Below are 144179 nucleotides of genomic sequence, written 5' to 3'. Positions count from 1 at the left end.
TGCCCCCTAAAGACTGTGGCCAGATTCGTGTGTCTCCCCGCCCCCCGGTGGTGAACTGTGATCGATTTATCGAGTCGCGAGGCGAGAGCAAGTTCGCCACGACCGCGATCGTCAGCTGTGCCCCCTTCGCGACAGGTGCCTCTAGAAGGGAGCTCGGACGTCTCCGAGCCCCACCAGCGTAGAGCGCTTCCTGCGCAGATTGAAGGTGAGGTGGTGCGCCGGGCGGGGAAAGGCCGGCCTTCGTTGGGCGGGACTAGCGTCTCTGCCACTCCCCAGTGACCCGGGAGCTGTAGCTGTGGGCGGGAACCACCCTGTATGCGGCAGTCGGAGGGAGGTCCGTGGAGCCCCGTCGCTAACGAGAGAAGTGCTGTGCCCAACTGAATCGTATTTTGATTGCAGCCGATGTGAGGTGGGCTCGTTTCTTCATAGTGAATGCAGCGTTGTGAAGGAACTGTGAACCAGCATTCATTTGACTGTGCGCGAAGGTTGTGTGACCTCTCCGGCAGCCCGTTCGTCAGTCTAAAGACTTTGAACTGGTGCCGCCTGTGCTCAAGTGGTGCTAAAGCCCGTAGGCGCGGATAGACTTCACCGGCAAAGCAGAGATCCTATCCCGGTGACCGCCGAGTGCAAATGATGTATTTACTGTGTTTCCTTGCCTTCTAGATATACGCGCATACGCCTTGAGTGATTATTAAAGAGTCCCAAACCTTATTTTGTGCTCAGAGAAGCCGTATACCCGGTCATTGAAAACAGCATAAACTGTAAGAGTTATCTTTCCCATTTGAAGCGTATTGCACATGTAATGATTCTAAAGTATTTAATTGGTGGCAGCGATACCAGAAGAAACATGTGGTTGTTTATTTAAATGAACCAATATTTTTTCTGATATTTTTTCTGATATTTATTCTGATATTTATTGTGATACTCATCCCTGAAGTTATTCTATTTATTAATACTATTTATTACCAGAACTGTATGACCAAAAGAAATGTATATGTGCTTTCCCAGTCAACCCTATTTACAACAAAGAACTTTTATATAAAGGAATCGTATTTTTCTACAGCAGTGGTGTGGTGTCCTTCTTTTTGGTATGGATGTACAAGGAGTTATTATTGGGTCAGAGCCGGCTTAACACTACAGCCTTCACTTGCCTTCTCACTTGAGCCAAGCTACCCCCTTTGTTCTGGGCTTGCCCATCGCAGGTCCAACAAACAGTATAACATGAAATGAGTGGGTGGGACTCCTCCAGAAGCAGAGTACAAAACCTGCAAGACAAAAAAGAAACATAAGTATGTGTGCCATGTCCAAGAGAAAAAGAAAGGTAGTAGGAATGAAAGGAAGAAAGTGAGAATGTACAAAGAGCAAGTGGGTGGAAGGGAGAAGGAGAGGGAGAGTCAAAAGAACAAAGGGAGGAGGAGACAGATCGTCAGCCTACTGCACCCAGCACTCACTGTTCACCTCCCGTGACCCGTGTGTCTGGGACGCTGGGGTCCACGAGAAAGAATGCGGACCAGCAAGTCCTTAAAATGAAACAGATATATGAATGAGGCCAGAGATTACATTATTATCTATGGCAACATTGCTTGGCTGCACCTGTGCACCCAGGCTGCTGCACCCCAGCCCCTTCCCCCATACTGTGCTCAATTGCAGCTCTTGCGCACTGACGCTTCGCTGCTCACCTGCCACCACCGGTGTGTCCAAAGATGTGCTGGTGCGAGCTCCGACTCCGGGGTGCCTCTCTCAGGGTGGCACAGCAGGTTTCCCGTTGGGGACGGTGTCTTGACACCACAATGGAAGGCGTCAGAATGCCCAGGGCATGATCATGGGATGAGCACCCACTCCGCCCATTTTGGCGCAACCAACTCAGTGTCTGAAAAGGGAGAAATAATATAATGCTGGAAACGTCTTGTGGTAAATGAAGGTTTATTTCAAGCTTAATAGAGAACACCATTTGAGTGCATCCTTCCTTCTTGAAGTACGATCTACCAACTGTTAGTGGTAATCGTGGTTCAAAGAGGAGTTGGAGTGTACGAGACTACACAAGGTTAAATAATATTGTATGCCAACATTCACATACAAAGGAATGGAGCGCATGCTCGAAGCATAATGTGCACTTGTAATGCAGTGGCACAATCCTGTGTGCATGTACACTTAGTAATCAAGCAAAAAAAAACTTAGTAATCAACTCACTACAGTGCCCCAAAAGCCATCACCACGTGTCTGTATGGCAGCGCTGCCCCTTGCTCAGGCCTACAGTATGGTCCAGCAGGACCTTAAAATGAGATAGAGATTTGACTAAGTATGGGCGAATTTTGCGGATCTGCCGTCTGCAATATTCACGCGAAATCGCAAAAAAATCTACAAATTGGCGGATTTTCCCGCGAACTCGCGATTTGAACTCTACTCAAGTCAAGTCAGGTCAAAAGATCTTTATTCGGAATAAAAACATCCATAAAAGTACAGACAAAATACAATAGAAAACTTACAGTAGAATAATGACGTCTGGAAGACAAGTTTAAGAGCAATCAGACATAATCAAGTTTCAATTTCATATCTACACGCAAATTGTCCCTTATTTATAAAAACATCTATATACACAATTTAAAAATACACAGTTAAAAGGATACATTCTAATCAACATAGTTTTAAGAATGGATGGGTAATTGCAGCATTGTAGATGTGTCCACATAGAAGAATCTTTATAAAGAGATATGCAGCCTGAGAATTTTTTGAGGTGCATGAGAAAAAGTGCTGTGTGCGATTATTATACCTCAGTATATAAAGTGGCTCGTGATCTAACGGCGGCTTTAAGGAAGCAGCTCACCCTGAATATAACTTCATCCGATCCCAGTAGTAGAAACAACCTAAATGCTAATTTAAAATTAGTCAGTTAATGTTTTCTACAATAAGGCATTAAGTAATGAGCGGAAAACTTTTTATAGAAACCACAAAAGAACAGGAAATGCATAAGGCTCTGTTTCATGTTAGGGTTACATGGGCAATTTAAACTTTCTAGGTGTTTATTGTAACCCAAAGGGAAGTTTAGTAAATTTACTATACTTCCATCTCGGAAGCGAAACAGTAAGCCCCTGTTCCACCTACTAAGTTGCAAACGTAAATACCTGTATGGTGGGCCAGGATGTTTGATGTGGGGTTCAGAATAGCCCATATATTTGATAACAGTGCATTTAATCGAGTTCTTCCTTTCCCGTTCTACTCTATACAAATCATATAATGCCCTAAGAATAATAGTCTTATGGGAACGGTTTATTAAACTTGGTGTAGAAAACAGAGAACCCTGCCCTACACTTTCAAGGCAGTCTTTTACCGCTTTTAACCATGGTATGCAGTATGCCCTATCACATTTTAAACAATCTAAAATTATTTCACGGGTCAAAATGGCAGCCGGGTTATTCCATAGCTTTAGCCAGAAAAGTGCTGGTCTCGATCTTACAAAGTCTTCTATGTATGAGATATTTAGCTCGTTATGGCATACATAGTTGGGGGAGCAAATAACCCCGCCAAGCACCTTCCGGCAAAACCTGTTTTCTTCCATTTGAATGTGGGAGCAGTTTGTATAGCCCCAAACCTCGGCGCCATAAGTGCCAGTTGGCATACATTGAGTTTGATAGATCTTAACAAGTGGTGTGATTACGTCAGAATAGTTGGGTTGTCTCAAAGAAGTGACACAGTTTATAGATTTACCCAACTTGTTCCTTGCATAAGATACATGTGCATGCCACGTGCCAGTGTTTGAAAACAGCAGCCCCAGATATGGAAAGGTACTGGTGCTTTTCAAAACATTTGACCCTTATTTGATCTCGGCAATTTTATAATTTTTAGGACCGCAGCTCATGATTAATGATTTTTTAAAATTGGTTATCAAGCCTAAATCGGCCATAAAAAGAACAAATCCTGAAATTAAAATGCGGAGTGCCTTTGGAGTGCGGCCCATCAGGACCGCATCATCAGCGTAAAGAAGGGTAGGTATAGGGACTCCATTTACATGGGGTATATCTTTTGTTAAAATACTCAGGGAGCCGCTTAAGTTATTAATATACAAGATAAACAGGAGGGGGGCCAACACACACCCTTGTCTAACCCCCCTACCGATACTGATGTCATCAGAAACTTCTCCAGATTGATTTATACGCACTCGTGCTTTTAAGTCACGATGTAAGAAGGCTAAAAAGTGGACCAAATAATCATCTAAACCATACTCAAGAAGGGTGGACCAAAGGCGGGAACGGTTAACAAAATCAAAAGCGGAACTCAAATCCATAAAACCAAAATACAGAGGGGATTTCTTAGCAATATTATATTTTGCCATAATCAGGTTCAGGTTTAAGCATTGTTCCACCGTTCCAACGCTACTACGGAAACCAAGCTGGCTGGGATGTAGGATCTTACTCTCGTCAGCCCAAGTTCTAATCCTTTTAAATATAATCCGCCCCAAAACTTTCAAAGTGTTGTCAATTAATTAAATGGGGCGGTAACACCCCGGGTCCAGCCTATCACCCTTTTTAAAAATGGGAACGATTGTGCTACAGGACCATGTTTCCGGAATTTGCCCATTTGTTAGATTATTAAAAACATTACATACCAGTGGAGCCCAAAAATCGGGCTCACACTTCAACTGGTCAATTGAGAGCCCGTCTGGGCCGGGCGCTTTATTTCCAGCGCTTTCTAATATTGCATCCTCAACCTCAGATACAGAGATATTAAGTGGGTTTAGGGGTAATAGAGTTAATGGAGGAGTATCTGGTGTTGCATAGATTTTTGCAAAATGTTCAATCCAGATAGGGCCAGTGATGTTACAATTAATTTCCGTTAAATTAGAGCCTATAGATCTTATCTCTTTTACCTCCTTCCAAAACCCTGTAGTATCTTTCAATTCGGCTGAGCGAGCCAGGGAGCCCCAGTGAGTTTTAAGCAGTTCATTTGATCTAGTGCGTAGGGTACGTTTGTACTCTATTCTGAGCAATCTTATTTGTGGTAGGTCCCTTGGTTCAGCTTTTAGGGCAGCTCTCAAATTCCTGTTTGCTTTTGAACAGAGGGCATCGAACCATCTAGGTGTTTCCACAGCTTTACTAGAGGCTGGTCTGGAGATCTCACCTTTTATTACAGAACAGAGTTCAGAGAATGACGTGATTATGTTGACCCCATAGTCATCAATAGTGAGACAATTTTCGATCAAGACTGGATATTTTTTAATAATTTCAGCTAGGATTCCCCTATTGTCCGCACCTTTCCAAATTACCCTCAATTTGTCAGTTGAAACCTTCAAGTTTTTAGCACCTATTTAATTCCGTATACACTTACCCCTCAAAAGTGATAGGTGAATGACAATTGGGTAATGGTCGCTATAAATTTTACATACAACTTCAGCCCTTATTAGAGCATTAGCGACAGGAGATGAAACTAAAACATAATCAATTGTAGTCCCACCCCCGTGACCAATAAAAGTAGAAAATGGGGCGGTGCTATCCTCCATACCTACATAATCCATGCAATTTACAAGGTCTCTAGTTGTGAGAAAATTTGACAGTTCTGTACCTCTTTTACATGGGGGGTTTCTCGGGTGTATATGAGCGTTAAAGTCCCCTCCTAAACAGATACCATCAAATTTCCCAAATTTCTGTCCATCCATAATTTCATCAATAAAATCAAATAAAAGAATAAAATTAGGGTTAGGTTGGGACAAAAAGTCATTGTTATAGAAATTGATTAAGCATAGTCTTGTCCTCTGGATATACGATAATGCCATGAAGCTAGGACAATTAGTTAGTAGGGTCTCAACTTTGACTTCCGCAGTAATCTTTATCCAGATTGATAATCCACCGCTTGGACGGCCAAACGGGGGAGCTGGAACAATCCTATTATGGCAGCTGTACCCCTCAAATAACAAATCGTCTGTACACCAGGTTTCTTGGAACATTAATATATCATGACAGTTGACCCAATCTTTCCAGGAAGTAATTTCCATCTTTGCCTTCAGACCGGCAATGTTCCAACTAAGGATGATTAGGTTATTATCTTGCCTTAAACAAGGACCCTGGTCAGATCCTGGGACGGATTTTAATGTGGTAAGCCCTTGTTGTTCACGTGGTGTACCAAATAGAAAGGTCTTAGGTGTCAACAAAGGCGCTTCAGGGAGTATTTCCACTGACCGATCGATAGCAGAACACACAGAAGTCGGTTCAGTGGGAGTGGAAGGCAGTCAATCCAATGATTCCAAATCATGAAATATTGCAAACCTATTGTGTAAAGGGAAAACCGGTGGGGGCTGCATCATTTTATGTGGGGGACGGTAAAAATAATTTAGCGGTAAGGGGGTCACCACAGTAGATGGGCCATGTCGCACAGAGGTTTTGTTCAGCAAGAATTTTGCAGTGCCCGGGTTTCTAAAGTTAATTACTATACAGTCCCCATTAATATTTTTAAAGAGAGGACCAACCCAGGTTACTCGCCTTGTGGATAAGATCTCTTTAGAAATGTCATAGCCCACCCCCTTATGCTTTGTTAACCAGTCTATACACTTGTTATGCAGTTGAAACCACGATTCTCCTTGACCTTCCCTGAGAGATGGAATACCAGCCAGAACTAAGACATAAGGGCAAGCCTCAGGTGGAAGATGTAAGGCAGGGCCTTGGTGTTTAACAGGCCTAATGTCATCATGTGTGATCTTATTATAGCGCTGGCTGGGGTTCGAAGCGGCCTTCTGCACTGTAATAGTGCGTGCCGCAGGGTTACTCTTGTTAATTATCTTGGGTGGTCCGGGTACAGCAATAGGAAGAGCGGAAGATTTAGTCAAAGGATCTGAGGCGCTAGCAACAATACTTAGGGGCAAAGGGGATTTAGTTAAGGGAACAGACGGGTTGCTACCTCTTGTGCTGGTGCTTTTAGCAACCTCAGATGCAGTAGTTGGTAGATTGGTAGCAGCATGTAGTTCCTTAGCCCTGTTAATGTCTTGATCCCCACCAGTAAGAACACGAGTGGTGGATTCCAGGTCCTTTAGCAGACGTTCTACTCTTATTTTGTCCAAGCTCGCTGTGACTTTTCTCTTGGCATCATCATTTTTAATTAGGTTTTCCAGTCTGTCAAGTCTTTTAAAAATATTATTAAATTGTTTGTTCAATTGACTTTCAAACTGTTTAAAAATAGTGTCTGCGATGGTCTCAATGAGATTCCCCTCTGATCTGGAGTGATGACTATTTATATTATTTACATTGGGGAACTCAGTCTGGGTGGAAATTGACATGGAATTTGAGTCTTCATTATTTATGACTACGACATCACCCGGATGAGGTTGTTCCTGCACAGATACTATGTGTTGGTTCGGTTTCTGTTTCTTCCCCCTGTTCCACATGCTTTGTGGTGTTGGTTGATTTACACTCCTTAGTGACTGCTTCCTTTTATTATGTGTTAATTTTACAGGGCCCCTCTTTCTCTTAGCTGCAGCGTTCTCAAATGCCTTACTAGTAGCCTCTATAGATGTTGATACTGAGGTAGGATCGGGAGCTACTTCTGGGGCTACATATGTGACAGTATTTTCATCATCCAGGACAATGGGTACAGTACCAACAGGATGTGATGGTTTGACCACGATAACTTCTGGGTTTATATGGGTGTTGGCTTTTAAGCAGGTCGTGGCGCTTAGTTGATTAATATTCATAGGGCCCATAGAAAACCTTCTTTCCGTTTCAACGATCTCGTTAAACGCGGTGTCTATTAATGTCTCAAAGGATGTTAATAATACTATTGAAGTATCTATATCCTGAATGGGAACATCAGCAGTAGTACTTATAACAGTGCAATCGCCCATTCTATTAACCAAAAAGGTAGCTGACCTTACGGGGGAAATGTTAGTGGGATGGCCCGCCCGACCACTGATGTCCTCTGAGGGCCTCAGAGGGCCCGCCCTTTTCCCGGGCTTCTCCCGCGCGCTCGACTCGCGTGTGCGAGGGGCGTTCCGTTCTTTATTGCGCCTCCGGGCGCTCGTGTTGCGTCACTCCCCGCGCCTGCGCCTGCTCCTGCCGGGGCACCTGGGATATGGAGTCCCAGCCCTCACGGCGTCCTCGCTGTGGCGGTGTCAGCCGTTTCCCTCACGGCGTTCAGGCAATGCTGCGGATGGTGGCGCTAGTCAGGCGTTTCTATCTGCCCAGGTGTCGCTGGCCGTTCACCTCACGGCGTCTGGTAAGTTCCCCAGGGAGCTCAGGGCGCTCCGTTCTTTATTGCGCCTCCGGGCGCTCGTGTTGCGTCACTCCCCGCGCCTGCGCCTGCTTCCGCCGGGGCACCTGGGATATGGAGTCCTCGCTGTGGCGGTGTCAGCCGTTTCCCTCACGGCGTTCAGGCAATGCTGCGGATGGTGGCGCTAGTCAGGCGTTTCTATCTGCCCAGGTGTCGCTGGCCGTTCACCTCACGGCGTCTGGTAAGTTCCCCAGGGAGCTCAGGGCGCTCCGTTCTTTATTGCGCCTCCGGGCGCTCGTGTTGCGTCACTCCCCGCGCCTGCGCCTGCTTCCGCCGGGGCACCTGGGATATGGAGTCCCAGCCCTCACGGCGTCCTCGCTGTGGCGGTGTCAGCCGTTTCCCTCACGGCGTTCAGGCAATGCTGCGGATGGTGGCGCTAGTCAGGCGTTTTTATCTGCCCAGGTGTCGCTGGCCGTTCACCTCACGGCGTATGTTAAGTTCCCCACGGAGCTCAGGGCGCTCCGTTCTTTATTGCGCCTCCGGGCGCTCGTGTTGCGTCACTCCCCGCGCCTGCGCCTGCTTCCGCCGGGGCACCTGGGATATGGAGTCCTCGCTGTGGCGGTGTCAGCCGTTTCCCTCACGGCGTTCAGGCAATGCTGCGGATGGTGGCGCTAGTCAGGCGTTTCTATCTGCCCAGGTGTCGCTGGCCGTTCACCTCACGGCGTCTGGTAAGTTCCCCAGGGAGCTCAGGGCGCTCCGTTCTTTATTGCGCCTCCGGGCGCTCGTGTTGCGTCACTCCCCGCGCCTGCGCCTGCTTCCGCCGGGGCACCTGGGATATGGAGTCCCAGCCCTCACGGCGTCCTCGCTGTGGCGGTGTCAGCCGTTTCCCTCACGGCGTTCAGGCAATGCTGCGGATGGTGGCGCTAGTCAGGCGTTTCTATCTGCCCAGGTGTCGCTGGCCGTTCACCTCACGGCGTCTGTTAAGTTCCCCACGGAGCTCAGGGCGCTCCGTTCTTTATTGCGCCTCCGGGCGCTCGTGTTGCGTCACTCCCCGCGCCTGCGCCTGCTTCCGCCGGGGCACCTGGGATATGGAGTCCCAGCCCTCACGGCGTCCTCGCTGTGGCGGTGTCAGCCGTTTCCCTCACGGCGTTCAGGCAATGCTGCGGATGGTGGCGCTAGTCAGGCGTTTCTATCTGCCCAGGTGTCGCTGGCCGTTCACCTCACGGCGTCTGGTAAGTTCCCCCAACTCTACTCAACTGGAGTACTCTACTGGCTAATCAGTAAGTGCTACCTCGTTGGGTAAATGTATAGTGCTTTTCCTACACTGCAGCTGCGTAAAGGGCCAGAAGATTTGTCTCCACTCACCATGTGTGCCTGTAACATTGCCACCGCGTCAAAAGGCGCCGAGGTCCCTTGAGTGAGCTGTCCATCATAGTTGGGAAAGGGCGGGAAGACGTTTGATACTGCTAGTGTGTGGTGCGTGTCTATGCGTGTCAAAATGCCTATTGTGTATAAGGGTCAGAGAGCGAGCAGGGCAGCAGGTGAGGAGAAAGCAGTCTCCTGGTCACAGGAACTACATGGGGATTGCGCTCGGGAAACTCATGGATGCAAAGACCTCCCTAGAGTATTACAGCTAATTTTCGACGGCAGATATGGGGTTAAAGCACACTTGCCCAGCCTCGACCGTGCTCACTAATGTTTTGGGCTCATTAAAACGTTACTGAATTTGAGCTTCAACTCGGGCACCTGCTTTATATCTGTAAGTGCTTCCTGTTGAGGTTTAATTTTTGTGACAGGAGCCTTGTGCCAGAATGAACCCTGCCCGGGATAGTTATCCACGAAGATGCCACCATTTTGTGCAATACCTCTAATCAACTGGAGTACTTTTTACTGGCTAATCAGTAAGTGCTACCTCGTTGGGTAAATGTGTAGTGCTTTTCCTACACTGCAGCTGCGTAAAGGGCCAGAAGATTTGCGTCCAGTGACCCTGTAACTTTATCACCATGCCAAAAGGCGCTGAGGTCCCTTGAGTGAGCTGTCCATCATAGTTGGGAAAGGGTGGGAAGACATTTGTTACCGCTAGTGTGTGGTGCGGGGCTTCTATGCATGTCAACATGCCTCTTGTGTATAAAGGGTCAGAGAGCGAGCAGGGCAGCAGATGAGGAGAAAGCAGCCTCCTGGTCACAGGAACTACACGGGGGTTGAGCTTGAGAAACTCATGGATGCAAAGCCCTCCCTCAAGTATTTCAGCTAATTTTCGACGGCAGATATGGAGTTGAAGCACACTTCCCAGTCTCAACCGTGCTCACTAATGTTTTGGGCTGATTAAAACGTTACTGAATTTGAGCTTCAACTCAGGCACCTGCTTTATTTATATCTGTAAGTACTTCCTGTTGATGGTTTAATTTTTGGCTCACAGGAAGCACTTACAGAGTTAAGGCAGGTGCCCAAGTTGAAGCTAACTTTGTAACCATTTTAGAATGGCGCCGGCAAGCTGCCAGAGTTGAAGTTGCAACTTCAACTCTGGCAGATTGCCGGCGCCATTCTAAAATGGTTACAAAGTTAGCTTCAACTCGAGCACCTGCCTTAACTGTAAGTGCTTCCTGTGGGCCCCAAAAAAATCCGCCCGCAAGTGGATTTGCGGAATTTTGGGCAATTTCGCGAGACTCAGGAATCGCGAAATGGCCAAAAATTGACTGAATGAGGTCAGAGATCACATCATTAAGCATGGCAACATTGCTTGTTCGCACCTGCGCACCCAGGCTGATGCACCCCACCCCTCCCACAGCACCGCGTTCAATTGCAGCTCCTGTGCACCCAGGCCCCACTGCTCACCTGCTGTCATTGTTGTGTGTCCAAACACGACAGCCAGCAGGGTTCACAATTCACATCGAGTTTTGATTGCCATAATGGGATACACCTCAAGGATCCCTTTTATTGCGCATTGTTATGTGTGAGGTGGATGCAGCCATATCACCTAGGCAGTGTGGAAGAACTGGGATATCATTATTGTTGTTATTTATACGTACGCAAAGTGGGCTGGGCTTGCGTACGCCAGGCCAGCGCTGGGGTGTGAATAATTTTTCCGGGGAACTGGGCGTTGTTCAGTTCCTGCCTGGCCAGGAAGTGTACTTATGTGTGTGTCCCTGTTGCAATTTTGAGGTCGAATAATCCACAATTTACTTTAATGTAGCATGTACCGGGAGGGTGGCAACTATCGCTAATGAGATGCTGTCCGAAAACATTAAATGGCCAACATCACAAGTCGTTGTCAAGCTAGTGGATATGCGCAGACACGCATGTCAATGGTGTGCGGTATTATTGAAAGTGTTGCTATCGCGAAGCGCACACATGTGAATGTGCTCGGCTGGAGGGAGGATCAGCAGTGAGGCTATGTCATACACAGTGATAACGCTCCTTACAGTCAAGCAATGCATGTCAAACATGAATCTGAAAGTCTCACATATGACACACTACTATACTGGTAAAGCCTGGCAACAGAGCATACTGCAACACAAATCTACTCATTATTCTTTACTGGTTGTCACATGTGACTAGGATGTGCACTCTGCCCGTGGCTGATGATACCTCTTTGAGCCACCATTACCCAGGCCAAAAGGCAGCACAATAATGCGCACACACACACACACACCAGGGGTATCATGTAACACACATTTGTTTTTTGATGTAATGTTTCAGATGCATGGCCATCACACGTGGAAGGCTACTGTACAGACCATGAATGTTGATTAAGATGATCGTTGCATGTTGTGTGTAGTATAAGATATGTGTACACAGCAAAAAAAAGCTGTAGAGAATGACTAAAATGGGTGGAGTCCTCCAACTATTACAATGGGAAACGTTATGAACAAATCAAATGCTTTTTTTTAAGGTCACATGGCAATCGTTCACCGAGCGCGCAAGGAGGCCGCACCCGACGTGATTTTGAGAAAATATATTTACCATAATATACTTTTATTGCAGTTAGAAATATATAAATGTTTAAAATATTTTAGATTATCGCTTGCTCTCATATACACTTTAAACTTATTTAGATATAGTTTTGAGGTATAAAAAAAAAATGAGGGAATGGCATACCCAGTGCGACACAATACGTCCATGACGTAACACTGGGCCTGGCAGCGTGCACTCATCGCATACGCAACGTGCAGCGAGTGCTCCTCATACGTATATGACGTAACACGCGGCTTGGTACTGCGTACCCATCGCATACCAAAGTAGCAGTTGGCGCGACATCATATGTATATGATGTTACGCGGGACGCTGTGCCACAAACCCGTCGGATACGAAATGCACATCATTTACGAGTTTAGCAATATGGCAGATTGGATTGGCCTACTGATGGAGCTTGGTACACTACCGGTATAGAACTCCAGTTTTGTCCCCCCCAAAACAATATACATACTTTTTTTTAAGATATAAATCATTACATAATTTTTAAAGTTTAAAAAAAGGATAATAGAGTTCCAAACTATTACAAAAAATAGAAAAAATATAGGTTTTTATAAATATTAAAATATGAAATTAACATTTAAAAACCTTCGAAATTCACTGATCAAAGCATAGTTTTACAGACGTTATAGTTAGGAATTAGCATTTGAAAAACCTTTGAAATTCACTAAAAACCATAGGTTTCAGGGACGTTATAGTTCGGAATTCGCCCGTTATATTTAGTTGAGCTATTTATAACTCGCGCGCCCGCAATGCACTACTGATGGCATCACATATTACATCACTCATGACATGGTCAGTTACATCACTGATTACATCACTGATAACATCATCCACGTGAAAATCTGATGCACATACTGATGCCCTAATATAAACTTTGATACACCCACTCTAAAATACAGACTACTATTTTTGAAACCATACACACAACAATGCCAGATACTACAAGCCACCCACTATTTCCTAAGTCTACACAGACATCCAGTAACTTATACATGCAGTTACTCATCAATACAGTACTATAATATGCACTCATATACCTATACATACAGTCACACTCCGCCACTCATCCATAGAGTTACTCACACACCTAGTCAGTCATGCATAGACTCAATCACATACCCATTTACTCATCTATACAGTTATACACACCAACTCCGTTGTTTATACACACACCACATCACTTATGTATGCAGATACTTACACACACTTACTGTCTTATACAATCACTGATACAAGCAGACATTCATTTATACACCCACTCTTCAAATAACTGCCTCCCACGTATAGTCATGTATATACTCCAACACTCACATATACTGCCTTAAAACATATGTAGTTAGTCACACATATACCACTGAGACATTCATTCACACACCAACACACCCATACACACACTAACTCACCCATACAGCCCTTCCAGATGCAATTTTGAATCCATACAACCAGTAAATCACCCACTAAGACATCTATGCACAGAGTCACGCACACCCCCACCCACCCACACAGACACTCAGGCACCCATACAATATCAATAACCCATATAGACACCCATGTAGCTATTCACTAACCCATGCAGTTGCTTGCACACCAACTGAGAGACTAATACAGACTTTCACACAGTTTAGTCACTAACCCATGCATTTAGTAAGATACGTTCAATCACTCACTTGTACAGATCGTCACGCACCTACTAAATAATCCCTTCAGGCACTTGTAAATCCTCTCATTCTTCAATACACCTTGGCATAGATATATATGAAAAATATTTAAATTTTACAGAAACACACATTCACTGGATGATGTCATCAGTGATGGATGTCATTTGAGATGTTATCAGTGATATCATCAGTGATGTCACTGACAATGTCATGAGTAATGTAATATGTGACGTCATCAGCAGGGCATTGTGGGCGCGTGAGTTATAGTTAGCTCAACTAACTGTAACGGACAAATTTCTCTGGTTTGATGTGAGTCAAATGTCTAACTAACTATAAAGTCCCTAAAACCTATGGTTTTTTAGTGAATTTCTAAGGTTTTTTAAATGCTAATTACTAACTATAACATCTGTAAAACCTATGTTTTTTTCAGTGAATATATATATATATATGTAGGGCTTACTATATATATATGTATGTATATCGCTCTAGACACCCATTTTTAATAATTACAGGTCCCGACACACTCGCGTTTCGAGCTCCCTTGAGCTCTTGATCACTGGCGGCATGAAGCGGGAAAACAGGTGAGTAAGAACAAATGTTTTTTTATTTCAAATATGAAGTCCCGCCCATGTGGGCGCAGCAAGGCATGCTGGTCAATGTAGTTCCAAATACAGCCTGATTGACTTCCACGTTCTTTAACCAAGTGGATCCTGTTCCCACTTCAATTCAATATCACTCCTGTGAGGTAGGAGCACTCTGCCAGTCTTTCTAGAGCGCTACTGTATCTCCAAGCGGGTGAGGCCCCTGTGTCCTACACGCACTCGTGTTTGCGAGTACAAAAGGGTCCACAGTTCAGCGTCGAGGCTCTCACGCGGCCGGGCTAGCCGCATAAACAAAAAAACGCCAAGGTTGCCCCTGAGAGAAAGCCACACACACAGGGTTACAGCACACCACCTCACAAGCAGCAGCGTTCAGTCAGGCTGCGTGCACTCCATCTGGCCATACGCGTTTCGAGCTCCCTTGAGCTCTTGATCACTGGCGGCATGAAGCGGGAAAACAGGTGAGTAAGAACAAATGTTTTTTTATTTCAAATATGAAGTCCCGCCCATGTGGGCGCAGCAAGGCATGCTGGTCAATGTAGTTCCAAATACAGCCTGATTGACTTCCACGTTCTTTAACCAAGTGGATCCTGTTCCCACTTCAATTCAATATCACTCCTGCGAGGTAGGAGCGCTCTGCCAGTCTTCCTAGAGCGCTACTGTATCTCCAAGCGGGTGAGGCCCCTGTGTCCTACACGCACTCGTGTTTGCGAGTACAAAATGGTCCGCAGTTCAGCGTCGAGGCTCTCTCGCGGCCGGGCTAGCCGCATAAACACAAAACGCCAGGGTTGCCCCTGAGAGAAAGCCACACACACAGGGTTACAGCACACCACCTCGCAAGCAGCAGCGTTCAGTCAGGCTGCGTGCACTCCATCTGGCCATACGCGTTTCGAGCTCCGTTGAGCTCTTGATCACTGGCGGCATGAAGCGGGAAAACAGGTGAGTAAGAACAAATGTTTTTTTATTTCAAATATGAAGTCCCGCCCATGTGGGCGCAGGAAGGCATGCTGGTCAATGTAGTTCCAAATACAGCCTGATTGACTTCCACGTTCTTTAACCAAGTGGATCCTGTTCCCACTTTTGTACTCGCAAACACGAGTGCGTGTAGGACACAGGGGCCTCACCCGCTTGGAGACACAGTAGCGCTCTAGGAAGACTGGCAGAGCACTCCTACCTCACAGGAGTGATATTGAATTGAAGTGGGAACAGGATCCACTTGGTTAAAGAACGTGGAAGTCAATCAGGCTGTATTTGGAACTACATTGACAAGCATGCCTTGCTGCGCCCACATGGGCGGGACTTCATATTTGAAATTAAAAAACATTTGTTCTTACTCACCTGTTTTCCCGCTTCATGGCGCCAGTGATCAAGAGCTCAAGGGAGCTCAAAACGCATATGGCCAGATGGAGTGCACGCAGCCTGACTGAACGCTGCTGCTTGCGAGGTGCTGTGCTGTAACCCCGTGTGTGTGGCTTTCTCTCAGGGGCAACCTTGGCGTTTTGTGTTTATGCGGCTAGCCCGGCCGCGAGAGAGCCTCGACGCTGAACTGCGGACCCTTTTGTACTCGCAAACACGAGTGCGTGTAGGACACAGGGGCCTCACCCGCTTGGAGACACAGTAGCGCTCTAGGAAGACTGGCAGAGCGCTCCTACCTCACAGGAGTGATATTGAATTGAAGTGGGAACAGGATCCACTTGGTTAAAGAACGTGGAAGTCAATCAGGCTGTATTTGGAACTACATTGACCAGCATGCCTTGCTGCGCCCACATGGGCGGGACTTCATATTTGAAATAAAAAAACATTTGTTCTTACTCACCTGTTTTCCCGCTTCATGGCGCCAGTGATCAAGAGCTCAAGGGAGCTCGAAACGCATATGGCCAGATGGAGTGCACGCAGCCTGACTGAACGCTGCTGCTTGCGAGGTGCTGTGCTGTAACCCCGTGTGTGTGGCTTTCTCTCAGGGGCAACCTTGGCGTTTTGTGTTTATGCGGCTAGCCCGGCCGCGAGAGAGCCTCGACGCTGAACTGCGGACCCTTTTGTACTCGCAAACACGAGTGCGTGTAGGACACAGGGGCCTCACCCGCTTGGAGACACAGTAGCGCTCTAGGAAGACTGGCAGAGCGCTCCTACCTCACAGGAGTGATATTGAATTGAAGTGGGAACAGGATCCACTTGGTTAAAGAACGTGGAAGTCAATCAGGCTGTATTTGGAACTACATTGACCAGCATGCCTTGCTGCGCCCACATGGGCGGAACTTCATATTTGAAATAAAAAAACATTTGTTCTTACTCACCTGTTTTCCCGCTTCATGCCGCCAGTGATCAAGAGCTCAAGGGAGCTCGAAACGCGTATGGCCAGATGGAGTGCACGCAGCCTGACTGAACGCTGCTGCTTGCGAGGTGGTGTGCTGTAACCCTGTGTGTGTGGCTTTCTCTCAGGGGCAACCTTGGCGTTTTGTGTTTATGCGGCTAGCCCGGCCACGAGAGAGCCTCGACGCTGAACTGCGGACCCTTTTGTACTCGCAAACACGAGTGCGTGTAGGACACAGGGGCCTCACCCGCTTGGAGACACAGTAGCGCTTTAGGAAGACTGGCAGAGCGCTACTACCTCACAGGAGTGATATTGAATTGAAGTGGGAACAGGATCCACTTGGTTAAAGAACGTGGAAGTCAATCAGGCTGTATTTGGAACTACATTGACCAGCATGCCTTGCTGCGCCCACATGGGCGGGACTTCATATTTGAAATAAAAAAACATTTGTTCTTACTCACCTGTTTTCCCGCTTCATGCCGCCAGTGATCAAGAGCTCAAGGGAGCTCGAAACGCGTATGGCCAGATGGAGTGCACACAGCCTGACTGAACGCTGCTGCTTGCGAGGTGCTGTGCTGTAACCCCGTGTGTGTGGCTTTCTCTCAGGGGCAACCTTGGCGTTTTGTGTTTATGCGGCTAGCCCGGCCGCGAGAGAGCCTCGACGCTGAACTGCGGACCCTTTTGTACTCGCAAACACGAGTGCGTGTAGGACACAGGTGCCTCACCCGCTTGGAGACACAGTAGCGCTCTAGGAAGACTGGCAGAGCGCTCCTACCTCACAGGAGTGATATTGAATTGAAGTGGGAACAGGATCCACTTGGTTAAAGAACGTGGAAGTCAATCAGGCTGTATTTGGAACTACATTGACCAGCATGCCTTGCTGCGCCCACATGGGCGGAACTTCATATTTGAAATAAAAAAACATTTGTTCTTACTCACCTGTTTTCCCGCTTCATGCCGCCAGTGATCAAGAGCTCAAGGGAGCTCGAAACGCGTATGGCCAGATGGAGTGCACGCAGCCTGACTGAACACTGCTGCTTGCGAGGTGGTGTGCTGTAACCCTGTGTGTGTGGCTTTCTCTCAGGGGCAACCTTGGAGTTTTGTGTTTATGCGGCTAGGCCGGCCGCGAGAGAGCCTCGACGCTGAACTGCGGACCCTTTTGTACTCGCAAACACGAGTGCGTGTAGGACACAGGGGCCTCACCCGCTTGGAGACACAGTAGCGCTCTAGGAAGACTGGCAGAGCGCTCCTACCTCACAGGAGTGATATTGAATTGAAGTGGGAACAGGATCCACTTGGTTAAAGAACGTGGTAGTCAATCAGGCTGTATTTGGAACTACATTGACCAACATGCCTTGCTGCGCCCACATGGGCGGGACTTCATATTTGAAATAAAAAAACATTTGTTCTTACTCACCTGTTTTCCCGCTTCATGCCGCCAGTGATCAAGAGCTCAAGGGAGCTCGAAACGCGTATGGCCAGATGGAGTGCACGCAGCCTGACTGAACGCTGCTGCTTGCGAGGTGCTGTGCTATAACCCCGTGTGTGTGGCTTTCTCTCAGGGGCAACCTTGGCGTTTTGTGTTTATGCGGCTAGCCCGGCCGCGAGAGAGCCTCGTCGCTGAACTGTGGACCCTTTTGTACTCGCAAACACGAGTGCGTGTAGGACACAGGGGCCTCACCCGCTTGGAGACACAGTAGCGCTCTAGGAAGACTGGCAGAGCGCTCCTACCTCACAGGAGTGATATTGAATTGAAGTGGGAACAGGATCCACTTGGTTAAAGAACGTGGAAGTCAATCAGGCTGTATTTGGAACTACATTGACCAGCATGCCTTGCTGCGCCCACATGGGCGGAACTTCATATTTGAAATAAAAAAACATTTGTTCTTACTCACCTGTTTTCCCGCTTCATGCCGCCAGTGATCAAGAGCTCAAGGGAGCTCGAAACGCGTATGGCCAGATGGAGTGCACGCAGCCTGACTGAACACTGCTGCTTGCGAGGTGGTGTGCTGTAACCCTGTGTGTGTGGCTTTCTCTCAGGGGCAACCTTGGCGTTTTGTGTTTATGCGGCTAGCCCGGCCGCGAGAGAGCCTCGACGCTGAACTGCGGACCCTTTTGTACTCGCAAACACGAGTGCGTGTAGGACACAGGGGCCTCACCCGCTTGGAGACACAGTAGCGCTCTAGGAAGACTGGCAGAGCGCTCCTACCTCACAGGAGTGATATTGAATTGAAGTGGGAACAGGATCCACTTGGTTAAAGAACGTGGAAGTCAATCAGGCTGTATTTGGAACTACATTGACCAGCATGCCTTGCTGCGCCCACATGGGCGGAACTTCATATTTGAAATAAAAAAACATTTGTTCTTACTCACCTGTTTTCCCGCTTCATGCCGCCAGTGATCAAGAGCTCAAGGGAGCTCGAAACGCGTATGGCCAGATGGAGTGCACGCAGCCTGACTGAACACTGCTGCTTGCGAGGTGGTGTGCTGTAACCCTGTGTGTGTGGCTTTCTCTCAGGGGCAACCTTGGCGTTTTGTGTTTATGCGGCTAGCCCGGCCGCGAGAGAGCCTCGACGCTGAACTGCGGACCCTTTTGTACTCGCAAACACGAGTGCGTGTAGGACACAGGGGCCTCACCCGCTTGGAGACACAGTAGCACTCTAGGAAGACTGGCAGAGCGCTCCTACCTCACAGGAGTGATATTGAATTGAAGTGGGAACAGGATCCACTTGGTTAAAGAACGTGGTAGTCAATCAGGCTATATTTGGAACTACATTGACCAACATGCCTTGCTGCGCCCACATGGGCGGGACTTCATATTTGAAATAAAAAAACATTTGTTCTTACTCACCTGTTTTCCCGCTTCATGCCGCCAGTGATCAAGAGCTCAAGGGAGCTCGAAACGCGTATGGCCAGATGGAGTGCACGCAGCCTGACTGAACGCTGCTGCTTGCGAGGTGCTGTGCTATAACCCCGTGTGTGTGGCTTTCTCTCAGGGGCAACCTTGGCGTTTTGTGTTTATGCGGCTAGCCCGGCCGCGAGAGAGCCTCGACGCTGAACTGTGGACCCTTTTGTACTCGCAAACACGAGTGCGTGTAGGACACAGGGGCCTCACCCGCTTGGAGACACAGTAGCGCTCTAGGAAGACTGGCAGAGCGCTCCTACCTCACAGGAGTGATATTGAATTGAAGTGGGAACAGGATCCACTTGGTTAAAGAATGTGGAAGTCAATCAGGCTGTATTTGGAACTACATTGACCAGCATGCCTTGCTGCGCCCACATGGGCGGAACTTCATATTTGAAATAAAAAAACATTTGTTCTTACTCACCTGTTTTCCCGCTTCATGCCGCCAGTGATCAAGAGCTCAAGGGAGCTCGAAACGCGTATGGCCAGATGGAGTGCACGCAGCCTGACTGAACACTGCTGCTTGCGAGGTGGTGTGCTGTAACCCTGTGTGTGTGGCTTTCTCTCAGGGGCAACCTTGGCGTTTTGTGTTTATGCGGCTAGCCCGGCCGCGAGAGAGCCTCGATGCTGAACTGCGGACCCTTTTGTACTCGCAAACACGAGTGCGTGTAGGACACAGGGGCCTCACCCGCTTGGAGACACAGTAGCGCTCTAGGAAGACTGGCAGAGCGCTACTACCTCACAGGAGTGATATTGAATTGAAGTGGGAACAGGATCCACTTGGTTAAAGAACGTGGAAGTCAATCAGGCTGTATTTGGAACTACATTGACCAGCATGCCTTGCTGCGCCCACATGGGCGGAACTTCATATTTGAAATAAAAAAACATTTGTTCCTACTCACCTGTTTTCCCGCTTCATGCCGCCAGTGATCAAGAGCTCAAGGGAGCTCGAAACGCGTATGGCCAGATGGAGTGCACGCAGCCTGACTGAACGCTGCTGCTTGCGAGGTGGTGTGCTGTAACCCTGTGTGTGTGGCTTTCTCTCAGGGGCAACCTTGGCATTTTGTGTTTATGCGGCTAGCCCGGCCACGAGAGAGCCTCGACGCTGAACTGCGGACCCTTTTGTACTCGCAAACACGAGTGCGTGTAGGACACAGGGGCCTCACCCGCTTGGAGACACAGTAGCGCTCTAGGAAGACTGGCAGAGCGCTCCTACCTCACAGGAGTGATATTGAATTGAAGTGGGAACAGGATCCACTTGGTTAAAGAACGTGGAAGTCAATCAGGCTGTATTTGGAACTACATTGACCAGCATGCCTTGCTGTGCCCACATGGGCGGGACTTCATATTTGAAATTTAAAAAAATTGTTCTTACTCACCTGTTTTCCCGCTTCATGCCGCCAGTGATCAAGAGCTCAAGGGAGCTCGAAACGCGTATGGCCAGATGGAGTGCACGCAGCCTGACTGAACGCTGCTGCTTGCGAGGTGGTGTGCTGTAACCCTGTCTGTGTGGCTTTCTCTCAGGGGCAACCTTGGCGTTATATATATATATATATATATATATATATATATATATATATATATATATAATATATATATGTATATATTCATTACCTACTGGCAGTCGCCAGTAGGTAGTTCTATTTAGGACCTAGATTCCATAGGAATAGCATTTTTGACTTTCCCAATAACTTTGACGCCGGTTGATAAATCTTCGCGGAATTTTCAAAAAAGTGGCCAGCTCTGGTCAGCTTCTGTCTTCAAAGTTTCGGGGTGATTCGTCAAGTGGGGGCTGAGAAAAAAGGGGGGTCCGAAATGAGTTTTCCCCATATTCATTTCCATAGGAAACTTTAGACAAAGCTACTGCCCGAACTGCTCAACGGAATTACACAAAATTTGGCAAAAATGTTGCCCTTAGTTCAGAAAGAGCCCTTTTTGTTGAATATGTAAATCTGAGAATTCAGAAAAAATAAAGTTTTGATATCTGAACACCGAGGAGGGTTAGCACACCCTCCAGGGCACGAGCTACACTCTGATTGGCTGCCAACTGTCCAAACCAGGAAGTGTTGGCAGCCATCTTGTGACTCGGTAGAACCAAGTCACAAGATAAAGGGGAGATAAAAGGTTAAAAAACAAGAAAAGGGGGCAGGGTAGAAACACCCGGACCACCTAGGCCTGCTCAGGAACCCCCAGGGCCAAAACAAGCATTTTTATTTTTTAATTCAGCAGAATCTGCACTGGGTGTGCGAGTCCTGCCAAAAATTTAAAAAAACAAGCACGGCTTCATTGTATTTAAAGCAAAACCAAAGGGGATGATGGACGGAGTGTTAAACATTGCAATCACTCACCCCCAGTCAACTGATCTGGGTTTAATCCATCATCATTCTTTAGCTCACTCTGCCACTCCAGTTCAGACCTGCTCATAGGCAAATCAGTCTGACCCTGTGCCTCATAGGAACAGTCCAACCTGAACTGCCAAGCCATGTCTTCCCTGGATCGGAAACAAGCATCCTGGGACCCGTATCTGGCTAATCAGCCGTCATCAGCCAGGCTAGCTGGAATCCAGTGGCAAAGTGAGCAAGGGACCCACGTCTTGGCATATCCTGCCTACTTAGGGCGAACAAAGCAAAACCAAAGGGGATGATGGACGGAGTGTTAAACATTGCAAGCACTCACCCCCGGTCAACTGATCTGGGTTTAATCATCATCATTCTTTAGCTCACTGTGCCACCCAGTTCAGACATGGCCATATGCAAATCAGTCTGACCCTGTGCCTCATGGGAACAGTCCAGCCCGAACTGCCAAGCCATGTCTTCCTTGGACCTTGGACCAGAAACAAACATCCTGGGACCGGTTTCTGGCTAATCAGCCGTCATCAGCCAGGCTAGCTTAAAAATCCAGTGGCAAAGTGAGCAAGGGACCCAGGTCTGGTCATACTCTGCCAATTTAGGGCCAACAAAGCAAAACCAAAGGGGATGATGGACGGAGTGTTAAACATTGCAAGCACTCACCCCAGTCGACTGATCTGGGTTTAATCCTTCATCATTCTTTAGCTCACTCCGCCACCCCAGTTCAGACATGGCCAAATGCAAATCAGTCTGACCCTGTGCCTCATGGGAACAGTCCAGCCCAAACTGCAAAACCATGTCTTCCCTGGACTGGAAACAAGCATCCTGGTGCCGGTTTCTGGCTAATGAACTATCATCAGCCAGGCTAGCTTGAATCCAGTTGCAAAGTGACCAGAAGCCACATTTGCAGCGTGCTGTAAAAAGAGAGCGTGCCTCGGACCACCTCTCTGCATTTCAGCTGTGTGGTGCTTACTTGAGGTACCTGGTGGGCAAGTTGGTCCCCAGGGACCCTCAGTATTCTTTTTTTGTTTATATATTTTTTTTATCCATGTCACAAATACATATCATATCAATTATGGTCAATACTAACAGAAATTAGGGCAATACCATTACAAATTGAGGAATAAATCAACAAAAGCAGCACAAGCAAGACAAATTTCAAACATAATATCATTATACAACCAGCATCAGCAAATGTTTTCATATATTGTATCATAGATTCCCATATCTGCATTCCAGGTTATTGCCGTTTAACTGATTCAAGGAATTTAAACTATATTCCATATTAAAGACGCTATAAAATTTTGCCCTCCACATCTCAAATGTGGGAGCCTCACTTTGAAGCCAACAAGGCTATACATGAGCGCCACAGCTGTGGCAATAAATTATATATATCTAAACTTGTATTCTGGTTGCTCGCTTGAGATATTTGTCTAAATCCCTAATAACATCATTTCCTTTGTTATTGATATAGAGGTACCTGTAACTTCTTGCAAAAACAACTCTATTTGTTGCTTAGATTGTGACAGTACCATACAGTCAAAGAAAACATGCACAATATCGGCTCTATAGATACGGCAACTGAAACATTTTCCATCGTTATAACCACCACACTTCATCATACGCTCGGGTGTATGATATAAATCAAAGATGGTCTTAAAGTGTTGTGTTTGCAAATTCAATGATAGCAATATTTTCCCTGCAGTCTCAATAGAGATCTGCTTCACCTCTCCATCAACCCCTAGACATGTGGCCCATTTAAAATCATGAGCAGTCAAATCATCCTTTTGAAGCTCAATTAACATAGAATATAGTACCCGAATCTTAACTCTCTTCCTAATTGCCTCTACGGTTGGTAATACCCTAATACCCTCATTTAAGTGATGTCTAACAAGATAATCACGTATTTGCAAATATTTGAAAAATTCATGGGGTTGAAGTCTGTAATTTTCAGCTAATTCTGCAAATTAACATAGCATCCCCTCCTTCAATAAATCTCCCAAGTATCTAATCCCCTTCATCTTCCAACAAAGCATGTTGTAATCCCAAAATATTTCTGTGATCCTGACAGCTGAATTGAGAGGAGTATAATAATTCAAGTGTGGAATGGTGGGACCCTCAGTATTCAAGGGGACTTAATCCCCCAACTTAGAACACGCCAGGGGGCACATTTGCAGAGTGGTGGAGAAAGTGGGCGTGGCCTCAACAATCCCAGGGTGTGGGGCTTACTGGAGGTAAGAGGTAGGCTAGTTGGCCTCTAAAGGACCCCCAGCAGTGAAGGGGACTTCAATCCCCATCCAAGAGCACACAAGGGAGCGCGTTTGTAGAGTGATGGGAAGAGGGGACATGGCCTGCTCTTCGGAATTAGCAATGCTGCTGTGTGGGATTTACTGGAGGTAATAGGAGGGGTAGTTGGCCCCCAAGGATGTCCTTGGGGGCAAACTACCCCTCTTGTTACCTCCAGTAAGTCCTGCACAGTGGGATTGCTAAAACGTCTTCTGAGGTCATGCCCCCCTTTCTCCACCATTCTGCAAACGCGCCTCCTGGCTGACTATGAGATGGGGGATGAAGTCCAATTTACCCCTGAGGGACTTTGGGGACCAAGAAGCCCTACTGGTACCTTCTGTAAGCCCTACGCACCGGAATTCCTGAGCGCTGGTGGAGGCCAAGCACCCTTTCTCCACCACTCTGCAAAAGCGTCTACTAGTTAAAAAAGTGTTTGCAATGTAATTGGTTTCGCATTTGTGAGAATTAGAGCTATTAGCGTTGTAAATGCAAACGTTTTTTACTAATAGTTTTTGGGGTGGAGGGGGTGTACATTGTGTGTAGTGGAATTATGTGATAGGTTGTGCAGTGGAATTATGTGGATAGAAAGTATTTAATGTATAGGAATTATGTAGAGTGGGATTATGTGTTTTGGAGAGTAATTATATGGTATAGTAGTCTGTGTTGTGGAGTGGTAACCTCAGATTTAGTCTTCCTCGTTTCCATAGAAGCTCAACTATGAACTTAGTGAGACAAAAAAAAAAAGAATCACTGAGTAGCACTTGTGGACCTAGAGGTATGAGCAGGGCCACTAGAATTATGTGACTGTTTGGTTGCACTCCCTTTTGCACAATTATACATTTTCTGTATTAGCCACATAATTCATCATCTGCACCCTAATCTGCAGATTTGAAAAAAAAGCCTTGTTTCTAGCCGAAACGGGTCAAACATTACCAAAAATGCAGCGACAAGTGTTACAGCGTGGTGGGAGGCCCTTTGCAAACCTAGAAGGGTCACCTGTTACTTACTGCTAAATGTGGGTGTTAAATTGGTACTAATGGTGTGTAATCCACTCTTTCTTTCCTCTGCGCCTCTTTTGCCTCTTTCTGCATTTCTGTTGCTTTTTTATGCATGTTTCTTTCTTTTTCTGCACTTCTCTTGACCTCATTCTGGAAAACTCATGTACTTTCTGCACCCCTCTGCCCTCTTTCTGCACGTCTGTTGGTTCTTTTTGCACCTCATTTGCTTCTTTCTGTAACTCTGCTGTCTCTTTCTGCACTCATCTTCCCTCTTTCTGTACCTTTCCTGTCTGTTTTTGCATCTCATTTGCTTCTTTCTGCACTTTTCTTGTTTCTTTCTGCACCTCTGTTGCTTCTTTCAGCAATTCTCTTGCCTCTTTGTATACTTCTCTTACCTGTTTCTGCACCTCTCTTGCCCCTTTTTGCACCCCTGCTGATTCTGTCTGCATTTCTCTTGCCCCTTTGTGCACCCCTGTTGCTTCATTCTGCACTTTCCCTGCTACATTCTGCACCTGCCTTGCTTCTTTGGGAAACCCTGTTGTCTCGTTGTGTACCTCTTTTGTCTCTTTGTGCACTTTTCTTGCCTTTTTCTGTACCTCTCGTTCCTCTTACTGGACTTCTGCTGCCTCTTCCTGCACCTCATTTGCTTCTTTCTGCACCCCTGTTGTCCCTTTCTGCACTCTTCTTCCCTCGTTCTGTACCTTTGCTGCCTGTTTTTGCATCTCACTTGCCTCTTTCTGTACCTTTCTTGCGTCTTTCTCAATCTCTGTTGCTTCTTTCAGCAATTCTCTTGCCTCTTTGTGCACTTCGCTTGCCTGTTTCTGCACCTCTCTTGCTTCTTTTTGCAGCTCTGTTGGCTCTTTCTGCACCTCACCTGCTCCTTTCTATACTTCTCTTGCCTCTTTCTGCACCCATGTTGCTTCATTCAGCACTTTCCACGCTTCTTTCTGCACCAGTCTTGCTTCTTTCTGCCCCCCAGTTGTCTCTTTATGTACCTCTTTTGCCTTTTTCTGCAATTTTGTTGCCTTTTTTTGCACTTCTCTTGCCTTTTTCTACACTTCTCTTGGCTCTTTCTGCAACCTTGTTGCTTCGTTCTGCACTTTCCATGGTTTTTTTGCACTTCTCTTGCTTCTTTCTGTACCCCTTGTGCCTCTTTCTGTACCTCAATTGCCTCTTTGTGCACCCATCCAACCCTTTTCTGAACCCCTTTTGCCTCTCTCTCCACCCCCTTCCCTCTTTCAGTACCTCTGTTGGTTCTTTCTGCGCTGCTCCTGCTTCTATCTGCACCTTACTTGCCTGTTTCAGCACTTCTCTTGCTTCTTTCTACACCTCTATTGCTTCTTGGAGTAATTCTCCTGCCTCTTTCTGCACTTCTCGTCTTCTTTATGCACCCTGCTGCTTTTTTCTGTAGCTCTCTTGCCTCTTTGTGCACCTCTCCTACCCCTTTCTGCAACCCTTTTGCCTCTTTCAGCAGCTGTGTTACTTCTTTCTGCACTTTTCTTGCCTCCTTCTGCACCTCTTAGTTAGAGGTAGTTTTAATCCCCCTGTCCTATTATGTACTAAGGCCATGCAGGGGAGGTCATGCCAGTCACAGAGGTACCCTAGTGTATGTAGGTGTTTTCACTATATTCTAAGTGTCTTTCAGCATAGCACTGGCTCCAGGCCTGGTTAGTCAGAGTCAGTTACCACCAGTACCCGTCAGCAAAAAGCTTGGCGCACAGGATGACTTTGTAACAAGGCCTCTTTCTGCTCCTCTGTTAGTTCTTTGTGCACATCTCCTGCTTCTTTCTGTACCTTTCTTTGTCTTTCTGGACTTCTGTTGCCTCTTTCTGCATTTCTCTTGCTTCTTTCTGTGCCTTTCTTCCTCTTTCTGCACATGTCCTACCTTTGTATGCATAGTTTGAAATTAGCATTTTAAAAACCTTTGAAATTCACTGAAAGCACCATAGGTTTCAGGGACGCTATAGTTAGAAATTAGCATTTAAAAAAACCTTTGAAATTCACTGGAAAAAAACATAGGTTTCAGGGACGTTATAGTAAAAAATTAACATTTAAAAAACCATTGATAATTCGCTGAAAAAATCACAGGTTTCAGGGATGTTATAGTTAGTTGAACATTTCACTCGCACAAAACCAGAGAAATTCGGGCGTGATAGTTAGTTCAGCTAAATATAACTTGCGTCCCCACAATGCATTGCTGATGACGTCACATATGACATCATTCATGATGTGGTCAGTGACATCACTGATTACATAACTGATGATGTCACTGATGACATCATCCACAGGATAATCTGATGCACCTCCTCATACCCTAATATAACCTTTGATACACCCACTCTAAAATACAGACTACCATTCAATTTTCAAAACCATAGACACACCAATACTAGTTAGTACAAACCCACTCACTAATATCAAGGTCTACACACATCGACTCATTCACCCATGCAGTCACTCATACATGCAGTCAACCATCAACACTGCACTATCATATGCACTCACATATCTATACAGACACTCACACACCACCACTCATCCATAGAGTTACTCACACACCTAGTCAGTCATGCAAATAATCAATCACACTCCCATTTACTCACCTGTACAGTTATACACACACCACCTCACTTATTCAAACACATACTAACACATACTTACACTCTTATACAATAGCTAATACAATCACACACTCATCCATACAGCCACTCTCACAATCACTCACTCTCACATATAGTAATTTATATACTCCAACACTCACATATACCGCCTTTCAGATATGTAGTTACTCACACATGTACCACTGAGGCATCCATTCACTCACCAACACACCCATACATATTCTCACCCACTCATACAGCCCTTCACAGAGGCTCTCTTGAACCAATACACCCAGTGAATCACCCACTCACATACCTATGGACAGAGTCAACCCCCCCACCCCCCACAGAGACACCCAGGCACCCATACAGATACTTAGACAACCAATCAATAACCCATATAGACCCTCATTTATCTACTCACCAACCCATGCAACCGCTTACACACCAACTGACAAAATAAACTGTGTGAATGTCTGTATCAGTCAGTAACGCATGCATTCAGTAAGACCCATTTCATCATTCACTTATACAGTCAGTCACGCACCTACTTAGTCATCCATTCATACACTTATACACCCACTCATTCTTCAATACACCTTGGCCTAAATATATATAAAACATATTTAAACTTTACAGAAGCACACAGTCACTGAATGATGTCATTTGAGAGGTCATCAGTGATGTCATCAGTGATGTCACTGACCATGTCATGAATGAAGTAATATGTGACATCATCAGCAGGGCATTGCAGGGCCGCGAGTTATAGTTAGCTGAACTAACTATAACGGCCAAATTTCTCTGGTTCTACGAGTGAAATGTCCAACTAACTATAACGTCCTTGAAACCTGTGGTTTTTCAGTATATATATATATATGACCGTCTCTCACATCTGTGGCTGGCATTACGAGGACCAGGAAACCAACATTTAGTCCCTACCTCTCTCCTTTTTCTATCCTCGGCTGACACACGCTTACGAGGAGGAAGGATGGGGGAGTGCCCCTGAGGCAGGTGGGAGAGGAGACTTCTACTATCCAAGTCGCCACCAACCAGTGTATCATCCTCCAAACACCGAAGAAGAGGGATGGGAAATCTGTCACAGAGGGGGAGGTGGTTGGAGGAGAAGAGAAAGAGTTGATTATCACCACCCCAGATTCCAACACCATACATACTTCCCCCTGTCTAATAGGTACAGTCACTTGGACATGGTAGATTGACAGTCCAGGCAGAATGTCACCGGGGATAACCTGTACCTCAGGGAGGGTGTGGAGGCAGATTCCATTCCCCCAGGACATACATCAGACCCAATGCTAGATTTGGATCAGTCTGTTGAGAAAAATCAAATTAATGTAGACACCCCCCCTACAAACTCGGAGACAAGGGAACCTAGGGGTGCTCGGTCCCCTAGCAGTGATCGGACTCCGGTGGTAACATCCGTGGTCAATTTAAGTAACAATGTCATGTCCCCAAAACTGGTTCCGACTTCAAAACCACCATCCTTGAAGCTAATTTCGTGGAATGTGGCTGGCTTAGGTAATAAGCTAGACCTACAGGAATGGACCGCTTTTGTGGACACCGGGATGTATGTATGTTCCAGGAGACCGGGGCGAGGGAAGAATATTCCCCACGGGGTTACCTGGCATTCTCCATTCCCGCTAAGTGGGCGGGAAGGGGCCATCCCTCTGGCGGTCTCATAACGTGGGTGACGACCCATTTAGGCTGCCAGGCAGCACGTCTTCCCCTGGCATCTGAGGACATATTAGTGGTTTTGTTAGAATGGCCTAACTCAGCCAGACTTGCCGTGATAAATGTTTATTCAAGGCCGGTCAACATAACATGTGAATCGCCCACCATTGAGGAACTATCAGCTTACCTCAGTGAAATTCCTAGGGGCACCCCATTTTTGGTCAGTGGGGACCTGAATTCACATTTTGAGCCCCTAGCAGGCCTCTTGGATGGTTTTTCCATGGAAGAGGATCTAAGGTGGGCGGTTCCCTCCGCAGTGGCACCCCCTTTCAGAGCTTGGACACCTCTAGCCTTACAGATTACTGCCCTGACTCTTAAGCACGGAGTTAGAGCCTGTAATGGGCGTATCAAATCTGATATACCGAGCAGACACACTTGCAACAGAGTGGGAAGGGAGTCGCGCTTGGACTACGTCCTTGTACAACTTTCTGCATGGTCACATATCATTGACTTTAGGGTAGCAGAAAGAGCTGACAGTGACCACAATGCTCTAGAACTAGATTTTGCCCACCCTGGCATGGAGGTCAGCGATCATAGCACGGCGGTGACCAAACCAGAACTCCTCCTTGAAAACAACAGAAGGAGAATTAGGTGGGAAAAACTAGCTGCTAGCCGAGAGAAGCTTCCAAAGCTTTATGCTGGAATAATTCCGACCTTGGAAAAAGTGGGTAATTTAACTGATGAAATCCGAAATGAGGATACCCACAAACTAATATATCTGGCTCACGAGGATCTTATTAGGACCATGGCGGATGATCTCTTTACCGAAGCCCAATCCAAAAGGGGGGGACCACAAAGCAAGTCCTCTTGGTATAATGCCGCATGCCGTAAGGCAAAGGGAGAACTCCTCTCATGTATTAAGGAGGGCAAAGGCAGAGGGGAGATACAGGCCAGTAGACGGGCATACAAGAAACTGGTCGCCCAGGCGAAGATTGAATGGGAGGAGGGCCAGTGGGAGGAACTCTCTAGTTCCTTAGCTGCCAGGGACTATCGCAAGTTTTGGCGAATTGTGAATGCGGGCTCTGGGCACTTACTTTCAGCAATTGAACCAAATATTGCTGCCGGGGCGGGGCAGGCGCACTTCCAGTCGCTCTATACCTCGGATGCTGGGGACATTTGCAATCCACTCCCAAGTACGCCCATCCACTGCAAGGGCGACCTGTTCACACTAAAGGAGGTGCGAGCCGCTATCGCGGGACTGGCATCTGGTAAGGCCCCCGGATTGGATGGCCTCCCAGGTGACCTGTTCAAACAAGAGCCTGACGTATGGGCCCCCTATCTCGTGACAATATTTAATGCTGTCCTGTTGGGCATGGAGATTCCTAGCACTTGGCTGGGGGCAGAGGTGATTCCTATATTCAAGAAGGGCTCACCTCTGCTCCCAGCCAACTATAGGCCCATCAGCTTAATAGATGTGTCCCAGAAGCTTTTTGGCAGGCTTGTATTAGACCGCCTTCAGGCTTGGTTAGAAGAAACTGACACTCTTAGTCCTTACCAGGCAGGATTCAGAAAGGGGGTGTCCACAATAGACCAGATTTTCCGCCTGAACCTCATCTATTGGAGGACGGCACTATTTGAAGGGGGCAGCTTGTACACGGTTTTCGTGGACTTGCGAGCCGCCTTGGACTTGGTGCCCCGAACGAGATTGTGAAGTGTGCTCGCTGAGATGGGGGTTCCACCTGATATCCTTGAAATTCTACAGAGATTGCATCGGAACAACTTTGAACATGTCAGGTGTGGAAGAAATGGCAAATTAACAGATAGATTCCCCGTTGACAGAGAGGTGAGACAGGGCTGTTTGCTCGCACCGACCCTGTTCTGCCTCTTTGTCAACGGGGTAATCGCCCACCTGAACGGGACCGAACACACCGATGCCCCCAAATTGAATGGCAGCAGGGTGCCCGCAATCATGTTTGCGGACGACACCCTGCTGCTGTCCAAAACCCCAATGGGGATCCAGCGAATTCTTGACTCTTTCTTGGTATTCTGTACGGAGAGGGGTTTAGAGATCAACGTTCTAAAAACAAAATATATGATCCTAAATCCCACTCCGAAGACACGTCCTAATCCACTGCTTGGTCTATCACATTTAGAGAGGGTTTCCACATTTGAATATCTAGGTGTAACCTTAAATGAGAACATGACATGGGGGACACACCAGACCAAGGCAAACTTGAAATTGGTGCAGATCGCAGGAGGTATCACAAGGATGATGACCAAATCAACATATCGCCCACTGGGCCCAGTCATCCAGATCTATAAAGCCCAGGCCCGGGAAGCTGTCACCTACGGGGCTGAAATATGGGGTCACACTTCAGCCCAAAATTTGATGACAACTGAAAAAAAATTCATCAGACAATTGGTTGCACTTCCATCAAGGACGCCGCTACTCCCCTTAAGACTAGACCTGGGACTTAGACCAATTATAGAGGAACTGGGTCTTAAACCTTAAACATTTTGGAGAAAGCTATGGAGCAGCGAGGATCTTACCAACTACAGGTCTGAGCTTAAGGAGCTTTTAATCCAACCAAAAGCCATCCAGATTCCTTGGCTAAAATACATAAAAACATCATGTGAGAGTCTAGGGTTCTCAGAATTATGGACTGACCAAGCAAATGCATCTGCCAGGTCTGCAAAGTTCTGTCAAAGGCTTATTATGATCTAAAACTAACTATTGCTCTAGACAGCAAGCGTGAGGGTTCACTGACGACTCTATTTATTCAAACTAAAGACTACTACTGCCGGGAAAGTGTACTGGATGGGATGACCCCTGTGTTAACCAGAAAGTTATTTCTCCAGTGGAGATATGGCACACTGCCCCTTAGGTCTTTCACCAGTTCCTGGACATCGCCACCAACTACCAAGCAATGCCCGGCATGTGCTATCGCTGATGAAAGTGACCTACATGTGGTTCTATTTTGCAAGGCCTACAAAGACATCAGAAAACACTGGCTGGTCCCCCTTATCAAAAACTTTGGTTGCAGACAGTTCTCTCCCATGTACAGAATTTAAAAAACTGATGTTTCACCCCCAACTGTGTTCGCACTGGCGAAATACCTCACAGCCATGTGGTTTATCCGTACCCGCATCTTGAAAGCGGAGCCGGGCCCATAACAATCTCATTTTATTTTATTTTCACTTCATTCATGTTTCCCAGCCTTTCGCGGACGGACTGCTTTTATTTTGCCAGCCCTATTTTTAACTAATGTTTTAAAATGATTGTGATTATTTGTAAATCTTTGATGGTCCAATCGATCGAAATAAAGATTGAAACTTGATATATATATATATTCACTGAAAAAACCATAGGTTATAGACCATATATAGTTAGGAATTAGCATTTACAAAACCTTGAAAATTCACTGAAAAAACCATAGGTTATAGACCATATATAGTTAGGAATTAGCATTTACAAAACCTTATTTTACTCACACAAAACCATTGAAATTCCATATATAGTTAGTTGCACTAACTATATATCGCGCACCCGCATTTCACTGCTGATGATGTCACATATTACATCATTCATGACATGGTCAGTGACATCACTGATGACATCTCAAATGACATCACTGATGACATCACTGATGACATCACTGATGACAACATACAGTGACTGTATGTTTCTGTAAAGTTAAAATGTGTCTTACATATTGAAGAATGAGTGGAAGTATAAGTGTTTGGACAAAGGATTTAGTAGGTGCATGACTGAATGTATGAGTGAGTGATTAAATGTGTCTCACTGAGTGCATGGGTTAGTGACTAAACTGTCTTAATTTGTGCATCATTATATCTGTTGCTCTGTAAACTGCTGCATGTGTTGATCAGTAGCTATATGATTAACTATATGGGTTACTGATTGATTGTCCAAGTATTTGTATGGGAGACTGAGTGTGTGTGTGGCTGGCTGGGAGGTGTGTGACTCTGTGCAGATCAATGTGTACTTGTATCAATGATTGTATAAGAAGGTAAGTATGTGTTAGTATATGTTTGAAAATGTAAGGTGCTCTATGTTTAACTGTATAGACAAGCAAATGGAAGTGTCATTGATTCTTTACAGGACTGACTAGGTGTGTGAGTAACTCCATGGATGAGTGGCAGACTGTGAGTGTCTGTATAGGTGTATGAGTGCATATGATAGTGTTGTAAAGATGAGTGATTGTATGTATGAATGATTGTATGAGTGAATGAGTGAATGTGTGTGTAGACATAGGAATCAGTGAGTGCGTATGTAGTAACTAGTATTGGTGTGTCAATGGTTTCAAAAATTATACTCTGTATTTAACACTGGGTGAAACAGAGGTTATATTAAAATGTGAGGAGATGCATTGTATTGTCACATGAATGATATCATCAGTGATGTGGTCATTGATGTCAAATGAGATGTCATCAGTGATGTCATTTGAGATGTCATCAGTGATGTCATCAGTGATGTCACTGACCATGTCATGAATGATGTAATATGTGACATCATCAGCAGTGGATTGCGGGTGCGCGATATATAGTTAGTGCAACTAACTATATATGGAATTTCAATGGTTTTGTGTGAGTAAAATAAGGTTTTGTAAATGCTAATTCCTAACTATATATGGTCTATAACCTATGGTTTTTTCAGTGAATTTTCAAGGTTTTGTAAATGCTAATTCCTAACTATATATGGTCTATAACCTATGGTTTTTTCAGTGAATTTCATTGGTTTTTTAACAGCTAATATCTGTAGCTGTAAAACGTATTCTTCTTTAAATCCAAAAATATATTTTATATGTTTATGAATATTTTTTTTTTTAAATATTTTTTTTTCTTCGTTCCCGCTTCGCGAATCGGGAAGCTTCCCGTTAGCTGACCTTGATGCCGCGAAATAGACCGCGAGCCGGTAAACGTTTCTTTACCGCAACTGCCGCGTTAGAAAACAACATCGTGACGCCTCCCGTCCGCATGACGTTTCACGTTGTCGCGTGATACGTCATATGACGTGCTACGTTAGCGAACTGGTACGCGAAGCGAGTCGCAAAGCGCAGGTTTCTGGAAGCAAACCGGGAGGCCCTGCAAAGCGCTTAACGTAAACACAGCAGGTCATGTGACTTGGTAATAACACTTTTCATTGGTTCATTTCACTTTTGGTTTCCTAATGATGTAAGACTAGGTCATATAATATAAAATGAACACTTTTCATTGGTTGAGAACTCTTGTTTTTCCCAAATGATGAAAATCCCTCCTTCTTTCCTCACTCTGACTTTCATCTTTGTGAGAGAAAGACCCTTTGTTACCAGTGAGCAATGGCTTCTTTAGTAGCTTCAGCTGGTGCTTCCCCACCACCTCCACCACATCCAAGGAAGAGTGGACCACCTGCTCAAGTTATAATTCAACAAGAAGAGGAAGAAGAGGAACAGGACGACGAGCACGAAGAGAGGCAGTTTTTGCCTGAGGAGCCCAGGACGTCTCACCGGAAAGAAAACTTCATTTGGCAATTTTTTAAAATTCCCAAAGGTCAGAAAAAAGTAAATGCAAGATACGTAACTTGCCTTATATGTCAAGATAGACTGTCCAGAGGGACCGAGAAAAAATACAGTTTCGGAAACTACACAATGCATCGCCATATGACTAGGTGGCATCCTAACAACTACAGTGCTGCACAGTTTCGGAACGACCTAGATAATCTCCCTATTATGGCCAGAAGATCTGTTGTACCGGAAGTAACGGGACCAGAGGGCAGGGAGATAGTGCCAAATATACAAATGAGATTTGGTGAAGTAAAACACGTCTGCGTACATTGCGATGGATTCATTTGCTACGGAGAAAGAAGCATCACTCGGATCAACAGAGCTATTGACTATCATATGCAAGTTTGTACGAAACGCCCAAAATAATAAATACTTTTTTTTTGTTTTGTTGCTCCTGTTGAGCCCTTTACAATGAATCGTTTTCATTGCCCCCTCCAAGAAAAACCCAAAAAAATATAAAACTGTTCAGAAAAATTCAAAAAAAGTAAAAAAATGTTCAGAAAAATAATAAAAAAAATATAAAACAACAAAAACAATAAAAAAAAAGTTCTTTTCAGAACTACCTCCCCGTTATTAAAAAATTGGTACAATATTTGGAACTGTGCCAACCTCTATTTCTCGTAGTTCGCTTCCCAGTTCGCTCGCCGGTACGCGAACCGGAAGTGAACCAAAATTTTTTTTTTTAAAAAAGAACAGTAAGTATAAGGGAAGGAAACAGACACTTATGTTAAAAGAAAGACAGCTATAAGGGAGTAAACTAGAGATACTATTACCCGTAATCCACTGCTGATGATGTCACATATTACATCATTCATGACATGCTCAGTGACATCATCAGCAGAGGATTGTGGGTTTTTTGGCAACGTGCCTTATCCACGGTTTAATAACGCTGCCTTTTGCTTTATATAAGTTTTCAAATTGTATGAAATATATACCAATAGGTCGTTATGAACCTTTAGGTAGTGCTTTTCTTCATGAGGTCTGGTCGCTTCCATACACATACAGATGTTTCAAAGATGATCAAGAAGTTTATCTGAATGGAGAGGAATGCACTGAGACGCCACATCATTCACTAATGTGTAGGCACATACAGTTACACAGTTCATGCAACAAACACCGACCAAATATGGCTTGCGTGTTGCAAGGCACGCCAGTTCCTGCTATCATCCCCACGTTCAAGTTGTTGGAAAATGGTAGTTATTTGATGCTCAATAATGAAGATTGTTCTGGGTTAATTAAAAGTATTCCTTTTATCGTAACAGTAAGTGAACGGGTTATTTGCTGCAGAAATGTTCTATTTCCTCCCACACATGAACATAGGGAGTTTTCAATCTCGCCACAAATACCAACCTTGGGAGCAGATTTCAACGGCATGGCAAGAATAAGAGCTCTTTTGTCTCAGAGAGAGGTGGCCTTGAGTTCGGCCCGTGAAACTTTCGTGCTTCACATAGCGAACACCCGTACAGAGGTGCAGACCCTTTTCAATACAGATTTGCCTTTCCATTTCAGCAAGATGGTTCGGACTATCTTTAACGCGTCCTCCACAAAGGCCCTGGCGTACTTTTTTAAAGTTGTTACCAGTGGTCTCGTGACTTCATTTGAGAAAATCTTTGGAGTCATCACTGCTTTCTTTCATTCTATTTTTTCCACTCTGCTTCGTGGATTCCCATTTTTACTTGCATTACCAGCGGACGCTCTTGTGCTTTTTTACATTTTTAAATATGGATGTCCCTCCTGTGCAAGCTCCCGCCCTGCAGCTGCTGACACTGTTCCGCAATCGCATGCTAGAATATTATGGCACAATGCCGTTGGCGATATTAAGCACGGCATATGGATTATCTTTTCGATTCTCCTACTTCACCTGTGTCCAGCCTGTATTTCACTGCCTGACCTGTGATTTCGATTGGGCCATTGATTTGTGTCTCTGCGGACCGGTTTCTCCTGACGTCGACTTTAATCAGCTGATGACTCCTATCATTACTCACGAGTTGGTTTGTCCTGGCGAAAGGATTATGGCTGTGGCATTGATGCATGGACTAATTGGTCCCTGGAATTTACTGGCGGCAACACAGTCTTTCTTGGAACAGAGCTTTCTTGAAAACCCACCGAGCTGTCCTCTGATGGTGATAGAGGATCCGGTGCTGGGAGAGCACGTATGTTCTTTTCCGCTTTTAAATTGGATGGCTGAACTCTTTTCGGATGAAGACGGTGACTTCCTATTGGAGGCTGTTGCAGCTTATTTTGCATACACAGTTATGTCATAGACCTTTTTCATGTTTGATATGCTGAGTACTAGCATTTCATTGACAATTCATTGACTTATTTGTCAAGTTTTTATTATTTAGCTTGCCTATTGGCTTAAGACTCGATAAAGTACTTGGCTGTTTTATTTTTCTTTAGCATTAAATTTTCCTAGTTTTTAATGCTTTACCTTGCGGACCGTCCACATATAAACTTGCAATCTGCTCTCATGAGATGGCACTTCTATTATCTTATTCAGTTCGTTTCCGGATCATGGGGAGGTGTCATCTAGGTCCTGGATATCTTTACACCGTGTTAAGTTAGCATGGGCTCATTACCGGTTTAAACGCCATTTTTCCTTTTTTGCAACTTCTGCACACGACACTTAGTTGTTGCTTTAGCTTTCAACCTAGTAGTTCATCGTGGTTTACATGAGAATAATATGTTCTTGCTCTACTATCTGCTTTGCTTGTTAAACTATATCTGTACAGCGAGTGCTGAAGTTTCAAGAACAACACGATACAGAATTGTTATGAGGTCTGATCTCCACGACTTCATACTCATAACATAAGTGCAACTTCTGCCAATTCTGGGCATGAGGCGGGTTTTATATTGCTTTGCCGAACACACATACACAACAGTTGATGCGGTTCACATGAAGAGAGAGCTGGTGTATGCTGATGTGATTCCTTCAAATCTAAGACACTAAAGTATGGGCACGCCCTAAACCAACACAAAGAGACCTTCTTAGCAAATAATATAATATGTGTATTAGGGAGGGTGAGATATAAGCAGCCGCGGGCCGTGGAGGGAGTTACGGTGGGGCAGGGAGGCGGGGAGGGGGAGGGGCAGGGTGGAGCCCTCTCCACCCTGCCCCTCCCCCTCCCCGCCTCCCTGCCCCACCGTAACTCCCTCCACGGCCCGCGGCTGCTTATAAGTGTTGCTAACTCTTATTCATTTACAGCATGTTAACATACTGTCACCATTCGCTTTTTATGTACTAGTAACTATGCTGGTAATTTTGCTACTGATAATATGTGTACTTGTATTATCTAACATACTACGCCTGAGAAGACGGCATTAGTAAATAAACATTTCAAATACACATGTGTTCTTCTTAACTCCATGTTCTGGTTTCTAAGAAATATATAACGACCGACTGTTCATGAGTTCCACGTATCCTGAGGTACTATAAGTTCATATTCTGGATTGTCTAAACATTGAGAGTTTGTTATATCCAATGTGACACTGTACCTAGCTTGCTAAGGGGTTTTGATTACTAAGGTGAGTTCTGGGACACTTTAATTCGCCGAGGTTCCAATCCTCTGTCCACAGTTCTGTGTGAGAACAGAAACCCTGCGACAGGGGCACCCCTGAGCCTTGCTGGAGCTTCATCACACTTGCGATACAACTCCAGCAATGCGCCACCTTTACGGCACAGATACGTCACGCATCTGTGCTGTTTTTGCCCCATGATGCGCCGCATTGTAAATGCAGCACACCATAGGTGACGGAACAGCGGCACAGAATGACTAACACATCCCTGGTGATGCGCCAGTCATCATAAATCTATCCCTATGCTTCTTATCTTGTTAGAGATGAACCGCCAAATGTATCATCAAAGTTTTTTGCATTTCCTAAATAGCGAACTTTAAGGAATAAATAGCGATTCTTTACCATTCCTAGTTTGCGATGACCTATTTGCTAATTACAAATTACCCATTCATTTCCATGCAGCAGGAGGCCCATAGGAATGAAGGTGCAATTTGCGATTAGCAATTACCTCATCGCAAATTACGAATTTTTCCGAGGGTGCAGGGGTGTCTCAAGAACACCCTGCTGCACCCCCGAAAAAGAAATTTGGGGGCATATGGTGCACATAAATTTTGAAAACATTCCTTTACCTCAAAAACGATTTTCTTTTTTTTTATATATTCATACTTTGAGTTTCAAAACAGTCTCAGAAACACACCAATTTGTCTTCAGCAGAGCAAAAGGTATGCACTCCAGAGTCTGCAGCTATCAAAAGCACAGAAATGCTGTAATTCCTCACACATATCTCTCATGTCACACCACTCAAAACTCTTCCCTCACTTTTTTTCAAAGCAAAACCCTGCCCCCTCTCTGCTTTTTCTGCATAGCAACCACCTCTTGCAAAACCTCTGGTGTTTCCAAGTTCACACAACAATGTTGCAATTGAACTCTGAACTCTCAGTGCACCTGCATATCCAGAGCATTCTTTCATTTAATGATTTTTTCTTCGCCACTCAAAATACATCTTTCAACAAACTCATCCATGCACACTAACTTTCTGTTTTCAGCAATCAAAATCCACCAATCACTCTTACTGCTTCATTAACACAGAAACTCCTCAGTTTTTTTCATTTTACACTCTCATTTTTTCAACTGCCATTTCATTGCCACACTTCATCTGACTGCAGCAGAACCTTCTCTCGCCATGTTTTCTGTCTGGATTGTTGGACATAGTTATATCTATTGGGCTCAAAGGTACGCTGAAAACAGGAATTTACCTAACCTCAATTTACAAGATGTGGAAATTAAGTGGTTTGGCCACAGAGGATTAAAATGTCACCAATTGATACCATTGGTGAAAACCTTTATGCATTTGCCAAAACCTGACCTGTTAATGGTGCACTGTGGAGGTAATGATTTGGGCACTTTGACTGGGGTAGGTCTGGAAATGCTTTTAAAGGACACCTTTGAGCAATTGATGGCACTTTTTCCTCAGACTGCCTTGGTATATTCAAATATATGCCAAAGACAAAAATGGAGGTGGTCGAACCAATTTTGTCCACAAATTGAGAAATCGAGGAAGCATGTAAACAAATGTGTTTCAGCTTACATGAGAGACCATGGAATGGGCTCCCTGTACAACAATAACTTGCGTTACTACATGCAAGATATCTACAGAGGAGATGGAGTTCACTTCTCAGATGAGGGCAACAGAATTTTCACTCTGAATTTAAGACTGTGCATTGGTACCTACTTATAAGTACCTAAATGTACCATAAACCCAAAAGCTCTTCTCAGAGCTACCCTACATCTGATCACTCACAATTATTATTTTACTCTAACTTTTTTCACTAATTTTCAAGAAAGTACGCTCCCCAGAACGCTTCCCGGTTCGCGAACCGGGCGCACTGCACGCAAAAAAACTAAAAAAACGGTATTTTTTTTTTGCCCTGCGAGACCCTTTCAAAGCCTCCACATCAAACCTAGGGGGTCAGGGACGATCTACTATGCCCCCTTATGGTCATTTGCCCCTTCGCTTTGGCCTCCTCTTGTCTCTCGATCCTACCGAGAGACAAGATGGCGGCCGCTACGGACTGTTTGGAATGTTTACAGACGCCGAAGAACCAATCAGCTTCGCAAACCTCCGTAACGCGAAAAGTACACGAAGCGGAGCGCTATTACAGATATATATCTTTTTTTGAACGTTAATTTCTCAAAATCCACTGGAGCACATATATTGAGACCTAGCAAAGGCACATCGGGCTACCAGTCCCTAATATTTTACCATGTTTCGTGCAAATCCATTCAGCCGTTCGATTATTATTATTATTTATTTTTTTTGCCCCGCGGGGCCCTTTTAAAACCTCCACATCAAACCTAGGGGGTCAGCGAGGATCTACTATGCCCCCTTATGGTCATTTGCCCCTTCGCTTTGGCCTCCTCTTCTCTCTCGATCCTACCGAGAGACAAGATGGCGGCCGCTACGGACTGTTTGGAATGTTTACAGACGCCGGAGAACCAATCAGCTTCGCTTCACAAAGCTCCGTTGCGCGAAAAGTACGCGTCCTGGAGCGCTGCCCGGTCCGCTGTTAGAGATATATATCTTTTTTTAAACGTTAATTTCTCAAAATCCACTGTAGCACATATATTGAGACCTACAAAAGGCACATTGGGCTACCAGTCCCTACAATTTTGCCAAGTTTCGTGCAAATCCATTCAGCCGTTCGGGCTAAAAGTGAGGCCAACCGCCCTATGGAAAACTCAATGTTAAAAACACGTTTTGGGACCCCCCTTTTTTCTCGGCCCCCCCTTGACGAACCCCCCCCAAATTTTCAAGGGCTGCTCAGAAACAAAATGTGCCATTTTCCTGAAAATTTCAGCCAATTCCGTCCACAAACGCCAAAGTCATTAGACATAGAATTTTCAAAAATCCCATAGAGAAAAAATCCTAACTATATATACCTACTGGCGACCGCCAGTAGGTAATATATATATGTATATGTATATGTATATGTATATATATATATATGCTTCAAGAGCACTTGTTCACGGGCCTTCGCTGGTGTTTAAGTACGCTAGCACTTTGGGTTTGCTCACTAACTCTGGCCCGTGAACAAGTGCTCTTGAAGCACGAAACGCGTCGGGCGTTTCATTTTGGGAGACATAGTACGGGCTGACAGGCTGCTGCTTTCACGTCCAATAAATTGCTGAAACCTAATCTGTGGCCGTGCAGCTTCATTCTCATGGACAAACTTTGTGTGGATATATATATATATATTCACTGAAAAAACCATAGGTTATAGACCATATATAGTTAGGAATTAGCATTTACAAAACCTTGAAAATTCACTGAAAAAACCATAGGTTATACACCATATATAGTTAGGAATTAGCATTTAAAAAACCTTATTTTACTCACACAAAACCAATGAAATTCCATATATAGTTAGTTGTACTAACTATATATCACGCACCCGCAATCCACTGCTGATGATGTCACATATTACATCATTCATGACATGGTCAGTGACATCACTGATGACATCACTGATGACATCTCAAATGACATCACTGATGACATCACTGATGACATCTCAAATGACATCACTGATGACATCACTGATGACAACATCCAGTGACTGTATTTTTCTGTAAAGTTAAAATATGTCTGACATATTTAAGAATGAGTGGATGTATAAGTGTCTGGATGAAGGATTTAGTAGGTGCATGACTGACTGTATGAGTGAGTGGTTAAATGTGTCTCACTGAGTGCATGGGTTAGTGACTAAACTGTCTTAATTTGTGCATCATTATGTCTGTTGTTCTGTAAACTGCTGCATGTGTTGATCAGTAGCTATATGAGTAACTATATGGGTTATTGATTGGTTGCCCAAGCATTTGTATGGGAGACTGAGTGTGTGTGTGGGTGGCTGGGAGGTGTATGACTCTGTGCATAGATGTATGGGTTCAAAAGTGCATGTGGAAACAGCTGTATGGGCGGTTGACTGTGTGCATGTTTGTATTGGTGAGTGAATAGATATCTCAGTGCTACATGTCAAAGTAAGTACATATGTAAAATACAGTACATGTGAGAGTTGACATATATAAATAACTGTGCATAAGAGCCAGTGAATGTGTGAGTGGCTGTATGGATCATTGTGCTCTTGTATCCAGGATTGTATAAGTGAGTAAATATGTTTTAGTATATGTTTGAATAAGTAAGGTGTGTATAACTGTATAGTTGTGAAAATGGAGCTGTGATTGATTCTTTGCATGACTGACTAGGTGTGTAAGTAACTCCATGGATGAGTGACAGTCTGTGAGTGTCTGTTTACACTGAGTGTATCTAAGGTTATATTAGAGTCTGAAGATGTTCATCGTATTATCACATGAATGATGTCATCAGTGATGTGATCAGTAATGTCAAATGAGATTTTATCAGTGATGTCATCAGTGATGTCATTTGAGATGTCATCAGTGATGTCATCAGTGATGTCATTTGAGATGTCATCAGTGATGTCATCAGTGATGTCACTGACCATGTCATGAATGATGTAATATGTGACATCATCAGCAGTGGATTGCGGGTGCGTGATATATAGTTAGTACAACTAACTATATATGGAATTTCATTGGTTTTGTGTGAGTAAAATAAGGTTTTTTAAATGCTAATTCCTAACTATATATGGTGTATAACCTATGGTTTTTTCAGTGAATTTTCAAGGTTTTGTAAATGCTAATTCCTAACTATATATGGTCTATAACCTATGGTTTTTTCAGTGAATTTCATTGGTTTTTTAACAGCTAATATCAAAACCTTTACAATGTATTCTTCTTTAAATAGAAAAATATTTTTTACATGTTTTTAATACAATTTTTTTTTTATTATTTTTTTTGTTTCGCTCCCGGTACGCGAACCGGTTAGCTTCCCGTTAGCTCAATCCGGAGGCGCGACCCGGTCCGCGAACCGGTAAACGTTCCGTTTGCGCACCTCTCGCGTTAGAAAACAACATCGTGACGCGTCGCGTCAGCATGACGTTTCGCGTTCTCGCGTAATACGTCATATTACGTGCTACGTTAGCGTACCCGGAAGCGCAGCGGTACGCGAACCGGAAGCGATCCGCGGCGCGGCGCCGACCGCGTAACGTAAACACAGCAGGTCATGTGACTCGGTAATAACACTTTTCATTGGTTCATTTCACTTTTTGTTTCCTAATGATGTAATACTAGGTCATGTGATCTAAAATGAACACTTTTCATTGGTTTACAACTTTTGCTTTTCCCAAATGATGAAAACCCCTCCTTCTTTCCTCACTCTGACTTTCATCTTGGTGAGAGAAAGACCCTTTATTTACACTTTGACATGGCTTCAGTAGTAGCTTCAGCTGGTTCTAACCCACCACCTCCACCAAATCCAAGAAAGAGAGGACCACCTGCTGAAGTAATTTTGCAAGAAGAGGAAGAACAGGAAGAGGAGGAAGAGGAGGAAGAGCCAAGGTTTTTGCCAGAGGAGCCCAGGAGGTACAATCGAAAGGAGAATTACATTTGGCAATTCTATAGAATTCCTGAGGGGCAAAAAAAAGTGAATGCACGCTACGTGTTTTGCCGTATATGCGGTGATAGATTGTCAAGGGGAACTGAAAAAAAATACAGTTACGGCAATCACACTATGCATCGGCATATGAGTAGGTGGCACCCAAATAATTATAGTGCTGCCCAGCTACGTGATGAGCAACAAAATCCCCTCCCAATGGCAAGAAGATCGGTTGTTCCAGAGGTGTCGGGACCAGAGGCGAGGGAGATGATCCCAAACATCCAAATGTTGTTTGGGCACGTGAAGCAAGTGTGCGTGCACTGTGGCGATTTCATCTGCTACAGGGAAAGTAGCATCATTTTGATTATGAGAGCTATTCAAAATCATGTTAATGTTTGTCCGAGACGCCCCAAAGAATAAATTCTTTTTTTTTTGTTGCTCCTGTTGAGCCCTTTACAATGGATCGTTTTTGTTTCCCCCCCCCCAAAAAAAACCAAAAAAAATTTAAAAACGTTCAGAAAATACAAAAAAAGTTAAAAAATGTTCAAAAAATACAAAAAAAAATATAAAACAACAAAAACATAAAAAAAAAAGTTCTTTTCAGAACTACCTCCCCATTATAAAAAAATTGGTAGAATATTTGGAACTCTGCCAACCTCTATTTCTCTTAGTTCGCTCCCCGGAGCGCTACCCGGTACGCGTACCGGAAGCTAACCAAAAAAAATATTTTTTAAAAAAAAGAACAGTAAGTATAAGGTAAGCAAACAGACAGTTATGTGAAAAGAAAGACAGCTCTAGGGAGTAAACAAGAGATACTGTTACCTACAATCCACTGCTGATGATGTCACATATTACATCATTCATGACATGGTCAGTAACATCAACAGCAGTGGATTGCGGGTAACAGTATCCTTAGTTTACTCCCTATAGCTGTCTTTCTTTTAACATAACTGTCTGTTTCCTTCCCTTATAGTTACTGTTCTTTTTTTTAAAAAAATTTTTTGATCAGTCATAAACAGTGACATTAATAGAAACAGAGAGAGTGAACAAGAGTGAAGAACTATGGTCCTCCTCAGCCACCCTCAGAAAACCAAGGGGGTCAAGATACATCTACTGTGCCCCCTTCTACCCATTCTGAACATTATTTGCCCTCCATCTTGTATCTTGATTCGACCGAAACACAAAATGGTGGACTCCCGTAACGCTGCTGGTTTGCGAACCGGGCCACTTCCCGGGAAGCGGTCCAAAAAAAAAGGTGGGAAAGTAATTCACAGACACTAAGAGTAATAGAGACGGAGTGAGTGAACAAGACTGAGGAACTATGAGAACAGAGGGACTGAGAAAAAGAGTGGAAGGAGTTGAGTAAGTAGGTAATAGAGAAAGGAATGAGGAAAGTAGCAAAGGCAGGAAACTGAGGGTTAAAGAAGTGAAGCAGTGGATCTAATAGTAGGTGAATGTGATAGAAATGTAACGAAAAGAGTACAACTATTTACCTTATAATTGCCGTTAAATTAATCACTTTTTATTTTTATACTTTCAATCTGTGAAAGAGAGAACCAACATTTGAAAAATATTAAAACATGTATTTAAAAATTACAAAAGACAAGGGAAAAGATTGAAGGACAAATAGTTTTTCAACAACTTTGACACTGACAGAAGCTTCTGCTTCTCCAGGTCCCCTACACAGTCCTAAAGATATACATTTTAAACTAACAGTATCTTGATGCAGATGAAGTGAGGCCTATCTTAAAACATGGTGCATCTTTTGCATTGCTCTTGTTTCAGAAAAGTGTCGCTTCAGGATGCCAATAACATGTCTCCTATCCAGAGATTTGTTTGAGGTGAGGCCTACTCAGAGTTCAAGATGAGATTTACACTTGTTGAAGTGTACAGAGGAGATAATATCTGTGAAAGTCTACCAATGAAGTGAGTCATGTCCACTGCACTCTTCAACAAAGTAGAAACCTCCTATGTTTCCCTGGACAGACCTAAACTTGATCTGCACAATGTGATTCATAATGATAGGAAACACAGGTGATGTAATTGAAATATGTGCAATTTATTTTGCTCATTTCACAATCACATCACTTGTGTTTCCTTTGCTTAGGTATCTCATTGTGCAGATGTAGTCCAGCATATGAAAGAATACGTAGAAGTGCAGCACTGCATGCAACAACTTTGACACTTACAGAAGCCTCACCTTCTCCATGCCTCCTACACAGTTCTACATATACATCATAAATGCAAACAGTACAGAATTAATTATACATGTTAAATGGTTTATTTTTGCTGTTCTCAGAATGTATCAAAATTCACTAAAAACAGTGACTTGAAGGTATTCATCATGTAACAGCGGGGAAAAAAAAACACAATCAAAATGATTGTGTTTAAAAAACCCATACAACATCAGAAATCAAAATTCAGAACTCCTTAAAGTTAACTTACTTTCCATGACGTCCAAGGATGTCCTATGAACAGCTTACACTCTTTTGTGCTGTTATTACTTTCAGCCCGCCACTTTCTGAAAGAAAACCTCCATCGTTTTTAAAAACACGTTACATGCAATAAATGACTTCTTGCTCTCTACCACTATTTTCCACGAGGCCAAATCTAGTCAGAGCCATTTATAACTCTTGGATTTCTTGTAAGCCAATCCCATCATTTGGCATTTCCGCAACTTTCAGAATTAAAATGTTGAAGATCATTTTCACAATCCTGGAATAGTAATATCTTCCCCTTCTTGCTCAGTCATGTTCTACATTTCCTATGACACTGATACTGCTTAATATGAAGCAGACTTACACTACCTCTATGACTACTACAATTATTTAATTCTCTACATCACTTTTAATCACAAAGCAATGTAAAACAGTAGACAGCATTGCAGACTTACATTCCCTCTACTCCATGTTTTGATTGGCTGCTTCAATTAGCTTATAAAAAGAAACAGTTTTTCTGAACTCATTCAAAGTGCACATATATCTCCATGATGTCCAGTCCTATGATTAGAAGTTATGTCTCTGAACTACACTTATCCTCAAGGCCAAATTGTGTAGGAGCCATTAGAACTTCTTGAAATTCCACAGAGCACATCCCGAGATTATTTCCCTAAAATTTTGGTTTTAAAAACACCAGGTAAGAGTTTTTAAGGTCATACGGCAATTTTTTTTTGAAAATTAAAACAGAATCATTGCAGAATGACCAGCCATTTCTAGACTTTAAATAAGCTGTGTAATGTCCTGATGATATTGAAGGGCCGTCATGATATATAATTGCTGTAGTTACAAAAGTCCTTCCTGATATTGACAACTGCGAAGCTACAAAATTTTTTATTAAAGTTGTCAATTTTGTTCCATCAGGCCTACATCGTTGGAACATTAAAATGACGTACTGGCCATATGTTCGTATAAATAATGTGGACATCATTTCAGATTTACATTGGCTACACTCCATGTTGTGATTAGCAGCTTTTACTAGCTTATTAAAGGAGACTGATTTACTGTCTGGCAAAGTTAAATATATAAATCTTTCTGAGTCTACACTAGTAGTACTTGATACCATACAGTTCTCGCAGTCATGCTGCCATTGATAAGAAAGCCCAAACAGCTGATCTACATCTACACCTTCAGCATGTAATACATCAAGCATATACATTAAAAACTCCTGACAATCTTGCTGAATATTTTGAGAGAATTGTGTTTGGCCTGAACATCTGTCTAACAGATTTCGAATTTCAGACACACTTTCTATGTTTCTTCTATCAGTGGTACATTTCTCTAACACAGAATTTAACAAACTGCAAAATCTTTGATCAGAATTGACCACAATCTCTTCTTTTACATTTTTTAGAGAAAACAAAACATTAATTACTACATTAGCATAGCACTTGACACCAGAACTGTTTTCAAACTGAAAACCAACAACATCTTCAACAGAATCCTTTTTGTTTCTGCTTGTAATTTTAGGTTCATTCACTTTTTGTCTTTTTGCTATAACCTCCCCAGTATTGTTCTCATTTCTTCGTTTCCGGCCTACCAGACGTTTCTCAAACAAAGGAAACTGAGGCAAATGTGGCGCATACTCTCTTCTTAACCTATTGTATTCCTTAACACAATCTAGATCTGCACAAATGTTTGTGACATCACACTCAATCAAGTACAATCCCGATAAAGTTCTAACTCGTGACAATGCCACATATGCCATACCCTCCTTGAACACAGAACTGCCAATATTCACCAATGCACTGTCTACACTTAAACCTTGCGATTTATGGATTGTCACCGCATATGCCAAGCAAACAGGAAACTGCTTACGGCGAACATATAAGTCTTTTACAAGCAAAAATCTAGCAGAACAACGAGCAATTAGCTGTACTTCCTCAATGCCATCAAATTTAATTTTTAAAAATTCAATTCCATCTCTATTTCTGTATTTCACAAAATCAACAACATTACCCATTGATCCATTTACCAGACCTCTTTCAACATGTAAATTCCTTCTTAAAATTATACGGCAGTTCAAGCACACATTCAGAGTCTTTTCAAAACCTGCAGTTTTAGATATACTCTTCTCTAATGAATCCAATTTTGTTTTCAGATTCTCAGACAAAATAATTGTTGATCCCATATGCTCTACTCTATCAATAGCTTCCAGTTTCACAACCTCTTGCTTTTCTAAATGCAACATTTTGTTGTTAAATTTGGCACATTCTGCAAGAGTTGGCATCAAACATATTCCAGATTTCTTTTCAGTAATTTTCTGAAAAATATTCTCAGGCACAACATCTTGTTCTGGATATAAATTTGACAGTAATCGTGCATGTAAAACTTCTTTCCCATGCTCAGTCACTTTTCCAATTCTAACATCTTGTAGAATAGTCTTGTAAACTTCATTCTTCGCCTGACGCATATTTTCATGCAGTTCAGCATAATTGAAGTTTAACCATATATTGACGTTGCCAATGCTGCCTAGGCACTTCCTGGTATCTTCATGCGTGAGCATTTTGAACACAGGTTGCCCTTTCACTGGTGTCAGCTGCAGAAGATCTCCGAAAACAATGATGTGTTTGCCACCAAATAACACATCATACTCTGTTTTGAGAACTTCTTGCATCCTCAAATGCACAAAGGCAAGCATGACATTGGAAACCATGCTTACTTCGTCAATGATAAGAAGTTTCATTTTCCTCAAGATTCTTGAAACTTCAAAACAAGCATCTCCAGATAGCTTGTGATATTCTAATTTGTTGTCATGCTCCACTGGCAGCATCAGTAAACGATGTAAAGTAATCCCTTTAATATTATGTGCTGCCAGTCCAGTTGGAGCAGTGACAACACAAGACAGCGATGACTCTGTCCTTTCCTGCAAATAGCATGAAATTGCTTTAATGAGGAAACTTTTTCCAGTTCCCGCTTCTCCACTCACGTACAGTCGGACAGGCTTCAACGACATACATGAGCACTCTTTCTTATCATGACTTAATCCATGATCAATTTGCATGGTAACTTCGTCATATATTTTCCTCTGCTCAACATTGAGTTGCCTTTCCAACTCTTCTAAGTTAACCGCATCCTCTTGAGCATGTGCCATGGCTCTTTCCACTTCATTCATAGCAGTGGCAGCTTCATTTTCGATAAGAGGTCCTCCTAGTGGATCCTGACTCAATGAAGCAGAACTCTGACTGTCCTGAGAACTGTCTCTGGCAATCTCGGCTGCAATCGTTGCTTCCTGCTCAATTTCCGCATTCAACATTTCTACATATTTGGGAAAAGCAGGACATTCTATGGTCTCCTTGGCGGCATTGAAAGAGTCTTCGTAACAGAGAAAATCTCCAAGCAGTTCCTCTTCTGCACGCCAAGGCTTGAAAAGTTGCAAAAGTGCTAAATAGAAAACTCCTTTTTTTCAGGAGATTCGCCACTCAATTTTCGATGGTTTACCAAGTGGCATTTTCTTTGCTTGACCAGACATCCCTCACTTCCTATTACAGCATACACTCCTTTCTCAGTATCTTCTTTGATGTTCCTCTTGAATATGTAATTTTGCAGAACCTCATACAGACAAACATTCTCGAGGTGACTGCTTCGATTTGGATAATATGTATCCAACATGTTTGTCTTCAAAATGTCGTTACTGTTTGGCTCCTTTTCCGCCAAATACTCAATTTCCCGCACAGGTTTGAGAACTCGATTACGCGTTGCAGCAAGACCAAGACTCGCCCAAACGATACTCCTGGACTTGGCATAGAGACTTGCTGAAGACAACCGGTCAGAACATTCGTACGCTCCGATTTCTCGATGCGACAACATCTTCAGACTGAAACTGTACAACTTCTTGCTGAGGCTCTTTTCATGGGAAATGTCCTCCCACATATCCTTCAATTCTGTCTTCTCTTTTTTGGTGATGTAAGACGTCACATACCGAGCCACAGCCATACAGTTATCAGCCACAAACTGTATATCCATGTTAGCATTCCACATCGACAAAATCACCGGGTTGTAGTCGTTGATGTACTTGGACTCTTCGTTCCTCTTCAAATTGTAAGTGTTTTTAGGTGATTTCTTCATGACATTGTGTCGCAACGAAGACATCAAACTGTTTACTCTTCCTTTAGAAATCACCGGTCGTGGAAAGCCGAAACGACATTTAGTGTAGAACTTGTCTTTGTTTCGGAATTTACGACGGCAGTACTTTCCACATCGATGGCTTTGGAAACGCAGAACTTTTTCTCTTAGGCTTTTCTTCTCCTTTGCGTTTGGAACAGCACACGTAGAATACTGTTGGATGAAACTCATCACTGAGTCTTCTGGATCCGTTCCAAATTTAGGTGCATCCTTGATCCACAGCAACATATGTATATGAGGAGCACCTCTTGCTTGGTACTCCTTTCTCCAGAAGAAATCCAACACCTCTCCAAGAGGTGGATTCTTCTTATTCATGATGAAAGACATCATAGCTTCAAATCTATGATTGAAGTACCTACATACATTGACTGGATCCAAAGAGCACAGTTCTCCAGGTGTCTTGAATTCGATGTTATCTACGTTAGCATTTGCCTCTCGTAGAAATTCAAGTAAGTCTTCCCAGCCATACTCGGCACAGCTCAGAGTGAGGAACCATGTGGGAGTACCTAAGTTCCTCAGCATACATTTTAAATCACCATGACGACGGTACCAGTACTCATTAGTACCACGCTGACACGCCATGAGATTAATCAGGTGAGAATCCAAAATACTATCTTGGACATTGACTTTATTCATAAAATCACTTGCCGAGATGTTTTGCATGTGTATACCACTTTTCAAGATGTGGTTCACTGCATATGACAGTCCAGACAGATCGCTTTCAAACAGGAGATGAAACAAATAAGGAATGCATTGTCGAAACCTAGCATCTCCTGCATACAATCGCAAAGTCCGGTATTCAGAAGCAGGAATTTGATGAGGTCGCTCATCATATCTTCCTCCCTGACCTGTTGGAAAAAGCTGTGGGAAACACCGAGCTTCCAAACTTTCCTCCCAAACACTAATGGGACTCCCTTTGGCTTGTTTCATTTGATACAACTCAATAGCATTCCCCATGACTTCCTTGGAATGCAAAGGATGAACACTATAATGTTCATATATTTCTTCACTAGTAGAGGGTTCTACTTTCTCAATTTGACCAGCACACAAATCGCTATCCTCTTCCTCACTTACTTCCTCTTCTGCAACATATACATTCTTATAGTATTTATTATTTTTTTTCAAATACAATGTTGCCTTTTTAACTTTCCTAACATCTACTAAATCTTGCCATATTTTCTTATTCTTTGTCGGAACCCCATTAACTAAGATAACCAGAGGTTCCTCTTCCACTTTTTCTACTCCAATTGTGTTAATGTTTTTCTTGAAATCTAGAGGCAAATAAACAACTCTTCCCTTTAATCCTCTCTGTAAATCTGATGGAGGCAATTTCCCTGTCTTTGGCTCCATTCTTACAATAGCCTGAAAGGGATGGATACTTTGAATCAAAATAGATTCATAAGTATTTAAGTCCTTCAATTCAGAAGGAATCTCAACCAATTCCAGATTATTATGAACTGCTCTAGCAGGCATCTGGTTTTGTTTTAATTTGTTACAACAATAAGTACACACACGTTGATCCAATCCCAAATCAAAACAATTTTCTACCATCAAGTATGTTGCAAAATCCTTCCATTCACTATTATTTTCCCTTTCACTTTTTGCATATAAATCCACTAACTTAGTCTGATTCTTATAATAAGTGCGTCGACAACACACACAAGTGAAATTAGGCCTCTCACTTGATTTCACGTCAAACGTCGCAATTTCCCTCTGGAAATTATCTGTACTGGAAATCTGTACACTATTTTCCACATGACCCTCTACTTCTTGCTCAATTTCAACATTCTCCTCTTTACTTCCAAAGTAACAAAACTCAATTTCTTCACATATATTCTTCACATCTATTTCAGAACCATGCAAAAGAGCAGCGCATAATTGTTTCAGCATAATTGCTGGACTCTTAGCATAATACAACATTCTAACTAATTTCCTCACTTTGTTATGATGCACTGCTAGCATCCTGAAATGATGAAAAACACTCTGGCATACTCTCCTGGAAAGACAAGCCAGTGAATGACCATGCAAACCTGTCACTTCTCTTACTCTGCAAGGATCTAATTCTTGCAACAACATCATTTTCTGCTTCAAACTTTTTTTGTTAAATGACCGTACAAAATCACAAAGCAAATTGATGGAATCCTGTCGCACACTGCAAATACTACTACACTTCCAGGTGTACACAGGACCCTTAGCACGTCTTCCTAAAACCTCATTACCTAACACCTCTTCTGCCTCTGTTGTCACAAGTTTTTCTTTTTCAACTGGACAACCATCTTTCACTTCATAAGCACGACCACTGGTGTCAACTGCATGCACCAAATCATTATCCTGGAAATAACCCTCCTCATTAAAAAATGCCTCACAGCTTGAACTATGCATCCATTCTCCAGAAAAAACTTCACAAAAATTACTACGATGAACTATTCTCTTCCATCTACTATTTCTTTTGAAATCAAAAATTGCCTTGTTTAGCTTCCTAATTCTATTGATTATCAAAATAAATAACTTACGTTTAATTTCAAATGCCTGATCAATAACTTTCTCAACTTTTTTTTTTCTCTTATAAAAAACTAGTTTCTGTTGACCTTTCTTAATATTTTTTAACAAATTGCCAATTATCCTGTTGCGGAACATTCGTTTACGAATCTCCCTAAACTGTTGTTTCCTTCTACTATCATGCACAGATTTATCTCTTGCTCTAGCAGTAACATTTTTCATTGTCCTTTTCTTTCCATTTGATTTCCTTCTCGTTTTATGGACTGAAACATTTTCTGTAGTAATATTTTTTTTAATACAAATATTTCTTATGAAATATTTAGAGCTCTTACCCGGTGCTTTCTTCGTGGCTTGAGAAATCTTTTTGTTAGAGGACTGCTGCGTTTTTTTTTTCACCTGCTGTCTTTGACGTTTTGCAGCCTTTATCTGTCTTTGTATTGTAGGCATGGTGAAATCTTGAAATGATCTGCAGTTGAATCTGTGGAAAAATATAATAAAACATGTTATTAAACATTATTACCAAACAGTAAATCAGTAACAGTGATCAAAAACTTAACACACTACTTGACATTTTAATTTGAAGATTTTTTAGTCATTGGCAATTTTACAATACAGAAATACCAGAAAAGAAATTACATTTATATTTATGTTACCTATGCTATTTTATATGTGAATCTGATCTAATTTTATGAGCATATTTTAATATTTTATTGAAGACACTACACATAACCTGTTTTTGAAGGTGTCTTTATTTTTAAATTAAACGGTTTACCTTTTTACTTTTTATTGATTATAAATTTTAAAAATAAATGTTTATATTTCCAAAGGCTCAAGCAGGTCAGCTTCCCATCCTATGTCATATAATTCCGACAAATCTGCATCCTCATCACGCTCTTCTTCATCCTCAGGATTTAAATCATCCAAAGGATCAACATCCACTGATGTTTCAATTACAAGTTCAATGATGAGGTCAAAATCAACTGATTGCAGATTGTCGCTCATGTTGAGGTTGTCTTTATCTTTAAAGAAAGATAACAACAATGAGATGTTGCAGAGTAAGAAACAAATCTCAGAGATTATAATAGTAAAATTGTTTAACAAGATTAACATTTTGCAGCTATTATTTAGCCATGTCCAGCAATGCTGAGCAGGTGAAGCCTATGTCTAATTTTTCACTGAACAGGACTCATCTCTTCTTAACCTTGGATAAGCCTCACCGACTCTGTGTCCCCTGCACATACTTAAATGTTAAAGGGCAGATTTATATTAAATGGCACATCCCCAGGCATGCACCAGTTAACGTGCACCACTGCTCTACCACCCATGGTGTGCCGCATTTACAATCAGATAGGAGAAAGCTGCGTCAAAACCCTGCGCCTGCTTGAAGCTGGCATAGGTCTTGACGCAGCATTGTGGAGATGGGGCACCCCTGAGCCTTGCTGGAGCTGCATCGCACTTGCGATACAACTCCAGCAATGCGCCACCTTTACGGCACAGATGCGTCACGCATCTGTGCCGTTTTTGCCCCATGCTGCGCCGCATTGTAAATGCAGCACACCATGGGTGGCGGAACAGCGGCGCAGGATGACTGTCACATCCCTGGTGATGCGCCAGTCATCATAAATCTATCCCTAAGCTTCTTATCTTGTTACAGATGAACTGCCATATGTATCATCAAAATATTTTACATTTTCTAAATAGCGAATTTTAAGGAATAAATAGCGATTCTTTACCATTCCTAATTTGCGATGAGCAAATTGCTAATTGCAAGTTACCCATTCATTTCCATGGGCTAGGAGGCTCATATGAATGAAGGTTTAATTTGCGATTAGCAATTTTCTCATCGCAAATTAGGAATTTTTCCAAGGGTGCAGGGGTGTCTCAAGAACACCCTGCTGCACCCCTGAAAAACAAATTTGGGGGCATATGGCACACATACATGCCCTAAGGGCATGTGTTGGCGTCATATGGCACCTTTTGTTTTTTTGAAAAAAAGCTTTTTGAAAAGAATTCACAAATTACCACCAATTTACCACAATAGTTTCCAAATCCTTAATGTCATTTTTTACATAGTTTTTGTTTGATACATTGCATTTAAGTAGTCACAAAATTTGCAAATCCTTCAGTGCAATTGCAAAATAAGGAATAGCAAATTTTGCTACTCCTTATTTTGCATCAAACTTGTTTGATACATACCATTTGTCTAATTAACATTCGCAAAGGCCGAAATTCGTAGAATTTTGATCTTTGCAAATGCTAATTAGCTTGATACATATGGCCCCAAGTGAGGCCTGTCTTGCGACATGGTGCATCTTTTGCATCACTGCTGCTTGGGTTTTATGTGGTACGTTTTTTTTACACCATGACATATCTGCCTAAATGCATCAATTTGTAATGTTGTCGCCTCATAGCAAATCTTTTGCACCACCGCTGCATCATCAAAGTGACGCACAGTGGCACAAAAGAGGCATACACCTATCATAAATCTGTCCCTAGCATTTTAAATGATTAATCCAGGATGACAATAAAGTGTGTCCTATCCAGAGGTTTGTTTAAGGTGAGGCCTACTCAGGATTGCAGATTAAAGTTACGCTTGATGAAGAATACAGAGGAGATAATACATATAAAGGCCTACCAATGAAGTAAGTAATGTGCACTTTATTGCGCCAGTCATCATAAATGTATCCCTAAGCTTCTTGTTACAGATGAACCACCATATGTACCATCAAACTATTTTGCATTTCCTAAATAGCAAATTTTAAGGAATAAATAGCAATTCTTTACTATTCCTAATTTGCAATGAGCAAATTCCTAATTGCAAATTACCCATTCATTTCCATGGGCTAGGAGGCTCATAGGAATGAACGTTGCAATTTGTGATTAGCAATTAGCTCATCACAAAATAGGATTTTTTTCAAGCGTGCAGGGGTATCTCAAGAACACCCTGCTGCACCCCTGAAAAAGAAATTTGGGAGCATATGGCACACCTACATGCCCTAAGGGCATGTATGGGCGTCATATGGGACCTTTTATTTTTTGAAAAAAATGCTTTTTGAAAAGAATTCGCAAATTACCACAAACTAGAAGTTGGTGGTAGTTTCCAAATCCTTAATATCATTTTTTACATATTTTTTGTTTGATACATTGCATTTAAGGAATCGCAAATTTTGAATTATTGACATTTTAAGTCATTTCCACATGTGCAGTGTTTTCAAAATATGATTTGAAAATCGTTTTTGGGGAAAAGTAATGGTTTGCAAATTTATGACAAGGACATAATGGTGTATGCTTCTCTATAAGGCATTTCAGTGTCTCTGATGTCATTTTTCCCATATTACATTATAAGACCTTTCCTCATGGAGCACATTCCTTGTAAATATGCTCCCACCTGTGCATTGCGAATTTAGATTTTGACTGTTTCAGTCACATAGCCATGTTAAAAGTGACCCAAAAAAATTGCAAACGTTTTAAAATAACACATTCATGTGTCTTAAGGACATTTTAAGTCATTTCCCCATGGACAATGTTTTCTAAGTGGCGCAAAAGAGGCATACACCTATCATAAATCTGTCCCTAGCATTTTAAATGATTAATACAGGATAACAATAAGATGTAGCCTATCCAGAGGTTTGTTTAAAATGAGGCCTACTCAGGATTGCAGATTAAAGTTACGCTTGATGAAGAATACAGAGGAGATAATACATGTAAAGCTCTACCAATGAAGTAAGTGATGTCTACTTCATTGCGCCAGTCACCATAAATGAATCCATAAGCTTCTTATCTTGTTAGACATCAACCGCCATATGTATCATATAACTATTTTGCATTTCCAAAAAAGCGAATTTTAAGGAATAATTAGCGATTCTTTACCATTCCTAATTTGCGATGAGAAAATTGCTAATTGCTATTTTACCCATTCATTTCCATGGGCTAGGAGGCTCATATAAATGAAGGTGCAATTTGCGATTAACAATTTGCTCATCACAAATTAGGAATTTATTCCAAAGGTGCAGGGGTGTCTCAAGAACACCCTGCTGCACCCCTAAAAAAGAAATTTGGGGGCATATGGCGCACATAAATTTTAACAACATTCCTTTACCTCAACAACGATTTTCAAATCATAACTTCAAAACACTACACATGGGAAAATTACTTAAATTGTCCTTAAGACACATAAAAGCGTTTTTTGATTGGCTTTCCTGCATGGTAGGGTCACTTTTAACATGGCTATGTAACACAAACATTCAAAATCTAAATTTTCCATGCACATGTGGGAGCATATTTACAAGCAATTTGCGCCACAGAGAAATGTCTTACACTAAAATGAGAAAAATAACATCAGGGACAGTCAATTGCCTTATAAAGAACCATACACCATTATGTCCTTGTCATGAATTTAAAAACAATTCCTTTTCCCCAAAAACGATTTTCAAATCATAATTTCAAAACACTGCACATGAGAAAATGACTTAAAATGTCATTAAAACACATGAAAGCGTTTTTTGATTGCCTTTCGAGCATGGTTGGGTCACTTTTAACATGGCTATGTAACACAAACATTCAAAATCAAAATTTTCCAAGCACATGTGGAAGCATATTTACAAGCAATTTGCGCCACAGAGAAAGGTCTTACACTAAAATGAGAAAAATAACATCAGGGACAGTCAATTGCCTTATAAAGAAGCATACACCATTATGTCCTTGTCATGAATTTAAAAATAATTCCTTTTCCCCAAAAACGATTTTCAAATCATAACTTCTAAACACTGCACATGGGAAAATGACTTAAAATGTCATTAAAACACATGAAAGCATTTTTTGATTGCCTTTCCAGTATGGTTGGGTCACTTTTAACATGGCTATGTAACACAAACATTCAAAATCAAAATTTTCCATACACATGTGAGAGCATATTTACAAGCAATTTGCACCACATAAATCATAATTTTCTCCTTAAAGCACACTATTCTCTATCTAAATTAAAGTAATATTTTCTCACCTTAGCAAATACTTTGAATTTGAAAACAGTCTCAGAAACACACCAATTTGTCTTCAGCAGAGCAAAAGGTATGCACTCCAGAGTCTGCAGCTATCAAAAGCACAGAAATGCTGTAATTCTTCACACATATTTCTCATGTCACCCAATCAAAACTCTTCCCTCACTTTTTTTCAAATGAAAACCCTTCCCCCTCTGCCCTTTCTGCCTATTTTCCATAGCAACCACCTCTTGGAAGAACTCTGGTGTTTGCAAGTTCACACAACAATGTTGCAATTGAACTCTGAACTCTCAGTGCACCTGCATATCCAGTGCATTCTTTCATTTAATGATTTTTTATTGACCACTCAAAATACATCTTTCAAAGAACACATCTGTGCACCCTAACTTTCTGTTTTCATCAATCAAAATCCACCAATCACTGTTACTGCTTCATGAACACAGAAACTCCACAGTTTTTTTTTCATTTTACACTCTCATTTTTTCAACTGCCATTTCATTGCCACACTTCATCTGACTGCAGGAGAACCTTCTCTCACCATGTTTTCTGTCTGGATTGTTGGTCATAGTTATATTCACTGGGCTCAAAGGTACGTTGAAAGCAGGAATTTACCTAACCTCAATTTACAAGATGTGGAAATTAAGTGGTTTGGCCACAGAGGATTAAAATGTCACCAATTGATACCATTGGTGAAAACCTTTATGCATTTGCCAAAACCTGACCTGTTAATTGTGCACTGTGGAGGTAATGACTTGGGCACTTTGACTGGTGTAGGTCTGGAAATGCTTTTAAAGGACACCTTTGAGCAATTAATGGCACTTTTTCCTCAGACTGCCTTGGTATATTCAAATATATGCCAAAGACAGAAATGGAGGTGGTCAAACCAATTTTGTCCACAAATTGAGAAGTCGAGGAAGCATGTAAACAAATCTGTTTCAGCTTACATGAGAGACCATGGAATGGGCTCCCTGTACAACAATAACTTGCGTTACTACATGCAAGATATCTACAGAGGAGATGGAGTTCACTTCTCAGATGAGGGCAACAGAATTTTCACTCTGAATTTAAAAATGTGCATTGGTACCTACTTATAAGTACCTAAATGTACCATAAACCCAAAAGCTCTTCTCAGAGCTACCCTACATCTAATCACTCACAATTATTATTTTACTCTAACTTTTTTCACTAATTTTCAACAAAGTACGCTCCCTGGGGCGCTACCCGGTACGCCTACCGGGAGCTAACCTCGCGAAATTTTTTAAAAAAAATGGTTTTTTTTCGCACATATAAACCTCCTCAGCCACCCTCAGAAAACCTAGGGGGTCAAGATAACTCTACCGTGCCCCCTTCTACCCATTCCGAACATTATTTGCCCTCCATCTTGTATCTTAATTCGACCGAAACACAAAATGGTGGACTCCCGGAACGCTTAAGGTCCGCGAACCGAGGCGCTCAACGGTTCGCGTACCGGGTCGCTCCCTGGGAAGATAAAGGAAATAAAAAATAATCAACAAATCCAACAATCAATTAACATATAGCATTTGAAAAGACTATCATTCATTTTTCATTGTAGTACGCTCCCCAGAACGCTTCCCGGTTCGCGGACCGGGCGCTAACCACGAAAAAAAACAAAAAAAAAATTTATTTTTTTTTGCCCCGCGGGGCCCTTTTAAAACCTCCACATTAAACCTAGGGGGTCAGCGAGGATCTACTATGCCCCCTTATGGTTATTTCCCCCTTTGTTTTGGCCTCCTCTTGTCTCTCGATCCTACCGAGAGACAAGATGGCGGCCGCTCCGGACTGTTTAGAATGTTGACAGACACCGGAGAGCCAATCAGCTTCGCTACGCGAAGTTCCGATACGCGTAAGGTCCGCGAACCGGGGCGTTGCCTGGTCCGCGCTTACAGATATATATCTTTTTTTGAACGTTAATTTCTCAAAATCCACTGCAGCACATATATTGAGACCTACAAAAGGCACATCGGGCTACCAGTCCCTACAATTTTGCCAAGTTTCGTGCAAATCCATTCAGCCGTTCGGGCTAAAAGTGAGGCTAACCGCCCTATGGAAAACTCAATGTTAAAAACACGTTTTGGGACCCCCCTTTTTTCTCGGCCCCCCCTGGACGAACCCCCCCCAAATTCCCAGGGGCTGCTCAGAAACAAAATGTTCCATTTTCCTGAAAATTTCAGCCAATTCCGTCCACAAACGCCAAAGTTATTAGACATAGAATTTTCAAAAATCCCATAGGGAAAAAATCCTAACTATATATACCTACTGGCGACCGCCAGTAGGTAATATATATAAATATATATATATATATATATATGCGCTTAACGCTCCCCAGATGCACCATGCGAACAGCACTCCCAGGAAGAGAAACGGACACCAATCCGGTAAATTATGCAGCAAAGTTTCTTTTTATTTTTGAATTATTGCAGTGTCAAAGGTGCCGCGATCCGACGCGTTTCGGCGATCCTGTCGCCTTGCTCACCAGATAAAAAGCGTTTCTTAGTGCATGTAATTTAAATAAACCAATACCAATCACCACACTTTTCGTAATAGGTCACATGGTCATCTTGCATAGCAATGGATATATATATATATATATATATATATATATATATATATATATATATATATATATATATATCCGGTAAACATCCCTTCAAAAAGAAAAGATCAGAGGCCACCAGGGGGAAACAGTGCAGGAACCCTTTATTTCAGACCTCTCAGCAGCGGCAGATGCATTTCGGCACACTCGCCTTCTTCAGTGCCCTGTGCTGTAAGGATTACAACCCCATAGTGCTCATCCCGTGTAAAGTACTCGCTGGTCACTGTGTCCCCTCCCCCTAATGACCTCATCACACCAATAGGAGCTCAAGCCTAGTCCAATGAACTCCAAGTCCCAGCAGGCACTGTCCCGGCGCTGCAAGGCAGGTGGCGTGGGGGAGTGGGGATAACTGTAGGTTAGGGCCAGCTCCAGGTGAGTCGGGTTGTTCGTAGATTACTGAAACAGCGGGAGCCTCCCTGAGTCCCCCATGACCGCAGCAGCCCGTCCCTTCAGGAGAGATCGTGTGTGGGGGCAGTCAAATGCGAGACTGCATGCCCCCTCGAGATAAAATACCTATATGTATATGTATATATATATATATATATGCTTCAAGAGCACTTGTTCACGGGCCTTCGCTGGTGTTTAAGTACGCTAGCACTTTGGGTTTGCTCACTAACTCTGGCCCGTGAACAAGTGCTCTTGAAGCACAAAACGCGTCGGGCGTTTCATTATGGGAGACATAGTCCGGGCTGACAGGCTGCTGCTTTCACGTCCAATAAATTGCTGAAACCTAATCTGTGGCCGTGCGGCTTCATTCTCATGGACAAACTTTGTGTGGATATATATATATATATATATATATATATATATATATATATATATATATATATATATAGTTTCTGTAGTGCAAACCTAGCCAAAGGGCAGCGGAGAACTGTGCATGGTCAAAGGCAAGCTTAAAGTTGGAAAGAAATGGGTGAGGAAGCTGAGTTATGAACAGTTAATGCATTGTGATGTAGTATTCTTTAAAGAGATGAGTTTTTAACTCTTTCCTAAAGTGGAGGACTGTTAAAATGAACTGATGGATATGGGGATGTTGTTCAAGATTTCCAGTTCCTGGATGCATTGATGTAAAAGGCCAGGATGAAAAATAAAAAGTTGGGAAATGAAGGGTTGCTCATGCAAAGAGAACCATCCCCTCGTCCACTCTAAGGGGTCTGCATTAAAATATATATTTTGGAAGGGCGTGGCCTGACCACAGACTAAGATGGTCACAGTGTAGCAGAGCTCCGGTCCAAGCTTAAATATCCAAATTTTCCGCACCTCTAAACAACACATTTTCCGCAGAGACTCGCAGCAGGCAACAGAGCACCCACCCAAGATCGGTGATCCATTTGCCTCCTCAAAATCAGGAAATCGCCACAGGCAGGCGTGCGAACAGACGTGGAGTTGGCTGCCGGAGCGTCCCCTGGGGGCCAGGCGAGCAGCGAGCTGCACGTTTATTCCCGGCGTGAACTGGCACCGCAGTGAGGCGGTGGCCGGGATGGGGAGCTGTGGTGCAGTGCAGAGCCGTGGCCCCAAAGGAGGGGCTCAGTGGAGACAGTTGAAGCTGAGCTCTGGAACAAAAGAGCTATTGGGGATCTCCGAGGCCTCTCGGGGACAGCCGATACGCTGGCTCCTGGTCTGTGATCCCTCTTCCCTACGGCATGGGAGAGTGGCTTATCCCAGGGCACAGAACGAGGCGGGCCGCACCCATGTTTGCCTTTCAGTGAAGATCCAGGCCTGGAGCTGGGCCTCAGCCCCTTGTATCAGAGGCCCGCAGCAGTGGAAGAGAGCAAACTGAACAATAGGAGTGGAGACCCCACGATGGATAAGATGAAGAATCAGTGAGGTGAGGTGCCTGATGTGAGGAGCCATGGGGGACCAACAAGAGACGCTGATCCTGGCAAAGGTGAGGGGTGGAGATGTCAGAGGCCTATGGGGATGTCTGCCACTACTACATGTGAGGTGAGAGGGAACCACCTAAGAATTGGAGTGGCCCTCAGGCAGATGGTGAGATGGTTCCAATGCTGGGAATTACTATCAGGTCCTCTGTCCTTCGAAATAATGGGGAGTGGCCCAAGTGGGACTTTAATGTAATTACCACTAATACACCTGAGAAAAGCAAGAGGACCTCTCTTGGGTACCAGGACCCCTTAAAAACTGCTGCCAATTCGTAGAGTCAAAAGAGCATTTATGTGCCAGCACAAGTGATCTGGGCCTAGGTGCGGATCTACAGTGGGTCTGAAGAGGCACAGGATGGGCCCTTTAGGAACTCGATCCAGGAGTGAATAGGTGACGTGGCCCCCTTTAAATAAAGACCTCAGAGAGGGGGGAAGCAGTGAACGCCCGCCGGCTAAACACTGGCAATTGCCACAGGAAAGATGGGGAAACCCAGGGGCGCGGGCCCAGTGCAAACCAACAAGAAGGATAACTATGCTGTCACAAGATCCGTAATGAACATGGATGAGGAAGGCAGGGCAGAGGAGCCTTCACTGACTGCGATAATGGCGGCAAATCAGGACGTGAAGGGAGCCCTAGAACCAAAAATATACTCAGTGTCCACAGAGGTCGCCCTGATCAGGGCAGACCTATCCAAACGAACTGAAAAGGTATCCAGGGCTGAAACAAATATTGCCTAGCTTCAGTCGAAGACAAAACGCCTTGAGGAGAAGGTGCACACCCTAAGACAACAGAAAGCACATATGGCAGCACTACGGGAGGACCAAGCGGAGAGAGCGCGGAGAAACAACATATGGGTTGTTGGGGTGCCCGAGGGCATGGAAAGGCCAAGCATTGACCTGTTCATGGAGGATCTCATCATCAACAATTTGCAACCCCCACGCCTGTTGAAGTTCTTCTCCATTGAGAGAATGTATAGGGCTCCGATGCCTCTTCCTAGCCTAGGAGCCCAGTCTCAAACAATTATTGCCAGAATGTTCAACCATCGTGACAGGGACACAATATTGCAGGCAGCCAGAGTGAAAGTGGACTTACCATATGAAAACACTGTGATTAGGTTCTTTCCCAACTTTAAGCTTCGAGTACAGCGATAGAGAAGAAGTTTTGAGCCTGTCAAAAAGAAGATGCGATCCAGAAACCTTGAATAAACAATGCTGTTCCCGGCTCGGCTGCGGGTGATAGCAGAGGGGAAAATTTGGCACTACACAATTCCAGAGGAAGCCCAGGAATGGCTGGAGGGAGGGCACACAGTAGGCAGGGGACAAGGCAAAGATCTGAGCCAAAGGAGCGGAGCCCATAAGGAAGGCGTCGAAACAGGGGTAGGGCCGGATCAGCAGGCTCTTTCCTCGGGGTCCGCTAGCCCTACTGTTTCCGAAGCAGAAAAAGAATAACGAGTGTTGAGAATGGTCCTGAGGTTAGACTGAAACAATTTGTTCCTGCTCCTGACTGAAGGCCTGTGTGGCACATGGATGTAGCAAGACATTGAGACTGCACCGACCGGAAAATCCAGCAGAGGCTACTCCACTGAAAGTTATAGAGGCTATCAGTTTGGGAATGGGCTTGGACAGGAGGGGATAAAGCAGCGTTCATCAAATGTAGGCCCGGTCGGATCGGGCATCCCCCAATCTATTTGTACAAACTTGTATGCAATTTAAAGGGCGAAAGGTGCTTTGCGGGTTGGAGAGTTGTGGTTTCCATAACCTTAGAAGCAGGGTAGCAGGATAGGGGGAGGGAGTTGGGGGAGTGAATTTGTTATTAGGTATGACATCACAGAGCTACGTAAAGGGAGTAAATGTAAGCTTACAATCAAAAAGAGGACCATTCTGAAGAAGGGAGTACAAACAGAAATGATGTACACAGATGGCGGCCCATAAACAGACCCAATCTTCGGTGAAAATGTTGTCCTGGAATGTGAATGGCCTCAATGGCAAACTAAAGAGGTCAACATTGCTGCATTTCATTAAACGCCATGCACCAGATGTAGTCCTATTACAGGAAACACACCTTAAAGCTGACTACTGTAAAGCACTAGATAGATATGGGTATTCTCTGATAGCACATGCAGGCTACACCTCAGGCTCCAGGGAAGTGGGGATCCTAACTAGACGTACGCTTTCCTTCATCTAAAGTAATGTATGGACAGATGCTTTGATGAGGTTTGCCATTGTAAGCGGGATTTTGGAAGGGAGAAGAATTAACTTTTGTTTTGCACAATCCCCCCCAGGTCTCCAGGTGGCCATTTTGGAAGCAATGGACCCCCTGTTACTACAGCTCTCTGAGGGTAGGTTGGTCTTGGAAGGTGATATGAACGACATTGGATCTACAGAACCTAATGTGGCCAGTGGGGGTCCCATGGGGACGGGCACCATGAGAAAGGGAGGTCAACTGAAGGGATTCCTTGAGGCAATGGGTCTGGGCGACATTTGGAGGTACCAACACCCAACCATGAAGCAATACACTCACTTAACGGCGGCGCCTGAAGCCTCTCTAGGATTGATTACATTATCCCACAGGGTCATGGACTGAGGGAGTTTAGGGATGCCGTGCATATGGCACGAGGGATATCCGACCATTCCCCAGTGGAAACAAAGTTAGCAGGCCCGGTAAGAGACCACACACTCCCACAGAGAATAGGTCCATGGTTCTTTCAGGACGAAGACTTCAGAGAGGACATATGTGAAGGGGCAGAGCAGTTCTTTGGGGCTAATGTGGGAACAGTTGATTCCACCATGACCCACTGTGAAGCTTTTAAACTGATCCTCAGAGGTCGTGAACAGGCAAAAATAGGTGCCATTAAGAAAAATACCTCTAAAGCCTTACCCTTCAAAAAAGACATATTAAGTCTGGAGGCCCGAGCATTAGAAACTGATTCCCAAGCAATTAGAGACAGACAGCACTTAAGAGTACAGCAAAAAGAGCTGAGGGATTTAGCGGAAGACAGCACCAGAGTGCAAGCACTGGCCACACAGCACAGAATTTATGATGTGGGTGACAAAGCCAACAAACTGCTGGCCTGGTTGGACAAAAGACAGTCGAAAGGAAGCTGGGTATCAGGACTGCAAGATGAGATGGGGGCAGGTATGAAACAGGCACAGAAATAGCCGATTTGACAAATATTAAGAGGGGATCTATGCTTCCTGCTCGCAGCACACAGAGGAGGACTTTAGAGACTTTCTATGCGACATTTCCCTGACGCGACACTTAGATGAGGATAGGGAGCGATTAGAGGGAGACCTGACGGCTGATGAAATCAGATCAGCAACTCGAGACATCCATTCCAGGAAAGCAGCAGGGCCGAATGGCCTACCAGTAGAGATGTACAAGGCCATGTTAGATGTAGCCGTGGAACACCAGCTAAATATGTTCAAACAGGTGAGGCTTAAGGGTATATTACCGCCCGCCCAAAGGATGGTGGTGATAACGACAATCCCAAAACCTGGTAAGCACCCATGGTGTGTGAGTCATATCTACCAATTTCCTTACTCAACTAAAAGGTGAAAGTGCTCGCCAAGCTCCTAGCCACACGCTTGGCTGGGGAAATTACCATCTTTATCCATCCGGACCAATTGGGATTTATGCCCCACAGAAGCACCAGATTAAATCTCCGAAGGCTGTTTAGTACACTACACACAACAGAGAAATGCCCGATGGAACAATCAGCTCTGCTATCCTTCGATGCTAGAATGGCATTCGACAGTGTGGAGTGGAATTACCTTTTCGCGGTCTTAGAACAATTCGGTATGGGTTTCAAATTTATCAGTTGGATCAGACTCCTATATGAACAGCCTCTAGCTAGGGTGTGGGTCTACGCCATGATATTGCGGGTGTTTACCCTACAGAGAGGCACTAGACAGGGATGCCCGCAATCTCCAACTTTGTTTGCATTGGCTGTGGAACCCCTCGCGGCATGGGTAAGACAGGGCACTTTGATCTGGGGTATACCGATAGGGGATGAGTGGGAGGACCGAATATCACTGTACACAGATAATATTCTGCTTTACATGAGGAAACAAGACACTCCGTAGACAGCATCCTACAGATCTTCCGCATATATCCGGATTACTCGGGTTACAAAATTAACTTGGATAAGTCACTGTTATATCCCTTGGCCAGAGAAGCTCCCACCCTGGCATCCAGCTGCGTGGTGCCAGTGCAAGGGAGTGGTTTAAGTATCCCAGGATTTATATAACACAAAATCCCCAAGAATTTCACAGACAGAACGCAGGCTTACAGCTTGATAGACTCATAACAGATGCAAAACATTGGCGCTCGCTCCCCGTGACAATGATGGGAAGGGCGGCAATGTTCGATATGATGATGCTACCACGTCTATTATATGTGTTGCAAAACACGCCATATGAGATGCCCTCCTCCTATTTCCAAAGAGTAAATGTGGAACTCTGTGTGCTACTGTGGAGCAGAACAGCCCAACGTATAGCCCTGAGTAAATTACAAAGAGGGGTATGTGACGGAGGTCTGGTGGTACCGGACGTGAATGGGTGGTTTAACGAGGACAGGAAGGACCCAGCCTATAGGGTTGATTGACTGGCAGTGGGAGCGAGAGGCCCACAGGGTGTGCTCTACACTAAGCAAGTAGGTTAGAACCTCCCACCTCATACTACAACCGTGATTAAGTCATGGAATGCAGCGACAAAGTATTTGAATGGGAGGGTAAACTCACAGGAATGACACATCTATGGGCGGGCGATCTTCTGACGGAAATTACTTAAGTTGGGGGCTTTGTTAAGTGGAAACTACTGGGGCTGGAGACCCTGGGAGACATTTGGAGGGGACGGGCATACATCACTTTTGATGATCTACAGGGGGAATATGACATGGGGAAAGGAGAGTGGCTTAGATATATTCAGTTAGGACACGCCCTGCGAAGGTATCTCAGGGAAGGAGATACCCTGGAGGCTGCATCTCTGTTAGAAGACAGGATATTGACAGAGCGACCGCAGGACAAAACTATTTCTCTGATCTACAAAACAATCATTAATAATGCCCCTGACCCCCTGGACACCCTCGGGATGTCATGGGAACTGTACAAGGGCTTGATTGAAGATGAGGAATGGGTGAAGGCGCTCCAGGGTCCGAGTGTGATATGGTCAAGGTTCCAACTTATACAGATTAAAATACTGCATAGGGTATATTATCCCAGGTCTGTGCTCCACCATATTGGACGTAGCGAAAATACATTGTGTCATAGGGGATGCGAGTTTGAGGGGTGTTTCTACCATCTACTGAGGGAATGCCCAATTCTGCAGGTGTACTGGCGGAAAATAGCCGAGGTAATGACAGAGGTGGTGGGCATGGAAGATCCACTAGAACCAAAGTGGTTTCTTCTGATAACCAAAAGAAATGATGATTGGCCAATACATGTAAAGAAATGGTTGATATTAGCTGCCATAGTGGCAAAGCGAAGCGTAGCATTGAAACGGAGGGTGTCTGCCACTCGATCTGTGGAAGAATGTGAAAATGATCTTGAATGGTGCTGGCAGGCGGAAGTAACAATATACACGAGTAGAGGGTGCCCTAAGAAAGGAGAGCCAATTTGGGGGGCATGGCAGACATGTTGAGGCTTACAGAATGGATACGGTGATGTAGCTTGTTTGTAATTAGTTAAGATTGTACCAAATCCTATACGGCATATGTCTTGGAACCAAAACAAGAAATTATGACACAATATAATTGCTCTTAGTATGTATTGACCATCGTTTACGTACAAATAAAGAGAATTATATAAAAAAAAAATATATATATATATATATATATTTTGGTACATGTGCATTAAGAAAAGCAAGGAGGCAGGTGCCAAAGCACACTCAGATGTCCACATATTAAGCTCTGCCAAACTATATGGCCAATTATGAGCAATTCAAAACATTCAATGCTGTATAGTTATTAAGAGATCTTCTCACCTTGCTTCAAAACTGCAGTGCAAACTGGAAATGTATGCCTTTGATGTTCAATTTATAGAGCAGTATGACCTTGGATTGACATAGTTATTGTTTAGGACTTGGAAAGACTAATGCAGCAGTTGGCAACGATGTTCTTTAACAAGGCGTGTTCAGGGACAACACAGGAAACGAGCTAAGAGGGAAACTTGGGAGCAAACAAACATTTTCTCCCCGCACCATAATAATAATCAATGAGTGCTGGCACATGGCTACATTGATTTATGGAGTGCCTCTATTCCCGCAGCCCTCAATGAACAAACATGGCACTTTCCAAATTGAGCAGTCCGGAAGTGACCACAGTTTCAAGGAGGCAAGATTTCACAAATTGGGACGGGAATCCTGCACAAGAATGGCTTTTTGTGGGCCATTTTCATTCCTACGTGCCACCCCAGTGTCTGCGCAAACCCTTTAGAATGTGGAATTCGCCTCTTCAGGAGGTGTGTGCCACAATGTTGGCATCTAGAAAAAAAAGACTTTGGCACATTGCCATTACGGATTGAAACTTCCGTCAGGAAAGGCACACATCCCAAAGGGAGTATGACCTATCAGACAATAGGAGTACGTCAGCAAGACAGGTCCCTAAGCTAAAACCTAAAAACTGTGAACTTGTTAGTCACATGTCTGGGAGCCTGTCCCACCTTTCAAAAGCACCTACTGATTAAGCACTCTCTTTGTTGGCCTCTGTTCCTCCACCTGCTTGCACAGCCATTCTTCTCTTTACCAGATCTGTTAGCTGAGTTACATTGAGAACTGTGCAATCTGTGTCTTGTACATGTGAGGGCATATTTATGAAATGTTTGCATCATGCTGGTGCCACACAGCGTTGTACATGCATGATACAAACCTCTAAGTCATATGTTTGAAGCCGCATTACTCGGTGCAGTGGAGGCGTTCCACAGGTGTTGCGTTGGGTGTTGCCACACAACTCACATGGTCTTTGACGCATTGCCAAATTTACCAAACCTGGTAAACCTGCAAATGCTAATTTAAAAAGGTGGGGACACTGTTCCCAGGGAGGTGTGCAGACTGTCACTCACTCCCTTAGAAAAAGAGGAGGGGAAGGAAAATAGAGAGCCCCCCACGCAGGCCGCCCCTACCTTACCTGGACTCGACCCTTGTGCTTGCCTTTCTGCAATTCGCTGTGTCCACGGCACACACCGATCAGTGTTTCTCGTGAGGTGGGATCAGAGATTGCACTCTGGCTGCTCCCGGGCATCCCACCCTGATATCGGCGGAGGAGCTTTTTTGAGCTGAAAGCAGAGTCATCGGGTTGGCTGGGCCCCAGCCAGACCGGAGCAGATGCGGCATCTGGGGTCTTTCAGTGTGCTCCCAAGGTACAGTTCCTTTTAAACGCTTGCCGGCAGTGGCCCTTTGTCAGTTCAGCAGCTGTGATCACTGCCTCACCGTGAGAGGGTGGCACTCCCCTCCATTTGTGTCCTGAATGTCCTGCATTTTGTGCACTGGTCAGGGCAATCTCCTTCTAGCGGTTTGTGGTATGTGCTTTCCATGGTGACTGTCGCCTTGCCACTGACGGACATCCCTGATCTCACTCTGGTCACTGTCTGACCTGCCTGTCAAGATGGCAGCAAATGCATGCTTCGGGGAAGCCTTCCTCCCTACAACCTCACACTGTGATCTATATAGACCAGCGTCTGATAGGTCCGGCATGTCCATTCCACAATGTCTGGACACCTCTCCTCATGAAGGCGGCAGTCGGGCCCCCGACTTCGATTTCCCCAGCCTCTACAGCAGATTGGGTCGGGTTTCTACTGCCGAACGTCTCTTGACAACCTGGGAGACGTTGGTCAAGGTGGTACCGATTTCCGGAAGCCTTCGTTCCTCTTGGTCCTGCGCCTGCCTTCCCCAACCAGTCCTGCTCCTGAAGGTTGGTTTTTGGAGCGCTAATTTTCTGGTGATCTGGGAGTCCGCCATTTGTGCTTAGGTTGTTGGTGACTGAGGCTCCGGGCACTCCACCTTGATTGCCTTGACCGGTTCCTCAATCACTACTTAGTGCCGGTCCACGCATTTGGCCGCCTGCCGGTCCATTGCCCCGGGATGGCCCCCACTTGGACGCTCTCACCACTCCAGACTTCATTGTGCACTTATGGGACTCCCTTGTCTCACCCCCTCTTTTTTTTTTTATAGTTTTTTTATTGTCAGCACAAGCAATCGTTCGTTACAGAAATAAAGCACTTTCAAGAAGATTATAGTATATACAATTCCTTAAAGACTTAATCGAATAGCAATAGGCAAAGAAATTACAATAGGTCAAAAAGAAATACATCAATTTCATTTTAAAAATCGTCAAATGAGCTCGCAGCTAGCTTTTAAACCAAAAAGTCCTTCAGCTGAATAGGGGTTCCCCAATATTAATAGCCGGGTTCATTGTTTTCCTAGCCAAGCAAAGACCTTAGTCGGCAAATATCATCCATCAAGTATACTAAGCAACATAATCAGATTAGTGCTAGACAATTAAAGTCCTCCGCGAAAAGAATGTAAGTCCAGATCCTTAAATAATAAAGTGAAAAAAATAGGAACTTTGCCCAAGTCTAATATAACAAAGAAAAATCGTTCCTTCGATAGGAGGAAACAAAATATCCCATGTTTTGTCCACCTTCTTCAGTGATCGTTTCCCACAAATTTTTGCAGAGGAAAATTCCATATCGTGTATCTCATTTTTCAAGAGCCACCATTCAGTTACCAATAGTGGTTTATCTGAGATCCAAGCCCTAGCAATTATCAATCTAGCACAGGAAATTAAAATAAACATTAAGTCTTTGTGGGTGGCGGTATTTGGTTGTATTCCCAGAAATATCATCTCGGTAGTTAGTTTAGCAAAAATCATTTTTTTCAGTTTCAGCACTTTTTCTACGTCATCCCAAAATGTTTGCAACACCGGGCATGAAAAAATTATATGTATTAAATCAGCAGCTAGTAAATCACATTTTGGGCATTTTGTGCGTTCGGTAAGTGCGTTATTCCCTGACCATTTGTAAAACTGAAGCGGCGTGTAGTATAGCTGACATATTGTTTTATAAGAATGGAGTTTTAAGCTAGAAGAGTGAGTTAAAGAGTTATTATTATGAAGAAAAGTGGAAATGTTATGCGGGGAAATAAGCATACCTAAATTGGTGGTCCATTTCTGTGCAAGTTTAATACAGTCATCAGGTTGGTGTTGACATAGGTATTTATACCCTAAGCTAATTATATCTTTATTTGTTTCCCCGTAAATGCAGGTCCATATTTCTGAGTCTAAAGTTTCCTTTAATTTCATTTTATTCACGAAGTAATCACGTATCTGTATATACTTAAATAGAGCATTTTCGGGGAGTTTGTAAAGTATTCTTAAGGTATCAAATGTTAAAAAACCTGATGAACCGTATAGGTCAGACAGTTGATTTATACCATGATTAGCCCATATTCTAACTATTGGGTCGCTAAAAATCTCAGGTAAGCCCGGGTTGTTCCACATACTAAGCTTAGGGTGAAAAAACGTATTTTTATTAATAGCCATGATGATATTCCATATATGAACCGCGTCTTTAGCGGTCTTGAACTTGACTCGTTTGAAATAATTCGGGTCGTTGCTTCTAGCTAGAAATTGTACAGAGTTTGCCCCAAGCATAAATTGGTGAAAAAAATAAGGATAGCTAGAAGAAAAAAGGCTACGTATCCGACCCAAAAAAGAAGCGTAAAAATTAAATTTAAAAATCAGGGAATTCAAGGCCACCCTTAATAGCTGCTAGTTTAAGAAGAGAAAGAGCTCTTCGGTTTTTCTTATAGCCCCAGATATAGCTGCCTAGAACACCATCCAGTTTTTTAAAGAATAAGTTGTTAATAAAAAGAGAGATAGACCTAAATAAATACAAACATTTAGGCAGGATTTTCATTTTTATAAGGTTGATTCGACCAAGCAGATTTAAAGGAACCTTATGCCATTTTTTAAGTAGCCTTGTTGTCTCTTTCAGTAAAGTATCGTAGTTTAGAGCCATAATTTCTTTTAAATTAGATGTTATTTTAATACCTAGGTAGTTCGCTGTATGACATACCCCCGAGACTGGAGCTGGCAGCTTGTAGTTAACAATGATTCGCGTTTTATTCAAATTTAATTTGTATCCCGAAATTTGTATCGTCTCACCCCCTCCTTATGGTCCCCCAACTTTGTCGAGATAACCAAACGTGGTGATTGAATTCGGCACTAGACTTAATGACTATGTAACTCCACCTGTGCTAGTGTCCCTTTCACTCCTATTGGGCTTTCATGATGTACTGTTCCTCCACTGCCTGTCTGCCAGAATTGACCTGCTTCCCAGACCCTTGTTTCAACTCCCCTCCCCCTTTCCCCCATCCTCTATTGGGATGTGTTATTCTATGCTTGACTATACTACTGTATCTAATGTAACTATGCAAAACTATTATTTTTATTTTTCCTGACCGCTGAGACCTGAGCTACATGGCTGATGCCTGGTGGAGTTGCTAGACAGTTATAGAGGAGATTGGCCTGGGCTCACCCCCTCGACCATCACCTACCCAGCCGGACATTGGGCACAGTTCTTCTTGTCTCCCTGCTGTGTCTCCTTTCCTCCTCCTCCCTCCTACGATATACCATAACATTGTCTTTTTCTTTTTTACCTGTGCTTTACTATTCTCTTGTAACAGATGTAATATGTAACTTGTGACACAATGATCCTTATATAAAGCGCCTCCGGGTCTAGCCAGCGCTATATAAAACTCAAAAAATAAATAAATTGTTTACTTTCCTGCACATAAACAATCACTAATTGTGATTTGTATCTTGTATGTGTGCTGCTTTGTGCATTACACATAGAAGCTGCAACTCGTCAGTTTTAAAATGAATGTTTATGTGCAGGAAGAGATACCTTCCTTTACATAAACAATCATGCATGGCTTTTTGATGATTTTATGTGTACTGCACAATGAAGCACACATAAAAACAGCAAAAACGAAGAGAAATAAAGCATTTCTCCTCATTGCACACTGTTAAGACCAGGTTTTCCCTGGTCTTCATTCTGGCACTGCCCCATATTTACCCCACTCTTGTAAATGTGGAGCAGCATCAAAACCAAATGGGTGTTGTGGTGGAACACCCACTGTGACACCCATTGCCCACCCCTTTCATGCTAAGTATAGCGTGAAAGGGTGCCCTATTTATAAGGCATTGTACCGCCGCCTTATGATTAAAGTGAAGCCCCTATAACAACAGGGACGCCATTAAAAGTGACGTTCCTGTGGTGATAGGGGCTTGTAAATATGACACAAAATGTCCTAAACCTAAAGCACTGGAAGAGAACTCCAGGTGCACGAAGGGCATTAGTTTCATCAAAAGATCCTTTCTTCGAAATACCATAAATGCAGGTATGTCTGCATTGCCAACATCAGATTGGCAAACCTGTCCACACTGATCTTTTTCCCACCTGAAGCATCTTGTGCCATGGATATAGATTTGCAAGGGGAAAAGATCTGTCAAGCAAGCAGATGTCTTTAAATTGGAAGTGCTGGCCATCGCCAGCACAACAAATGAATACCTTTTACTGCCAGCCGAGCGAGGTCTAGCAAACCTAAAATGAGGCACCTACTTCTCAATTTCCATTAGCAAGTAATACCTACTCATGCAAGAATGCTTTATAAATCAGGACTTATGTCTCTTTCAATGGCTGTATGTATCTCAAAGCTCCCTGTGGGATACTAGCTGTGGGATACTTTGGAGATTTGATGGTACATTAGAAATATCACTTCTTGATGTGCACTTAGAAACACACCAGATTTCCTCCTGGACACGATAAGAATAAGTGCATATCCAGAATAGGAGTAAGGTGGAACACACCTAAATTTGTAGGATTGTAGGGGAAAAAGTTAAAATTTGAAAATGAATATTTGCTTCTGCAGAATTGTCCATTTGTTACAATTTCCTATGCAAAAGCTGTTACAAACTTAATTGGTCAAGGAAATCTAAGATTGATATACTTTTCCTTGACTACATAATTTCCTTCAGAATTCAAAAAAAGCTAGACATTTCCTTCAAAACTGGTAAAAATGTATTGATTTTTGAAATTCTTTGGTGAAATGTACCTAATATTTTCTATTTTCTCCTTCAGTGCCACATTGTAATCTACATATGAATATGTTTTATGTTAATACTAATCGGCAGGGTGGTGACTCATGATGAAACAGACACAACCACATGCACACAAGCATACACACATTCACATACACTTTCTGACCCTATACTCAAGCCATTTTTAACGTTCGCTGTGTGTGATGGCTCAGCTGGCCAATCCATCTAGTCTAATAATCTCTCTTTGACTATATGATCACTGGTTAAAATCCTGTTGGGGACTCTTAGCCTTTCATTCTTTCAAAGTCAATAACATGAATGCCATTGAGTTCAGTGACACTAAACACCTGTTATTCAGTGCCAACATGCCCCCAGGGATGAATGCACACTTCACAAATACACAGGTGATGCTATTTTAAATACATATACTCACATTCTCTTATTCATTTCCTCATATATTCACCCATTTTTCCCCACTAAGCATTTGACCTTGGTCGCTTAATCTACAAAATAAGAGGTAGGACTATTCGACAATCTTGGTTTCCAGTAATATACCCTGTTATCTAATGAATTTTCAAATTGTTGTGCAGCTATAATCTGCAACTATTCTTAGCTGGTGAGAAATAATGAAAGTATCATCACAACACCTATAACTACAGTTTTTTTCATTTGTTTTCTATTATGGTGCATTAGCGAAAGGAAACTATTCATGAAGTACCTTGATTAGTTTAAAGGCCATTTCATGGTTGGCGGTGTGGTCACAAAGTGGTTTATCCTTGGAAAATTTCATGAGGAGAATGTCGCCATCCGCATAATGTATAATTCAGTAGCAAAATCAATAGTGTCTGTCAGAATTCAAGAGTTTATTTTGGAAACATGTCAAAAAGTCACATTTGAAGCATAATATTATCATTTTCTACCAGTGCCACCCTGTGAACTTTCAAGTTTTGAAAAGAAAACCAGCAACAATAGTACTCAAGAACTGTGAGCTTAGAGTGTGTCCCTTGTTCCTAGTCCCAGTGTCCTTTCACCCGTAACCTGGGGTCAACAGCCATGGCCCGTGTAGGACGTGCCACCAGGCGGTGACATGGGACGGGGGAGGGGCAGAGTGGGGGGTTGTAAAATGGGGGAAACAGACGATTTCAGGAAAGTACCGGAAAAAAAACCAACAATTTTGTTGCGCGCGCTGCATCACATTTGGGGATGCAGCATGCACAACGAAATTCGTTTTTTTTCCCTGTACTTACCTGAAATTGCCCGTTTCCCGCATTTTACAACCCCCGCCCCACGTCACCACCCAGTGGCATGCCCTACACGGGCCGTGGCTGGGGTCCATATTATACAAAGTGCCCCAGGGGGGCAACGGGCCTATGCACCCCCTATATGGTTCACCAAGGCCCATTGGTGTTATAGAAAAAACTGCAGATGCCTGTGAGGCCCCTTCTTTAATAAAAATTGAACTGGCACACATGTAGAGCCAGCTCTATCAGTCAGTCAAAAATTCTTTATTCGGCTAATAAAAGGTATAAAAGCACAAGATAAATACACCAGGAGCAATAATTAGAGCAAGACAACAGAACACCATAAATACACAACAAACACAATTTACACATATTGAGTTCCCTAAAACCATATTTAAATAAAGAATAAAATAGCAATATGGCTCAATTAAAAACAAAGACTACAAAAATTCAGCATATAAAATTAATCAGAGAACAGTTCCTGTGCATTTCATCAGGGAAGGTACAAATTCATCTAGACAAGAGGTATCTATCTCCTCATTCTTATAGCTTGCATCTCCGAAACTAATCATGGACGAGGAGAGCATCTGCAGGTATAGTAATGCTGGCCTTGTTTGGACAAATTGGCATGAGCTCAAAAGTGGAAGAATGGATTTTTACGCAGGGTAACATAAAATTCACAAAAGAGATCAAAGTGCAAAGTATCCTGATCGGAAAAATTGTCACATGGACATGGCTTTCAGTCCCCAGGCTTCAAAAAGACTTTTGGAAATAGCCAATGGATAAGATTCAGTCTGAATCTGGTTAACAGGAAACGATGATGGACATTATTGACAAGAGAAAGGTAGGGGTGCGTCCATGGGCATGGACTAAGTGTGATGTAAGTTTTCACCGTAGGCTTAGCAATTGCCACACCCTCCCTATCCTCCTGTTGCCTTGCCAGAAACTGCAATGTAATCTTCCTGATGTCAATAGGTCATAATAGTTTGGGGTATGTGTACAGATCGGGACAACCTAGACCTCTCATTTGCTCCGCTATGTACTCTAACCAAGGAATATGCAGAGCCCCCTCTAGAGCCATGCAGGCCTCTATAACAAGTTGATTTAGGGTGGGGACTCAGGAGGACTATATTCTCAGCCATTGTACTAAAGGTGAGACTGCAATATGAACAGAAATGTACCCCATGCCAAGCTCCTTGTGCAACGTGAAAGTGAGGATGCAGTGAGGGACAGCAAGGAGCATTGCAAGAATCTATTTTCCACCACCTGTAAATCTTTTACATCCTTATATCCCTACATGTCATAGCCATAGGAGGCCATTGGGATACACTTTTCCCTATACACTTTTAACAGTGCAAGGACGGGCTTTGTTTCCAACCTTTTTGCAAAGTCCATAGTAGCCCAAACCGCCCATGTCAGAACTTTCTTTTTGCGTGCTCTCTGAACAACCCATGACCCGTTATCGTCAATCAGCACACCCAAATGGGGAAGGTTAGGGCTTTAGTAAGTTCAGCCCGACTGCAGAAGAACTTACACCTCACACCCCTCTTAGAGCCAATTGACATGGTGTGTAATTTGGGGAAATTGATTGCTAAATCAAGCAAGTTCATAAAAACTATAAAACATCTAAACGTTTTTGTAGTCTTACACCTGTCCTGGAAAACAACACAGCATCATCTGCATACAGAAGTGCTGGTATAAGTTTGGTGCAAGCTCTCGGGATGTTTCTACTAGTAGCCGAGAGGATGTCCCCTAACTTGTTAATGTAGAGTGTAAACAGTAGGGGGGGCAGGATACACCCCTGCCTGACCCCTCTCTTAACAGCTCAAGCATGAACTTGACACACAACCATCCTCATTATATCTCACCACAGCCCTGATGTTATTATGGGCAGAGTGTAGAAATGCTACTAGATCCACCTCAAGACCCAGCTCCAAAAGAATTGACCACAGCTTGTATCTGTTAACACGGTCGAAAGCCGACGTTAGATCTGTGAAAGACATGTGCAAAGATCCCTTTTTTGCTATAGTATACTTGCCCACCAACAAATGTAGGTTAAGGGAAACAACATTTACAACACAACTTTTACATCGCACTACCATTACAATGCAGTCATTACATCACAACATCCTTTACATCGCATACCATTACAACGCAACCATTACATCGCATGTCACTACAACGCATACCATTACAACGCATGTCATTACAATGCAGTCATTACAACGCATAACATTACAACGCATAACATTACAACGCATAGTACCCTTAAACTAACCAACACTTACCCTACTGTTGCACCCCCTGGAGTTAGAATGGTAAATTTTACCCCTACACTATCCAACACCTACCCTACTGTTGCACCCCCTGGAATTAGAATAGTAATTTTTACCCCTATACTATCTAACACTTACCCTACTGTTGCACCTCCTGGAGTTAGAATAGTAATATTTGCCTCTATACTATCCAATACCATAAATGCAATGTAATGGTATGCGATGTAATGGAATGTGTGGTAAAGGTAGTTTCTTCAAATGTGATGCCGTGTCATGCGATGTAATGGAATGCTTTGGAAAGGATGTTTCGATGTGAAAAATGTGTTGTAAGGGTATGCGTTGTAAAAGTTTGTGTTGTAACGTCATACAACCGTAGGTTAACACACTGGTCTACCATCCCTTTCCCCTGTCTAAAGCCATACTGTAAGACTGAGACAGTGTTAAACTTGTCTAGCCAGGTGCTTATCCAATCCAGAATCACTTTCCCCATGATTTTTGCAGCTCAGTCTAAGAGAGAAATTGGTCACTCTGAGAGAGATATTGGTCGATAACATACCAGATCGTCCCTAGAGCCCTTTGTAAAGATAGTTATAATAGTGGCCTGTGACCAGGAAGAGGGAAGATCACAAGAACAGGACACATTAAACATTTTTGTCAGGATCCTGGCCCAGGTTAGAGAGTCTGCTTTATACAGATCCGCCGGTACCCCGTCCGAGCCCGGCGCTTTCCCTTAAGCTGTGGCCAGGATAGCTTTTTGTGCCTCTTCAGTATTAAAATACAATGGGCAACTATCTATGCCAAAGTCCCACTGTATAGCCGACTACCCTACCTCATCCCCACTATGCATCCTTTCAAAGTGTGAAACCCATCTTTCAGCAGCTATGGTACAGTCTGTTTTGGCATTTGCTGTATCTGAAAAGAAGGGGCTATTAACCACTTCCCAGAACTTTGTACTATCTATCAGCCCACTTGCTTCATCAAGTGCCTCCCAAGCCTGAGCCCTAATGGTGTTGTTCCTATTTTGGGTTACAGATTTATAGGCCCTCCTAGCAGATCTAACCAATGCCTTATCCCTCGGGAATTGCTTGAGGGCATGGATTAAATTCCTATGAGCCCTAGTGCAGGAACCATCAAACCACCTTAACTCCTTTGCACCTTTGGTTCTAGTTTTAATCAAAAGGCTATTAGATAAACACTTGGGTATTTTATCAGACGCAAGTAAAACCACTCTATCCTGAGATCTCATGTCCATGCAAAGCAAAATCTCATTGGCACACTCTGCATATAAGCTATCTAAGAAAGTCTCTGGAACCACCTTTTTCCATTTTAACCTGCAGGCTTGATCTTTTGTGCTAAGGTCAGAGTTTGGGATGCTCCTCTCCTCTCCTCTATGGGCTTCAATACAATAAATCAGTTCCAGCATTAGAAGGTTATGATCGCTATGAGCGATGAGGCCATCAGCTTGTGAACTGTGAGGGCTAGGGGAGCAGAGACCATTATCAATCAATCAATCAATCATAGACATTTATAGAGCGCTCTACTTACCCGGAGGGTCTCAAGGCGCTAGGGGGAGGGGGGTGCTGCTACTGCCCGAACAGCCAGGTCTTGAGCTTCTTCCTGAAGGCGAGGTGGTCTTGGGTTAGGCGCAGGTCGGTCGGGAGGGAGTTCCAGGTCTTGGCGGCCAGGTAGGAGAAGGACCTTCCTCCTGTTGTCGTTCTTCGGATGCGGGGGACGGCGGCGAGGGCGTGACTGGCTGATCGGAGGTGTCGTTTGGGATCGTAGAAGTTGATGCGGGTGTTGAGGTAGCTCGGGCCTTGATCGTGGAGGGCTTTGTGTGCGTGGGTGAGGAGACGGAAGGTGATTCTCTTGTTGACCGGGAGCCAGTGCAGGTCTCTTAGGTGTCCGGAGATGTGGCTGTGTCGTGGGACGTCGAGGATGAGTCTGGCTGAGGCGTTCTGGATCCGTTGGAGTCTCTTCTGGAGCTTGGCGGTGGTTCCGGCGTAGAGGGCGTTGCCGTAGTCCAGTCGGCTGGTGACGAGTGCCTGGGTGACAGTCTTCCTGGTCTCGGTGGGGATCCACCGGAAGATCTTCCGTAGCATGCGCAGGATGTTGAAGCATGACGAGGAGACGGCGTTGACTTGCCTGGTCATGGAGAGGGAGGAGTCCAGGATGAAGCCCAGGTTGCGTGCGTGGTCTGTCGGTTTGGGTGCGGTTCCCAGGGCGGGGGGCCACCAGGATTCGTCCCAGGCGGAGGGCGAGGATCCCAGGATGAGGACTTCCGTCTTGTCCGAGTTCAGCTTCAGGCGGCTGGTCGACATCCACTCGGCTACCTCTTTCATTCCTTCGTGAAGGTTGGCTCTGGCGGCGGCGGGGTCGTTGGTCAGGGAGAGGATCAGCTGGGTGTCGTCGGCGTAGGAGATGATGTTCAGGTTGTGTTGGCGTGCGATGGCCGCGAGGGGGCTCATGTAGATGTTGAAGAGGGTTGGGCTCAGCGAGGATCCTTGGGGTACGCTGCAGATGACTTCGGTGGCCTTTGATTTGTGCGGTGGTAGGCGGACTCTCTGGGTCCTTCCGTCGAGGAAGGAGATGATCCATTCCAGTGCCTTCTCCTGGATTCCGACGTTGTAGAGGCCCTGCACTAGGGTGCGGTGGCAGACGGTGTCGAAGGCCGCGGAGAGGTCTAGGAGGATGAGGGCCGCTGTTTCTCCGTTGTCCATCAGGGTTCGGATGTCATCGGTGGCAGCGATGAGGGCGGTCTCGGTGCTGTGATTGGCTCGGAAGCCAGACTGTGAGGGGTCGAGGGATTCGTTCGTCTCGAGGAAGGTGGCCAGTTGCTTGTTGACGGTCTTCTCGATGACTTTGGCCGGAAACGGGAGCAGCGAGATGGGGCGGTAATTCTTGAGTTCGGTGGGGTCCGCTGTTGGTTTCTTGAGTAGAGCGCTGAGTTCGGCGTGCTTCCAGCTCTCCGGGAAGGTGGCGGTGGTGAAGGAGGTGTTGATGATGTCCCGTAGGTGGGGTGCGATGACAGCGTTGGCCTTGTTGAAGACGTGGTGAGGGCTGGGGTCGGTCGGTGATCCGGAGTGGATGGAGTTCATCATGCGGACGGTGTCTTCGGTGCTGATCGGGGTCCAGGCGCGGAGGGTGGTGGTGGGGGGCGTTGGTTCGGTCGTGTCGGACGTGGCGTTCGTCGGTTGGGTGTTGAAGCTGTTGTGTATGTCCGCGATCTTGTTGTGGAAGTAGGAGGCGAGGGAGTTGCAAAGTTCTTGCGATGGGGTGATGTCGTTGTTTCCGGCGTTGGGGTTGGAGAGCTCTTTCACGATGTTGAAGAGTTCCTTGCTGTTGTGTGCGTTGTTGTCCAGCCGGTCCTTGAATGCAGTTTTCTTGGTGGCGCGGATCAGTTGGTGGTGTTTTCGCGTGGCGAGCTTGAGGGCAGTCATGTTGTCCGGTGTTGGGTCTCTGCGCCAGGTTTTCTCGATAGCTCGGCAGTTCTTCTTGGAGCTCTTGAGTTCGTCGGTGAACCATGGGGCTTTTCTGCTGCCGGGTCTGCTGGGCGGGGTCCTCAGGGGGGCGAGTTCGTCCGTGCAGTTGCTGATCCACTCCGTGAGGTTGTCGGCGGCCTGGCTGGGGTTCGCTGAGCTGGCGGGAGGGTGCTGGCTCAGGGAAGCGGCGAGCTGGTCGGCTGTGATCTTGCTCCAGCTTCTGCGGGCAACCTGTTGCTGGTGGTGGTGGATCGTCGTTCTTCTGAAGGTGAAGTGGACGCAGCTGTGGTCCGTCCAGTGGAGTCCAGTGGCGTGGCTGAAGGTGATGTCTTTGCTGGATGAGAAGACGGCGTCGAGTGTGTGTCCGGCGAGGTGGGTGGGGGTGGTCACCAGCTGCTTGAGTCCGAGGTTGGCGAGGTTGTCGAGCAGGGTGGTGGTGTTGCGGTCGTTGTTGTTCTCCAGGTGGAAGTTGATGTCCCCCAGGAGGATGTAGTCAGCGGAGGGGAGGGCATGTGGGCTGACGAAGTCGGCGATGTCCTCGCTGAATCGTGTGCGTGGTCCCGGGGGTCGGTAGATCAGGGTGCCTCTGAGGGTGGTCTTCGGGTCGGTGTGGATCTGGAAGTGTAGGTGTTCGGCGGTGGTCAGGATGTCGTCTGTGCTGGTCGTGATGCGGATGGTGCCCCTGTGGATGATGGCGATGCCTCCTCCTGTCTGGTTGGCGGTGCGGTCCCTCCGGGTGATCTTGTAGCCCTCTGGGATGGCGATGGCGATGTCGGGTGCTGAAGAGGCGTTCATCCAAGTTTCCGTGAGGAAGGGGACGTCAGGAGCTGTGGTGTCGAGGAGGTTCCAGAGTTCAATGGCGTGTCTGTGGACGGAGCGGGTGTTGAGCAGGATGCACTTGAGGTGGTTGCTGCTGTTGGTCGGCTTGGCGGGTGCAGGTGCGAGGCAGGTGAACTTGCAGGACTGGCAGATGAAGGGTCCGTGGGTGCGTCTCGGGGTGGCTCGGTAGCATCCTGGGACTCGTCCGTCGTTGAGTGCGTTGAGGGTGGCGGCGTCGTACATCCGACGGGTGGGCTGAGATCTGCGGGGGCCAAGGGTCCTGGCACTAGGCGCGGTCCAGGCGCGGACGGGCGCAGACGGGCTTACCTTTGGCGCACCTTCGGCGCTCAGTCGGTGCTCCCGCTGCGCGCGTCCGCTGCGCGGTCGCTGAGGGGTCGTCATAAGAAGGGAGCCGGGAGGGCGGGTCAGCAGGGATGCGGGGAGCGCGTGGTCCTATCGGCAGGCGTGGGGGCGGGGTCGCGGCAAAACCGGCGCGAAAAACCAGGCGGGCGGCTCTGCTGCGGCTGGGGCTCCGGACTGGATCGGCGTTAGCAGGTAGCAGGCAGGCAGGTACGAGGCAGGCAGCAGGCGGGGAGCGTGGGGGCAACCAGGCCGAGGGCACAGTGGTCGCCCTCTGAAGTCAATAGTACTAGAGAAGCCCATGCTTGTGAAAGTGGGGACTGGAGCATTTGTGCCCAGCTGTTCTAGACAGAACAGATTATTTACAACCAGAAATTCCTCTATGAAATGGCCTGATTCTGTATGTTCAAAGTAGGCCACTAGAGGTAAGGCATCCATATGGCCCCTACCTGCAGTATAGCCCAAGTGACAAAAATGCGTAGTAAAGTCACCTAAAATTATGGCCTCATAGTATGAATCCTGCCTCACATCATATTATTAAAACACCTCACCAGTGCTGTTAGATATTCAGTGGCAGAGGTATTCAGTGGCAGGATTTGTAAATATGTACTACTAATAGAGGGGGGCAATTGGCAAATAGCATCTCTATTACTAACAAATTGGCTGATTGCGACTCTACGGTTCCAATGGAGCAGGTTAGTTTGAGTGAGACCAGAAAAAGAAGACCTCCCTTCTGGCTACTTACTGTAGATGTAACTTCACTTTTAAAATAAGAAGTAAAACCATCCAAATAAATATTCTCAGTTGTGTCCCACCTTTCCTGTAGTGCAATGATATGACAAACCCACTGTCAGCCACCGCCATGAAACATCATCACATTTAGATCTAAGACCAGCTATAATACAGGACATGATCTTCAGACAAGAGGAAGTCAGACAACACCTTAAATTTTGATTTAGAGAAAACTGAAGCTTTAAATCTGGGTAGCAATCCATTGAACCCTGCATGTTCTCCAAAAGTCCTAGGTAGCCCTCCATTCCAACTACAAATTTTCGTAACAAGATCATTTGATTCAAATAAATTCTAATCTTGGTTCCTAAAGTGAACAGTTTAGCAACAGACTCTTTTCTTCTCCTGAATACTTTAAAATAGATCCTTCCTTTCCTTCTATAGAAGGGTAAACTAACTGCGGGACAATTGTTATTTTCATTATCTTTGCGTAATGGAATGGCATGACTTAGGACTAGTCAAATGGATGGACTCTTGAGTGTGGGTAGTTTAGAAAGCTACAGCACCAATGGTAATCTGCCCTTTTCACACTACTTTAGTTGTCTCACAAACGTGTCAACTTCATTTTCTTCTTGTGGGGAAGCTGATACATTTCAAGGCGTTGTATCTTGCACTTCATGTGGTTCATGGCTCTCGACCCACGCTCTATCAAAATCTTTTCAACACGTATTCTTCTTCTCTTGGGGGGCACTACTTAACATCCTTAAGATCATCCTTTGTGGTACTTTTCATGTTTCCACAAATCTGTCCTGCCCAGTTAGTTAGGCACTATTTTTCTCAGTAGGTTGCTATTCCTATGTAGCCCCAGTGTTAATATTTTTCCCTAATTTCTCTGTACTATGTAAGTATGATAAAATGAAATTAAACTCAATTTATATATTTTGGTCAGCACACCGGAAGGCTTCTCAAAATAAGGGGCTTGTTACGATGGTGGTCGGATGAGTGTGCAACTGCCATTGGTGATCGTCTGCCAATGAGACATGCAAGTGGTCATAAAATACTTTTTTCTAGTGCGGCTTGGGCTGCGGCCCAGGAAAAGTGCTGCAGCACCAGTCACACTAGAAAAAAGCATTTTGTGCACATCCATGCATTGTGTGCCAGGCACTATGTGGTGCCTGGCACATGATACATGAATGTGTGGGGGAGCACCACATGTGCCCCAAAGGCCACTAAGCAGTGGCCCACAGGAGATGGGGGCTCTGCTTGGGTCCACCAAATTCCCTTTCTGGCCAGGGTCGGACTGGCAACAGGGCTTTTTGGTGTGCTGCCAAGCTGGGGGCTGATTTCGTTGATGGTTTTAAAGTATGCTTTAAAACTATTTGTTTTGCTTCGTTTATTCCAAAGCAAACGCATGTCCCCATCAACAAAATCAGCCCCCACTGCAGTGAATTTAGCCCCCAGCTTGGCAGCACACCAAAACGCCTGGTATCCAGTCCAGCCCTCTTTCTGGCTACTTTTTCATGATGGTGGGGAAGTCAGAAAGGGAAATCGTTATCCTGACGGCGGTGCGTGAGGTTCCATTCAGGATCACAATTCCGACCATCACCCCGTTGAGATCAGTAGATCCTGTCGGAGGCAGTGGTCCGCCCCCTGACTGTCAAGAATCTGACCACCTGCATCGTAATTTGGCGGTAGGCACAAAGGGCTGTCTGCTGGTAGGACTGCCAATGACGGCCTATCAGTGGTGGTCACATCGGCATAATAATGTGCCCCTAATTCCTACAAATACAAAAGCTTTGGAATGAAGTAGGACCAGTACTCAAGACATTTTGAAAATAAACACCTAAGGCCAAATTTATGAAAAATTGGTGCTGCACGATGTCACTGGAAAATGGCAGGAATACACCATATTTAAGGCATATGGTGCATTCCTGACTTTCCCCCTGCACTAGACCACAATGGGCTGCCTAGTGCCATTGAAGGCACCCTTGCACCATGATGCAAGTGTGCCTGCTTTGCATGTAGGATTGGGATTGTGCAGAAATAATCCTGAGAGGCTTTTTCCTCTTTCTATGTGTGCTGCAACATCACAGAAAGTGAGGCTAGTCAAATCCAAGCCTTAAGTGAGAATTACTATGCTACGCAGGGTCACCTTGTGTGGCTCTGCATGGCATAGTTAATCTGGAGTAACGCTTCACAAATCGCTGCCTTGCGTTACTTTGCCTTGTGAAGCCGTTCTATGAATGGAGCGTGTGTGTCCCCACTCATCTACCCATAGATTTTGGCGCATTCCCAGATTTACTAATACTTGTAATCCCAGGAAATCTTCAAAAAGATATGCCATCACGGGGAGGCACAACAAGGAGAAATAGCTTTATTTCTCCTTGGTATTTCCTCTTTCAAGTGTGCTGCATTCTACAGCACAAATAGAATGTGGGAAATACCTCTGAGGATTGTTTTTGTGCAGGAAGGCATCCCTTCCTGCACAAAAACAATCCTGTGTTTAACGCAGGGACCCTTGCACCATTACCGGCCGCGGCTGCTGCAGGTAAGAGCGGTGGGGTGGTGGGGCCAGGTGAAGGGGGATTTTGAGAGTTGACCACAGGAGAAAATTAAATAAACAAATAATTTTCCCTCATGGTCGTCTCTCTAAATCCCCCCTCACCTGCCCCACCTCCCCACCGCTGTTACCTGCAGCAGCCGCAGCTGACCATGACGCAAGGGTTGTGCGCCAGTGCAAAGAGAGAGCAGGATTGCGCCATATATTAGTAAATATGGCACATTCCTGCACTCTTCATTTGATGAAGCACAGCATGTTGTCTGAGTCACATTGCTCCAAATATTGGTAAGTTTGCACTGTGATTCTCTCTCAAATATTAATATATCACATAAGAAGATTACAAATTAATGACATGTTTTTGAAAACTCTATGCAGCATAAATTAATCATATTTGGAATCAGCAGAAATACTTTTTACTGGAAATGGACTGTGCTTAGTACAAGAGTTGTCGAAATTCAGTTTGACAATCTCAAAGTTAAAAATGCTTTACCACTCTTGCAATTATAGCATTAACACCTGCAATATTATCAGCCCATAAATCAACTCCTACATCAAATAATGTTAATCTTATAATCTTATAAAAGTCTCACTTGCCTCAACCAGATGTAGAGAACAAATGCTTATTTCCCTTTCTCAGCTGTACCACTGGCGAACCTAATGTAACAAATATTATATATAAATTGATCTGTGACTGAGAATAACAGGGTTTCTCTCTATTTTCCACCAAGGGGTTCTGTATGACATCAAATAGATAACGAGAGATGAGGTTTGAGTTGTTTATGATATCTTTCAGAACTGCAAAGTGAAAGTACTTCACTTTTGTATGTTTTCACCCTTTTCTACTTGTTTTTTCAAAATCACTAGATACCTATGAATATGAGGTTATGACCCTCTTTTATTTTGATTCCACTTACGTGTCAATTTTTCAAATTAGGCAAAGACATAAATCCAAGCTTGTTTCTGTTAAATTTCAGCAGGGCTGAAATATCACTTGTTATATATGGGAGAGGTTTCCCTTCGTTCCTCCCTTAGTGAACAGTGAAAGCAAAGAATACAATTAATCAAGAAATATTATACACAATTGAGCTAAAAGCCTCATAACATTCTTGGATTCGATACTTAATCTTTTAGTTCAAGAAGCCACGTTGTCAAAAGCTGCAGTTTGCATCTACAGGGAGAACACGTAGAAGTAAAAGAAAGTGTTAGATGTTAGGCGATGGGTCATCATCTTCGAAAAATGTGTAGTAAATGCGAGTTTTTATGTGCAGTGAAATAAGAATGTGTTTTCTTTAGCACACTTAACTCCCAGGCACCTTTTAGTGTCTAAGCTTAGAGTTACATTCTATAGATTAGTGCGCCTCTATATCACTTCTCCTCCTACACCAGCGCCATTCTTCATTACTGTGTATGCCTCCCTCAGCCTTTCTCCACACACCTTTCATTTAATAAACATTTAGGGGCATTCCTTCCCACCCTCGGCGTCTCCCTCTCACAGAGCCACTTTATAAATGATGTGTCCAAGCCAGCTGACGGGACCTCCAACCCCCTTCCTGGTACTGCTTAAGTCAATGTATGGTATCCATACCTTTTGTAAATACACTTTCGAAGCTGCTGACGAGCTACATCTGCTCCTCACCTTCCCTAACCTCTTGCTCGATCAACCCATGAACAAGTCACCAACATATCCATTTTAGCCACCAGAACATTGAATATTTTGCACAAAGACGACAGTTTTCTTTTAAAATAAGATATTTTCGTGCCATGCACATTTTCACAGTGTAAGTTTGCACATTTTCTGTAGCAATCACCTCTTCACCTCCATAGAAATGCAGCCCCTTCCTCAACACTGGCATACTCAACATGCAGGGTTATGCAACTCTGCCAGACAAATAAAACAGGGCCAGTGGTGCAGATTAACTGAGGACTGTTTGCAAATATAATTTTAGAGATAATGACCTCGAGTCAAAATACTTTGCTGTGCAGTCCTACCCTGACCTTGATGTAGCCACAGTCATCGTCACATTTGAATGTCTGACAAAATATAGACAGACAGAAAATCGACCTACAAAAATATCGAGACAAAAATATCGAAGTCAAAAATATCGAAATTATATCTACATAATGGTAAGTAAAAAAATATCGAAAAAATAATATCGTAGTACAAAAATATCGAAATTTTAAAAATATCGTTTTTTTAAATGTATTAATAATAATGTAAAAATAATTTTAGAATACATATAATTTAACAAATATTAAATAAAAACATTAAAACATAATTAAAAAATTTAAAGTAATACATATACATTTAAAATAAATTAAAAACGTAATAATTTAATGTAATTTTATTTTTTTAAATTTCATTTAATTGATTTAAAATAAATTTTAATTTATTTTATTTTTACCCTGTACGCCTGTACCCCAAAAAACCCAAAGCTGACCCTGAACCCTAAAAATACCCCTGTACCCCAAAAACCCAAAACTGACCCTAAACCCTAAAAATACCCCTTTACCCAAAAACTGAAAACTGACCCTGAACCCTAAAAATACCCCTTTACCCAAGAACTGAAAACTGACCCTGAACCCTAAAAATACCCTTTTACCCAAGAACTGAAAACTGACCCTGAACCCTAAAAATACCCCTTTACCCAAGAACTGAAAACTGACCCTGAACCCAAAAAATACCCCTTTACCCAAGAACTGAAAACTGACCCTGAACCCTAAAAATACCCCTGTACCCCAAAAACCCAAAACTGACCCTGAACCCTAAAAATACCCCTTTACCCAAAAACTGAAAACTGACCCTGAACCCTAAAAATACCCCTTTACCCAAGAACTGAAAACTGACCCTGAACCCTAAAAATACCCTTTTACCCAAGAACTGAAAACTGACCCTGAACTCTAAAAATACCCCTTTACCCAAAAACTGAAAACTGACCCTGAACCCTAAAAATACTCCTTTACCCAAAATTAATTAACATTATTTAATTACCAATTAATTATTAATTAACAATAACAATAAAGTAAATATATTAGCACATTAGCTATAATTAATTTAATTTACTAATTAATATTAATTTTTCCCAAATAATTAATTAACAATAAAAATTATATATATTAAAAAATTACTCTAATTAATGTAATTAACTAATTAATATTAATTAATTACCAATTAATTATTAATTAAAAATATGTACAACATTATATTAATTAATTAACTAATTAATATTAATTAATTACCAATTAATTATTAATTAAAAATATTTACAAACATATATTAATTAATTAATTATTATTAAATTACTTCCCACCCTATTCCCCTATAAACCCACAACCCGCTCTAATACTAAAACGCAAAATGTTAACAAAATTACTAATTTTCAAACATACATTTCTAAACATATTTAGCAAACATATAAACAACAAAATAAAATACATAACACTAAACAACAAAATTTCGATATTACTAACATACATATTTTAATTTCGATATTTTGTCTGCCTACCGTCACATTTAAATAGCACTAACTACCCAGGTGTGGGGGCCTCTTTGCGGTGGTCTTCGTATTTTTCACTTGCTTGATGCACATAAGTCCTTCAATAAATGCTAAGAAGTGGGTTCAGTGTCTCAAGCGCTCTAGTAATGAGTTCCATATGTACCTGAGCCTAGGACTGAAAAGCTCTACCACCTTTAGACTTTAGGAGAAGAAGAGGGGGTTCATATCCTGACTGCAGAGACAGCTCAAGGACTGTTGTTAGGAGGTGTGGGAGGACAGGTGTCGAGGTGCTAGCTTGTGACGCCATTGTACATCCATCAGCCTAGTTGAAAGACTTCTGTCTTTGACCGGTGACATCTTTTGGCCTGTGGCACATTCTCCATCCTCCAAATACTAGTTAAAAGCTTGACTGTGTTTCGTAACCTGAGACGAGCGATCCGATCTTAACTCAGTATCAAACCTGACAATACTAAAGAGATCGACTCACTCTTTTCTGACCGTTCTTTAGACACCACGAACGTTTTTTAATCGTTAATCTAACTGCAAATCCCTAATGGATGATAATGAATATGTTATCCAAACTGAGACAGAATTGACTATTTTTCACCTTGAGCAGTTTCAAATTAATCCAGTGTTTTTTCTGCCATTGTTTTTTTTCTTTTTGTAATTTTCATTTGCTGCTGTGTTGTATATTGAATACCCTGTCATGTCTTGTAGGTTTAAGTCTTCCACTTGACCTAAATATAGTATAGAGGGGCCAAACTTATCTTTGATGAGACTTTGGTTCACCTGTGTCTCTAAATGGCAGAGTCCATGTGCTGTGAAAACCTGGGTGTAGGGCATGCTTTTCTATCTCTTCCATCTCTAGCTTAAAAGTTGATGCTTGAGTGTGAGAATGTATTACTGCATTTTCTTAATTACATGGTAATACTAAAACTGAAACAAATTCCTAAGGATTAAGGGCCTGATGTATCAGAGGGTTTTACTCACTCTGGGGCAGATTTGCAAGAAACTGACACATCTGTAGAGATGCTTCAGTTTCACTGTGCCAGGCTGTGAAACCCTTGTGCCACTATGGTGCAAGGATTGATTCTGACGCATCTGTTGGCACAAAAGTCACACATTGCCTGAGTCGTGTCGCAAGCACAACGCAACACAGGGAGGCCTATTCTCAATACACTGTGGGAAGTGTGGCTCACTGGTTAGAAGCGGCAAACCCTGAAGCAGAGATCGGCCCGGGACCAGGGTTCAATTCCCGATGCGGCAGGGTTTTGGGTCAATGTCCGCGGACTCGATAATTCTCACCGAGGTACCTACGCTAACCATGGGTCCCACTCTGCAACTCTGGGCAATAGCTTGCTTAATCTCCACAACGGCCCCATCAGCGCCGGGGATGCCTGGCTTCACCTTGGAGGTGCCACGGAGGGACCATCTCACAGGGAAAGTCAGGACGGGTTCCCCAGCAGTATACAGCGCCAGGACACTCTGAGATCGAGTAACAGTGCGCTTTTACAAGTATACTTACTTTACTTTACTTCACTCCTTATGCCTTCTTCAAGCAGTCGTAGGGTTTTGATGCCATGGTGTCCTAGAAGTGGCCCAGTGAAATCTTGTAGATTTCACTGCGTCACTTCTACGAGGCTTTCCAGCGTGGGAACACCCCCCTTCATACATTATACCTGACGCAGGTATAATGAGAAGCAGGGCTTTACAAGGTGACAAATCTCCCTAGATGCGTTACATTGTAAATTGGCCGCAATGTTAACATTGCTGCTGCATCACAAAAGTGATGCAACAGTGGCTCAAAAGTAGTGCAAGGGGCTTGTAAAGCTGCCCCTCTGTGTTTAGGAGATCAGGTGCTCGTACATATGGTTCTAAGAGATTATGCAAGAGAAGAGAATACAGTGGTGCTGAAAAAACCCAATTGAATAATCACTCAACAGACCTTTTCAGACGGGCCACAGGCCAGAAAAACAGAAGTGAGGCATTTACTTGTAGCAGAATACCATTACATCAGGCATTGAATGACGTGGAATAGACATAATAATCTGAAGAAAAAATTAAAAGAGAAGGTAATCTTGTTTGCTACACTACCGCCCTGTCGACTGCAATAACATCCCTATGCACCCACTAAGGAAGCACAAATACTTTGTAATAGCCCCACGGATTCAGAAATGAAATAATTTAGATTTTGAAAACAATTGAAAGAATGCTTCACTGTGAAGCAGCAATAGACACCCCAGAGACTATCTTTCACTCGTTCAGTAAAATAAGACCACGTGTTTTTTTCGAAAATACTCCCCATGTACTGGCCATACTCGGGCGGGGCCCAGCAAAGGTCCGACCTGTGCTTTTTTCCTATGAGTATTTTAAGCTGCTGGTGTTTTTGCTCTTTTACTCCTCACTGTAGTTTTAAATGGCAGGAACATTCATTTGGCAGCAAATGTAGTTTAGCACAATATTTTGCTGTAATTCGGAACAAGGACCAATCTCTGGGGCCACGTTTTGGCAAAGGCAAGGCATGCTCTCTATAATTTGAAAAGAAAGGCGAGCTGGTGTGCCTGTAAATGTTAGCTAATTATCAAATGTCTTTCTTATCACTTCAGTGCTAAGTTCAGATTTCCTTGTTGAGTCTAATACTTCTCAACGGCTTCCTCATCTCTTAAAACCTCTGTTTATTTTGACGCTCAACCCATTCCACTGTCAGCAGAACTTTGGATATGTGTCAGCCATGTTGATTGACTAATGTGATTGTTTCATTAGCTTTAACCAGAACACGATCAACATCTGGCATATGTATCTGCATGCTTCTTAGTTTCTTGTTACCACATCTTTTTACTCGTCCAAGTCATATGTTAAGGATTAGAAGCATGTCCACGCCCTCCGCAGTCACCTCACAGTCTCATAAATGTATTTGATTCATTACCTCCAACACACGAGGATTCGTGCCTCTTCCTTGGGGAGAAGCTTATAAATGTCTGGTCTACCACAGGCCCCTACCTTTGAAGAGAAAACAAGCAAATTAGGTGTTGCTCTACAGAAGAGTCTCCTGGGTCCCTGGAGGTTACTACCAAACATATACTTGAGTGATGCTGGTGTACTCATTGGAACTCCTCCCAAGAACTCATCCTTCGTCCATCGATGACCTCATTACAAGCCCTACCTAAATCCCAATTGGACCAGCGACTGAGGTTACCAGTACCTTACTTGGAGTACAAGGTCTGCGGCAACTCCACACCTACAATGCTGACACGTGGACACATCAGCTGCTATAAGCCTGTTAATTTCTCATTTCTGAGAGTTCCTTTGGGTTTCACCTCTTAATGTGAGTTATATCTGGCTCCCAGGATTGTTTACACCGTTTCACTGCAATGTCCCAATGTAGCGCCGACTGCTTGCAGAGGTTCCGCAAAAGACCGGAAGAAATTATGTTCTGTACTACATAAGGAGGATCAGTTCAGAGCATTTAGAGATGCTCGTCCACTGCTATGTACCAGTGAGTGACAGGAATGGCAGAAGATATGCTAAATACCAGTGGGGCCTTAGAACATTGGGACATAATTACTAGGAGGTGGCGGAGTGCAGTATTAACCACCGTGGCTTAACGCTGTGCTCCGCCACTTCCAAAACGCAGGGCTGCACTGTATTTACAAGCATACGGTGCAGCCATGCATTTCCCCCTGCACTGGCGCTAATTTTAGATGTCTAGCATCAACGCAGATGCCCTTGCACCATAGTACAAGGGTGTGACTGCATTGTAGGGGAACGCCCACCACAACACCCACTGCCCACTCCTTTAACGTTAAGTATTGAGTGAAAGGGGGCCTTATTTACACGTTAATTGGCTTAATGCTGCCTTGTAAATAAGGCAAAGCCCCTATCGCCATCTCATCGTCCCAAAAAGGGACTTTGTGGTGGTGATAGGGGCTTGTAAATATGCCCCATCATTTGGTAATTTGGAGGGTCATTTGTCTTTCTTTAGGAGAAGAGGAACTGTCCGAGTTACATGCTATTGTTTATTGGTCTAAAGACACCAAATGGCAAAGCAAGGAGACATATTCCTAAAACTGTAAAGAGAAAATGTAATGCATGGACATCCATTCATTACTCTTCGACACTGGTATTTATTGTTGCCTAAATGAGAGATCTTCGTTCAGTATCTGCAAATTTGATTAGCCAACAATATTTCAAACGGTTGAGACATAGAGTAAAAAGATATTAGATTGTAGGATGCCCTATCTGCTATTTCAGATCTGAACCACGCTTCTGAAAACTGAGCTACTCGGGCTTCCTTTCAACATAAATCTGTACAGCGCAAGACTTGAAATTGATGACTATCATACAGGGCTTCCCATCTCTTCCAATAGGGACCCTAAATTACCCTTTTACTAGTAAGCTATATTGTATGTAATCCTGAACCCCTAAATAAATTATTTGATCAATTTATTAAACATCACTCTACCACTGGCTGAAGTTACTGTCATATTATGTGGTACTGGGCAGCAGGGCCGGACAGGCCGTAGCGGGCACCGGGCATTTCCCCAGTAGGCCGCCAGGGTGTGGGCTGATTTTAGGGCATGTGGGGCCGTTTTTGTTACCGGGGCTGGCAATATCGCCCCCTGTAACACAATTGGCCGAAATTGGTCATAGCTAAAAGCTTAGTTGCAACCCCTCCTAACCCCCATGGGGGCTGGCCGAGCAGTTTGCCAGGGCCGGTTTCGGTTCCCAGTCCGGCCCTGCTGGGCAGAGCAGGGAGATGGCTCTTCCCAGGGCACACAACGCGCTGACACTTTTCTGCCTGAGAACGGGTTGGTAGCTGGTACCTGTGGGGTCCTAATGTGGGTATATTGGCCTGTTTTGCCCAGGGATGCACTCTACATTGGTCTATCCCAGTGAAAGGAGCTGTCAGTTTCTTTATTTGTCTACTCAAGTGATGTTGTCCTTGACTAGACTATGGCAATCAGTACTTAATTCAATTCTGCCTGAAAAATTCCATCTCATAGATGATACTCAGCGGTTTCCATTGGATCTCACACTCACGTGGAAGGATGAAAGTTCACTGTCTTAGTATACAGATCCATCGATGTGTGAACTCAATCCTCGGTAATAACTACCACCCAGCTATGGATATTCTTGCAACCCAGGTTGAATTATGGCTCAAGCCACTCCCCCACCCGTTGGCTACTGGCCCAGTCCTTCACCTTCCGGTTGAGTGAGAACAGTTTGAATTGGGTAGGTTAGAAACTGTGCTAGCTGCTAACATGTCCAGACTTACTAAATGTATCGAAACAGCTTGTTGTGCGTACTGGACACTGTGACGGGTGGTAACGCGTACTGGACTGTCTGAGGTCTGTTCCAAAGTGATGCCCATTTTTAATAACTTATCCTTATTCCATACAATGGATACGTCCACATGTTCTATGCTGCTGTAACTTTGCATCACTAAAATCAGTCAGTTATTTCAAGAAAGCCTCTTTTTTTGTTCTATAGTAATTTAGCTACACTGCCTTAACACAGTGGCCTGACTGCCCACAAGAACCACAAGAATTTTGCCCCCTCACACAGATTTATCTCTCCACTACCACTAGGGGCTCAGTCTCCATTTTATATAAGATTAAGGAGGCTCTACTCCCCTCCGCTACAGAGGACCTAAAAGAGCAGTGAGAGACTGGCCTTGGCACATTTCTCTCCAATAGGATTTAGGTCACTGCTGAGAACAAATTAAGCACAACTTCATTACGACCTGCCTTTCTACCAAGCATTTTATGGTGGGGACCCCGCCATGAAAGGCTTGGTGGAAAGGCATGTAAAGGCCCCCCAACAGGACCCACAGGCAAATCTGCACATGGGGGTGGGTGCGGGGGGAACACATAATGTGCCCCCCAAAGTGCACTGTCATGTGTACTCTGTGAGGCAAGCATAACATGGTGCATGCCACACTGTGCACGTATGTGCTGGAGTTGCTGTCACAGCAGTGGTATGCTTTTTAGGCTCTCCTATTAGCCAAACATTCCTGCCACTGTGACACGACTGAAGTCACATCGCCAACCCTGGATTGCTGTTGTAATAGGGTGGGCAGGAATGCTGATGGCTTGGCGGTCTTGCTCGAACTGCCACGGCGGTGGTCCAGTGAGAAGACCACCAAAGTGGTAATCAGGCCCTTAGTGTCTAATGCTTTTCCCAAATTGGTTTAGATTGGAGTGGGAATGGTAAATGTCTCCCCTTTCGTGTCCAACACTTTCCCTGAGTTGGGTTTAGGTTGGATTGGGAATAGTAAATATCATTTTACACACAAGAAAGGGGTGTGGAGACTAGAATACATGTATAACAGCATGAGACACCATTGTGGTGAATCTATCTTCATGTCCCCTAACTCACTTACAGGAACAGGTACTTAATAAGGGGCTGGGTTTTGTCCCCACAACCCAACCTGATTTATTCAGACTTCGTCAAGATTTGGCAGCCTTCTTCTGCAATTTGAGATTGAAGGTCTTCTTTAAGGTCTTCTTTAAGAATTCTTGGATCTAGACAAAGGGGATACGTCCCTCCGTTCTAAATCTACCTTCACTCCCCAATTATCCCTGCTACCTCCACAAGTGGCGACGTTTGAACAGGCAGTGGTTTATGATTTGGAGAATACTAACCTAGCACAACATCATAACTTTTCAAATGTGTTCAATCTAGAGAAATTGGCACTCAAGGAACTTATGGATAACGATGATATTATCCTGAAGCCTGCAGACAAAGGCGGGGCAATGGTTATTCTGGATCGAGATACCTATCGCACAGAATGTACCCGCCTTATGTCAGATTCTAGAACTTATCGCAGGTTGACGGTTGATCCCACAGCTGATATCACTACGGAGATCACCATGATGGTGGAGGAGGCTCACTCCAATGATTGGGTCTCGGGTCACGAAGCGGAGTTTTTAATTAATAAACAACCTAAAACCCCGTATTTTTATGTTTTACTGAAGATCCATAAAGCAGTGAGACCTCCTCCCAGGAGACCGATTGTCTCCGGAATGGGGTCCCTGCTCGAACCTCTGTCGCAATTTTGCGATTTCTTCCTCAAACCCCTTGTTCAGAAATTACCTGCTTACCTAAGGGATATGCTTGACATTCTGAACCTCCTAAAAGACTTTCCCTTTGATTCAAACTCTGAGTTTCTTATAGGTCTCGACATGGAGGCCTTTTACACGAATATCCCGCAGAGGGAAACATTGAGGGTATTAGAGACTATCCTTTTTGAGGCCTTATCAGACACCCAGAGCCTTTGTGTTACACCTAGCTGAAATAGCATTAACAAGAAATTTCTTTGAATTTGAAGGCACAATGTATCTGCAAACCCATGGTACTTCCATGGGTAGTGTCTTCGCACCTAGCCTGGCCGGATTGTATGTGGGTGCATTTGAACAGTCTATGATCTATGACACCACTTGCCCTTGGTCATCCCACCTGAAGTTATGGCGACGTTATATCGACAACGTCTTGGTGGTCTGGAGGAGCGATGAATCATCTGTTGGTCTCTTCCTGGATTGGTTGAATGGGAGAAACCGGCTGCTTCATTTCACCTCGACGGTCACTAAAACTAGCCTACCCTTCTTAGATCTACTGATAGAACCCAGAGAGGGGGTATTAAGAACAAGAGTGTATCATAAGCCGAGCGATAAGAATGCTTTGTTGGCTTTTGAAAGTTTCCACCCAAAGTCCCTCCGGGAGAACCTGCCGGTGGGACAGTTTTTCCGGATACGCCGGAATTGTTCAGAACGAACTGACTTCGTGACGGAGGCAGGCGTCCTCTCCCAAAAGTTGCGACAGAGGGGGTACCCACCCAGGACTATAAAGAGAGCACAGAAAAGGGCATTTAATGCTGACCGCGACTCTCTCCTCTTGAAGACAATCAGACCTAGAACAAATAAGCCTGTTTTTGTTTCAACCTTTAATTCCGTGTCTCAACAGATTAGACGCTTGGTATTACGGTATTGGAAAATTCTCAATTCAGGAGGTATGAATATGTAGAAGCCATTATTTTCTTTCAAGCGTGGCCAGAACTTAAAAGATCTCTTAGTTCACACAAGACCAAGGGCCATTGCTCCCACGAGGGACACTCATACATTAGTAGGACTGCCTAGGTTGATGGGCCACACACGGTGTGGCTCTTGTAGTGTATGCCACCTCACTTCCAATACCAAATACATTGACCTGGATTGCACTCCCCGTGGGAGCAGAGATCCCACACTAAATGTAACTCACAGTGGTTGATTTATCTCATTACATGCCCCTGTAATACATACTACGTGGGTATGACCAACAGGAAGGTGAAGACGAGTATCACTGAACATCGGAGTACTATTAGATGTGGCAGATCTAATACGAGACTCACAATGCACTTCCTGGAGCGGGGACATACGCCAGAGGATCTCAGGTGGACTGCAATTGAAAAATTACAATTGGGTAGGCACATGACGGACGACCAACGCATCCTACTCCTACGTGAGCAAAAATGGGTATACCGTCTCAGGAGTCATATTGTAGGACTCAATGATGATATACCGTGGCAAACCCTGGGGAGATAACTTGGTGCCCGGTACCTTTTGGTTGGAGTAGAGTCAGCAGACTGCCCTCCTGTTGATATACCGTAGGGGGGTACATACACTGGAACAGGATGTTTGGATCTGATTTGGCTAACATTCTTTGGGGTTGAGGATTTCTCACTCGCTAAAGCTGTTTGGTTGGAAGTAGAGTCCGCAGACTGCCCTCCTGTTGATACACTTTAGGGGGATACATACACTGAAACAGGACGTATGGATCTAATTCTAGCCCGGCTAACATCCTTTGGGGCTGGGGATTCTCCAGGGATTCTCCATGTTCCGTACATTTTACCAACTGAATGAATATTATTTTGAATAGATTGTTTGTCCCCCATGCCCGCCCCAGTGCCAGTCTGTGTCTGGGGTTTCTTTCATATTACTATCGACGAGGGTGTCTGGGATATTTATACCATTACTAGGGCAGACAACAGGCTCGTTGTATGGTCGGGAGGCTGATTCCCACTTTTATTGGAATCTCAGCTTTGACAGGGCATTTTTCACATAAAGCGACTCGCAGGAACAGCCTGACTTACGTGGTCGTGAAGGACTACACTTCCCGTCATACTCGCGCGTATTACGTGGTGACGTTAAGACGTCATCACGGGCCAGACGTGTGTCACGTGAGGGGTCAGACCGTTTATTGATGATAATGGCAGCATAAAATCCCAAGCCTCCGGAGCCGCTTCAGGCTACGTGGCGTTACGGAAGCAGGCAGTTACGAGGGGTCCTTCCCTCGGAACAGTAAGGAGTGTTGTTGGTGGGGAACTGTGTGGGATTTATTTGTACATCTGTCTCCCGCTAGTTCTGCCGGACCCTTAAGAGATTGTGCATGCTTATAAATGCTGTTGCTGAGAATGGATGACCCCTGGAGGGGTTGTGATTATACCGTCTTTGCAGACAATGGGGCATGGCGTAATTTCAGTAAGTCGGTCGAAACATGTTGACACAAGCAGTATTAGGAGGGGTGTTTTGAGAACCTAACTGTCTCACTTAAACACGACCTACCTTATTCTCTTTTAATCCTGGTGGAGGAACCTATAAATAAAGTCTTGATTGGTATCCTCAAACCAGTTTTAGAGCACTTTCCATTAACTGCACTTTGTCGTATCACTATTCCCAGTCACAGGGTGGTTTTCACTGTTCCATCACTGTCTTTGGTATATTTGTTTTTGTGTTGTGTCTTGGATTTTTTATTTTCTACCCCTTCCCTTACGCTCCGCCCCACGCCTTGGCTACACAAGGGCGTTTTGTAAGCGGACCCGACAATGAAGCATGTCACACACTTCGGTGTGTGAGTGAGGGCAGTTTTTCAAAACAAATGTTTTTTTCTGTCTCGTGCTGTTATACGGGTATTCTAGTCTCCACACCCCTTTCTTGTGTGTAAAATTGAGCCTTGGGGGTTCGGGTGGTGGAGTTGCTTAAATAGTTTGACCCTCTCCCCTTTATTGTGATTAATAATAGTAAATATCACCCATTGAGTGTCCAACACCTTCCCTGATTTGGATTATATTGGAGTGGGAATAGTAAATTTCACCCTTTTAATTATCCAAAACCTTCTCCAAACTGGTTTAAATTGGAGTTTGAATAGTAAATGTCAACACTTTAGTGTCTTACATCTTCCCCAAATTCGTTTGAATTGGAGTGGGAATAGAAAATGTCACCCCTTTAGTGTCCAAAAAATGGTACGTTTGACCCTTGTAATGTCAACACCTTCCACACATTGGTTTAGATTGGAGTTTTGGTGCTTCATTGTAGCTGTAGAATTTTTAGGAGTCTGTTGGTTTGGAAGTTCCTTTTTTTCTTTAAGGTAGCCTGTGTAAAACTAGCAAAGTGAGCTACTATTTACTTATTAATTAATAATTTTTTAGTTTGCTAACATTTAATTTTTGGTGTAAGTATAAGTTTTACTTACTTGAATATGTGGTTGTAGGGATGTATATTTTCATCTATAATCATTTGTTGTGAGAATCCAGCAGAGTTTCCTCCTCTTGCAGTATTTGTCGTTTTCGGAGAAGTTATTTGATATAATTAGTGTGTATTTTATATTTTTTGTTTAATTGCTTTAGATCTTTTTTGGGTTCAAGTTGATTTAGTGTTATTTTATTGGTTGGCTTAGTATAATTCGTTTTTTTTTTATCAGTTAAATCCTTGTTTGGTAAACATTAATTTATGTTTTCTTTTTGTAATAATATGTGTAAAAAAATATTAATGTTTTTCTTTTTATATCATATTTACTATTGTTGTCTATATTTAAATGTTTATAGTTAATAGTATTTTTGGTTATTCATTTTATATTTTTTGGTGTGCTATTTTTGGGTAAATGTTTAAGTTTTTTTGGTGTAATATAAGTAACTTACTTTATCCTGGTGACAACGGAGTTGTTTGGCATCATGGTGGAGGCAGAGCAGCAAAGGAGGGACCTGGATGTTGGGGTAGAAGATGGATGTGGTCAAGGAAAAAAGGCACACTTTGACCTAAATTCCTTCGATTACCCCGTCTCAAAGTAGGAGGTATTCCCGTCACAGTTGCCACAAAAGGGGTCACTTTCTACTCTTACTCCAATCTAAACCATTTTGGGGAAGGAGTTCGACTCTAAAGAGGATATCATAATAATTCCCACTCCAACATAAACCATTTTGGCAAAGGTATTGGATACTAAAGGGGTTACATATACTATTCCCACTGCAATCTAAACCATTTTGGGGAAGGTGTTGGGCACTAAAGAGGTTACATTTACTATGCCTGCTCAAACGTAAATCATTTTGGGGAAGGTGTTGGACACTAAAGGGGTTTCTTTTACTAGTTAAATTACATTTAATAGTCCCACTTCAATCTAATCCATTTTGAGAAAAAGTATTGGTCACCAAAGGGGTCAGGTTTACTATTCTCTTTCAAATCTTACAATTCCCGCTCCAATCTAAATGGTTTTGGGGAAGATGTTGGACACTAAAGGCGTCACATTTACTGTTTCCATTCCAATCTAAACAATTTTGGTGAACAAATTGGGCACTAAAGGGTTAACATATACTATTTTCACTCTAATCAAAATCAAATCGGAGAAGGTAGCGGATGCTAAAACACAATATAACACAGTAACTATTTATGATTTATTTTTTTATTTATAACAAACTATTACTAAAAAAAAACTATACATTCAACAAGAACCAAAAAGTTGATAAATATTCTGATATTAATAAAAAAAATGGTATGTTATATTTAGTAATGCAAGACAATTTTAATAAATAAAATTACATAAATCTGTTCAAAAACAAAACATCTTAATATGTTTTAATATTACATATAAAACATGGTTACGTTTATTAAAAAAATCAAAACATATATTAATTAAACATCATACAAAATATAATGTATTTTTCAAATTACATGTTTTGTAAATAAATATAAATATGATATTTCTCATTTCCCAAAAAAATGTAGGCATAGTAATAAAATATATTACATATAAAATATAAACATATACATTTGTATAAAGAAATAATAATGAATACACATTTATTACAAATTATTACTTACAATATACATATTAAAGATGATTTAAAAATGTATTAAATGTTTACATTTAAAATAAAACAATTATCTTACACACAATTTATTGAAAATGAAAATGATATATTTAAGATTTTTAAACAAAAAACAAAACACATATAATGCTCTTAGTTTTACAATAATATATTTACCAATGATATATTATTAAATAATTAATTAGATACATTTTACAAAAATATTTACATTTGAAAATTTAATTTTTTTATTTTTCAAAAGGTTTTTAATTAAGTAAAAAATATTATACAATTTACATTAAAAACACATGTTTCTCTTTTTTGTTTATCAATACATTTAAATTAATAATAATAACACATATTTGTTAAAAAATAACTTCTTTTAAAAATTCAAAAATCATTTACAATGGTAAATAATTCATTTATATAATAATAAAAATTACACAAGACATCAAATTAACATTTTCACATGTAAAACATCTCCCCGCCCTTATCTCCTAAATACCTGGCATCCCACTACTAAAACACAATGACTTAAAAATTAATTATACAGATTAATAAAACTTTTTTTAAAAATCACAATTTAAATAAAAATACAATTTCTCTTATTTATTAGGCTAATTAAAAAGTTAACAATCAATTAACATTTTACATAATACAATAATATATATAAAATAGCACATACAAATTATAGTCTATGCAGCTGTATTTTTTCTAATGATACTAAAGACAACACTTACAGCGATATTCTTATCTTTGATACATTATTTTCAACACCCTGATATTCTAGACACGATATTTTGATATCCTAACATTTTTTATTCAATATTTTTCCCAAACACCGAAAACCACATGATCCTTCAGAAAGGAAAAACTACAACACTGATTCTTTTGGATCTCTCTGCAGCATTTGATATGGTCTCACTCCCAATCCTTATCAGGCACCTGAACAAGATTGGCAACCAGGGATACACTCTTCACTGGATGTACTCCTTCTTAACAGATAGATCACAAGCTGTCAGCCTAGCACCTTTACCTCAGACACCCACAAACACATCTGCAGACTGCCTCAAGGTTCATCACTCTGCCTTTCTTGCTTTAACACATACATGATCCCTCTGGTAAACATCATCCAAGCACATGATGTCAGCATCTTCTCCTACACCAACAACTGTACTCACCCTTTCGGACAAGACCCACAACACAAAAAACAGCTTCACTGTCTGCATGACAAAAGTCGCTGGCTAGATGAAAGCCAACTTTCTCAAGCTCAACGCCGAAATGACAAAGCTCTCATCAAGAACATCTAACCATGGGACTCCAACTCGTGCCTGGTCGAATTTGGACTAACACCTAGCATCAATGGCAGAAACCTCAGCATATTCATTGACAGCAAACTAAATCAGACCACACAGGTCAGCAACCTCAAAGCTTCCACACCTTGAACCTGCTGAGGAATATGTTCAAATGGTTCTCACTCAGTAGAGGAAAAACTATCACTTTCACCCTAGTCACCAGCAGGTTGGACTATGGGAACACCCATCCAGAACTTGGCAGGCAGAGGCACCCTCAACCTTCCACAGAGAACTCAAATCAAACAACACCCTAGGGAGTGTCTGTGGCTCCTGATACACAAATGTACTCATTTCGAACATACACAAAACCAGATCAGGGGGATAGGCATTCCCTTACAACGCTGCTAAAGCATGGATTCGCCTCTCACTCTGCATCAGAACCTCCTCCTCTCTTAATGAATTTTGCAAGAAGCTTAAGACATGGCTTTTTTATTTAACCGCTTCTGTCAAAAATAGATCTTTTTGGGTTTCTTTTAAGCATACAAATACACACTACTGTCATACCCATACGGCCTGATCACCAACACCAAGGGGCCGACTCTGATTCAGGAAAAATCACTCCGAATAGCCGTACGGAGCAGTTTTCCCATACGAATTGTACCCTGCAATGTCCCCGTACGTACGATAAAGTACGATATGTACCAGGAGCAGGACTCCGTACGAATCGTACAAAGACCGTACAACTCTAATCTCCGCAAGATTCTCCCTCGGAACCCGCTGTACGCGACATCCATACGGTTAGATGCAGGTTTTCCCGACCCAGCAAGTAGGATTTGTGTCGGGTACGCACCGTACGACGCTTTTTTTACGGGAGCCCAAAACGTCCGGAGAAGCAGAGTACGCCTCAAAACAGGTACGGAACGCCCCCCACCCGGGTACGGTGCGTACCCCTGCAATCATGGGGTGTACGCACCGTACCCCACGATCATGGGGTGTACGCACCGTACCCCATGATTGCAGGGTGTACGGTGCGTACACCCTGCGATCATGGGGTACGGTGCATACACCCCATGATCGTAGGAGTACGCACCATACCCCTGCGATCATGGGGTGTACGCACCGTACGGTGTGTATGTGATTGTGTGGTTGTACGTACGAATCACGAGAAATGCGCATGCGCGGGCGGCCGCGCATGCGCATTAGTATCCAAGATGGCAGCGCGATTACGAGAGGGAGCCCCGGAAACGCAGTGGACAAGGTAAGTGTTTTTTAAGTATTTAGGGAGGGCGGGAGGGAGGTGGGTAGTATTTAGGGAGGGCGGGAGGGAGGCGTGTGGCGTGTAGTGGGGCTACGCGAAGTGCGTAGGTGGGCATAGTTTCTTGCCCACTTCGCGTAGCTTCGCGTAGCCCCACTACGCCTACCACGCCCACCCCTACACACAATACATACTGAAAGTAGGGGCGTACACGTCTTCCGTAGAGATAAATGATGACAAACAGGGGAGATACAGTGATATGAAATGCTTTCCCTCATAATTCTAATGCCTCCTTATTTAATTAATTAAAAAACAAAACTCTATCTTTATTGGTTCCTCTTCTGCTGACTTCACAGGATAAGGTAATTGTATATATAGGTAAGGACCAAAACTTCCCTATTATCCTATATGTTAAGTGGTAGTACAAAGAGAAAATATTCAAATATTTTATTCTTCAATGTCTCTAACCTACAGAAGTCACTAGATCAATTAAAGTATAAAATTACACTCTACCTTTGTTAAAAATCCATCAGGGTGTGGCCACTGGAGCTATGGCACCCAATGCGACAAACTCCTAATTAATGTGGGCTCCTCAATAACTTGGACACCGCTCTACTGTGCGTATAGAATTCCTGATCAAGCTGCCTGTATAGAAAGAGCGCCATATCAGTTCCTTGCAGCCCTCACCACAATGCAGGTACAAAAACAACTGAATGCGACAAACTTCTATTGAATATAGGCTCCTCAGTAACTTAAACATCGCTCTACTATGCATATAAACATCTGATCTAGCTGACTGTATTGAAAGTGCCCCGTATTGTCCATAACAGGCGCAGTTTTAGCATAATATGTATTATACACCGGGAGCCCCTTTCGCACAGTAAATCTCTCCATAAACTTTTTTTCCCCATAAAACCAAAAATGGAATTCTAGCATTCTGCGTGTTGTCTCGCCCAGGGACCACCTTTACAACTAGGCTTTAAATTAACTTAGACCCTTTGTGCCCCCAGGTCTAAGGTCCCCCAGGTTGCTAAAAAACTTCCCAACCATAGTGGTCGCTTACCGGGACTGAAAAGCCTCCTGGCGTTCTCCTTGCTGCCCCAGATTGTTCGATAAACACCGACTGTTCGGCCGATCTACTTTTAAATACCCCCGTCCACCCTGTCAATGGTCGAGAATAATCGACATGCAGGGAGAATTACAGGATTTGATAATGGGCGCTATCATGGAATGGGCTTCTTACTAGTCCCATACTCTGATTATGTGGGATAAAATATTTTATATCTATATATCCTATCATCTTTCTTGGTGGGTGAAATCCTTGAGTGATCAGAAATAAGAGTGTGTTAGATTATGGATGCCGAATGAGTTGGTTTGTTAGGAATTGGCGTGAGAATCACCATGGATGGAACCAACATTTTAATATAAATGTTTTTATTGTATTTAGTAATTTTGTTTGATTTGTTTAATTTAGACATTGGTGAAATGAATTATGAAATATGATGTATCAAATGTCTATTGATAGAAAAATGTTCTAAATGCAATTTTTATGCAATTTATTGTAGATGAATGTGTTGGGAGACACTGAATTGTATTTGTAAGCCTGAAGAAGGTGATGGATCACACTATACCACCGAAACGTGTCGCTTTGTGTTGAAAACGCACCCAAGCATCACCAGGTTCTATCAGGAGAAAAGAATACCATAAAGTGTTGAACCAGGGCTATCAATTTTAGTTTTCTGTTCTTGGTGTGCTCACTTGATTTATCAGGTGTTACAATTATTGCTTGTCATATTTTCCCAGGTTTTGCTGAATTATATGTTTTTAACTTCTATGAATATTTGATCTGTATTGATGAAGTATATGTTTTTTAACCTTTTTTATATATTTTGAAACTCATAAGGATCCTATCAATAAAGATATATTATGAATTTTATATTATTTTTTTTGGTTTCTATACGGTGTTGGTGATCGGGCCATATGGGTATGATAGTAGTGTGTATTTGTATGCTTAAAAGAAACCCAAAGGGATCTTGTTTTTGACAGAAGTGTAACCAACCTACCTTCAGCAGGGCAGGGCAAGGCACACACCTACTAAGCACCAGTGTATCCTTGAGGGTGACAGTGCGCTTTACAAATACACGTAACACGACAAGTATTTTTACCATCTACACATTCTAAGGTTTCTATAACCTACTGCCCAAAATCCTTTGCTCTGATGAGCTGACAGGGAGATCACTCTGAACATGACAGTTGCCCAATTATTAGTAATGTTTCCCAAACTGCGGTAATTCCCTTCAGTCTCTGTTGCATACAAACATACCAAGGCAGGACAACCAACAATGTTTTCCTGGGTCTTCAGAATGAAGAAGTATGAAATGAAAATCAAAGGAAATAATGATTTATAAAACGCGCACAACTACCCAAGGGTGTCTAGGCATGCAAGCTCGCTAACGGTCTGGCTGAGACTGAGAGGAATCCTTATAGTTTAATGAGCCATGCTTTCAGGTTTTTCCTAAAGAAAAGGATGTCAATTTCCTTTTTTAAAAGTAAGGGGAGGCTATTCCAGAGATGGGAAGTACTGCCTATGAAGCTTTTCCAGTCCCATTGTGATCTCTTTGCTCTAGGGATAATGATGTTAAATGCTGATTCTGAGCGAAGAGATCTTGGCGGGATGTACCAGCGAAAACTACGCTTAAAAAATTGAGGACCTTCCCCATGAAGAGCTCTGAAAGGGATACATAGGGCTTTAAAATGTATGCCCTTCTTAATAGTAACCAACGGAGAAGCGGAAGGGCAGTTGAAACAGACTATTATTATGCATGCCAAGTAACAGGCAAGCAGTTGAGTTTTGTAGGATCTGCAGCTTTCTAATGTTCACGAACAAAGCATTTGTGTAGTCTGGGGCAGATTTACAAGGGCCTTGCGCCACTTTTGCATCACTTTTCTCTTGTTAAAAATGACGCAAAAGTGGCGCAATGGGCTCGTAAATCTGCCCCTCTATTTTTAAAGTACCAACGCATAATTACCGTTCTTTGGAGATCTTTCGGTATAAAGGGGAAGATCTGTCTTAGTAGTTTCATAGTAAAAAAGGAGAGACAGAATATCGGGTTGGAAATGTCGACTTACACAAATATCGAGTTGGAAATATCGTGATTCAAAAATATTGACAGCAAGAATATCGTGTTCAAGAATATCAAATTTAAGGTAAGAAATAATGTTTTTAAAAATATAGAAGTCATTATTATTGTTTGCAAAAATATAGTTGTTTATAATTTTTTAATTAGTTTTATGTGTTTGTGATATATGTTTTTTGTATAAGTATTGTTTATGTTTTATAATATATGTGTTACATTTTTAGCAGATATAATTTTTACTTTAATAACAGTTTTTTTTTTTTTTAGTTCTGTAGCAGGTTGTGGGTTTATAGTGGAATAGGGTATGAAGCAATTTCATTATAATAAATTAATGATTATTTTTTATTTAATTTAGATTTTACAGTGTTAATTGTGGGAAGTAATGCATTCGTAATTATTAATTGGGTGTTAATTAATATTAATTAATTAATTGTTAATATATTATGGTAATTGTGTAATTCTTTTTAGGTGCGGGTTGTAGGATTTTTAGGGGTAAAGGGCGGGAAGTAATTTATTTTTGATTAATTAATAATTAGTTGTTAATTCTTATTAATTGATTGAAAAATAATTATGGAAATTGGGTAATTCATTTTAGGTGTGGGTTGTGGAGTTTATGGGGGAAAGGGTGGGAAGTAATTTATGTTTATTTAATTAATAATTAGTTGCTAATTTATGTTAAGTAATTAATTGATAATTAATTTTAGAAATTGTGTGATTTTTTTTAGGTGTGGGTTGTGGTATTTATGGGGTAAAGAGTGGGAAGTAATTTATTTTTAATTAATGAATAATTAGTTCTCAATTAATATTACTTCATTGATTAAAAATGCATGATGGAAATAGTGTAATTCATTTTAGGTGCAGGTTGTGGGTTTATAGGGATAACGGGTGGGAAGTAATTTATGTTTAATTAATTAATAGTTGTTAATATATATTAACTAATTAATTGATATTTAATTATGGTAATTGTGTGATTTTGTTTAGGTGTGGGTTGTGGGGTTTGTCAGGGAATGAGTGGGAAGTAATTCATTTTTAATTAATTAATAATCAGTTCCTAATATTGATTAATTAATAGAAATTTAAATATGGAATTTGCATAAATAATTTTAGGTGTGGGTTACAGGGTATATAGGGGTAAAGTGTGGTAAGTAATTTATATTTAGTTAATTAATAATTGATTGATCCTTATTGTTAATTAATTAATTGATATTTAAATAGGGTAGTTGTTTATATTTTTTGTCTGTGGGTTTTAATTGTGTAGGGTCAAAGGGTGGGGAGAAAATTCATTTTACTTACTTTATAATTAGTTTTTATATATTATTAGTTTTTTAATTGAAAATAAGTTTCATTGTGTAATTAATTTTGTTACAGTTTAATTTTACTAGTGGTTTGTGGGGATTATAGGGGTAAAGTGTAGGAAGTGTATTAATCTTTCTGAGTTTTAATTTGTTTTCTAATTAATAATATTTCTTTAATTTGTAATTAATTATGTTAATTATTTAAGTACATTTTTTAAATAAAATGTCAATGAGGGTTGTGAATTGTGTGGTGTTATAGAGTAGGTAATACAAAAAGTAAAGTCATAAAATAATTAATATTTTCGATTTCAAACAATTTCTAATTAAAAATATGTATTTGTTTGAAAATGTTTTTGTATTTTATGTTATGTGTAGTTCTTTGTCATATGCATTTAACATTATGATGTTTTCCTTTTATATGTAATATTAAATATATTTGTATTTACATTTTTATATATTTATATATGTTTTCATTAATTTTGTTTTTTCAAAATTTTGTTAACTTTTTGTTTGTTTTTACTTTTGAACTGACTGAAGTGAGAATATTAATTGTTACCCCTCTGCAATCCAATGTTTTCCCTACTATTGCACTGATTGGATTGGGAATAGTACATTTTAACTTGCCACTATCCAACACTTTCCCAATTGTTGCACTCACTAGAGTGGGAATAGTAAGTTTTCCCCATCCGCCACCTAACACTTTCCCTGCTGTTGCACTCATTAGAGTGGGAATAGAAATGTTTACCTCTACGCAATCCAACACTTTCCTTACTGTTGCACTGACTGGAGTGGGAATAGCAAGTTTTACCTCTCCGCTGTCCAACACTTTACCTACTGTTGCACTCACTGGAGTGGGAATAGTAATTTATACCCCTCTGTTATCCATCACTTTCTCTACTGTTACACTCACTGGAGTGGGAATAGTAATTTTAATTGTTACCCCTCTGCAATCCAATGTTTTCCCTACTATTGCACTGATTGGATTTGGGAATAGTACATTTTAACTTGCCACTATCCAACACTTTCCCAATTGTTGCACTCACTAGAGTGGGAATAGTAAGTTTTCCCCATCCGCCACCTAACACTTTCCCTGCTGTTGCACTCATTAGAGTGGGAATAGAAATGTTTACCTCTACGCAATCCAACACTTTCCTTACTGTTGCACTGACGGAAGTGGGAATAGCAAGTTTTACCTCTCCGCTGTCCAACACTTTACCTACTGTTGCACTCACTGGAGTGGGAATAGTAATTTTTACCCCTCTGTTATCCATCACTTTCTCTACTGTTACACTCACTGGAGTGGGAATAGTAATTTTTACCCACCGCTATTTTTAGCCCTACGCAGTACAACATTTTCCCTACTGTTGCACTGACTGGAGTGGCAATAGTAAGTTTTACCTCTCCAGCTATCCAACACTTTCCCTACTGTTGCACTCATTGGAGGGGGAATAGTAATTTTTATCCCTCTCCTATCCAACACTTTCTCTACTGTTACACTCACTGGAGTAGGAACAGTAAGTGTTATCCCTCCGCTGTCAAATACTTCACCTACTGTTGTACTCACTAAAGTGGGAATAGTAAGTTTTACCCCTCTACTATCCAACACCTGTTGCACTCATTGGAGTGGGAATAGTCATTTTTACCCCTACACAATCCAACACTTTCCCTACTGTTGCACTCACTCAATTGGGAATAGTAAGTTTTACCCCTCCACTATCCAACACTTTCCCTACTGTTGCACACTTCGGATTTGGAATAGTAATTTTTACCCCTCCCCAATCCAAGACTTTCCCTACTGCTGTACTCACTGAAGTAGGAAAAGTAAGTTTTACCCCTCCGCTATCCGACACTTCCCCTACTGCTGCACTCACTGGAGTGGGTATAGTAATTTTTACCCCTCTGCTATCCAACATTTTCCCTAGTGTCACACTCACTGAAGTGGGAATAGTACATTTTACCCCTCTCCTATCCAACACTTTCCCTACTATTGCACTCACTGGAGTGGGAATAATAATTTTTACCTCTCCGCTGTCCAACACTTTCCCACCTATTGCACTCACTGGAATGGGAATAATAATTTTTACCCCTCTGCTATCCAACACTTTCCCTACTGTTGCACTCACTGGAGTGGGAATAATAATTTTACCCCTCTGCTATCCAACACTTTCCCTGCTGTTGCACTGACTGGATTGGTTAATTTAAGTATTAAGATTTTTAAATAGGTTAATGTTTTAATTTACAAAAGAATGTTTTTTTTAAATAGATTTTATGTTATTGGTGTGTCTATATATATATATATATATATATATATATATATATATATATATATATATATATATATATATATATATATATATATATATATATATATATATATATATATATATATATATATATATATATATATATATATATATATATATATATATATATATATTTTGTACAACTATATTTTTAACATCGATATATTGTCTCTCCAACATTTTTGTACCTACCTGCTGAAGTATAGAGAGTTGATATTTTTGCATCCTATATTTTTTCATAGATATTTTTTACTTTTTTCAGTGACGCAAAAAGGAAGCAGACAAGAGTGCATCAACGTACCCTTCAAAGGTCAATTGTCTGTCAAAAATAACACCAAGGTCTTTTACCTTTGTGACCGGTGATGCAAGTTGACCAAGTTCAGGTGGCCTCCAGTCTTGGGACTAAAAAGAGAGGTCCTTTCCAAAGAGCAATGCCTTGGTTTTACATGAATTCGATTTTAGTGTTACAGCAAACTGAATTTGATTTTAAGCAGTTTTGGACCATCCATTTCCCAATCTCCTGCATGCAGCTGTGAAAACGCCTTGCTGTCTCTATAGAATTGGATGAAACTGAAACCACTGGTTGGGGATCATCTGTGTAAATAGCTGAAACCAGAAGATCTAATAACTTTGGCTAAAGGGGCCACGTATATGTTAAAAAGGGTCAGGCTAAGAGATGAGCCCTGGGGAGCGCCACAAGGGAGAGAAAAGGATGATTTAAAATCGTCAGCCTCGACAAACTGAATTCTGACTGAAAGAAATGATTTTTAAAAAACAAGAGCTTTGTCCTTTATCCCAATGTCCTCCAGCCTATTCAATAAGATTTTGTGGTTAACAGCCTTGAATGCTGCTGATAGGTCTCATAGGACCAGCACTGTACTGCAGCACTCGTCCAGGATGAGTCTGATATGTTCCAAGACACTTACCAGGGACAATTCTGTACCATGATTTTTCCTGAAACCAAGTTGGCAGAGGTCTAGGTGGCTTTGGTCCTCAATAAAAGCTGTCAACTAAGAGTTGAAGGCTTTTTCGATTATTTTGACAGGGTGGGGCAATCTGGAAATAGGCGATAATTACCTAGATCTGTGGGATCTAAATGTGCTTTTTTAAGCAAAGGGAGGATAGATACTGTCTTCCAGACACCTGCGAATTGTCCTGACTTAATCATTAGATTAAAGATTTCCATTAGGTAGCCTGATATGGTATCTGCTAGTAGATGAGTGATTTTAACTGAACATGGATCCAAAGGGAATCCTGACTTACTTTGCAGAAGTATAGCTTTAATTTGTTCCTGGGAAATTCAGGAAAGGCGGTTAAAGGGACTTTACATTCATTTCTTTTAGATTGGGGACCGTTTTGATCAATTAATGGATTCAAAGAGTCAGAGGAAAAAATATCAAAAGCTGAGTTGACCTCTTGAAAGGAAGTAGCCAATGAATTGCAATAGGTTTGGTCAGTGCCCTGATTCACCTTTTCTGGTGGTTTGGATAACTGTTCACAGTATCACATATGCATGGGTTTTCAATGGGTTCAGGAAGCTCACATTAAATAAAATGGATGTAGTGCATTTTGGAAAGTTGGAAAGCAGCTGCAACAGAAATGCCAGTTTAAGGTACCTGCCATTTGGTCACAGATATGAACCCTGCACTGTAACAGAAAGACATCTTTTTAACATCTACACATAATACGTTTTCTATCTCTGGGTGTTGGACCTCCATCACCCTGACTGATGGACCAGCACAACATTATGAGGAAGACGTTTGTCAGATTTTTAACATTTGTACCCCAAACCATTGTAGTTTCCTTTAGTATTCCCCATACAGGAAAATATCCCTGCCAAGACTTGACCAAAATCTGTAATTCCTAGCTCTTTTTAGTGAGAAAACAGCATTTACCATGCACCTGTTACCACACTTTAGCACACATGTCTTCACTACACAGGTAAGTACCACCTAGTTACATGATCTACCGCTATCGCCCAGTAATTTACCAAGTTATGGTGTTTTGTTTTATTATTTAAAAAAAAAAACAAAGTGGCTTAGGGGCTGGTAGAGGTAATGTTTATTTTAGGGTTAAGGGGCGGTTGCCTGGCATACCTGGTGTGTCTGGCTCTGGGTAGTCCGCAGGGCCTCGCCTGCTCCCGAACCCTGTGTTCAACCCCTCACTGACAGCCAAGCCTATGTCACGCACAACCTTCAACAATGCGCAGCGTGGGTTTGACCAGAGGCACTGAGCCGAATCCCCACTGATGCCCATCACCCAACACCCCCTCTGCACCTGAGCCATGGGCAATGGTTGTTGAGTGCAGGGCTTAGGTGTCATTCTAAGTAAGGCAATCCTACTGACGTTATCAATGGATTAGAACACCAAATTATAAAAAGTGGGCCTATTGGCTTAATGAGAAATCACAATATCAATATGAATTGTCCTTGGTAAATGACCAATAAGTACAATGACATGTATATTCCAACTATTCACACAGTGCAATGTGTGATAAAAGTGATTGTCATAAAAAGGTATTTATTTTTTATTAAAAAAATCAATATGCCTTTTAAAAAAAAACTAAAGTTGCAGCCATATAATTCACCACAAGGAGGTTGTACACGTCAGCTGAAATGCATTATGCTCCAGCTAGGAGCGCCGTAACAAATTATGGCAAACTCTCTTGAGGTCATGGATTTATTGATACCCAGACCCTTATTTTTTGTTGAGGGCTTTGGGGAGGAGCCCCATGGCCACCACAATCCCTGCCAACTTTGCTGCCAGCACTCATCCTGGGTGCAGGCAGGAGCTGGGAATTTTTTAAGTTTTTCTTTAAAATTATTGGGAAAGAGCATGCAGCCCCCTTTCCAAACCTTTACTGTCCCTGGGACTTAATCCTCATGCCATATTCATTTTTTAAGGGGGGGCAAGCTGCCCCCCTCCACAAACCACTACTGGCCCACGGGACATCATCCACCTTGGGTTTCAATGGTTGCCCCAGTGCCAACCTGGCACACCCACAACACAGAACGTTGGTGGCTGTGGGGGGCACCAGGGCCTCTGTGGTCCCGCTTTTTACCTAAATGCACCCATCCTGGGAGCAGTGGCAGCTGGCCTTCTTCCCACCCGACAGGAGCAGGATTTAATTTTCTACTCCCACTGGGTGGGAGCAATCTCTGCTTCCCCGTCTGCAAAAAGCACAAGTAGGGAAACAAATGTGTGCTCTAACCCGACAGGATCATTTGTGCAGCCCCGGACAGGTGGTAGTATACATTGTTTTCCCTTCCCACACTGCAGACAGGGTAACTGTGTCCCAGGGGTGGGTGCCCCATGACACAACAATAGAGTTGGTCCCAGGGAATGGGGACTTGTTACTGATGGCGGAGGGGGGCTGCACACCCCTTTACTGTTTTCAAGGATTTCTGCATCGGGGAATGGAGTCCCCGGGGCCTTTTGAAACTTGGATAGGGGGGCTCTACACCCCATTCCACTTTCATTTTTAAATGGGCACAAGGGAGGGCAACAGCACGCCTCACTCCCCTTTGTTTCAGAATCTGCTATGGGGGCCTTAGAGAGGCTCAGAGAAAGGGGGCGTGTGACCCCCTCCTCTTTGAATTGCTTGCACCTTCCCACCCCAGGCCCTGTCCCAGCCCAAGGGGTGTATTTATTTTTCTAGAATGGGAGCTTGTGCTTTTTTGAGTCCTTGATGGCTGCCACCACATTGTTGTTGATGTAGTGGCAGCAAATCAGATCTCACCTTGAGATCTGTCAACCCCACGAATCCTCCACAGCATGAAATATCTGTACATTTTGAGCCTTAATCCATCAAAACATACCAAACAGATTTACATTAAATCACAAACAGCACACTTTCTGGACCAAGGCCTAGCATGCTGCCAAATTTGATGTAAATCTGTTCAGCTGTTTGGACTGTAGCTGTCTCTAAATTTTCTATAGAAAAATGAATGGGGAAGACATGTTTTGGAACCCCCTTTTTAATAGCCTCCTCTTCATGGATCACCCCAAAACTTTCCAGGAAGAAGCTGAGGTGGATGATACATTCTTGGGAAAGTTTCTTGAAGATTGGGCAAATGTTGCCAAAATTATAAGCAATTTAAAAAATAAATTTCCTATGTAAATGTGATCTTAACTGTACCTAGCCAGTGCAATATATATATTTCTGGCCCCTAGCAATAGAATCAGTGCTCACTCAGTAAGAGTACAGTGCAAACAAAAATGGTTTATTCAGTATCAGCTACAACTTGATTCAGCCTGTTATCCTCTAAGGGCCATATGTAGGTGGCCAAATACCGGTCGGCGTTACCGACCGGTATTCAGCCATGTGAGATGTACGTAATACCGAATTGAATCGATAATAACGAATCGGTAAAAAAATTACCGATTCCTTATTCTCCGATTGGGAAATACCGAAACAATGATTACCGAATCAGAATTAACGAATCGGTAAAAGCCCCAGAAATGCGATGTAGCAAACATCGTTATTACCGAATATGACCAGATTCGGTAATAACGAATCGGTATTTACCGCATTTCAAGAGCATGTGGTAATCAGGTGCAGTGCATAAAAACAGCCACAAAATGCAACAGTGTGAACACAATGGCGGGCCTCTACCTCATAGCAAGGCGGCTACGCTTGAGAGCAGCGGGAGTGAGGATCTGGAGACGTGAAGAGCGGGTGTACAGACTACGCATCACATTGTTCCAATTGACAGAACCTGAAATCCATGAAAGATACAGACTGCACCCAGATACCATCCTGGACCTAATACAGGACCTAAAACCCTTTCTGGAGCATCAGACACCAAGAGCCCACGCTATCCCCACCCATGTCCAGGTACTCTGCTGCCTGCACCTCCTTGCCTCAGGAAGTTTCCAGGGTGTGATAGCTGCAGTGGGTGGAGTGTCACAGAGCTGTCTATCCCGTTTCTTCAACACCTTCCTGGATGCCATGATGGACAGAATGGAACATTACATTTCCTTCCCCAGTACACAGGCGGAGCTGCAGAGGACCAAGCTGGAGTTCTACCAACTTGCGCAGTTCCCACACGTAATTGGCTGCATCGATGGGACCCATATACCCATCTGCCTACCTGCAGCAAGTGAATACATATACAGAAACCGCAAATCCACCCACTCCATCAATGTGCAGGTGATATGTAATGCCAAGTACATTATAACTGACATCGTGGACAAATTCCCCGGGAGTAGCCACGACGCGTACATCTTCCGGAACAGTGGCATCCATACACGTCTGCTTGCTGGTGAATTTGGAGACAAATACATACTAGGTAAGTCAATGTGAAACACCCTGATGTACACCCTGGCTCAAGCTGTTGGTCACACACATTAATGCCACTTACTTCTGTACATAGGTGACATAGCATATGCCCTCCGGCCTTATCTACTCACACCATATCTCAACCCAACCACCCCAAGGGAGAGGAGATACAATGTGGCACATAGGAGCACACGCAACGTGGTGGAGCGCACGTTTGGATTGCTCAAAAGCAGATTCCGTTCCCTCCACAAAACTGGAGGTGCACGTCTGTACAGCCCCATCAAATGTTGCAAGATAATTGCTACATGTGCAATGCTACACAATCTGGCCATGAAAAAAGGAACAGTAGTAGAATTAACTGACTCAGAGGACGAGGACGAGGACAACCCTCAGCCAGAGCCCTGCGCAGCTGGTGTTGCAATTGAACATGATGGGAGACAGAGACGGGCAGAGATTACGTCAAACTATTTCTGAGTGAGTAACGACACAGAGCCAGTAACAGTTACATGTTAAGGTGTTTATTAGGCACACCTCCAGTATTGTGATGAATGTCCAATTGGCCATGGGTTACATCACCCATCTCATGCATGGTAACAGCCATAGGTCTTTACTTCCTGCGCCCACGTGCTGCACGTGAACGTTCCCTATCGACACTGTCTGGTGTGTTGGACTGTTCCTGTGCAGCCATGTTGCGTTCACTACGCCTCCTGCACTCTGTGGGTGAGGGCGTAATGCTACCACGACTGGTAGCCTCCTCACTGTCACCCCCCCCTTCCATTGTGGCCGCCTTAGCATTCTGCATGACCTCTAAAACTGAGGTCATAGACACCATCCCCCTGGCCACGTCCCTTCTGCAATGCGCCATCTCCTCCTGCATGGCGATGGACCTGTGACACATCAGTGATGTTGCAGTGGCCAGCCAGTTCACCGACTTGGTATAGGCCTGGAACCTCTGTCTCTCCCTGCGCCTGCTAAGACGGTCCTGCTCAAGCTGGCTGCAGAGGTTGTCCACTGAGGTAGCCACTCTCTCCATTCCAGCACACAAGTTCTCCCCCATGGCACTGATGCCCTTCTCCATCCTGTGCATATGCTTGTTGATGTGTGCCACCTCCCTGTGCATTGACTTCATCTCCCTCCATTGCAGGCGCTGGACCTTCAGCATGTTGCCTTCCAGTCCAGAAAACACACTTTCATCCTGCTCGAATGCTACTGGACTGTCTGGCCTTGCCCTGCGGCGTCTGGATGAGATGTGGGCGCCCTCGGATGGAGAACCAGCACTCTCCCTGTTGTATCTATCTTGCATTGAACTTTGTTCGCCCACTGTGCCCTCCTCCTCCGACTCCACCATCTGCTGGAGGGTGGCGACGGCATGCCTCCTGCCTGACTGTGGTGGTGGGGGTGTTGGTGATCATCGCGGTGGGGACTGTGTGAGAGGGGATTACGGCCTTCCCTGGTGCTGTGGTGATGGCTGTGGTGGAGGAATAGATGGCTTTGATGGTGCAGAGCTTGTGGTCCCTGCAGGCATGCTGACATCTTCATTTTGCCTCCCCTCTGGCCTGGCTGACTTGGCTCTGCTGCCCTCTGCTGCACTGCGAGATGACTCGCCTGTAATGACACAAATGTAGATATACTCACTGCTCTGTCTGCAATGGAATTACATTAAACAACATGCCTACAGAGCACAGTGGTTGTCCTGACGTAGCCAATTACTTTACCATGCTATTGTGTTTGATAGCCTGACTGTCCTATACATGAGTTCCCTCTGACTACATCACCCATAATGCATTGCAGGTAACCAGTAAGACATGGGGTGGAGTGGGAGCCCCTTTGCCACTATGGGGATTTGGTTTGGGGAGGGGGTAGCACAGCATGCTGGGCATGCTTCTTACCTTGTTTTCTTGCTGCTCTGGTGGAGCTGTCTGCGTCTCCCACGCCACTCACACTCTCCGGCTGGATGGTGGACTCCACCATCAGTTCCAGTGGTGTCGGTGCTGGGGCTCGGTTTTTACCTCCACCTGTTTTGCCAGCCTGCCTCTGTCTCTCTGCCATCCTCAATTTTGCAGTCTTCCTGAGGTCGTACCACCTCTTCCTGATGTCCTCTATGGTGCGCTGGGTCACACCTATGGCATTGATTTTGTCCCAAATGCCACTCCAGATTTGCCTCTTCTGTGGCTCGGGCACTTGGTGGGACTGGGCTCCAAAAAGCTTGTGGTGCTCCTGGCTGACATCCTGGATCAGTACCTCCAGCTCCTCTTCACTGAACTTCAGTTTTTTTTCCTGTCACCTCCCTCCTTCTCCCTGTCCTGGCTTGCCATTTCAATGCTTGTTATGTTGTTTTTCAGTCTTGCTTGTAGCTGTGTGGCTGTGTTGCTGCGGGCTCCTCGGCTCACCTGCCTGCCTGCCTGCCTCACAGTGAGCTCCAGGTCCTGTGCACCTGGCTGGGTGTGGCCACTTCCTGTTTGGGAGGTAATTGGGTGATACAGGATTGGCTGCTTCAACAAATTACGATTTTTTAAATTACCGAATCGGTATTTACCGATTCGGTAATGGATTCTGTAACACCGATTCAGTATTTGACCTTAGGTTTTTTTTTATTTTTTACAGATTCGTTCACATTCGGTATTTAATACCGAATTTTAACGAATCGGTAAACTTTAACGAATCTTTTTCTACATCGCGTTTACCGAATTCTTAATACCGATTCGGTAAAATTCGGTATTAAGGATTCGGTATTCTTCATTTACCTACATATGGCCCTAAGTTTGTAAATAACATGAAATGGTGCATTGAATATAGTAGTTAAGGCATTTTTGCACATTTTCTGTATAATATGCATAGAGTTGAATATAACTGGCATGTGACACTTTATAGCGTCTAAAAGTAATATAGCTGGCACACGACACTTTATAGCGTAATTTGCACATAATGCACAATATTAGCACAAGTCACCTTCTGTAAAACCTGTATGCCACGAAGGTATTTCAGTGTGTAATTTTAATTTTAAATAATACTTAAAATACCTGGGTGACCATTGATGGTTAGGTATACTGTTAGCATTAGCCACTTTATTGCGAAGTTTGCACATATTGCGTCAAATTCTGTAGTATAGTTTGTGTATATATTACATGATATTCTATACAATTTGCACAGTTCTGGATATTTTTTTGCGAGTTTGCTCATAAGTATGAAGCTATATTGTACAAACAGTTGCCCACGCAAAGTATTATATTCTAAGAATGTTGTGGAGGTTGTTATAATGTATTATGTATTTTTTATGTTTTCTTATATGGTTATTATTACAAACCGAATAAAGCTTTTGAACTGAATGGGGAAGACATGTTTTGGAACCCTCTTTTTATTAGCCGCCTCTTCATGGATCACCCCAAAACTTTCCAGGAAGAAGCTGAGGTGGATGATACATTTTTTGGAAAGTTTCTTGAAGATTGGGCAAATGATGCCAAAATTATAAGCAATTTAAAAAATGAATTTCCTATGGAAACGTGATCTTAACTGTACCTAGCCATTGCAATATATATATATTTCTGGCCCCTAGCAATAGAATCAGTGCTCACTCAGGACGATTACAGTGCAAAAAATAATGGTTTATTCAATATCAGCGACAACTTGTTTCAGCCTGAGCGGCCTTGAACACATTACCAGTGTATAGAGTAGAAAATGGACTATAAAACAATGTGGGTATGAGCACAGTATCCAAGTGTACCGGTACTATAGAGGCGAATACTATTGTCACCAACATAACACATCTATTTATAAAACGATAAAGTACACGTCATAAGAAATACTGCTGGAGTCCCAATGTATAAATATGATAAAGAACAATGGTAAACAATAATCTAATGGTATGTTTTAAATAGCAAATTCACATATATCATAAAGCCTATGAAAATAAAAATCAAGATCAAGGCTGCACCAGGCCACAACACATTGAAGGGCATATGCGGTGGTCATCTTGGGCGATCAGAAATAGAAATTAATTATAAAATCCCAGAATAAAGCTCAAGTGGTCTCAAACATGGGAGAGCAAAATAGGACTATTATGGTATTCTTTGAAGACTACGTATTCCTAGTTGAACATGTCTAGGCACAGCTCTGGCTAGCCGCAAGTCAAAACATAGAAAACTGAGGCATTATGCACTTCCTACATTTTGGATTCAGTGATCTTAATTTGGGATAATCAAACTGCATTGTAATATCAGTACATACAAACTATATAATGTCGGGCTAAAACGTCCCATGTCCTGGTACAACCCGTTGTTATGTCCCAATAATGAAATAAATCATGGAGAAGTCTTTAAGAAGAAATTGTAGTCTTCTTCATTTGTAAAAGCACGCAACATTAAGAGAAACAAACTGTCAGGTCTGGAGTCAGAGATCAACTGCCAAACCCTCGAACCTGCTCCAAGAACATCGAACACAAATACGCTCCAATTCTAACCTAAGTTCTAGCAATACGAAGCACTAAAGAATATAAAACATCTTCCCTCTTTAACCAAAACACAAAACAAAGATTAAATAGAAAACATATAATAAAATGAGCCATAATATAAGAAAACATGAAAATTCAGATTGAACATTTCAATGTAAAACATAATCTTTGAAATAATGAGGAGCACAAGAAATTCTTGTGCTTGTTCTGGGTACAATAATTGAATCATCACAAATATCAGACCCTCCTCCTTCCGTATGCAATGGACTATCCAAATTATTAGCAGTTGAACACTCATTATCAATAAGATCATGTGTGATAGCAACATCACCACAACCAGTGTGATGCGTTGCCAAAGATTGTTTAGGCAAAGACACATTTAAATTAGAGGAGAAATCTTCATTTGTGGAATTTTGGTTAATGGAATTAGCATGGGCACTATTCCTAACTAGAACCACATTTCTTTTGCTCCATTATTTTCGAATTTTCCACCAATACTGCATATTTTGAAACTTTGACAATGTGAGGTTGAGGAAAAAATTTGGATCAGATCCCTTTTTTACAAACTGGTCTCTTAATTTTGACTAAGTCCCTGACAGAAAATAGAATCTCCTTAACTTTTTTGTTTGAATCATAATATAATTTCATTTTCCTTTGGCATTTTCAACAGAGTAATGTACTTGTTTTAAATCAGGAATATTATTGCCAGCCTTAGGGGTCGATTCTGAACTGGTAAAAATCGCTCCGAATTGCCGTTCAGAGCGTTTTTCCCGTACGAATTGTACCCTGCAACGTCCCCCGTACGTACGACGAAGTACGATCCGTATCAGGAGCTGGACTCCGTACGAATTGTACAGGGACCGTACAAATCAAATCCCCGTACGAATCTCCCTCGGAACCCGCTGTACGCTACATCTGTGCGGTTCGCGGCTGCTTTTTCCGAACCGGCAAGTACGATTCTTGTTGGGTACGCACCGTACGACCCTTTTTCTACGGGAGCTGAAAACAGCCGTAAAAGCAGAGTTCGCCCCGAAACAGGTACAGAATGCCCCCCCACGGTTATGGTGCGTACCCCCCATGATCACGGGCATGGTGCGTACCCCTGCGATCACGGGGTGTATGCACCGTACCCCGCGATCTTGGGGTGTACGCACCGTACCCCATGTACGCTGGGTGTACGGTGCATACCCCATGTCCACTGGGTGTACGGTGCGTACCCCCATGATCGCAGGGGTACGGTGCATACCCCTGCGAACATGGAGGGGTACGCACCGTACGGTGTGTATGTGAATGTGCGCTTTTCCGTACGAATCGCCCTTACCTGACGTGGACCGCACGAATCGCGTCCTGATACCCCGGTCCAGATCGTACTCGTTGAGTCGTACGGTGTGTGTACGAGTCGTACGGAAACGGCTCCGAATGCGAATCGTACGGACGAGAGTTTTACCGGATCGGAATCGGCCACTTAGTGTGTTCAAGAACCCAAACAGGACTAAGTTTTGAGGAACCATAATGCCCTTTAAGTAAAAGAAAAGATGGAGTTCCTGTCACAGAATGGGGAGTATTATGATAACTCCATAGTCTTTACTGAACTGCTTCTTGAATTACTTCACCCTGTAATTATGCTTGTCGGATAGTTTCTTTAAGAATTTTGTTGACCCTTTCTACCATACCATTCCCTTGGGGACTGTAAAGAGCAACAGTTAAATGCTTAACACCCATGTTTTCTAAAAATGATTGAATAGAATGAGATTTAAATTGAACCCCATGGTCTGAAACTAAGGTTTTAGGTATACCCTCACGTCTGAAAAGATCACAAAGCATTTCTACTACAACAGAGGTGGATGGTTCTGAAATAAATTAGCATTCTATCCATTTAGAGAAATAGTCAACTACAACCAATGCATATCTTAAATTAGCATGGAGATTATACATGGGACCGATAAAATTAATTCCTCATTTTTCCCAAGGACCATTAGGAAAATCAACAGGATGAAGAGGGGTATTACGCACCTTTAAAGATTTGTCAGATATGGAACAACTAACACAATGGCTAACAAAGTACTCAACTTCATTGTCCATCCCTGGCCAACAATAAAATAATCTTAGGCATTTTTTAGTACCTGTCATCCCAAGGTGACCCTGGTGAGCAAAATTAATAAGTCTCAGTCTGAGTTTGTTAGGGGGAACCAACAAATTACCTTTTAAAACCATATCACCTTCAATGGTAAGATCATCTTTGATTTTGTAAAAAGCTCTTAGACGATCACTCAAATTTCTCTCCTCAGGCCAACCTTAAGCTATGTGTTCCTTCATGGTACATTGTACTTTATCCTCCTGAGAATGTTGAATCCATTCAGAAGAAGTAATGACTCCCTCTAAAACTACTAACCCATCAATCAAACCTACCATACATTCAGGGTCATCAAGTATGGAGTCACAATTTTCATCAATTATGGGACATCTAGACAGAAAATCAGCATGTGTATTTTTTCCCTCCAGGAATGTGTTTGATAGCAAAATTAAATTCAAACATTTTAGAAAGTAACCTTACAAGTCTAGGGCTTGCTTTATCGTGATCACTCTTGGATAACAGAAACACCAGTGGCTTGTGATCAGTGACCAAAAGAAACTTCCTTCCCCAAAGAAAAGTTTCAAAATGTTTGGTAGCCCAAGCACAAGCTAAAGCTTCCCTTTCTATTATACTATAGTTTCGTTCAGCTTGGGAAAGAGATCTAGAAGCGAAAGCTATAGTATGTTCAGTGCCATCAATTAATTGTGTAAGGACAGTTCCCAAGCCAACACCACTGACCACTGACGCAGCTTGCAGGACGTCAATGAAGAGAATGCCGGTGAAGAGGATTCAAGTGAGCGTGCGAGGTAAGAGAAAGCTTCTCTGATACTCGCGCTGACGCTCGAGGCCAGAGAGGCAGTTAAACTATGAGCAAAGCTCATAAGGTTTTAGAGAAGTAAATAGAAAAAAATCCATACAACCTGCCGCCAAGCGTGTCAAGATGTCACTGAGAGTCTTCTGACAATCACGGCAAACATCCAGTAAAGTGCAAAGCTGTTCAAGTAAATAAACGAAACTGCTGTTGAGGTGCAGAATTCAGATCCCATCCTCGTCGCCAAGCTTGTTCTGTCCCAATAATGAAATAAATCATGGAGAAGTATTTAAGAAGAAATTGTAGTCTTCTTTATTTGTAAAAGCACACAGCATTAAGAGAAGCAAGCTGTCAGGTCTGGAGTCAGAGTTCAACTGCCAAACCCTTGAACCTGCTCCTAGAACATCGAACACAAATACGCTCCAATTCTAACCTAAGTTCAAGCAATACGAAGCACTAAAGAATATAACACCCGTCTCAAAGGAAAGAAAATAAATAATGTCCCAAAATACCTATCAAATTCTTATCTGTGTGCCTTCACCAATGGTTCTAATCAGAAGAAAAGGGTAGAGGTTAAGACCAAAAAGCTCACTACATCTCTGAATGATATTCCCTTCTTTTCCTCCTAAAGTTAAAATAAAAATATACAGATTAAAATAGTGTTGGACTGTTGTAGTTGTACACACTATACAGTTATAAAAAGGTAGCAAAACTGGGGGTAAAAAAGGTGCTCATTGCAGTTTAATGTAGATGACCCTATTGAACATAAAAACATCGTTCATTGTTCAATGATCTCAATAATTATGTCTGCATAAGCTAGGAAACGTATAGGTCTGGCCCTCAGGAAGTGTCTGCGTCTTTATGTTGAATACTGGTATAGAGAGAGCAAACATTAAAAGTCATAAGAATGTAAGCCGCTGCCCTCTCAGCATATTAAATTATTCGACGGAAATCTTATGACACATCTAGAAGTGTTTTCAAGAGCGCTGCCCCTGTAGGAAACTATTGGTCTACCAGGCGGGTTATTGCTGTCCCTATGAATTTGGTTAATAAATACAATACTAGTAGACACCTTAAGACTGTCTTGAAATAATAAAATGTGTCCTGTTCTAATAATCCAAGGTCTCTCCGACCAGCAAGTTTGGTCTAATAATCATCAACAGTTCTGTGTTATGTCTCTTCATTGATTACCATGTAGCAGCTAGTAGCTGCTAATTGTCAACTGTCTTCTCTGATGTAAATAACCCTGGGTAAAATAACAACATTGCCCACTTTATCAGCCTGATGAATCACAAGGTTGACTTCTCTGGCACAGGCTTCAATAGACTTTCTCTGATCCTATGATTCATTTTATGATTTGTTATATCCAGCCCATCTTATTTTTTTTTGGTTCTTTAATAATGTTGTCATGAAAGGTGTCTATGGCATCATAGGCCATCTCGGATAGGAAAGCCGATTTAGGTTTAGACACACTAGGGAAAGATCTATCATTAACAGAAATCCTTCAATGTTAGTATTCCCATGTGCTTGGGTATCCTGTTGTTCCAACTCCTGAAGGGTTATGAGCCCGTCTACATCCCCATTGTCAAATTGGCTGCCTTTTTCAAGCCCATTGGCTTAGCCAAATCAGTTAGAGTACCATGCTTGAAATAATGCCACTTCTTAAGTTTCAGTAGTTTATTTACTTCTTAAAAAGATCTGCTCTGGTTTGTACATAATCAAAGCTTGTGGTAGGGTAGGGCCTGACACCGGGCCATGCACTGTGCAGCGTTGGTATAGTTAGGAATGGTAATAATCGATTACTTCATGTTACAACAACTCTAGAAATTCACTGATTTTTTTTTTATATTAAAGTGTCTTTATAGCTAGGCGAAAATATCAGTTACAACATAAACTTTTGAACTAAAGAACCAGAATTTACCAGTTATAGTTAACTGAAGTAACTATGACTTGGGCTATGAAGTAACTGTAACTTCGGCCTCGCCATGTACTGCTTATACCTTCACATATTACATCATTCATGATATTTCAATGGCAGCATTGATAACATCACTGAAGACATCTGAAATTACAATATTTATGACAACACTGTGCATGGTGGGGTGTGAGTTGCCATGGTGCCGGACTTTACATTACATAGGTAGGCCTCAAGGCCTAGGTTTAGGAGCAATCTCTAAACATGTGGGTCTGTCACAGTTTTTAGATATAATAGAATTCACTGTTGTTTGCTAGTGTAACAATTTGGTTGCAAACTTCTACTCCCTGTACAGTAAGTGAAGACTGGTTGATGCCTTGACTGGTTTCTCACTACTTTCATGCTATGAAAATGGTTAGCCCAATGTTCTTTTGTTGGTCTGTTAGATTAATTTTATATAGGGCGTGCACAAATTAAACGTTGAACTGTAAATTTTCAGCCATCTTACTCTGTAATTTTATTCGCAGGAGGGCAAGTAATGAGCTTGTTTGAACCTGGACAATATGTGACCTAAACCTAGTGAGATGGGCATAATCCCTTATAGCAATCTCAACAACCCCATCTCTAGAGGTATTGCTTGCACTGATAAGTAGGGCTGGCATTTAAGTAAACTTTCCACATGTTATCCTCCATGGTATTGTCTAATTAGGTGCTGCTGTAGGTAACCATTCAGAACCAAACAGAAGGATTGCCGTTTTTTTTATTCATATATCATCACGAGGGCAAGTATATTTTATTTTCCTCACAAGGGAGGAGGGCGCACACTGCCTTTCATCTCAGCACAGTTCTCCCTATTGCATTCTGGTAGATGCAGTACGCTTACTTTCAAAGTTGCTGTCTTTTTTCACCAAAGTAGGTGCAGGTACTGCTGTTATCTTTAGACACGTTTTTCTGGGTATAGCCTTCATCAGTAGAGAGCAAAAGTAGTAGAGAGCAGCAAAAAGTCATCAGGGATTGCTGAAATTGTTCCCAAGTCTTCACAGGTCACAGTTCCACTCCAAGGGCACACAGGGGCATCCCAGGAGAGCTCATCAGCTTGTTAGCTCAAGGGAGCATTTTAAATATAAGGGGGGAGGAAGCACACCGCCTCTCATCTCAGCACATGTTTTCCTATTCTTGTAAGGATAGTGAGTAGACCAATTCACAAATCAATGTCCAAAGCACCTTAATTTTTTGGAGCTTCCAAGACAGAGAAGAAGCAGAAGCAAAGGACAGCAATGTTCCCTCTGCAAGTACTCTTTTCATGAATTTTAACACTATGACACCAAGAAACCATTATCACTGTACATGATTGGCTCTCTTTTTAAGTATCATAATGTTACTTATCCACAAATTGATTTTATATGATCTTAATCCACACGTTTATCCTGGACTTGTTCATTTTGTAGGCCAGTTGGGTAAGTTCAAACAAGATGAGGTCATCGGTGTATACAAATGAATGTTGTTCATTGTTTTCAAACCTTGGCAAGAAGAAACATTTTTTTTAAAAAGAATGAGAGCAGATCCTGCACTTACTGAAAGAACAGTAGGAAAGCTAACAGGCAGCCTTGAATTAGTACTTTTTTTCTCTTTCCCTGTTTTTTGTATTTACATTTGCAGCCTGCACCTGTATCTATGCATTACAGTGTAGTTCACTGAGCAACAAACGCAAATGATTTGGCGTCTAATAAAGATGTAATTTCAACAATAGTGTAGACCCTTTTTAAACTGTTTTCAACATGTGTATGAATAAGCATATCACCACTGCTTTCAGTAGTCAAAGTATTTTTCCATAATTAACTAAAGATGAGTCACTTTTTGTTACGCACCGGTGGCATAAGAAATTACCCATGTTGCACCAAATTTACAAAATGATGCATCTAGGCAGATGCGTCACTTTGTCAACCCCTGCGCCATAATATACCTGTGCCTGGGATAATGTATGCAAGGTGGCATTCCCCCACAAAAAGCCTCATAGAAGTTGCCCATTGAAATCTATAAGCTTTCAGTGCACCACTTCTAGGATGCCATTGCATTAATTTCTTACGCCTGCCTCACAGCAAGCGTAAGACTGACCAAGGCCCTTTCACATGGGGTTACATCTGTTTTCAGACATACTCCCAGCAATGCGTCAGATTTGGGCCGACAGATGCGTCAGTAATCCTGACGTATCAGTCATTCCTTGTGACATGATGTGTCCTACAGTAAATATAATGCATCCATCATGTTGCAAGGAGGGTGCACTAAGAAGTGACACATCGCTGTTTTCATGCAGCGATGAGTCACTTTTCAGAAATAAGGGGCATGTTAGCAAGGGCCATATCGCCGCGATAGTTTTTATTGCCATTTCAGCAAGCTGTCGCTAACAGCTGTTAGCAACAGCTTTCTGGCGAAAGCGACCATTTTGGCTGCCGCTTTGCATGTCAGCGATATTTATTGCTAATGACATGCAAAGTAGGCGTACCCGACTACAAAACCACGAAACAGCCACTAACAGATCTAACGCCTATTAGCAATGAGGCCCCGGGCCCCGTTAGCGATCTAAAAAGTCGCGCTAACCGGGGTTATCGCAGGAATTTTTACACCTGCTAAACACCTGACTTAGCCATTATATTCAATGGGAGGTGGATTCTAAGGCTGAATCCACCTCTGCCTATTAGCAAGGTTTACGCTAGCGATACATTTGTTATCGCTGTTTTACTTGTGTTTTTGGTGGATTTCGCCGCTATCGCTGGATCTTTTATCACATTGGAGAAAAACGTTGGTAATAATGCGCTATCTCTGCGATAAGATTCAGCGATAGGAGGCGATAAAAAAAATCGCGCTAAGCGCAGTTTGCGATAATTATAGCAAGTTGTTGCTAATATGCCCCATAGTCCCTTGGATCCCTAGCTCTTCAATGGTTTTACAGACTTCATTGATATTTCTAGTCCTTTCACCACAGGAATTGTCATAAACCAGCTGCAAGATTATTTCAGGTAATCTGAACCTCAATGTAATGTGCATGTAACCTATGTGCCTCACCGAGTTTGAACAGTTACTTTACCCAGGGCTTGGTGTTAAATTTGTTCTCTTTTTCTGTGGAGCTTCTAACCCTTTCTAAACCTTTTTGTGGTAAGGCAGGCTGGAATTTAGTTTACCCGTCTCCCTCTGGTATTTCTCGCATCTGCTATCTCATTGCTTCTGAGGGTATTATTGTTTTATTTTAACCAGCTCCCGTCAGCAGTCCGATCCACACTTTTTAACCTGTTTGCCGTGGCTGCGATTTCGCGGCGGTGCAGCACTTCTGCAAAACGGACGGGCCGCGTCGGCCGTTGGACGTGCGCAGCACTACGAAGGTAGTGCTCGCTTCGTCCAACGGCCGACGCCAGCACTTAAGGGGTTAATCAAGATGTATTTTAATTTTCTAATCAATGCTTAGAGTATTTTAAGTGACTCCAATCTTTCATATTGGCTTTGTCTGTGCTTTTTCTGATGCACCCTAACCCTTTGTCACCATCAACATAAAGATTATCAAATTTGCTACAATGATTTTGAATTTTCTTTTAAGTGAATTGATGACATTTATAATTACTACGCATTTCAATGGTATTTGTCTTTTTTTATATCAGAGACAGGAGTGCCCTGTGTGATTTGAACCTTTGATTTTCATGTGACATTGAGGGCCAGATGTAGGTCACCCAATACCAGTCGGTAATGGCCGAAATTACCGAATTTTGGCCGTTACCGACCAGTATTAGGCTTTTGAGATGTAGGTGGCCAATTTACAGATTCGGTAATTAACCAAATTGGTATTTTAAGGAATCTGTAAAATACCGATTCCTTAAAATACCGAATTGGTAAATTACCGAATCTGCAATGTTGAGAGCACTCAAATGAGTGAATTGCATAGTTAAGGATTCGGTATTTACCACCAACTAAAAGTTGGTGGTAAATATCGAAAACCTTTGGAAAAACATTTTTGAGCATTTCCAAAAGTGCCATGTGGCAGACATACATGCCCTGAGGGCATGTATGTGTGCCACATGTGCACACATGCACAATTCAGGGGTGCAACAGGGTGTCAATGTGACACCCTGCCACCCTTGAATGTGTTCCCCTATTACCGAATCGGTATTTACCGTTTCGGTAAATCCCATTCATTCCTATGGGCCTCCAGGCCCATAGGAATGAATGGGAATTACCGAATCAGTAAATACCGATTCGGTAAATACCGAATCGTACCGATTCGGTAATACTAACCGAATTTTTTCCTACAAAGCATTTACCGATTCTAAAATACCACGTCGGTAAAATTCGGTATTTTAGAATACGTAAATTAGGATTACCTACATCTGGCCCTTACTTCTTTGCTAATAATGGGGGGGCCCTAAAGAGCATTATCACCCGGTTTCTGTAATTTTTATTTGTAAGTTTGGGGCAAAACACAGCAAAGGACTTATCATTTTACCATCAAGTCTCCTCTTTGTTTTGTAGATTGGCTAAATCTTAAAGAATAATGTATGTCAGAAAAATAGTCGTGAAAAACGGAAATAGCCGGTTTACTAATGGAAACTCTCCTGCAATATTCAGAAAGTTATGCATATCAGTTTATAATTTTCATGTGATGACAGACTTTATGGTTTGGTTCCATATTTGCCACCCATCTAAACTAATGAATAACAACGTGGGTTTCTTTTCGTAATTTTAGCAAGAATAGGAAGCAAAGCAAATTCAATGACTACTGCTGATAAGCTTCAACAATACTTAAACTTTGCTTCGCTGTGAGACACTTCAATAAGCGCTTCAAGACTAGTACGTATGTGTGCGCATGTTCTCTTGCTTTGATATGTTGTTCTCTTTTTCAACAATATTTATGTCACTTTAACGAGGTTAACTGAATATCAAACTGCCCTGAATTGTTTTTAAAAATAATAATACTGTGGATGCATAGCAGCATGCCTTAGCATTTATTTCACAACAATGCTCACAATTTAAACAATTTAGTATTGTTTTAGAAAACCTATCTTAATTTATTCCGCACCTTCCATCTTTAAACCTTTTCACTTTCCCCACAGTTTAGGGCCTCATTTACAAGAAAGTGCTGAAGCGTGGCAAGGCAAGCCCTTTGGCTGCGCAATGCTGCAGCACTTTTAATTCACAGGGATGCGTCGTATCTACAAGGATATGACAGATCCTTTTGCTCCCCCCTGCGCTGGTGCAAAATTAGCTGCCATGTGTCGATGCAGGAACCCTTGCACGATGGTGCAAGGATGCCTGCATCATCGAATGATTGTTTATGAGCAGGAAGGTGTCACTTCCTGTACATAAACAATCTGAAATGGCATTTCTCAACTTCTATGTGTGCTGTATTAGCACACATAGAACTTGTAAAAGAGCATTTTTTAAATGATATTTTTTGTGCAGGAAGGGATACCTTCATGCACATAAACAATCATAAGAGGTGATTTGTGCTGCAGAATGCAGTATGCCGAGAAAGAGGAAAAAACAAGGAGAAATTAATACATTCCTCCTGGTTGCACTTATCTATGCCTCTCCTGGGAGGCGTAACATTCAGACGCATTTCCAGGTTTACGTTTTCTCAAAAATCAAGAAATGTGTCAGGTTCCATGGGTGTTGCAACAGGAGCACCCACAGCAATACCCATGGAACGCCCCTTTCACGCAAAGTGCTGCGTGTAAAGGGGCATATTTATGAGGGCAGGAAAAGTCATGCAGGGTGACTTTTCGTGTTCTTGTAAAAATGCTCTGCCGGTGCATCACAAAAATTGATGCACTAGCCGCGCAAGGGGCTTATAAATATGCCCCCTAGTGTAAAAAAATTGTATTTGTCATTCTGATACTTAGGGGGTCATTTACAAGAAATTGCCGCAGCGCGGCACCGCAAGCCCTTTGGCTGCGCCACGCTGCAGCCCTTTCAAGTATGTATAGGAATCAGGGCCGTTTCTACCATTAGGCAGGCCTAGGCGGCCGCCTAGGGCGGCAGAAAGTGGAGGGCGGCAAAACAATGAAACCTCAACAGTCAGGAAGCACTTACAGATATAAATGAAGCAGGTGCTTGCCTGAGTTGAAGCTCAAATTTAGTAAAGCATTAATCAGACCAAAAAATTATTGAGCTCGGTCGAGGCTGGGCAGGTGTGCTTTCTCCGTATATCTTATCTATCATCAAAAATTAGCTGCGATCTTTGCATGACTGTCTCAAGTGCAATCCCAGTGACTTTCCCGTGTGCGTGCAGCCGGCAAGAGGCAGAAAGACCGAGTTCCTGCTGCTGCCTGCAGGCTTGCCTATCAGGTACCCGGGGAGGCCGGGGTGGGATCCGAGTTGGCTGTGGCAGGCAGGTAGATGTAAAAAAATATAGGGGACTAAAGGCCTGGTCAGTTAGTTATAACCTGGCCCAGACTAAGTATTAATAAGTAAGCAAGCAGTAAGTTGAGCGCCGCGGTCGTGTCTGTCTGGAGCCGAGAGGGGTTTGAAGTGCGTGCAGGGCCCGGTCATTCCAGGCACGCCATTAAACCATAGCTGCCAAAACTCTGAGGCAAGAAGAGTTGAGCACATGTGGAAGAGGAGCCATTGGGATAGGTATCATGAGTTCTCAGGATGCACAGAAATCTCTGTCTGGGGCAGCTTTTTAGGCAAACCTCTGGGAATGTTTGCAAATAGAAAATAAAAGTACTTTTAGCTGGAGATGTAAATATCTGCCCATATTTTTATGTTATTATTATGACTAGGACCTAACATGTGGTTCAATCAGTTATGATGATAAAAGGGCTATAATAGAGTTAATATATTAAGATTACACTAATTGCAGAGATAATTAGACATCATTCTATACCTTGGATAGCGGATTTCTTGTTAATGCTATGTGTGATGTGACGTGCATAATTTCAGTGTAATTATGAGTGACGTTTCAGGGACTATGAGTGACACTTTCTGGCAAGCAACATAAAGATGAGGGAAGCACATAAATATCAGAAAATGCACTAATTTCAGCAACGAGAAACACTAAGAAGACTTTAAACATACTGCACAGTCAGGTCACTGGACCAGAAATTGAAGGGCACTAATCTAGTACTCTTACAGATACTCGGGTGGGGGTGGCAAAACTTACTTTACTTAACTCTCTGTTCTTGGTGATCTGATCTTCATCCAGGCAGCCGTAGCGCTGTGTGTCTGGCCTCGGCCGTTGACTCTGCAGAAGCAGGCTAAGTGCTGCCTCGTACCACCTCCCACAGCAATCATTTTTGCTTTGCGGCCTGTGCCTGTGAATTCAGGCAGCTTGTCCGAGTCTTCTCCTAGCAGCCACTGCAAACGAACAGACGCGTGCTAGAGGTAAACAGCTAGATGGTCTTGGTCGACATAGCTGTGGAACAGAAGTAGGTTGCTGGGTGCCTGCTATGCAATAACCTAATTGTGCCTGAGCTAGTGTCATGGCCAGAGGCCTGCATTTCCTGGACAACATTGCTGTTGATATCACAGGCAGCATTTCAGCTTTAGGCTGAGGTTGTCTTCACACCTGGAGGTGAAGGATCTAGAGAGTGTATTGTAGTGCAAACCAGGGCAGGGTCTGAGAATATATTGTTATGGTGCCCGCTGCCTCTGTTCCAGACATTGAGGCCCCTGGGGTCACTCTTGTATTGGACTCAGGGTCATTGTCAGAGCTACAGGTGAAAGTTCAAACAAACACAGGAAGAGTGTCCTACTCTACTGGGCCTATGCATGGTGGTCAAAGAACAAGTAGCCACTGGGGTGGTTAGCAGTCAAAGCTTGGTCTGGGAGGAAGGTCTACCATACAGAAAACCTATAGAACCAGAACAGGTGTAAGTACCTGTTCTGATAGCTCTAGTGGCACACAGAAACGTTATCTTGTTTCTAGCTCATAAGTTACTTTCAGCCAAACAGACAAAGGACAGGTTAGATCTATTGTTCTACTAGCCAGGTATGACCAGCATCTAAAGTGAGTGGCAAGACTAGAGGCCATTCCAAGTCTCCTTCATTGCCTCTACCATTGATTGATGTCCCATGTGAGATGATGGACACAGGCCATAAATGTGTCTAAGGTGTGGTGGACCATTCCAATATGTACTGCGAGGTGGTGCCTCAGATAATGGCGAGGGCCCTCTGGCACTCATCTTCATGGTTGGATTTTCAAAGAATGTGATATCCTGCAAGGAACTAATTTTACCTTTTCACCTTTGAGGGAATGTGAGAGTCAGGTAGAGTGATTTACTGCACCGCTGTGTGCCAACCAACACCAATGTGTTAGAGCCAATGGGTGGAGGAGTGTGGCTCAATGGTTAGAGTGGCAGACCCTGATGCAGAGTTCTGGCCAGGGACCAGGGTTCGATTCCCGCCTCGGCGGGTCTTGGGCTTAATTTCCATGGACCTGTTAATTCTCGCCTCGGTGCCTATTCTAATCACGGGCCCCACGCTGCAACTCTGGGCAATAGCTTGCTTAGCCTCCACACGGGCCCCAACAGCGCTAAGGATGCCTGGATTTACCCTGGGGGTGCCCAGGAGTGGACACTTCACAGGGAAAGCCAGGAGGGGTTCCACAGTGGTATGAGTATCAGAGCCAGGAAGCCGAATAGGCGACACCGCAAGGTGACCGTCTGGTGACAGTGCGCTCTATAAGTACCATGACATTTACATTTACATTTGTTAGTGCAATGCTTCAAAAAGACCCAAAAGACCATAATAGAAACTCTATCAAAGCAGGAAATGATTGAGGCTTCTAGCCTGGATGACATGGGGAGAGGGTGATGGTAGTAAAAGGGAGTGGGCGGCATTTTTCAATTCTCGCCTAGGGCGGCAAAACACCTAGAAACGGCCCTGATAGGAATGACAGGAGAAAACCCATAGACCACGTTGGGATGGGTGTATCGTGTAAGCAGAAACAGTTCCCAACAGGTATTATGTAGAGACAATTTGAACAGTGTATGCAACAAGCATTACAGCAAGATCAGAGACAAGGAGTCAATTGATTTTTTCAGGAGGTAATATTATTTACCAAAAGGCAAGGAGGAGAAAAACTTTCATAGGCAAAATACAGTTTAAATAGCACTGTAAAGACCGGATCTTGTGACAACCCAGTGACACTTGGTGCAAGGTGCTATATACAATGAGTGAAGTGAGTGTGCAAGTGCTTAAAAACAGCATTGGCGACACATTGAGCAATTATATACATCAATTAGAGGCTCCGAAAAACAAGTTACAGTCACTTGGAAAAACAATTATTTCTGCAGGAGCGCAGGATGTGATATGCGTCGTATAATTCACGCTGTACAGTCGACGGCGTATCGATCCCCTTTATTCGGGATCGTCATCAGGACGGGGTTGTCGATAAACACCGTCGACTGTACAGCGTGAATTATTGCAGAAATAATTGTTTTTCCAAGTGACTGTAACTTGTTTTTCAGAGCCTCTAATTGATGTATATAATTGCTCAATGCGTCGCCAATGCTGTTTTTAAGCACTTGCACACTCACTTCACTCATTGTATATAGCACCTTGCACCAAGTGTCACTGGGTTGTCACAAGATCCGGTCTTTACAGTGCTGTTTAAACTGTATTTTGCCTATGAAAGTTTTTCTCCTCCTTGCCTTTTGGTAAATAATATTACCTCCTGAAAAAATCAATTGACTCCTTGTCTCTGATCTTGCTGTAATGCTTGTTGCATACACTGTTCAAATTGTCTCTACATAATACCTGTTGGGAACTGTTTCTGCTTAGACGCAGCCCTTTCAAAGCACAGGGATGTATCATATCTACAAGAATATGATGGATCCCTTTCCTCCTCCTGCACTGCCACACAATTAGCTGCCATGTGCCAATGCAGGAACCCTTGCACCATGGTGCAAGGATGCCTGCATCACGGGATGATTGTTTATTTGCAGGAAGGTGTCCCTTCCTGCACATAAACAATCTGAAATGGTGTGTTTCAACTTGAATGTGTGCTGCATTAGCACACATAGAATTTCTAAAACGTCATTTTATGAAATGACCATTTATGTGCTGGAAGGGAGACCTTCATGCACATAAACAATCATAAGAGGTGATTTCCTCATTCTATGTTTGCTGCAGAATGCAGCATGCATAGAAAGAGGGGAAAAACTAGGAGAAATAAATATATTTCTCCTTGTTGTACCTCCCCACGCCTCCCCTAGGGAGGCGTAGCATTCAGATGCAGTTCTAAGTTTATGATTTCTCGTAAATCTGGAAATGTGTCAGGTTCCATGGCCGTTGCGTGGGAACACCCATAGAACAGCCCTTTCACGCAAAGTGCTGTGTGTAAAGGCGCCGTATATACAAGGACAGGAACAGCCATGTAGGGTGGCTTTTCATGTACTTGTAAATATGGGGCAGCAAAATGTGTCGCAGGTGCGTCACAAAAAGTGGTGCACCTGCGGCGCAAGGGTCTTGTAAATAAGCCCCATGGATCTTAGCACTGAAAAACAAAAAAACATTCATGATTAATCAAAGAGCAGATGTGCAAGTATACTGAAAACTTGTAGAATAATAATCAAAAATAAAAATAAAACCCCAATTTCATTGTTGTCAAAATATAGTATAAGAAATGGGTACAAACAGAACCCCTGATGACCTCACGCTCTTGAATACCATCTGTGCAACATGCATGCAACTTACCTAATCACCCAAAGTCAGCAACTATAGAAATACACTCACTGAAGCTGCTAATGGAATCATTGGAGCTCCATCAACTTCCTCATTACTGAAAATATATAGAAGATCTCACAGTACATTGATAACACCAAGATTGCTTCCTCTTTAATGCACACCCCTCTGTGCTACATCCTATAATGTTTATTCTTCAAACCCTCAACTCTGCAGACCCCTCTGATGTCCCCATTTCCCTTTAGACCACATCCTCTCTCAGCCCTCCTCACTTTAGTCAATGACACCCTCACTAACGACTACTCCCTAGAAGTGCTCAAGAGGGGCTAGATCCTCCCATTCCTGAAATAACCCATGGTAGACTCTGACGACCATGCCTACTATGAGTCCATCGCTCAACTACTCTTCATGGGCAAGATTATTGAAGAAGCAGTCTACGTACAATGCCAAAATCACATCAATGCCCACCACCTCCTCTAAGACTACCAATCCGGCTTAGATCATGGTTCAGCACTGAGATGGCTCCTTTAAAAATGATAGACAACACTGTTCTCACTACAGATAAATATAAACTCACCCCCCATTCAACACTGTTAATCGCCATACCCTCATCCACACACTCAAGCCTCACAGATGATTCACTGACTATGTCTTTAGCTGGTTCTCCTATCTTGTGTGGGTTGAGACTTAAAAGAATGCATTTGGTGTACTAATGCACAAGAGTCTTAGCCCTTAGAGAGTGAAGCAGTTCCAAGTGAAAGGATCTTATACCACACACTCTTGACTGAGGGAAAATGGGGATAAGGATTCAAGAAACACCGGCGACGGCTTTGGTGGTTCAATACCAGCTTTGCATGTATTGGTAATTCTTCAGAGGTTCATCTGCTTGCATATATCTCCCCAGTACCACCTAGATAAAGGACAGAGGAGATAGTTAATTCAGGGCAGAACCATCTCCAGCCACAAACCCCATTCCAGTCCAGGACTTACCAGTTTCTCAGCAAGGAAATGCCTGTAACTGCCCAAGAGTTCTTATGAACCTCAGGCAACCTGTAGGACGTAAGGACTGGGAAGTTAACAAGCAGCTATAAGGCCTCGGGATTGTTTTTGGAGGAAGCACCAGAGGAACATGCCAGTCAGATAGGTTCAGACCATAACTGGTACAGTTAGACAGCAGATGGAGGAGCACGTAAGCCAAACAATACAGACAATTGCAAAAGGGAAGAAATTAAGAAAATTAAGGGGAAAACAGCATATCAAGTCAAGGAGCAAAGGGTGGGCAAAACTATGAGTCGGAGAGTGATAAGGAAAACAACAATCCCTTGCACACATCAAAAGTATTTATTATGTATAATTGACAATAATAAAAAACACTCTTGTTCCTCCGTTGAAACAGTCACTTCAGTGAGCACATCAATTTAGCACGTCGAAATACATGTTGGCTAAGGATCTCAAGATTACACTGAAGGGACTGTTTCAACGGAGGAACAAAAGTGTTTTCTATTATTGTCAATGATGCATAATATATACTGTCAGCGTGTGCAAGGGATTGTTGTTTTAGTTTATCAGTTGTTATCCACACTTTGGGGAGGAGGGTGGCTCTCCCCACCCTTATGAACCGCAATCATAATTGTACACTAGTATATACTCACTGCGTACTTCCCAGGAGTGCCATTACCCACCGACCAAGAAGACACGACTAAACAGTTGTGAGCCAACCAACCACTGTTTCTTATAGTTCTTAAATTTCCCTGGAACCTCTTGCATTCCTTTAGGGCTTCACTCTGATTGGTCTCTTAGTGGCCTCCACCTGGAAGGACTACCTGATGCATTTGGTCCTCAACTGCCACTGACCAGTCTAGCGGCATAAGGAAACTTGAGAGGCCCCCCTCAAAGTACATGTAGTGCCCCCACCAGGACCCAGTCAGGAATTCTCAGGCCAGGGTAAAAATGGAGTAGAATGTAATAACTAAAATGACAACAGTCCAACCAGTAGAAGCAGAGATTTTCAAGTTTAACATGTTTTGTGAAAATAGTTCCTAAAAGCACAAATCGCCACTTGTGGTCATCCGGTCACACTAGACAGGGGGGAAAGTCACAAGTTGAAGCTGACCACAATAGAGCATTGGCTAAATTACGGGGACCAGTTTAGTCCAGCTGAAAAGTTACCTTCTAAGTCTGTGCAGAGATCAGTTCACATTAGAGGTGTTCGACTCTGTAGCATGAAGATCAGATTTTGCATCACAGTCGTTTATCGCTGTAGCGCGAAGAGCCATTCGGGTGGTATGGTTGGTCATTGCTGTAGCTTTGCATTGACGGTCTTGTGGGCTGTCATTGCTGTAATGCGAAGTGCAAGTCTCATGTTGCCGGTCATTGCTGGCAATCACTGTTGATGCAAAGAGGAGATTCCCTGGACCTTCCCATTAATGGTCATCATGGGCGGCAGATTTCTTGGCATGAACAGGCCCATTTGCCGTCATGAGGAGACCATACCTCAGTATTGTTACCTTTTCTTTAGGAGGAGTACACTCTGATGCCAGCCAAGGGTCAATGATTGAGGGCTACACTTTTGGGGATCAGGAACTTACTCCAACAGAGGCCAGCAGCAGGGCTCATGTAGGTTCAGTTTCAGGTCCAGGCAGATCCAGTTGCAGCAGGTCAGCAGGCAGTTGCAGGTAGGCCTTTAAAGCTTGCTGTGTCCCTGTAGCTCACACAGGAGAACAGCCAACTGACCCTTGGAGACACTCTGGGTATCCAATTGGAGGAAGGTGGAGTATTATGTGGTGATGCTGGTTAGTCTTTACCATGCAATTCTCTCCCGATACCCCAAAGATGGTCCTTAAATTCACAATAGTAAATCCTTAGCTCAGTCCTGGTAGAGTGGCAAAGAGCAGTCAGGCTTTACTAGAGGTACATGTGTTAAGCATTTCAGAGTGCCGACATGGAGGATAAGTAATTGACACGACTCAAAAGAAATCCAAAACCAATTTATAAAAATAAAGCAGCAATTTATATAATTTTGGACACCAAAATGAAGTAAATCAGATAAGTATAATCAGAGATATGGATTTTAGATGCAATATTAAATCAGTGCAAAACCGTACTGCAAAACGTTATCATTGCGGTCAATGGGAACAAGCACTAATGGCAATCAATCACTTGAAGGTGAAGATGCATGGAAACCAAGGAGGGTAAAAGGATGTGGGTCCCAGGACCAAGCCACAACAGTCAGTTGGATTTTACCTGGCTCGAGAAGCCTGGGTGCAGAGTTGTCCTAGGGCGAATCGCTAAATATCAATCGGTCTCACCAACTCTAAGGCGACTTCACTGGCTCCCAGTGAAAAAGAGGATAAAGTTCAAGGCACTGTGTTTGACATACAAGGCCTTACATAATGCCGGACCAGTGTTCTTCACTCAAAACTTAACTCCCTACTGCCCTTCGAGAACACTGCGTTCCTCCAATTCATCTGATCTGGTGGTCCCCCGAACCAAAACTGTTAATTGGGGCGACAGGCGGTTCCTAGTAGCCGCACCGAAATTATGGAACACACTCCCACATTCAATTAAGGCCAGCACCTCCCTCTGGTCTTTTCGAAAAAATCTTAAAACTTGGCTTTTTAATCTCTGATCCCTTTTAACTTTTGGACTTCCTGCCTCCCTGGGTTATACACAGCAGTTCTCTAGCGCCGAGATGCCCCCGGGCCTTCGTTCGCGCTTTACAAATGTTTTAAATAAATAAATAAATTGTCCTGCCAGTCCTTGATGATGAAGCTGGAGCAACAGGAGAGCTGGTTTTGCCACTTACCCTGTGCTGGTAGGGATCCAGGTGTAAAAAGTCAACAACAAGGCTACTGCTGATCCTAAATGAAGGTTTTGCGGTGTTCCCTCGAGGTGCAGTATTGATTAAAGGGGGTGGTTACTGGTGACTATCAAGCCTTGACAGCGGTAAGGTCAGCAGAAAGTTATTTCGAGGGCCAAGGGAAAATGGTAGCCACTTCAAACTTAGCGGAGGTTAGGACTATGTTTCCGACAATGCACTTGACCCTCGATTTTTGGGCGATCCATTGTAGGCCCTGCAGGTCAGTGATTCTTTGGTTCCAGTACATTGTTTTTACCTGAGGTATGTAAGGGATGAGGACCACTAGACCAGGGAAGTCTGGAGTTGCCTCTGACACACAAAGGGGTCTCTCTGTCTGGGGGACCACGCTTTTGTTCAGAACGAGTCTCAATCATTCAGTTCCAGGAAGGTGGCCACAAGGGCAGAGTATCACACCTTTGGTTTGTGCAGCTCCTGAAGTCCCAGACTCGGTCTCTTCTTGTGCCCTTTGTTGCAAGTCAGATCAGAACTGTGGGTTTGGTGTCAGGGGATGCCATTCAATTCTAGATTTAGGGGCATTAATGATGTGTTTGCAAGTGGCCAATGGGCTACTAGTGCCAGCAGCTAATTCACAACTGAGGTTACCACATCTGGAGGGGGTGTCCCCTGTTCTACCTAGACCCCTTTATTCTACCACTGTTAAAAGTGGCAGAAGTCTTTCTTAGCTACACAGACCAGGTAGCCCATCCTAGAGGTGTGGCTAGCCTTCAGAGGGTATACACTTCCTGAACACCTAATGTTCCCATAGGCCTGGATGCAAATGCACCTGGGGCAGAGGGAAGGCTGTTTCATCCTTTGGAAGGTAGCCTAGTTGCATATCAAAGGTGGTGAAGCCTTTGAAACTCACTGCCTTGATGACCCACTTCACTAGCCATCCTGTCGGGGAGGGAGGTGTGACTTCCTTTCCGTCCAGGCCATTGGTTCTGACTTCTGGAAGAGTTCACACCTCCTGGCAAGGGAGCAGATTCCTGTCTTGGTGGCAGCACCTGCAGGCTGGCAGCCAGAACACAATAATGCTGGGGCAATTAGGTGGGCAGCCTGTAGGGAAGCTGCCTGAGTGCATGCCACAACGTCCTTGACACAAGATTCATGTCAGAAGTGATGATGCACGTTGTTTGATACCAAACATGACATTTTGGCAGCACCATCATAGAGCTGCCAACCTTGGATTTGCCAGATGCCAGCCCATGTTATCCTCTGGACCGCAGATTACTCATAATAGCCTTCACTGGTAAAGGCCACAATGGGGCCATATAATCTTGCACTTTAATGTAATGACTCCTGCCTCCTGGGCTTAGCAGGTCTATCTAAGGGGTGGGTGGCATATATTAAAACTATTGCATTGAATTTGGTACACATGGAGAGGGAAAAGTTGAGTTCAAGCAATCAGAACTGCACTTTCAGTCTGCAATGGACATCCTGCTGTCAGTATTTCACTCGGATTACTCAGGGTGGCACAAACTGTGCTTCAGGTCCTGATGACCCCTTTAACACCTATGCCCTGGGTACCACTGATACCATATACTGGGGATGTATATGGAGGTTAACGTTCTTGCTAATTGGGATCACCAATTCACACATATCAGTTTTAGTTAGGGAGAGAGCAAAGCACTGGGTCTGGGCAGCAGACTCTGGTGCACTTTCAGAGTCAAAACCATTGGCATTGGAGCAAAAGGTGGTGGAGGGTGACCATAAAAAAGGACACTTTCCTAAATACCCCCCAGATGAAAGGCTATGAGCAACCAACCCTCCCTCTAGTAGTTCTCATTGTCAAAGTGAAAAAACTGAAAAGGCCATCTGCATTAGCATGGTCAGTCTCTGGTCTGTGTTCCACTGGAAAGTCCCTTCCCTGTAGGGAAATGAACTGCATCAACAATTTGGGGTTCTCTCCTCTCATCTGCATCAACCATCTCAAAGGCCTGTGGTCGATTTGAACCTTGAAGTGAGTCCCAAACAAGTATGGTATCATCTTCTTCAGAGACCATACCACAATAAAGGCTTCACTGTTAATGGAACTCCATTCACTCTAAGGAGGAGTCATCTACTGATATAGGATACTGGTTGATCCTGGCACTCCTTATTTGTTTGTGACAACACTGCCCCAATCACATGTTCAGAAGCATCTGTTTGGACAATGCACTCCTTTCCCTAGTCTGGTGCCTTCAGGACGGGTGCTGAGCGCATAGCCTCATTCAGGGTGTCAGAGCCTGTTGGCATCCTGTAGTCCTGATTACCTTCTTAGGCTGCTTTGTGGAGGTAAGTTCAGTGAATGGTGCCACAATGGTCCCATACCCCCTCACAAACCTCCTGCAGTACCCATTCAAACCAAGGAAAGCCCTGACTTGGTCTGGGTTTTGGAGCCCCCCAGTTCAGAATGGTGTAGATCGTGGGTCGGAGAGGTTCGACTTCGCCTCCACCTCCAAGGTGGTCCATGTATACAATACACCTCCACCCTACCTGGCACTTGCTGGTTCTCGAGAGTTAGGCATGGACAACTTCCCTCAGGTGGACCTGGTCATCCTGGCAGGTGGAAGTAAGGACAGCTATATCATCAAGATATGCTACACTAAAGTTGTCCAGGCCTGAGAGAACTCGATTCACCAAGCTTTGGAAAGTGGCAGGTGTATTTTGAAGACCAAAAGGTATCACCTTAATTTGAAAGTGAGCTTCTGGGTTTGAAAATGATGACTTCTCCTTTGCTTCTTGGGTGAGTGAAATCTACCAATACCTTGCTGTTAAATCAAAAGTACTCAAGAATGTGGCTGCACCCAGATTGTCAATGAGCTCATCTGCTCTTGGAATGGAGTATGCATCAGTTTTCGTGCCTGCATTTAAACCCCTGTAATCCACATAGAACCTCATCTCCCACCTTTGGAGTGAGATTTGGGAACCAGTACAACTGGGCTATCCCAGGGACTGTCAGATGATTCAGTCAGCCCTAGCTCTCGCATCTTCATTACCTCTGCTTTGATGCATACTTTGACATGATCCGATAGTCTATATACTTTATTTATGGCAGGTAGGCTGTCACCAGTGTCCACATCATGGGTGTACCATGCTGTCTGACCAGGGGTCAAATTAACTCAGAAAACTGGCCTAGGACTTCCCTGCAATCAGTTTGTTGTTGCCCAGTCAGAGAGTCTGATAAAACAACAACTATCTTGTGGTCTGTTTGACAGTAGGTCAGGGAGGGGTTTACTTTCCTTCTACTGGCTTCCATCAATGACCATGGCCATATCAGCTCTGTCCTGGTGTGGCTTTTGGTGATTTGAATGGAGAACTCTATGAAGGCCCTAAGGGTGCCTAAGTCTATTAGGTAGGTGACTTTGTCTTTCCTCTCAAAAATGTGAAGTGGCCCAGTTCACTTGGACTAGAGGGCCCTGGGAGCCACAGGCTCCAACCCCACACCAACTGACTGTCAGGGGGCACGATCGCTGTCCACTGCCAGGCACCAATTGAAGGAACCCGGGGTCACAGGGGAACTACAGTTCCCAGCAGCAGCAGACGACGGACGTCAGGTGCACCGTTGTGCGTGAAGTTATGCGAATGCGGAAAAGAGGAAGCTCCGGCAGGAGAAGCTGCCTATTATTCAGCATTTTCTCGATGAATGGTGGCCGTGTATCTGGACACACCTCTGAGTTTTCTGGTCTGGTAAGGGTGCCTTGTGGCACCGCTTAGTATTATTTGCACATTTTTTCATCAACGGAGCTATTGGTACAATCGCTCTTGGAGCGTCTATCTATGGTGGGCTCTGATTTGCATATTTCCCTGCGTTGGGGAGTCCTTTTGCTTTAGGGACTCATTCGAGAGACTATAGTTATTTAACTTATGGCTGCATAAACCTTTGGCTCGTGCATTATGAATACTTCCCTGTTGGAGAGTCTGAAGCTGTG

This window comes from Lissotriton helveticus, chromosome 10 (assembly GCF_964261635.1).
Source record: "Lissotriton helveticus chromosome 10, aLisHel1.1, whole genome shotgun sequence".
In the NCBI taxonomy this organism is placed as follows: Eukaryota; Metazoa; Chordata; class Amphibia; order Caudata; family Salamandridae; genus Lissotriton; species Lissotriton helveticus.
The sequence above is the reverse complement of the archived record's forward strand: the minus strand, read 5'-3'. Positions refer to the sequence as shown.